A 126,881-nucleotide genomic window follows, 5' to 3' on the forward strand; every position below is an offset into this window, starting at 1 on the left:
AACTCCGTGCTGCGTGCTGGGGCGCTGCTCTGGGGAGGGCAGAGGTTTATTGCTGCTTTCAGTGGCTTAACAGCGACAGCAGGACGTGCAAATGTGACCCGCAGCTCCTGGCTGCCCTTGGTTGTTGCCATCGCTTTAAGCCGTTTGGGGGACAGCAGAAGAAGTATACATAGCATTTAAGATTCAGAAATTAGTTTCAAGCTGTCCTGAAAGTAGGAAGAAGCAACTACTCGTGCAGAGTGACGCAGAGCTGTTGCTTACAGCGCCTGCACCCGCGGGGCGCGGAGCATCCCAGTCCCCGCGGCGCACGGCGGGGTCAGTGTCACCACACTCCCATGTCACCAGCGCACGCTGCAGCTCCGGGGAAGCAGGAAGGATGTTCCGAAGGGCGCTGCAGAGATGGAGCAGCCCACGGACATGCTCAGAACTGAACATACATCCTCTAGTGTGTGTTTTGGTTTGGGGGTGTTTTTTTCCCTTTTTAAAAAAATAAAATAGCCTTCCAGCAGCATAACTTTTTAAGCAAGTTCCAATCCCGATGCCATTTCATATATCCCAGCACCGTAGAGCCCAAATATCAGAAAGGTTTTCTGGGGAATAGTTATTACTTACAGCTTAGCATTTTCTAAGCTCTCAGCTCTCCTTGGTTTGAAATGCAAACTCTGCATATGTGCATTAGCTAATGATGCATTCCAGTGCCTGGGAGTGAACCACTCTGGAGGTGACATTGGGCAGGGGTTACATGTGTATGGAGCAGCCGGCTGATGTGTGAATCCATTACTGTTATCAGCAATGCATTCAAATGACCTACTTTTTAACACTGTCACAAGTGCCCGACAGAAGAACTGGGTGAACTGCTGGTGTGCAGTTCTGTATCTGCAGTGATACAATAACCCATGCACATACATGGCAGGCTGATCCTCCTCAGGAATACCTACATTTTCCTATGCAAAGCTATCAAAGAAAGGTAGAGGAAGCCAAGAAAAACATTTTTAATCGTCTGAGTGCTCTTTTCCAAAGGGAGTCCCCAGGTCAACATATAAGACGGTGCTGTAAATGGCAAGTGCAAAAGATCCCAAGTTCCCATTACCAGCTGAGGATGCAGAAGCTCATTCAGTAGCACCAAAGTGGCATAGAGAGTTTATCACTGTTCCCCTCCTTTGCTATTCATTGTGCCTTTACGTTTCTACGAATGAACTTCCTGCACAGACAGCAACTGCCTTGGGTCTCAAGTCAACACAGTCTGATGGAAAACACACTACAGAGCTCTGTTCTTACAAGGGGATGTTATTGTTTATTTCTTACATGTTCCTGTTTAGGACTGAAAGAATGAAGTTGCATTTCACCTGCAGAAATGTATAAATGCAGCCACGTCACACCTGGACATAATGCCTATAATGCAACTCTCCCTTTTTAACTGAATCCATTTAAAAACATTAAATCATAGCATTTTGTTATCTTAAAAGTATCACAACTGCACTGGCCATAGAAGCACAATAATAGAACAAAAGTCCTATTAGAAGTGTGTTGCAAGTGCATTAAAAATATGCTGAGAAGACTACTATAAACCTTCAGCATTTGCCAGAGATGAGTTTAATTAAGCAATGAACCCAAGTAAAGCAATTCCACTGACTTCAACAAAGCCAAGTTTTTTGTCCAGATCTTTTCGAGATTGGGTCCTGTACACATCACACACAGCTGAGCCAGAGCTACAGACAATCCTGATTATCTTCCAGCCACACCTGAAGAAACACAGTTCCCGCCTTCTGTTCTGAAGGTACAAGACACAACAGGCACTTGGGGAATTCTCACTGAGAGGGGCTTATCCAAGCCACTTCGGCTTACCAAGGAACCAAGTGTCTAGAGCTGATACAGCATCTCCAGATTTGAAGTCAAAATGGCTATGAAAATATAAGAGGAGGAGTTTACTCAAAAATCTCCTTTTATTAAGTCATACCATGCTAGTAATCTTCCCCTCTCTTCCACCTCCAGCATTTGAGGAATAGGAGGCTTTTGGAAATCAAAATGTCTGTCCACTGTTTATTTGGGAGCCAGGGCAGGGACACAGACTGCAGCACTCTGGCTGCAACGATGGTAAGACAACGATTCCTCTGTGTCTCCACTCTTGGGAACATGTCAGATTACAGCCACAGGGGGCTGAGGCACCTTTGGCCAACAAGCACTAATCAGACAGGGATAAAAAAAGACAACTGCAGAAAGCATTTCATATGAAGGGTAATACTTATGGAGTCGTGTGTCCTCATTCATCCCTTGAAGGCTGTAGGCACATAAACATATGTGTGTACTATCTACATGAACAAGCATGTTTGCTGTCATGAGCATGCACAAAAAGTAGAGCTAATACAGCAACAGGAGAAAACAAATGTTTGGCTCCAGCATAATAAACAAAGATTTTCAACAGAAGCAATGAAGATCTTCAAGCATGTTAGTGCACACGTGCATCTTCCCTGCCACACACAGGCATACCAGCCCTCCCAGCAACAGAAACCCCTCTCTGCCCCATTTGTCCTTTTCCTGCTCTTGTTCTTGGGATTGCACACACAGGTTACCAAATGGCCATTCCAGACCAGACCACCACCCCCATGGTGTGAGGTTTTACTCCTCAAAGGTGCTAAAATGTGACACATGCAAGAGGGGGTTCAGCTCACATGTGAACAGGGCACTGACACTTGCAAATGCCAGGGAAGAGAAAAAGGGACCTTCCAGTCCTGCGTCCCCCTACAGTCACACACAGAAGAGGCTTTGTCACTCTGTAGTTATGCAGAGTGTGTCAGGTACTTGCAGCACAACAGCATCAGCTTTCTCTGAGCTGGTTACCTGAGTGCAAGACCCCATAGCTACAACTGCAGTAGAAAAGCAAAGTGCCTGCAGTGAGAGTACAGCTTACTCCAAGTTTAGGAACAGCTGTCCCGATCCTTCTTTATCTCTCAGACATAAGAGCAGCTTTCTCCTGCAACCAGAGCAAAGCCCCAACCCCTGCAAACCACCTGTACCACTGAAACCTCTGTCCGCAGCCTGCTTAAACAACCTTCCCAACACAACCAACTCCTCGGACTGCAGTGTCCATGAAGGGGTTTCTTCATCTGCACCAGGAGCAGGGAGTGAATTTCTTTGGCTGTGGGTGCTCAGGGAGGGCCACCCCATCCCCTGCAGCCAGAGCCCAGACACTGGACTCCCTGTGTGTGTGTTCATGCCAGGCCAGAAGCTACTTGACCTGCTGCAGGGAGAGGTGGCAGAGTTGCAGATGCTGCGTTACTGACGCTCTTGAAGCACATTGTATTCCATCCCCTGCACACAAAGGGCCTGGTTTGGAGGGCCTTTGTTATCTGCTCCTCCAGACAGCTGTTGATGAACCAAAATTTGAGAGTCTGTCTTGGCCATGTTGATCAGATCTGAATTATCAACCTAAGGTTGCAAGGCCAATTACAAAGGGATTTTTCCACAGGGATTCTTAAAATTAGATCACAAGCAAAAAATGCAGCTTAGTCCTTCAAAAGCTGCAATTTGCTAAGGCCCTGAGGGGTCTTCTGGCAACTTCACTCAGATATCATCTACCTCTCTGTGCTGCCAGATTTCAAAATAAACTTCTCTTCCACAGGCTCCTTGACGTCAGTATGAGCTTGGCAGCGAGACTGCAGTGTGCACATCTAGGTGTGCCAACCTGGTCAGTCCTTCCTACCATGCCTAGGTGTGCAAACCAGTGAGACAACACTCCTTTCTGCCAAGGCCACTGGAACTACTCAGGTCAGGGGTGGGAAGGAGACAGAGGCTCCTGGCGAGTGGGTGGAGGCTGTGGAGCTGGGGTAAGTAGTGCCCAGAGTTGAACATTCCAGTGACATAAACTTGCTTGCCTCTCAGAGCTCTGCCATTACACCAGGCAGTTCTTGTCCTCAGCACTCACTAATTTAGTGTCAAATTAAAGAGCACTTTGTTGTGCTCTGCACAATAAGAACTTCCCTTTATCAGGAGTGAGATATGCCCTTCTGCTTTTACTCACGTTTTCCGTACAACTCTGTTACTCTTGTGATTTTAGGGTTTGTTTTATGGCAGGAACTTTGGTGTTTTCTACATGCCTGTCATCCTTCTGGGACTCTGGAAATGCCCAGGCCTCAAGAAAACTCCAGAAACATAATTCTTTAGTGTATGATTCTCATCTTTCACAAAATACATTTTCCCTAAACTTTCTCTTCCCAGGAGCACAGCACACACTTTCCAGTTTCATGCTGCTTCCCCTTAAGTTCTGTTGTGAACCTCTAGTTTTTGTAGGTAATCAGGATTAGCATGAAATTAATTAACACTTTCACTGTTATAAATATGTAATCCAGAATGGTTTTATTTTCCTTTCCAAATCTAACTGTCATTTCAAAATGAGTCATTCAAATTCAATTTCTGTAAGTTGCATTCCAAGTTCCTCACACCTCTAGTGTTGCTGTCTAATGCAACTGCATTGCTTTGGCACCAGACCCAGATAGGAATATATTCACACACAAGCATTTCAGTTCTTAAATTCCCCTTTGTGTTCCCTTTTGCTTTCATAGTGACTATAATCACTCTACATGAAAAGGAGATTGAAATGGCCAGTTCACATGATGGGACTTGCTCTGGCATGAGCAGTTTTGGAGCTGACAGGAGCACAGACCAAGAGACAGCTTTGAAGATGACATAAAAAAGCAAAGCTATATTGGTAAATCCCATTTCTTTTTGCTTGATAAACGAAGGCTGCTTCCTTCTATCAAATTGTCACTGCACAACAAAACAGTGGCAAACAGCTGTGTAGCTTCCTCTGGTTATGCCTCTAACTTGTCTAAATGTCTTTTTGAAAGCAAAGGGGGAGGAGATAAACATATCCAGATCTTTGCAGGTTCCCTAAACACGTGTGTAATGTGCAACCCCAAGACAAGCACATACACTCACCTAACCAGCAACATTCAGAGAATGTGTGTTTATTCTCTCCACAACCTATTTTCCAAATGATGGAAGATTTAAAGTTTCTAATTTTTTCCTTTTTCTTGATGAAGGATTTTCAGTTTCTTATGCCCCTGGGGAAGCAGAGTCACAGAAACAGCAGCAGGGCACTGTAAATCTTTGAAACTAATAATTATTAAACACATAAATCTATTTAATACATAGATCCCACAAATATGCTGACTGGATAATATTAGAGAGAGAGAGAGAGAGAGAGAGAGAGAGATTCAGACACAGAAAAAGGGCCTTGCCATCTTTGCAGACAGAAGGCTGGAACTCTATTTCAGTGACAAGGCTTCATTAGCCAGAACAGTTACTGGGCAGGAGCCTTGGGAAACCTTGGGCTTCCAGCTTTTCCTTCCACACTACCAGCAGCTCAGCTGGAGCCCCTGGCAGGGAGCTGCAAGCAGAAGCTGGGAACCAGACCTCCTCAGTGGTTTCAATGACCACAACTCCCCATCCATGCCAAGCCTTTAGCAACTCTGAGTCCCTGAATGGGACACAAGGGAACTGCCATGCCCAAGACATAACAGACACTTGACTCAGTGTCACTCACCAGCTCCCTGCTCGAGGCTTGGATCAGATAGTGCCACTGCCAGACTCGTGCACCAGTGCCCAGAGGGCTCTGGCTGAAGGAAATCTCCTCCCTCAGCTTCACAGTTCCTGGTTCCCTCTCTGTTCCTCAGTCCCTGAGACAAAGCTGTGCTAATCTGGTTGGTTTTCTACCAGACCAAGGCAGTACTTTCCTCTCAACAAAAACAACACAAATTAAAAAAGAAATGGCCTGATGCCAAGCATGAGACTGAGGACAGGTGGGTTTGAGATACAGAGCTTGGCTCCACCAGTGCTCTGGGCAAACCAGGAACTAGTGCTGCATCCTCTATCAGGAGGCAGCCTCTGTGCCAGGTACAGCAATGTGCCAACATGGCTGAGGAACAGGCACTCTGCAGCACCTCCTGCACTGCCCACCTGGGGCTGGAGGGAAGGGCAGTGGGCCTTTACAGGTTACATCTTCCCATTATGGTTCCCCTTTTCAGTCCCCAAGCCCACTGCTTTCTGCACATTTAACTACAGTGGCCTTTTTCCAGGGAATGCAGCTGTCCTATTTCTATTTTATCTGTCTTTACTAGCATTCATCTGATCTCCAAGCAGGAGCAGCAGATTTCAACAAGCACCTTTCCCTTGCAGCAGTCAAAATCGTATCTGGTGTGATGCAGCAACTGTTTTCTATGCCAGAAAGCCTGGAAATAGCATCTCTGCAGATCTCCTGTTCCCCCACAGCCCAAAACAAGGCAAAAAGCAAAAGCCTGCTTTCAGGAAAAACTTCCCTTCCTATTGATTTTGACAAGAGAAAGCTTGGTAACTCCTTAGAATAAAACTGTGAATTCCAATTTTACAGTAGGAATTACCGGTCAATCCACAAATATATTTTGCTATTTGGCTCACAGAGAAAAAATCAGATTGAGGTGCTTTAATAAATTATCAGCATGTTTAGAAGGATCCTAGTAAAAAAAATCTAATCTGCACAATCTAATGTGTCTTAATACCTGCTTAATTTTGACCACAAGCACTATGACATCTCTATGATTGTAACAAATCTATATCTCTGCAAGGTAGAGTTTTGTAATTCTTCAGTGGTTTTTTGTTCCTTCCTTTATTTGGATTCCTTTAAAGTTTTGTCTCAGTTTTGAATTCCCTGGTTATGTGAATCCACACTTCTGGGATGATACATATTGCAGTGTTTTAAATTACTGACATGTAGCCTGAACTTCAGCTCCATTTTATCACAGCCCTGTCCTGTGATTATGATTCTGAATGTAGGTTCAAATTCTGCATCTAAGGCTGTCTCTTGCTATTTGCAATAAAGAGAAATGTCAAGCATGTGAGATGCTCTAAGCAGAACTGCACTTAGAAAAGAAAAGAAGAAAGATACCCATGGGACTTTGGTAAATCTTTAGGAAAAAACAAACAGTGTAGGAATGTGACAATGAGGTCTAGGATATCAAAATTCAGATGTGTTTGATGAGGAATTTGAGCAGAAGACTGGACAAGATCACCATCAGTGGTTTCCTCTTACTCGAAGTGTTCTGTGGTTTATGAGAATATCTTCTGGTTTGGCCACCAGAGCGTTTGGTTTTGCCTATTTATGTATTTCTCTGCCTATAACTCTCAGCAGATGGAAACCAATAAGATGGTTGCTCTGAGAGCCACCACTGGAGAAGTTGTGGATGGTGTGGACTGGGCGCTCCTCCCACCCGTAATGGAAACATGCTGAGTGCAAGTGCTGCACTTTGAACAGGCAGATCAAACACTGTGAGTGACAGGTTGAGAAAATGAAACAATCATCTCCATATTTTGTTGTAGGATTTTTTCCTAAGAAAATATGAAAGTGAAATGTGGTGGACAGGTCCAAGGAGACTGAATTTAATCTGCTTTTGAAGTTGTTCGCGGATAACAAGAAAAAATGTGAAAAGGATTTCTGGACGATCTCCTTCTATTCTGCAAGCCAATGGAATTTGCTGAAACAAGACCACCAGCTGCTTTGCTTGTAAGAGTTTGCACTGGATTTCAATGTATTCATTTCCTTCTAATGGGTGCCGACACTAATCCATACTGAAGATGGGCCTCGCCCAGTGCTCCAGATGCAAATGTCCCTTTACCCCAATGGTATTCAAAACTGGAAGTTACATTTTTCAATCTGGAAAGTTTGATGAATCAAACAATGCCTCAAATGCCTTCTGAGTGGGTGTAGTGAAATCTTGATTAGAATTGTGTGACCTGGAAACCTGAAAAATAACTCATAAATTTCCTGTGTAGGAAGAGCAAGATAAGAAAAAGATGTTTGGGGTTTGTGGTAGTTTTTTTTTTTTTTAAAGCATTTCTAATGTCTATTTTAAAGCAAACATTTCTTGGAAGTTTGAAAATGTTCAGATCCCTCTTTCCAAACCATCCATCTTTTATCAGCTAGTTTCCTGAGAAAAACAGATCTTGCACAATCTTGCTGTGTGTGTAACTACGTGTTTGTGCATGTCTCTCCATTAAAAACTGTGTGATTTTAAAATATTTATCACGATACCATGCACTTAATTTTGTTTATTACCTATTGATCAATGTCAACTAAATTTGACAGATATGGAGATCTTGAAGATACTCAAATCTGGTTTTAGCAAAAACTGGTTTTGCCAAATCTGCATAGTTTTGCACATAATTACTTTGTAATTTTCATCCATCTTTCTTTTCAGACTGTCCACGAAAACACCTAGACCTGATGGGTCTGTCTCCTGCTCTGCTGAGCCAGGGAGGCCAGCCAAGCTCTTACGCAAATGCAGTTTAACTAACCAAAATTTCGTTGTCCATCCTCCATTACTAATGAGCTCAGAAGAAAGAATGATGAGAGAATGATGAGAGCTTAAGCCATTCTGGTTTACAAGCAGAAATGACAGGAATTGAGGTTGTTCAGTTTCTACTCTTGAGGAATAAGAAAATCCTATGGAGAAATATGACAAAGTACTCAAGCACAGGAAAGGATGTGGCAACAGGAGGAAGCAATCTATTCTCCCAGTCTGTGGTGGGTGGAAGTAATAAAAAGTGATGCAGGATTAACCAAGGACAGACCAGGCAGGACACCAAGAAGCCACGTATTACAGCAAGGAATAATGAAGGAATAGGACTGGACTGTCTGGGAGGGTGCAGAAGCTCTGTCCCTGGAGAGGTGTAAGAACAGACTGGACATCTCCCAGTGGTGGCCCTGGGAAAGCTGAGTCTGCCCTGGGTCAGAAGAAAAACTTTGATTCTCTTTTGGGATCCCTTTCTGCTCAATTTGCCTGTACTTCTGAAAGCAATAGAGTGGGCTGAGAAAAGGAAAGAAGTGAAGAAAGGGAAGAAAAAAAGAAATAGAATAGTATAGACATTTAGAGATGGAGAAGCAGGCAGAAGACTAAAAAATGAGATACATTAAGTAAATATCTAAAAATTCACCTTCTGACTGCTGGAGAGACACTTGCACAGGAGTACCCCTGATGCCAGATGCAGCCACAGCTGCAGGCCAGCAAGCCTGTTCCAGTGTGGGATATGGAGCACCAAGCAGGTGCAAGGACTGTTCAGAAAACTGTCCAGCATTCTCTGTCATCCTTCACCTGACACGTGTCATTGTGTCCCAACATCACCCTTCCCAGGCCCTGAGCTGGTCTCCCAGAGACCTGTGAGCACACCCCCCAGAGTGTGTGACTGGAGCCTCCAGCTGTACCACACATGAAAATAAACAATGTGGGACCCACAGAAACTGAGTTTAGGTTCCAATTCTGCCAGACTTCACCTGCAGCATGGTAGATACACAGAATCATTTAGGTTGGGAAAGGTCTTTAAGATCATTGAGTCCAACAGTTCCCCAAGCACTGCCAAGTGCACCAGTAAACCATGTCCCCAAGTGCCACATCTACACATCTGAAATACCTCCAGAGACGGTGACTCCACCACTGCCCTGGGCAGCCTGTTCCGATATTTGACAACTCTTTCAGTGAAGAAATTTTTCCTAAAATCCAATGGAAACCTCCCCTGGCATAACTTGAGGCCATAACAGTGTCGTAACCAGGAACCTGGGCGCGGTGTTTCTCGGTATGAGGAGTCCATGAGACCGAACTCCCAGCGCTCCGAGGGAGCCTCTGGGATGCTCGGGATGAGGGCGCTGGAGATGCTGGTTTTGCACATCAAGCTGCTGCCACCCAATGGCCAGAGAGGACGAGCGGCGCCCGTCTGGATCGCCCACTGCCATTTGCAAGCGGGCAGAGGCTCTCCTGGGGTTTCTTCACACACGCAGAGAGACGCCTTGAATTCACCCCAACCCAGCTGGAAATCCCATCCACTATCCCTCCACTGCTGCACCTTCTAGAGGGCACAAGGATCTTGGAATACCATCCTCCATACTCTGTTATTTACGAGTCACACAGTAAGTCACTGTTATTGCCTCCAGCTCTGTCCCTTCCACACATCCTGGCCAGTAAAACTTCCACTGCCATGTCACAGACACATTAAATACCTATCCCTGTGATCCACGCATGATTGATTTCCCCATCCCACATTACGGTCATGATTAACCTTCTCCCACTACGTCACATATTCAATACACCTCCTTTACCTTCTTCGCTCAGACAAAATGAATCTCCTTAGTATTGTCAATAATAATTTTCTTTATATCCTGCATAACAATATGAGACAACCTGACAGAGCACTCGGGCAATAATTCAATCTTAGCTTCCCACCAACGTTCATTAAACTGAATATAACTTCACCAGATCTGCCACTGAATTATACACTCATATCCTTGTGGGAGTTGTATATTATTCCCTGGGGAATAGCAGCAATGCAGTTGAAGATGAAATAATTCGTTTTAGAAACCCCAGGATTGTATCTGATAGCACATTATTTCTTCATCTTGTTACTCACTTTGCATATTGGTAATTAGCAGAGGTTATTTCCTCCATTCCCCCCCCCCCCTTTTTGTTTCATTTCATGTCTGATAATATTAATCCATGTGAGATAATATGCTGGAAGATTTTAATACAGCTGAAGTGTCTGAGATCTTCACTAGAGGAAGGAAAATCCTAAGAAATTATAATTCACTTTGGCAAATAACAAAAATCACTCCTCACCACTCCCTGCCTGTATTTTGGCATCTATCCCTTCCCCTAGAGAACAAGTCTCCCCTGGCCCTACCATGCAGCTGGATGGGGTCTCTGTGCAAACACTGTGTTTGCTTCTCCTACAGCATCATCTCCAGCCTTAATTTCTCTTCCATGCTTTTGAAGAGATCCTTATGATTCACCCAATTTGAATGATAAGCTCAAGACTTTTCACAGTCCATGGTGGTTTCTTGTGAGGGCTTTGGAAGCTATTCTGTGATGCTACTCTGCTGGGCATGGGGCGGGTTTGCAAAGGGCCACAGAGATTGTATCTGTACACAATGAAAAGAAATCCAAGATATGCAACTGCTCCTGCCCTGTACTGTTTCTTCTGATCTCTCAGGCCTTTGAGGAGTTTCCTTTAGCCAGCACACATGGCCCCGTTTCCTACAATTGTTCCGTGTTGCCTTCATCAATTTGGTCACTGGTCACAAAGCAACTGAGAACCTCTGTGGACACTCCAGCATGAGCCCTGAGCACAGAACTGGTTCCCAGTCTCCACCAGACAGGGCTAAAGAGTTGTCAGTGGCTCTGCTGGGCCATGGCAGCAACCGCCAGGCTCTGCCTCCTGCTTCTTTTTCACGGGCTGTCTGTTCCTGTCATGTCTGGGGACAGAGCCCAAACATTCCCCTCCACGTCACTCTCCTGCTCCTGCACAAGTTGCCTGCTGTTAAACCTTATCCTGCTGAATACCATGTGTTTGATATTAATTACATGTCCGAGCCCCATGAAAGTCATTGAAATTTAATGAGATGCAGGGATGGAACCACTGAGCCAATGGCATTCATTAAGGGTTGCCATGGAGATCAGTTTGCCAGGCTTGACCCACATTAAGTGCCACTGGTCACCTCCCAAACAGACAAAAACATGAAATTAAAAAAAAAATTGAAGCCAATTCCTGAGGGGTCTGAGCACTGTGGGCTCTGACGGCCTTTCGTCAGTGCAGCTGGGGCTCAGCCACGTTCAGTGTGTGGCTCTGTCAGGGAACAGGCTCTAACAGAAGTCAGGAGGTGCTCCTGCATGGCATCTGCAGAGAGGAGAAACAACCCCACCAAGTCACTGACACAAAGAAGCCAGAGAGCTCTTTACACTTCCCTTCCAGCCCTTACAAAGGTGCAGCTGAACAGAGCTGTCCACTTGAAACACATTTTGTGCTCTGTTTCCAAAACAATGCTGTTTCTAGCAAATATCAGCATCATGGCTCTCAGTCTGAGGAGATGGCGTGAGAGAGTGAGAGGTAGGGGTGTTGTTGGAGAAAAGAGGTTGTAACTCAGCATGGAATTACTAAGATGGAGAAATTTTAAAAGAGAAAGCTTCAGTGAATGCCCTGCACAGGGGCTGGGGAAGCTGATATTACTTCTTAGCTCAGCCACAATCTCTGCACAGCCTTGGCCAAACTCCTTACTTCCCATCTCCCCCATTCCCTCTCCAAAATCAGGGTCACAACACGTCCTTCTTCCCTATGCTGACCTACTGAGACAGAAACCAAAATAAAGTCCTGCTCGTATGCTTTTCTAGTGCTCAGTGAAAGGGGCAGTGTGACCTCTGACAGCTCTTTGTAGTCTCTCAAAATAAATAATGATTTTAAACCAGAATTAATTAACCAGCTCACCAATCTGCCTACTTTTCAGCCCACCAGTAATCTGTAAGATTCAGACTGGGATGCAGCTGCAGGAGTGGCTGGGTGGGGTGGGCCCAGGGGAGGCAGAAGGCTGGTTGTGCAGTAACACACACACAGCTCTGACTCCCAGGCAGTGTCTTTATCTCTCAGGTAAATCTGGTCCCATTGCAGAGCAGCCCCTCACACAGAGCTTGCTGCAGGTGACATGGAACAGCAGCAGCAGAGCTGCCTCTGGTTTCCAAAATATTTTAATATTTTATTTTTCAGCCTTAGTCCAAACACATACCAGCAAACACACGCAACTGTCCCATCCCAAGTTCTAGAAAGGAAACTACAAGAATGTGATAGTTGAGGCCAGGTTTCAATGAAATGAAAAATACCGTCATCACAAAGGCAAAAATACAAGTTACAATTTATAAGGCAACTAACCCCTAAGCACAGAGGCCATCCTTTGAAGCACAACCCAAAAACCAGAAAGAAATTGCAACAAACTTATCTGAGTACATCTGGTTCACCTAACCCATCTGCAGCCCTGGGAAAGAACCCCACTGCCAAAAATGGCTGAAACCTTATCCTTACAGCCTACGGGGGTTCAGATAATTATATCTGACATGAAAACTTGTAGCACATACAGAAAACTGGAGGGGGAAGAAAAGGTCAACTGTATAAAGATGCAATCACTATGGAAGGGGCCAAGTTACAGCATGGTGAGCTGTTCAAACAGCCAAGATAAATAAGACACAATTAGGGTTACATTGGCTCACCCTTTTGAGATCCCATATGTGGGTGTATGAACCTTGGAAAAAAAGGGCCAAGTTATCAGGACTTGCTGCTTATTTAACTTGGCCCATTTCAAGGCTCAGCCTGTTCTAACTTCATCCCATTTTTTGCAGCACACATCCCATTTCCAATATTTTTGTTCTTGTCAAGTGCTTTCTGATCACATCGCTCTTCTTTTTATTGTTTTCATTAAAAAGAGAAAAGTGCTGAGAAAGGGAAGCCAATCTGAACTCAGGGCCTCCTACACCAAAGTCAGCAAACCTTATCCCTTTGTGCCAGCCAGCCTGGGGTCTTTGGTCAAAAATGAAAGTACAAGAATTTCCAGTGTGTTTAATTACCAACCACAGGGAGCCTGGTACAGCCCCACAAATGGAATAACAACATATTGAAACTGGCAAAGAAACAACTTATTGAAAATGGCAAAGAAAAATCAACTGAAAATATTTTGTAGAAGGGCCACAGAACTGAAGCTCACTTCTGGAAGGATGCAGAACTTTGTGAGAACAAAACATTGGCAATCAAAGCCTGACTCCTGCAGAGCTCCTCACACTCACATCTTGAGATAAGCATTCCCCAGTCTCTGCAGAGATTCAGAGTTTAATCTAGTGTTTTACATGGCTACCACACCAAAAGGGGCTTGTGTCCAGCAGGAAGGTTAATTCAGAACACTTGTTACAGTTCTGCCCTCCTCAACACATGTTATAAACAGTCAGAAACTCTAGTTATAAATGTCTGTAGTTGCTACTAGTCCCAGTATTTGAGATGTTTCCTGCTACCTTAATATTGCCAATCCCACCAAGCAGGCAGGAGGCTGACCCACCACCTCCTTTAGTCCCTACAAGCCACTCCTCTGAGCCATTAGGAACCCTTTCTGTGAATCTTGGGAGTGTCTTCACTCCCATGTGAAAGAGTACCTGGTTACATTTGGGGCACGGATACAGAGGAGGAGGGAGGCCACAGGGACACATGCAAATGTGCACAGCTGCAGGGAGCAGAGGAAGACTCAGCGGTGCAAACCTTTTGCTCGGCATCCCAGATTTAACAAGTCTGTTAATGTTGCACATATCAATGGAATGAGATTTCCTCACTACATGCACACAGTAAGTCTGCCATGAGCAGCCCCACAACGACTTTAGCAACATGCTACTGTGGTGCCCAGGCAGGTTTGTAACACCACAGGGGTACTCATTTCGGTCATTTAAATCCACTGAACTGCACAAGTTCCAATAGCTCTCGAACCCTTTAATGTAGGACAGAACAACTACAATGAAAAATATATTCAAGAGTGGTTCATCTTACCCCAGCTCAGAGAGCTACAGGAGGTGAGCCCAGACAACTCCACAGTGCGGATGGTGGCGACTCACCTGCAGTTCTGCAGTTGGCTGTCTAGAGCAGGCCAAGGAGGATGCTGATACCAGAAAAAAGCCATTAATACTGCAATAAAGGAGAACTCGTGTGTATGGAGCACTGTATGCAGATCATGCCATAAATGTGCTGGCCCTGTCACTGTCTCAGCAGTCTCTGCAGCACAGCCCTGCTGCTGGCTGTCAGCTGGGTAAGTGTCTGCAAACAGTTCTGCCAAAATCAGAGCCCCAGAACAACAATAACACTGCTTGATTTTCTGTGCAGGATTCCAAATCAATAAAACTGAGTGAAGGTACTACTAAATACACATTTTGTTCATTGCACACTGTCTTTCAGCAGGGTTCATTAATTTATACGCAGCTCTGCCTTTCTCCAGCATTCACTGTCATCTGCTCTGTGGAAATTTGCTCCTTTTTCAGGTTTGTGTCTCTGCACCTGGTTTCAAGAGGCTGTCTGGTAACTGAGGAAGTGCTTTGCCCTCCCTATAAAAATGTGTTGGTTTAACACACAGTGGCTTTTCTTCTGGGTGAAGGGCAAAATTCTCATCCCTTATGCCCCAGTGCAACCCCATGGAAGACAAACAGGAGTCTGTGCTCAGTAAAGCACAGATAATTAAGACAGGAAAATTAGGAAAGGCTCCTGGAGCTCTTCAGAGGGCACTGGCTGTTGTGCTGTCTGTGCCAAGTTCCAAGAGGCCTCAGCCTGGGACCACAGCCAGATACACACAACTTCTGGACTCCATGCACTGTGTGTCTTCTGGGCTCACCCAGTTCATCCCACAGCCCAGCAGGATGGAAGTGCCTATGAGTTTTTAATGGCAGTGCCAGGTTCAGTTGCTCCTGATACACCAGACAATGCCCATTTTGCTGGGAGGAGAAAAGCAAAGATAAAGGAGCTGAAAAGGTCTGAGCCAGAGAGTAGAGTGAGGCCTTCAGGGCCATCTGGACCCAACAACACAGCCAACCTTCCCCTCCCTCCCCCTTCTCTGGCAAGAGGGCTGGCTCCTTCCAATTGTCGGGAGGGGGAAATGCCATATGGGCTTGTGGGTGGAAGACTGAAGGGACATCCAATACAGCAGAGAGATGAAGGTGGAGATAAACACAAGTATGCTGAGGAAAAACATACCCTCCATACCTCCTTGCCTCCTCTGCCAGAGATTTTGGGACCAACATCTCCCCGCTGTTTTATTAAACAAAAGTACCTACCCTATTGCCCCATGCCAGACAGGCATTTTTCTTCTGTTGTGCTCCCCCCTCCCGCCCTGCACTCCCCAGAGCCACTGGCACAGAGACAAGGATGCAGCTCAGATCAACCAGAAGTACCCAAAGAAGGAACCCAGCCATACAGCCCCTCTTCCCCTCTCCATTCATCACTGTCAAGCTGCAATAATTGAACATTTGCATCCCTGATTTCACACAGCCATCCCCACAACTCCCTGCAAGTCAGCAGTCCACCTATATTTACAGACACACGTGTGTGCTGGGTATCTGCTGGTGGTGAGGGCTGTAGGGACAGGGGGAGCAGAGAAATGTGTTCTCTGTCCTGCTGGTACATGACAAAGAGTTCTGGCCCCGAGGCTGGCCATCAATACTGGGCTTTACTCCTTATGGTCTTCCATCCTATCTCACAGTATAACACATTCACACGATGCTACTGCTCTTTGGAGTTTCTTCTGTTTGTTTGCACCGTTTACACTTTTATCTCCTTCCCCTGTGAGCCCTCATGGGGGTGTCTTCACTTAGTATGCAAGCCTGGTTGGCCAGTTGCCATAGCAATCCATTGCAGTCTTCATAATATTGCAGGAAGCAAGATCAAAAATGCAGGATTGGGATTGTAATAAAGTGAAACCAAAAAAAAAAAAAAGAGGGAAAAAATGAGGAGAGTGAGGAGAGGTATCTTTCCCACTCATTTTCTACCCCACCACACAAAGAGGCACTTTGCAAGAGCACATCATTTACGACTGTACTGAAAGATGAACTCAGTTTCAACACTGCCAAAAAATCCAGATACCACAGCAAAGAAAGCAGGCATCAGTCATCTAGGAGCACAGCAGCATGCCCAGCATGCTTAGAGCCTCATTCCCTACAACACTTTATAGACCACTTGTTCTCCCTCTGCTTCATTCTGTACTATTCACTTGGAGAGCAAGGCTTTACCTGACACCCCCTTACCCACACAGACAACTCCTGTGCTCCAAGGACAACTAATGCCTGAGCCTACGGTTTGCAAAGGCTGACACTGGCCCTCAGTGACTAGAGACCAAGCAAAACCACCTTTTCCTTTTATTTGACTACAGCCATGTCATTTGCTGGTTTTCCTGGATGTGTTTGGGCTGCCCATTTGAATCCAGCCTATAATGTACAAGTAAGTGCTAAGACCTTTACATTGTGGCCTCCGAAGTGGTCCACAGATACATCAGCCAAATCACCACCATGGACAGCTGTGTCCCAGACAAACAAGCCTTTGCTATGAAGGAGTTCAGCACAAGAATGAAACAATAGACACCAAAACATCCAATTTGGCGAGTTCCAAAATAAAGATTCATGTGCCTGGCCTTGGGGATGCTGCAGCTGATGCTTCAGTCACACTAAAGCTGTGTCAGTGCCATTTAGTGCCTGCTCCAATGTGTGCTGCTGACCACATGCCTGCCATGAATTTGTGAGGGTAAGAGGAACCTGAATGAAAGGAGAATACAGCCAGTGCTACCTGAAAAAACAGTCCTGGCCTTGTCACCGAGACCAGGCTCTTGGCCCTGCCTCCCCTGAGTCCAAAGCTATCACCCACATCTTCCTTCACCTATCCTTCTCCTGCATTTTGAACATTTTGATTTACCTGCAAAAATATTAAAAGGAGGGTTTTTTTTAATTTCACATTTTATGAGTAGCTTTAGGAAGCAAGAAGATGAGGAATCCATCCCCAGTGGAGAACACGTGGCTAACGGGCAGATTTAATTTATATGAAGCACACCGCTCTCTCGTAAGCCCTGCTTGGCATATTAAACTGGTGTCTTACATCTCCTTCCAGTGCCAGAAATATTCATTTCCCACATCATAAAGACCCATCCATGAATAATAATATTAATAATTAAGCACCTGACTCTAGGGCTATACTTTGAGCATCATAACACTCTAATCATTTGCTTATCCCATGATAATTGCACTCCTCCATCCTGTTTCTATGCTCTGCCTTATTGGTTAACCATTTATTTGCTAGGGTGTTTCTTGAGACCCCACCCAAGTTTTCAGGCCACAGGTCTCACCCTCCTAGCAAACTGCTGAGGTGTGTGCCCAGTGTTGGCAGCAGGATTCCCAAAGAGCAGTCCCAGGGCTCTGCTGACACCCATCATTCCCACCAGGCTCACAAGGAGGGGTGGTCCAGCAATGCAGGGCAGAGCAGATGTCCCAGCAACCTGTGCTGGCACAAAGCCACACTCATTTCATCTCCTTCCCGAAAGGAGAAGTAACCAAAGCAGTGGGAAGGGAGGAGGATGAATCTCTGCCACACAGAGCCAAGCAGATAATTCCAGCTGAGCTTGCTCAGCACTAGTGAGGAACTAGAAGCAATACAGCTGCATTAATATGGCATTCTGCCTGGACTAATGAGGTTTTCTGAGCAGCACAGTCTGTCCTGCACAGGCTCACCTGCAATGGACATTTGTAAAAGCTTGTTTAGCTCAGTGCTGTTTGTTTCAAGCCCACTGCTGTAAGAATTATAGTCCCAATTCTGCCATCTTTCCCATGCCATATATAAGTACAATTGCTGCTGCACTGATTTCAACTAGAAATACTGTAACATGCAACTCAAGACAAGAAAAGGTTTACTGACTCCTTTCACACACTTTCTCTTGCTATGGTACTTACCTTTCATGTTTTTCCCCACCAAAGCCTGCAACTGCAGCACAGCAATCCAAGATTCTTGACCATCTCCTTATCCATGGCATTCCTGCAGAGTCCAGCCACAAATCTATCCCATGGAGATAGAAATCTCTGGACAGGCAAAAATTCCTCATTACATGTAATCTCACAGCATATAATGCACTGGTTCGGAAAGAGCTTCAGAAGGAAAGAAGGTTCATTAAAAGCCAGTGGATAGGAGTCTGCAAGGCCATCAATAAGAAAACAACAGCAGAGAAGCCAGAGCAAAATGGGCAATAACAACTAGTACTTCAAAAGCTGAATATATCAAAAAGTTTAGGGTCAGCAAAGAGGGCTTACAAAAATAACATGAAAGCAGCAAGACCACAAAAAATAATCTGTTAAGACAAAAAGGCTGGTGTGGCAGGAAAGATCTCTAATGTTGGAAAAAAAATACTTTTGTGGTTGTTTCCAACTCCACACAACAAACACAAAAAACCACAAACACTGGCTTTTATGGCTGAATTAAACCAGAGATTGGTGATATGGCTTGTTTCTTTTGTCTGCTGAATAAAGTACAAAAAGAAACTTGTTTCTTGCTGGTATCTCAAAACCAGGGAGAGCATGAGCACATACTCCAGAGATGATGGGACTCTACATGCTTACTTGGGGAAAACTTTAATTTATCAAAGAGTTACTAGTTACATATGGATGAAGACAAGTCAGATCCTGCAAACTTCACTGATATAAATAACATCTTCTGCAAAGTCTGTTGAAATCAAGAACAGCCAAAAAAACAGAATGGCAGTGCAGGTTGATGCATTTGAGGAGACTGTGCTTTGGCCAGCAATGAAACAAAGCAAGAAAGGGAAGAAAAACTAATTTTTCAAGAAGATGTGAAAATAAGAAAAGGCAGTTTTACAAAACTTTGGTGTACCAGACTCCAGCACTGACACCAACAGACAAGTATCAGCACAACTTCTCATCAGATTTTAGTGCCTTGAGGTACTGACATACACAGAAATAATTAACCCTGTTCATTGGTGTCACAAAGAGCACATTAGGTTTTATGAAGGAAGCAAATGCCCGTACAGCTTGTGGTTCCCCACATCTCTAAAAGCAAGGCACACAATGTCAAACAGGAGCTCCTGTCTGGAACTTTGCCTGGGGCTCAGTCTGTGCTGGAAAGATTCACCTCTTTGTTATACCAAGATACCTACAAACCTCCCCAGCCAGACAGACCTTTTCTTAAAGGCATTCTACGCAGATTTTACCATTCCTTTAGGGAAAATAGGACTGTGCAGCACTGCCTAAAGCACAGTGATATGCAGAGGCATGTTCCCCTTCTTTTTTCCTCCTTTGCAACTACACTATATCATCCCTCCCCTCTTTTTAATCACACAGCTGCGTATGAAATGCCTGGAAGGACCTGGCAGGGGCTGCTGTTTCACACAGGAGGAAAACAGCCCCTCATCAGCTGCAGGAAGTCAGAGCCCAGAGGCAGGAGCAGAGCAGCTGCTCTCTGGAACCAGCTGATGGCAGAATCTTGCTTCCCCTCAAGGCAATCTTTCCTGGCTCTTCCAGCTCAGGCAGTGTCCACCTCCTCCTGCCTGGCTCAGAATACAGCCTACTGAAAACCGGTACCACTATACCTGCCTTTGCACGATGACTTTTTATCACTGCAACTGTACTAACAAAAAGTCATACTGCCTAACCACAGTTAGTTCAATTATTACAATTTCAAGCCAAGTCAAAACTATTAGGGGAAAAAAAAAGAAGAAAAGAAAAAACAAACCTACCAGAAACAGATACTTTCAATCATCATTTCTAAAGTGCAACAAAGCCTTATCTGATAGTTATGCAAACATACTACACACCAGAATACTTGCAATACTTCCTGGAATACCTTACTTATCTGGAATATTTGCCAACTACTTGCCACAACTGTTGACTTTGAGTGTTTTTTGTTGAGTTTATTATCTGCCCAGTGTGACTAATTGTGTAGATCACATTCCTGGATTTGCTGCTTGACTAGACACTTCCTAGAATCAAAATCAGCCTTCACGGGAGCTATTGCAAACATCCATAGTTAGTGGAAGCATCTACAAGAATCTTTTCCCAACATCTCTATTAACTAAACGGAGTTGATCAGAATAACCAGTGGAAGCCAGCAAAGGAAGACAGGGATATCATGGGGATGATGTTGTGATAACTCATATCAGATTATGTAATGAAACTGGGTTGTGGAAATGAAAAGCATCAACTACCCATCAGTGCCTTTTGTCAGCAGCCACTCAGGTTCTGGTTGGCACAGGATATTGCCCCCAGTTATCTTGGGCTTCTTGTCCCGTTCAAGCTGTGCACCAAGACTGTGTTTTACATCATTTAAACACAAAACAAAAGTATATACATTTGCATAAATGATACACAAGCAGGTCTGCCCCACTGCACTCAGGAGAAGACAAACCTGAACACAGCCACAAGACTGGCACCTGACAGCCGTGAGGACCTGAGGCTAAAACCCAACTGTTGTTTTACACTGTTAATTGTCTGGAATATCCATTCATTGCACCAGTCTGCTGTCTTGTTGTGTATGCAGAACTGCAAGAGCTTCAGGGCAGAGGCCATCATTTTTTGTATGTTTATACAGTGCCTACAACAACAAGACAGTAGCAACTGGAAATCAAATAATTAAGTCATTCTAGTAACAATGACAGGGCTGAAAAGCAGTGATTCTGGCTGTGTCAGAGCTGCATAAATCCATTTAATGCTCACACAGATATTCTAACCTCCCTGGCCTATTACAGAGCTCAGCTCTTGAGAGCAGAAAATTGGGAGATAAACTAATGCACTGAAGGTTAGCAGTCCTAGTGCACAGATGCCAGTCAGGATAATACAATGGGTCAGTCAAGGAAGCAAATGAATCTGCTTCAAAATGCCTGCTCTGAATGCCGTGGGTTAAATCCCTGTAGCCTACAGAGGGTAGAATTGAGTACAAGAAAGATGAATGGGATTTTCTTTTCATGAATGGAATAACTGGTAACAGAAACTCCTCAGACCTGCAAGCTAAGTCAGCCTTGGGACACTCATTGCTACCATTGCACAACACAACAGCTTTCCTCTCTAGGAAGTTTAAACTTCAACACTTCCATGGGAGGCTCCTTCCACTCAGACAATTAAAGTCAACAGTACAAGACTCCAAAGAACTGTCTTCCAGAACTAGGGTGTAAATACAATTAGTTTTCAGACCAAAGATGTACAGTCAGTAAGAATCTCAGCCACATGTTCATCTCTGACTGGCCGGTGCATCAACTCCATTAAATAAAAGATCGTTCAGTCTAAGTCACCACAAGACTGTGACCCCACCACTTTCCCAGGGACTCAGAGAGGTTTGTGACTGTTGTTTCCATAGCTGGTCACCTACGGGGGGAACAAGTTCCCAGGAAGAATCAGCAGTTGGTGCAATCCCAAAATCCAAAGATCAAAAGATCACATGGCTCAAAGAAAGACTCTGTCCTGAAGTGGTTGGATACAGGGCCCAACAGCCATCCATTAAGCTTTGGCACATTCAATATTTACAGAATTATCAGTAAGGCAGTGGCTGCTGGCCAGTCTGGCCTAGCACACTGCAAACAGCCCCACAGCAGGATGCAGCCAGACACACACAACCCTCATGCACAAGTGGATCTGGGCAGGTGACAGGACCCTGGACCCAGGTCTAGCAGGGGGCTTTGCTTGTTCCTCTGTGAGCCCCAGCTTTCTGCAGAGCCACCCACACTGCCAGTGGGTGCCAAGAGATGCACTCATTCCTGGCTCCTTCCTGTCAGGGAGGCAAAGCATACAGCAGAGCTGCAGGGCAACATGGGGCAAAGGTTGCCTCCCTTTCCAAGGATAAATCTGTCCCACACCCCGAGCTTAAGCCTCTCTGCTTTGCAAGAGAACTGCAAGGTCAGGTGGAAGGTGTGAGAAGAAAATTGCTGTTCTTTGGAGGGACAAGCACCAAAATCCTGCAGCCATCCAGGGTGGCTTGCAGCTGAAGCTGGCTTACCCCTGCCACTGAGAGCTGCTTTAGCAGCTGTGAATTTAACAAGAGTACTACAAAAATAACCTTGCTTGTTTATAAAAGCAAGCAGGCTGAGTGACATTTCTATTACAGAGCACACACCACCGGGAGATTCCCTGACGCTGCAGCAAACCAATGTAATCTGCATTACGATGCACTGCTCTCTCTGCAGCACACACAGCTGGCTGTGCTTTCCTGGTGTAACAGCAGGTCTGATTCTCCTCCCCCTGGGGCTGGGGGAAGTTTGTTATAGGCTTTGGTGGTAATAAGATCAAGTACTAAATCCATGAGTAACCACTAATGTTACTTGCATTCACACAGCCTCATCTCATAGGATCAGTGTTATGTATGTGGCTTGTGCATCCTGCTGTCTCTGCACATCCTGCAGCTTGCTCCCAGCTCAGCCAGAAAGGGGGGCATTCTCTTGCAGTTGTTGGATAAAACTGCATTATAACATAATTTCCAGTTTACACTGCATGGCTGAGATGTTCAGACACTTAAATATGAAATCATTTAAGTGAATAAAAGGCTCATGTCTTTATTTAGACTCCTAAAACCTTAGCAATGTATTGGAATCTCTTCTATAGGTTCCTCTCAAACCCACTACAAAGAGTGTTGTGTACAGCACTGTGTGTATTAACAAACATAACAAAACAACAAGGTCAGATGCTCTTAATCACACCAGTTTAAATCCAGAGTTACTTTGATAAAATCAATTGGATTATTGATATTTACAATGGTATACTGGGGAGCAGGATTTGACCCTTAATCTCTCTGACATGGATTGCTGCCCTGCAGCAAATGCAGCTCCTACTAATCTGTTCAGATGCCATCAATGTAATCTGCAGCAACTGCTCTGCATCTACCAAATGAGTATAGTGATCTCACAATGAGCAGTAACAACTGTTAATGCTTATACCCAAGGCAGGCACTGTCCTCTATAGCAATGACATGTGCACAGAACCCCTGCAGTGCATTGCACAAACCAGCTGTGCACATCAACAGAAGCATCAAACTCAGGATCTCATCCTTGCAATATCACCAGCTTTATTTTAATCTCAGCATTCACTGGGCCTGACTCTGCCTGTCTCATCTAAGGTATGGGCAGGATGGTCTGCTCGCTTCTCCCCAGCTGGACTATCAGGGTTGTTCTGGAATACACCGATATCTGTGGCTGTATCTATCTTTTGTGCCTCTTTCTAGTAATGTCATTTACCAAACTTTCTGAAATGTTCCTTGAATGGACTCAGGTTTCAGGTTTCATCTGTACCAAAACATTCTACAGTTACTAGAGATTTTGAGAGATAACATTTTCTTGCCTTTTTTCACAAAAAAAAATCAGAAATCCAGTCTTTTTTTTTTCCACTGTGACTCAAGAGAGAAAAAATGTAAATCAAAGTCATCGAAAAAAGAGTACATTCTAATAAAAACACTAAGCTCTATTCCAGATGCCTGTGGCTTCTGACTGTGCCCATACAAAGATGGCAGCAGCACGTGTTCAGTCAGAACATTCTTTAAAGCTTTGCTATGCTTGTGGTCAAAAGGCATACATGGTGTAAATCATAATCCCAAAGACTGACACTGAAATTGCCTCAGATGTCACACAACTGGATATAGCTTAGCTTTTACATATTCATTTGGCTGAAAAAGCCCTGCTTTGCTGGTATTCAAACTGCAAGCAAGATGTAGGGGGATGACTTCTATGTAGGTAGGTGGGCTCTTTTTTCATCCTGGACCTCTGCTGAGTTAAAGGTTTATAAACCACAGCAAGCTTGCCACTATCACTGTTTGAAAATGATGCCATCTTAAAATAGCACAAAGGCAGATCTCAAAGCAAATAGCACTGTTTCCTTCCCTACAGTCACCTGTGTATGTGCCATTCTCATGTTTCACAGATGGACGGAACAACACTCTTATAGTCTTGCCATTTATCTACAGATACAAATGCTGGACCTAAATGATTATACTACTTGGCTACGGTGCCTGTATTGTAACTGTCTCATTTTCAGCCTTTACTGATCATAAATTAACTACTTCCTAAATGGGAATATATTCATTTAGCTTGCATGTATGCTTTGAAAGAAATCTTTCTCTAAGAGATTTAGGTGCTGGAGAAGGCTGCTCTGGGTCAGTGCAGATTTGCTGCACTAACTATTGGAGAAGAATACTCAAGTATTTATCACAAAACATGATAAATTAACATCAACATTCCATCAAGTTCAGAAAAATAATTTCCCCTCCAAGCATGTTCAGCTTTCCTTTGCATTCCAAACCCCACACAGGCCAGTGCCAGGTGGGAGGGCTGTAGGCAATGCAGCTCCACCTGTGTGGACAGCAGTGCCTTCCTCTGCTTCCCAGCCACTGAAATTCTGTTCAGCAGCTCAGGGTTTCAGGCACTCTGGGATTTCAGTGCTTCATAAACTGCATTTTGTTCCTGCTTGTTTTCCTTTTTGTTAAACAATCCCTTGCAAAGAAGGCAGTACAGGGAGCTTCACAGTGGGCAAATTACAGACCAGTCTGCTCAGAGAGAAAGCTCCTTCCTGGAGGGCACAAGTCAGAGGTTTATGCCTTGACATACAGGGTTCTTGTAGTTTTATCATTTTAATTCACTTTATCTTTTTTAATTCAGCTGCTGATGTTCTCAGCATTTAGATACAATGAGTGGGTCTCAAGATCAGGAACACAGCTTCAACATTCAGTTAATTTTCACAGGGATTTTGATACCTACCTTGTTTCTCTTGCCTTGGAAAATTCTCATATTTACTTCTTTGGATGCTGTTGAACTCCTGGCCAAGTGCTACCTTTTGTCAAGATGTTCTGCATGTGACTCTAGAAGATTTTCTTTAGCTGTTTTAAAAATGTTGCCTATCAAAGGCAACATTTGTTATCCAGTATCTCCTTCCTCTTCCACTGTAAAATCTATCATCATATTAGTCTTCATTTCACATGCTTCTGGAATTTTTCTGTTATTTTCTGGAATTGAATTAACTCTCCATTTATTACCCCCCTCTCCAACTTAAATAATCTCTCTCTTGCTGCGTATGCTGCCTCATTTCATGTTTACAATGCCTGTGTGAACACAGAATGCCTGAGAATGGATCCAGGACCCCATGTGAAGGCTGGAGAGGAAATGTCCAGATCTTAACCAGGAGCAGCTCTGGCTGCTGTGACTGCTGACAGTCTAAACCAACAGTTATCAACCTTTTCTGGGTTGCAGATCCTACAAATTTCCCAGTGGCTGTCCCAGGCTTTGTATAGCAAATGTCAGCACGCTGACCACAGGCTCCCTTTCCTTTGGCACTCCCAGAACAACTCTGGGAGCCTCCAGGCTGCAGATTATGAATCACTAAATCAATTGCCTTAAAAAGAGGTGCAAGTTTCTCATTCACCTCAAGGAAGTGTTAACACTACAGTGCAGCAACAGCCACACCGGTGTCAGCACTCCCAACCAGCATGGCAGAATGGTGACCCACAGAGAATTTTGCCATTGCACAAGGATTTGGGGAATAGAGCTGGTGTCAACATTGGTATTTTTCAGCCCAACCTCTGACACCAGAGTCCTAATTCAGAGCAGTTTAGTGAAATTCTGTTTCTCTTCCTATGTCCTTTATTAGCATTAATATATGTAAATTTTTATGCAAATACATGACATTTAAAGGTAAAATTTCTGCTCTATATAATAATTACATACACTTTTTAAAAAGGTTTTTAAAGACCTATAATTATGAGATAAAAGAGAGTGCATGTAACTATAACAGTTAATGTCCTACATAAGTTAAAGTGAGCATTGCAGCTAAGGAAGGGTTTGTCTTTTAAAGTTCTGATTCAGCAAGATGCTTAAGCATGGAAGTAATTTTAAACATATAAATAAAGCTGTTTGAGAAATATTAGTTCCTTTTCTAAAGAAAGTTCAGAGGAAGTTTTTATTTTTCATTAAAATACTCTATTTTGCTAATTATAAATCAGATGTTTTAACAAAGCATGTTCAAAACTAAAAAAAAAATCCTTCCCCAAATATAAATTTCTTTTTTAATTTTTCCCTTCAAAAGGAAAGACAGAGCAGAAGGTTTCAGTGAATAAAAATTATAAAAATTCAACAGAAAATTCTCCTTTTTTTCCATTTTCCGCCTGCAAGCTCTGCTGTAAGGGTGAAGTTTAACTATGCTTAAACGCTCAGCTGAAACACAGCTAGATGGGTGCCCTGAGATGGGCAGGGCAGGGCTGGTCCCTGCGCTGCCCCCGCGGGCTGTCCGTGCAGCGCAGCATCCCCAGGGCACTCGGGGGTGGCCGGAGCTGCCGCGCGGCCCCGCGCTGGGTCCCCGCTGCTTCCTCCAGCTCGTCTGTGCCTGACCCAACCCACGCTGCGGCGGGGCCGGGTCCCTTCCCGGGCGTGTGCGGGAGCCAATCCCCCCTGGCCCGTGTCACACAGAGGAAAAGGAGCCACACAAGGTGAGGCACACCACAGCCCAGCCCAGCTGCAGGTAACTTATATTTGCCCAGAAAATTGGGTACATGCATGGGCAAATCATCAGTAATACCTTAACAAGAAGAGAAGGATGATAGATGTGCTAAAGGAAACTGCTGAAGTGTGACCAGCCTCGCTCCCATCGGCCCCCATGAGCCCCTCTCTTTATGGGGGCACCACAGCTGGGGCAGGAGCCACTCAGACCATCGGGCTGGAAAGGCTCCAACCAGGTTGCCCGTCTTTCCTTCCTGGATTAACATCCACCAGGCTGCTTGCAATTGCTTTAAACTTGAACAGAGAATTAGGGAATGTCCTCCTTAAGATGCAGCTAGGGAAGGAATACGAAAACCATACACAAAATTAATCCAGGCCAGTGACAACCTGAGGATGGGGGGGGAGGGAGAAGGATTTATTCATTTTCATGACAATAGCCATAGAGAAAAGAAATGCTCTCTTGCCTCTCCCCAGGGACTTGAATTGAATTCCCAGGGCTGCCAATCAGATCAAGAATTTAACACCATTTATTCTGTGGGGAGTCTGTCTGGAGCCAGCCCGTCAGCATCTGGATGATGCCCTGAGCCTGCACAAGCAGAGCAGCCGGAATCATGGATCAGCCTGGCCTGCTGGGAGAGGTTCTGGACACATGCACAGAGAAACTGTTTCTCTTTCATTTGTGGTAACAGACAGCTGGAGAGTCAGGGAAGCCTGTATTGTTTCCCTGGAACTCAAATGGTAGGACACAAATTTCAGACCAGAAATCACTGGCATTTGGACATTTGGTGTTGCTGTAGATGCCACTCCCACAAACCAGGACCTTGACTCAGACTCAGTGACTGGCAACAGGCTGGTTTCAGTGGTGCCCATTGGGAACAGCGGTTTTGCACCAGTGAGGACAGGGGAAAAGACAGAGCTGGTTATGAAGCTGGCTTTTCTTCTGGGATGGTTTGCAAAGAGTTAAACTGCAGCTTATGTGACTTTTAGCCACTGCTTGCAAAATTAATTCATGTTTCAGGCTGTAGAGAACCATGAACCATTCAGAGTGCCAGGGGGATGATAAGCTCTTAGGGTCAATTACTGCACAGATGTGCCCCAGTTTGGTTGCCACTGATTTTAGTACTAATGCTACAAATATATTTCTATATATTTAGCCTATACACGTTAGTTGCAGGGAAATCTGTAATCTACAACCCAAATATCCCCAAGTTTGTATATCTACTACTACAAAGTTTGCATGGCTGTTTCTACAGAAACAAATAGGACAATATGGGCATTTCTGTCACTAGCACTTCAGTCTCTCCCTCACTGCAGTTCTATTTCTTCCACTGTGGTTAAATGCTCAATAAGAAAAAATAACACTGCAAAGAATGCCAACTCCCCTTTTGTTCTTTCCTGGAGAATTTTTAGCTGTGGCATTTTCAGATGTTGCTTAAAGCATGGCACAGCAAATGCAAGACAGCATATTCTACTGAAAATCCTGGGCAGGTTTCCTGCCAGTAAGAGACTGTTCTTAATTTCCTCAGAAACTGGAGACCTGAAGGAAAGGATCTTCCACTGCAAACACGAGACCCAGTCTCGGACTGAAAAATACTTCAGCAGAATTCCAGGAGACAACTAGAGAACTGGCAACTACAGCACACAGTGAATGACACAGAGGGATCATGTGCAAAGGTACCGTTGGCATTGCCTCACATTTCCAGATCATCATCACTGAGCCAGAATATAAGATGATCTCAGATTCCATCAGGCACAGGAAAATTTTCAGTGACTACCAAGGACTCCAATGAGCAGTACAAGTGATGAGAATGGATGCCATAACGTTTTGTGTTGCTTATTTGCCTACATGAAGCTCAAATTATTTTGATAACATCTCTAAGTGGGTGCATGCCCATCCATTGGGAAATCCTCATCTTTCTTTTTTAAGGAAAGAATGTTTCTGTATAGAAATAAGAAGGACAATGTTTCATGGAGAGCACCATGGAAAAGGTTATGCAAATAACTGCCAGAAAGGCAGGCTGTATTTTGCTGCAACTTAAGAGACTGATCCAAACTGAGAACTCTGTATTATTGTTATTCCCCCATCTAAGGTCCTATTTTCACTTCAGTTTCCATAGAAACCTGTTGTCCTAAATCTGCAGCACTTACAGCCTTTTAGTGTCATGGGTTCTTTCTTTACAGCTCTAATTACACCATCATCCACAAGGGGAAATGGCTGGGATGCTTTTCTCACCACAGAAACATTCAGGAAGTGCTGCTCTGTAGACAGAGGGAATATAAAACCTAATCATAAACCTTCAGACATCGTCCTTTTTGGACAATTCCCCTATGTCACAGCTGTACGTTTTATTGTTTGGGGTTTGAACATGGGCCATGGCAGAAAAAAGAATGGAATTTGCAGAGGGAAAAAAAGATTGGAATTAGATTTTGCCTTTCCTCTGTCTTTCCTGGTCTATGGTAAAGAATGATTATATTCAACTGAAGAAAATGGAAAAATACTTGTAAATTAACTACTCTGGTGTAACATGGATATAAAATACATAAGTTTGAACAAAGCTGTCATGGCATATGGTCCAGAAAGACCTCCCACTGCCAAAGGAATGAAGCTCGTGCCCTTTTACTCATTTACTTCAGCTCTCAGGTCTGTATGCAATTTTCTTCTCAGCATATGAGGGGTTAAGGTTCCCACCTATGCATTCCAGATAGACTCAATATGACTTTTAGTGTGCTAATACAAAACACACAGAGACCTTTGTCTTCCTACATGCTGGTGCAGTGCCCGTTGTGCTATGCAGATTATTATTGTTATTATTATTTCTGGCGCTGTCACTTCCAGCTATGGTGCTTCAAAGCAATGATATTAAAAACATAAAGGCAGGCAGTCCTTTGGAAATGAGGAATTGGAACAGAGATGTCAAGAACTTTTTATAGCACCCCTTATTGAAACATCTGGAGGAAGTATCATCTAATGGTTAGCAAAGACAGCTAAAAACCCTGGACCTCTATGTTCTGTTCCTAGGTCTGTCACTGACTTCCCATAAAGTTGGGCAGGTACCTTAAAAGTGACATAAAAGTTGTACCTACCCAACTTTGCTTCTCTAAGAGAGGTAAAGAAGCCATCTAAAATTTGCATATAGACACAAAAGATGTGTCTGCATGCAAATAGTTTTCTGCTATCACTGCAGCGGTACAAAGGTGTTTAAGGACTCGGCGGTCACAACCAGCACTTACCTCCCCAGCTGCTCGGTTACTCCTCCCATCCCTTCTGCCCTTAGAGAGGCTGCGTTTCTACGGATTTGCAAAAGGAACACCTCTTGTGAGCACTCCCTAATTTTCTTCAGAGCCAACACATTTGCTGTGGCCAACAACTGAAACTGCTTAAACACAGTCAGCTTTGCCTGGGGCTCTTCCAATGACCAGTGTGGAGAGTAACATCAGCTGGTGAGGCAACATCTTTCACTAGCACGGCTAAATCTGGAAGACAATGTTTGCCTCTGATCTGTGTTGCACGTGCTTCCTTTAGAGGAAGAGAATAATGTCAATCCATTAACACCTACATTTATTCACATGCCCTCATATCTGCCTCACTTTCTATAGCCTACAGACTATCCCAGTGCTAGTGACAAAGAACTCTACTCCTTACCAATATCATTTTTGCAGATCCAAAGTGGTGTAGACCAAGTTTTGATTCCTGGTGATCCCCTGTTTGGCTGGGAGACACGTGGCTCTTTGCTCAACTCCCAAAACTGCTTAAGTTGAGGTCAATTGATACAGCAAGAAACAAAGCAGCTACTTAAAGTATTACCAAGTACTCAGAGTAAATTTTAAAAGGGACATGATAAGGAAAATAAAGAGTATTTGCTTTAGTCTTACACAGTCTTATATCTGGAACAGGAAGAGTATATTTAAACTGAATTAAGTAAGCTTTGAAAACCCAGGTCCTCTCCCATCTCTGCAAATCCTGAGGAGTCCTGATTCAGTAACAGTGTTTCCAGCACAGAATGTAGAACTGTGCAGATGTAGACCTTCTGCCACAGTCTTTCCAACAAGGTCTGTTGATATTATTTACTCTGCATAAAGTGTATTTGAGAAAATTAAAAGAGGCCCATAAAGCCAAAGCCTTTTCTAGTGGACATCTTACCTAGTGGCAGTTTGGAGTGCTCTGATAAACAGCACCACACAGGCCAGAGGACACCGTGAGCAACCGCTGGAGCACCAAAGCTCTGATGTCTTTGTTTTTGTATATGGGAGGTGCTCCATGTTCTGAGTGTGCCTGCTTCAAGTGAGAAGCAGGAGAGAAAAGTGAGAAGACAAGAAAAAAGGTTATCTGTGGCATTCCTGAGATCAAATATAGCAGTATCACATATAGGCAGCTACAGCAGTTTCATGGCTCCATAATGATCAGAAAAACACCCACATTTCCAAATCTACTTCATCTGGCACTTAAAATAAAATTATTTAAAAGTAAAAGTTGTTGAGACAATGGTAACCCTGAGGTGGTCAGTGGAGAGCCACAGAATACAACCCTGTCTTTTTGCTGTGTTCACAAAACAGTGTGATCCTCACTCCTTAGAGCCCATCACCACACAGATCTCAAGCCAAAATCACAGACATGTAAAAATCATGACATCCTGACCATGCACACACTGCTCAGAGCAAACATAGCAAAAGAAGCCTCACGAATATTTATTTAGCTGTGGGAATCACTCTTTTTGTCATTGCTGTGCTCTTGCCATAATTTCTGTGAAAAATGAAGCTTCAGGCTTTCCATGATTGTCTGCATCAGCAGAAAGCACTTGCCTAAGTCTTTACAGAAACAGAACAACAAAACTAATCCCAGCAAAATCTGCACCAGAAATATTTTCAGTATTAGGGAATGTAAAACATTAGTCATTTAACCACAAACAGTGGTCACAGTTATGAAGTGGAGGCAGCTGTTTAAAAGGCAACCTCTGACAAAACAAAAAATTTATTCCCCACCCTTCAAAATGGCACAGAAATCCAACAACTTATGAATAATGAGCAAATTCAAGACAAAAATTCCATGAAGAGTAGGGCTATATTTGTCAGGTAAAATATCTTTTTGTTTGGTATCCTACATCCTGACACTCTCCAGAAGCAAGGAGCTGCCATGATTTACCAATATTTCCTAAACACAAAGGGCTTCCAAGCCAAACCAGAGGTCATGCTGACCCCACTAGCTAAGGCTTTTAATCCTCATGAGCCTTGTGCAGTCTGATACAACTTTGCCCCCATCAAACTGTTACCTGTTCCAAGTGTTTGCAGATGTTTCCCAGCTGTGTCAGAGGCTACCATTATGACTTTGTTGTTAATAACACTTGAATGGTTTCCTTTAAAAATAGTTCAGGCACACTTAAACTGCAAGCATTGGGGTGAGGTAGAAGGCAGGCTCAGCACTCACCGCCCGCTCTGCCAGTTGTTGCCACACAAAACAAAAGCAGCTCTGCTCATACAGAATGGGCAGCACGTGGCAACTAAATCTTGGCTTGGGCACTGGCAGCCCTTGCAAAGCCATTTCCAAACTATGCCTGGGCAGGAAAAGAGACCACCAAGAATTGCTTGTTTCCAACTAGCTTATGCTTCAACAGCTTATGGAAGCAGCCTGTGCAGTGGGGTACATGAGGGTGTGTTCCACAGGGACATGGCAACAGCTGGAAGTTACTCAGGAACAAAAGAAGAATATATGCATGTCCACAGTCAGGAAAAGAAGAATGCAGTATAACTTTTCATACAGGACTGGTGATACACAAACCAGGCTCTACAGGTACAGGCATTAGCTCATCCTACAGGTAAAGAAAGACTGCGGGGGAAAACCCTTGTTTCTTGTTCCTGGGGTGACCATTAATAACACTGTTCTCCTCAGGGTCAATGAGCCCCTCTTTTAATCCATGCTGGGTGAGGAGAGTAATTCCAGGATTCACATAAGCATAGGAAAGTCCTCTGTGCTCCCTTGGCCAACACCTCAGACTGAGCCTGAGCCCTGCACCGTCCTGCAGATCTTTGTACTGCATTAATTGCCTGTGTTCACAAAGGCTCAGTCCTCCTTTCATTTGCTCCCATTTCCCGATATGACACACTGTGGAGAATGCAACCATGGACAAGTGTTAGGGCATACAGGAGGGGCTGTGGTGTGTGTTAGGAGTGTGTGTGAAAACATTTGAGCTCACGAGAGAAACTCAGCAGCTCCAAGATAGTTTTTTCTTCAATGTTCTAGTTAATTATGGCTTACCTCACTTCTCCCCTCAGAAATCCCCTTTGTCCTTTCCACTACTGTGTTATTAAGTGTATCGCGCTCAGCACTGACAGGTGACAAATGAAGCGTAAGTTGGTTCACCACACTGACCCTTCTTGGCAGGGTTTACCCGGCTGGGCCTGACCTTTTCTTGCAGGCTAAGCAAATTTCCCTTCTCTGAATTTCTGCTCACAGAGTGCTGCTTTGTGGCAAAGAAGCGGAGGAGAAGCTTCTCACTTCCCACTATGGCATTCAGAGGAGTCCTCTACCAGCACCTTAGTAAAAATCATCAGGAAAGAGAAGATGCAGCAGAATGTGAAGAATATTCTTTTAATAAGTGAATTATAATGATAAGATCTTTTTCAGAGGCAGGAGAAAGAGTCTAAGGGGAAGATGGACAATTGCTGCAATGCTACCTATCCCCTCCAAGCAAAGGTATGATCTCTCTCATTAAAATATTGAATTTTCTGTAGGAAAAACAAGATTTCCAAAAGAACTGGTCAGCAATAGCCTCCTTTCATGATAACTTGCAAAGAAGGGAGCAGGAGCAGTGATTTGTGCCCAGTACAAAAACAAACCACAGAGACATCCCATGCAACAGACGCACAAGGCTGAGTTCTGCACATCAGAACGCTCCCCAGAGAAGGAGTCAAAGAATCAAAGAAAAGGAGCAGTGATACAAATAGCCTGACTTTTCAAACACATCAAAGGCCAGAAAACAAGTCCCTCTGATCCTCAGGGACCACGACATAAAAGATCTAATAAAGAATTGAAATGCCATAATCACATAATCCAATAAGCTACAGTTAAATCAAAACACCTCTTTAGCAAACATCCCGTAAATGGGACAGGAAAGGCTCCAAAGTGCATGACATGGATGGTTCCCTTCACTTCTCCCTTTTAACATATCACCTCCTGTCAGTGGGACAGATCCAAAAGGTTTGCTTTTGGTATCTAATTCCCTCATAGGAAAATGCAAGAGGGAGAGGAGCATCTCAACAAAAACAGCCAGCAGAGATTGACCAGTCTCTGAGAGCTGAGCAGTGCAGAATGCATGCTGGACTTGCCATGGAGAAAGGTGGTTGAGAAAACTATGTGGGAAAGAGAAGAAAGGGTAGAGGTTAAGAAAGACAAAGGGAAGAAGAACATCCTCTCCAGACTGCTGCCAAGGTAAGTTCCTTTCTGTATCCTCTGACTATATTCCACCCTTTGTTTTCATTTTATTCTGGATATGTTCCTTCTTCTCTTCCAGTCCCATATGATATTTTCTTCCTTGTCATCTCTATATTTCTCTGTATTATCTGAGACTCCATCAGTCATTCTGTTCAAGTACCTGCTCCCCCAGGTACATCTCTTTCATCATCTCCCTGCCAAGTTTGCCAAACAAGGAAATTATTTACTTTGCCATTGTCCAGCAGTGGCAGCTGCACCAAGTATTGTGAGTCTGAGGCTGACAGTGATGCTCCCATACAGCAATCTGCTCGGTTACACATGCCAGAGAAAGCAGCTCTCCATTCCACATTGCTGTTGGTATCAGTCAGTAACATTGTCCTTCTTTGGCATGCGGGGTAGGATTATCCCTTTCTCCTTCCATGCTCAGATATGTGAACAGGAGCAGACTTAGGGGGGATTCTGATCTCAGCTGAGGAAGCGGATCCAGACTTACAAACCTTCCTTTGACAGAAAGGCCATCTATGGCCTAACTTGAGTAAGCAGGAAGAACAAGTTTTGCTGACACATGTATCCCATAGGTATTTGCTTTTACACCAGCTCCTGAGTACAGTCAGTGAGCAGAGAGCAGTAAATCTCTGGGAAACACAGCAGGGGATGGCAGCACCAGAAAGGGTCATTTCCTCTTGCAGAGACTGGAGCAGGCAAGTACTGTTCAATGGGTATAAAGGCAAAGGGGCCCTCGACTCCTCTGATATGCCTGTATGTACAAAGGCTTCTGCAGAATCCTAAGATTGTGCAGTGAACCTGTACTTAAGTAGTAGAATTAACATTCATAAATACATCAACCTTGTACTGGAAGTGTTCTACTCTTTGACTTTCCTTCCTGTGCAGCCTCTCATCATTAGCCTCTCCTCTACAAGCCATGTGCTAATCCCTGTTTTCTGAGTACAATATTCTCATGAGACACCTTATGAAGTGCTTTGCTGAAATCTGGTTAAAAAGATGTCTGTGCATGATTCAAGACAGTTAAGCTTTCTTATTAAAGAAATACATTAAGTGAGTTGGAGACACGAGGACAGGGTAGAACTGGTGGACTCGAATGCTGCTGCACAGCATTAGAATGTGATTGATGTGTTGTCTCATGGCAGCAGCAGTTTCAGACGTGATCCCTCAGTTTTCATAGCAAGTGCAAAGTGTAGGCCCTACACAAAATGCTGGCAAGGCATAAGGAGGAACGCTGGAGTTCAGTGAAAAGGCACCTTTTCCTTTCTGTACGTAGTCATTATGGAGGGGAGCACAACTCAATGCAGCCACCACAATTCTAAGAGTGGGAATTAACTTACTGGAAAAGGTTGGGCAGTAACCAAGACACATGACCCCCATTTGGAATAAAGCCAAAAAGGGTCATCAACTCTTTTAAACTCCTTGCTTTATGCAATATGAAATCACTTGTTGATGCACAACATGACAATACTTGCACAGGGCATTCAAGAAAAATCCATTTCCTTGATGTGCCACATACATCTCTCTGCAACAGAGTAGTGTGTGTGAGCATGTTCACACCCATTGGTGAATTTCAGAAAGAGGGATATAGCAGCAATAGGAGAGAATAGTGAATTGTTGTATATGATCTTTTACATGGTAAGTTATCAGTTGATTTATGTAGCAAGAGTCCCACAGAGTTAGTTCATGATAAATTCATGAGATATGTGCTTTTGATCATGCAGTGCTCTTCTCATGTCTTGCCATTTCCAGCTCCCTCTTTGTCCACCTTCCAGAGACAGTATTCTACCTCGTATGGTAAACTGGTGCTAGAGACAATAAGGACTGGTTGCCTCCTAACATGCCACATTCTGGAAGGAAGAGATGCTTTAAGAAGTCAGAAGTCTGGGCACTAGTAGTGCAAGCAGGCTGTAGTGCAAGCAGGCTGCTTGGAGGGGTTAATCCTCTTCTAATATACTCAAGCATGTATATCCATATGAGGAAGAAAGAGCTGGCAGGGACCAGTTTTCAATCAGCTGGCTTAAGAGAAAGATGCTCTGTACCGTTCATGCCAAAAGCACTCCCAGCTTCACAAGCCTTAGCGGACAGACAACGTTCCCTGGTAAACTGGGTGAGATGAAAACTCTTCCAAGAAAAAGATGAGAGAAGCAGTCTCATCTTTTTAAAAGTGTAATTTTAAAAGTGTATCCATTCCTTGTGCAAGCCTCAGATATCACAAATTCTTCAGCCTGCACTCATTCCCAGTTTACAGCTATTCTGCACAAGCAAGGCTATGCCTAAGGAATAACGAGACACTGCAGCCAGCATGGAGCCCTGCACAGGTTAACCACCAGACAACTAACCAGCTTTTTGGAAAGGTTGTGCCACCCAAAATACTGGTGCATCCTGGTGGAGCATTCATATTGCTCTGAATAGGCACCTTCTGGATCAACACCAGGAAAACTCGGCGCAAGCACATTGGGGCATTTCCTCACTCTCAGCCTCAGCTCTGCTCTCACTGAAGCCAGCAGGAATCTTGGTGAACATCCCGTGGGAGGCCCTGGAGTTAAGGAAGATAACCCCTCTCAAATCCCATGTTGCTTTATAGTTTGCAATTGCTCAGGATCCAGAAACAATGTTCCAAAGCTGGAAAGGCATTCTTGGGCTATTTTTACTGGGACACCTACATAGCAGGAAGAGACAAGATGGCATTACTATAGTGGCATGACAGTAACAGTCTCCTGACAGAGTGATGCAACCCAGAGAACAGCCCAAGCTGGCATTCTGCAAATTGGAATCTGCACTGTGGCAAATAGTGACTTGTTGGAAGACTGCTGCTTTTCAGCACAGAGCTTGGTGGGAAGAACAGAATCTTGGGAAGATTTCTGAAATTTGAACCAACTGCTATGGTCTAAAGAACTGTGATGAGGTTCCAGAGTCAAAAGACTGTGTCCACCAAGGGGTAAGGAGCACTGGCTTGGAGCAAGCAAACACACTGGAGCATGCAAGCTTCAGAGGGAGAGTAACCAGACCTGATACCTCACAGAAAGATCTATATCTCATTTTCCCCATCTTGTAAGACTGCATAGCTGAGAGACACAGACAATGAGAAACTGCATGAACTAAGGACTCTGGGCTAAGCTTGAACATTCTTTCTGGAAGGGATATGCCAACCAGGAGCCATTTGCTTACATCAAATACCCAGTACACCACCATTTGGTAAAGTGAGGTCCCTTGGAGTCCAGATACTCAGGTTTGATTTAGCGTGTGTGGCACAAGAACCTCTGTCCTTTTAAACAGCCTCAGTAACTGTGGCACTTTGGGAGACACAACAATTAGCATAATTGTCAATTCAGACTCTAATAATCTACAATGCACTCATTAACCCAATTAACCCCACACAGCACAACAACCATCACAAACAACCCAACTGATGCAGTGAAGGGGAATGGACGCTTGACAGCCCTGCCACATCCCAGCATGATGACATGACACTTGCAAGGGCTGAAGGCAACTCCCAGAGGCAGGACCTCCACCCAGCTTGGAGACAGGCCATGCTGCCACCTGAGCTGGTGTGTTAGCCACGTGCTCTGCTTTCTTCAACTCTGTCTCAGGGCAATAGAGGAGTTTCTTCTCCCACAAGGTTTTCCCTGGTACTTTTAATTAAGCACTATGTATCAACACCCACATACACACACCCCACTCCTCCACCCCCACTCTCCTTGGAAGAGTCTCAGGTGGGATTCACTTGCCTGCTTTTAATTCAGTCAGGCTGGTAAATAATTCAGCAGGCACTCAGCCAACAAACAAACAGGCAGGCAGCACAAATGGCCAGACAGGGGGATGGAAGAATGAGAAACAGAAAGAAAAACCAAATGGGAGAGTGACAGCTTCTGCCAGGGCTCTTTTTCTACAGGCAGGACTTCAAGCTGTGCCTACGTCTTCATTCCTTGTGGTTACACTCACACCCTGTAAGAAGAAGGGAGTCTGTCCATCTGACACTGCCATGACCTACTGACAACTCACTGGTTGGGTCCCGACTGGATGAGCACCCAGTCTTTTGATTCACATTTAGGGGAAGCTCCAGTGCCTTGCTATGATCTTCAGCACTGAAATCTCTCTGTGATGGGCACCAGCAGCTCTCAGGCTAGAGCTGGGCATGTGGGAGTCTGCATTGTTGACTCAAGTCTGTTTAGGCCTCTGTTTTCCCAGCTGTAAAAGAGATGAAAATCCTTCCCCACTGGAGTCCCAGCAGGACCAACAAACAGGAGCAATGCCAGGAGTCTGACAGTTCTTCAGATGAAATGCCAAGGCTTGGCACTTCCAGTCCAGGGCTCACAAAACAATTTCAACATGAGGCTCTTCATATCACCCTCCGTTACTGACAGGCAAACAGACACAGGATGTTTTGCTGACATTCCCAACACAATGCAACTCATCAAATGACATGACTGAAAAAAGGTTCTCATTTTGGCAGCTCTGTGTACCAATTTCACCATTTAGGTTGTCTGTATGAGCAACCTGTGGGACTCTTGCATCCATGCAGGAAGGTAACTTTGCAGAAGCTGGTTGGAGAGTGGATGAATTATGGTGTTAGAACAAGTGAAATTTGGCAAGCAAAGATACTAAATCTTGTTTTAGCTGGAAGACGCAGTTAAGGCCAAGCTGTTACCCACTTTGCTACACTGTATATAATATATGGGAACAAACCATCAGAGCCAGGCAGCTCAATAGAGGAAAGACCATGCTGGGTCTCATAAGTATTTCCCTTCTTATCCAAATCACAACAGTTCTCTGACTCTCCATCAGTTTCTTGGGTTGCTACTCTATCTCATCAGCATGCAGAGTGAGGAGGCAGCAAGCACTAACTTGTATCAGTTCTCAGGTACGAGATTTCCTACTCCCAGTCAAAGAGAAAGCTACAAGCAGCATAGGAATCTGCACCAGAGAGACTTGTTGCAGGGATATTTCATTCTGTTAAACAGTCCCATTCACCTCTCAGACATTCTGCAGGAGAATTGTCTTTTCAGAAGGTCCAGGCCCATAAGTAAAAGTCAGTCAGAGTCAATCAGAAATCCACATCTACCAGCACTGATGATGCTTTGGTGAAACTGCTGTTTCTTGCAAGGCTCTTCATAGTTCAAGGTATACAGTGCTCCCAGCCCAAAGGTTTTGGAGTTTCCTCCCTCCAGTGTCTATGCTGGAGGCTGTCAGTCCTTCACTGCTGGGGAAACCCACCTTGAACGCTGCAATCCTGGTGGATCAGGCACAGGTGGGGTCCAAAATATACAGGAATTATTTTTTTCACCTATCCATACTCAGCACATGGCAGTGGAGGAAGAAAAATTAGGCATTAGAAGGAACACTACAGAATGGTTTCTACATCTACCAAGACCACGTCCCATTAATTCTGGAGCAGTCAGAGCTGCACTGAGTCCTGGAGGGTGCAGATTGTGGCTGCTCCGCTCAGCTCCCTCATGCATGTGCTCCAGAGGTTCTTCACAAACAAAGGAAAGAAGTTGTGCCTGTAGTATAGTGGCTCTTTGGAACAACAGGAGCTCACACAGGACTTCAGGAAAGCATTAAGAACAGTATAAATTTAGACAACATAGTGCTGGATATAGTTGTGTGTTGCATGTTTAGACACAGCAAGAAATCCCTGCAGTACAACAGACTGCTTGGAAGGCAGTAATTTGCTTTAAGCAGTAAAAGATTCCAGTGCAAAAGAAAAAATCTGCAATGAATTTTGGAAAGCTTATCAGGGATGAAAGTTACCTGGCATTGTGCCAGGAAAAAGCACCACATGAGACTGACTTTCTTCCCCTTGTGACAATTCAGTGAACACACCTGAACACCAGTCCTACTGTTTCAAAACTGGACAGGAAGAAGATGATGCAAACAACACATCCATACTACAACTGGCATTCTAGGCCATGAGTATCCATTTGTTTTACCTGCCCATATCTGTTGTCTCCCCTGACCTGTCCTGGTGTCAGTTTCACTCAACATTTGTGGCAGAGATTGTGTGTGTGAACAACCACTGTGTAAAAAGGAAAGTTTGCCACTTATTTCTCCTGCCTGGAGTCCTGGCACTCCCACCAAACAATGCCTCATCACATGGAGGGTCATAAGAATGAAGAGTCTAAATAAAAAAGTATAAAGGAATAAAAAATTGCAATATCATTGAATTCAGCTACAGTGTTGCAGCCCTGCAAGGTAACAGGTGTACCTGCTTTTCATAAAGGCAGGGTTTTCTGGGGAGCCAGAGACTCCAAGGCTGTAAAATGGCAAATTAATTTAGATGTTAATTAAATATAGCAATAGTGATACTGCTGTTCGATGGTGGGCTATGAATAAAGTTTCTGTAAAATTAAGCCTTTAGAGTTTTCTGACTCTGTCAGTGAATATAGCAAAAGATGGTACCATCAAGCACCAAAAATAATAATTACAGCCTTACTTACTGACATCTACGAGAAATATATCCCAATCAAAGCAAAGCTTTGGGATGTTCAAGGTAAACACTCCACTATTCTATCTACAAAAACAGTCAGCCTAAACCTTTGTGGTGGAGTTTCCTGTGATGCTTAACCTTACAATTATAATGAAGCTTTAACAAATTTTATTTTGAAACGGTTTTCTACACACATAAAAACAAATTAGCATAAGACAACTTTATTAATACAGTGAGTTTGTTTTAACTAGCTATCTGAGCACCCTATGAGAAAATCATTGTAGAAAGTTAGTAAATCAGGAAACTCCTATGCACTACAACTTTACTACAATGAAATGCAAATCTGAAAGCACTATTGGGAGCAGGTTGCACAAGATGTGCTCCTTAGGTAAATGCCCTGGCTCTTTGCTGACTCCTTGCTACAAGCTATCTCCCAGTGTTTGCATGTGATGATTGTCGCTGAGCTGAGGTGGTAGTGGAAAGAAATTAATTTCAAAGGAGGTGACAAAGCATTGTGCAAACACCTCTTAGATTATCAATTTCCTGAATCTATCCTTGGAGCAACACAATTACATGACAGTTGCCAAATTTCAGTATGCAGAAATATCCCTTGCAAGAGTAGGAGACAAACACATTAATTTATTAACATGCTTCATGTGAACATCCTCCAAGTCTCATTGAAAGGAATGAAAAGAGCAATGAAGGGATGACTTGAGTAGGTGGACATAGACACTAATTACAGCAGAAAGAAGTGTTTTCAGGCTGGGGAATAACTGTTTCCTCTGCCAAAATAGAAGATAAAGTAGCAAGCAAGAGCCACAGCTTGGGGAGGAGTTGCAGAAATGTACCTGCCAGATGGTCCAGGAGAAACAGGTACCATTTGCTGGTGGGTTACGAGTCAGTCAGTTGAGAAAGCAACAAGCTCTTGGAGACAAGGCTGTGCCATAGTGGCTGAGCCCCCATTACATTGTGGTGACTGTTGGGCCAGGTGTGTGGCAGAGTGGCCAAGGCTGGCCAGGGCAGCCAAGGCTGGCTGACTCTGTCAGCTGTTTAGTTACCTACCAGCCACAGAGAAACTGGGTTAAAAGGGGAGCAGGGCTACTGCTGACCAGGTCTGGACACAGCTCTTGAGTTCATGCCTGGAGCCACTGTGGTTGAGCAGCGAAGTCACGTGAAACCTTCTTACAGCAGGTCTCAGCAGGGTCCTGCAAACCCCTTCTGGTCTGGCCCAAGGAGGTTCATATGTTGAGATTTTGTTTCAAATGCATGCAGGTCCTCCAAGCATAACCACAGCCAAGATCAGCCTGGTTGCAAGTCAGTGTTCAAGTGGTTGCCACCCCAAATCGTAAATCCCACCCTGTCACCTGGAAATGAGCCCATTCTGCTCAAACCTCAGCCTGCATTTGAGGGAAACTTGACACTGGTTCAGTGAAAGGTTTGCAAATCCAGACCGTGTTCTGCGTTTGTAACACACGCTCCAAAATATGCAAAATGCCCTTGGTTTTAGGGTGCACCTGGACTTTGTTGTCAGAGTCATGGTGTCATCTAGTGGTGACAGCTTGTACGGGCATACACGCAGTACTCGCCTCTGCATCCCGAACATCCCCTCAGAGCACAACGAAACTGCAGATCTGGGAAATACCTTTCTTCTGAAGTACATCGACTTTGTGGGAGAGAGAACAGCTCCACCATTTCAGCAAAAGCCATTTGCACCTCAAGGAGAGCTTTTGCAAAGGATACCAAAAAAGTGAAGGCAAGCTTTGCTTCTCCTAATCACTCCTACACAGTTAGTAGACAAAGTCTCCTGGGGAAAGGGCAAAGCACAGTAACTCTGAGGGACACCAATCAGCAACAGGCTCACCTGTAAACAAGTTTTAATTGCAAGAGTCATTCTCAGCATAAAAGTTGCATCTGTTGAAATGTCCCTTTTACCTATAATGTAATAATGCTTCAAAAATCACAGTAATAGATATTAGAGGAAAAAGGACTCCAATTTCAATTTGTACTTTGAGAGCTTCTTTGTATAGGTACATGTGCCTAGTACTCAAGAAATGACAGTTGATTTTTGGATTCCCAAGTTACATCCTATAGGGTCCAAGTTCAAGCAGCCAAAGCAGCTCCCCAAGTCAGCACACCTCTTGCAAGAAATCAAGTGCCTTATGTCTCACTTCAAGCATTTCTAAAGGGATTTGGCCTACCATATATACCACATGAGAGTTCTGGCAACATGAATTCCATCTCCTTGGTGGAGCTGGGAACTGACACACCTGCTCTTAAGCCTACTCTAGTTTTAGAGGAATATTCAAACAAATTTAAGCCAAGAAGTTTTACCTTTCACTGAGACGAAGCAGAAACACAAACATGATTGGTTTTCCAGGCTCAGCTGATGGGTAGGAACTGAGTAACCACCAGCCCTGTTCCTGTAACCTCAGGCACTGCACTGAGTCACTTGTCCCAGGAGCTGGTAAGAGCTGCATCTCAAAGGACAGAAAACTCTCTTCAAATTGGAAGAAGGATCACTGTGTCAGCAGAGAGGCAGGGAAAAAAATGCTAATTTCAGCACTGTCCTGGAAACCAAGTGGGTTTTCAGGTTCTTGAGGTCTGTCTGAGGTTTCACCCCAAATCCAGCTCAGGTGTTTCCTTGGCAGGTTTGTCTTCTGGCCTGGAGCTTATCCTTCCCTCTGATCTAGGCATCCTGTCTGCAAGATAACGAGCTCGAAATTACTGTGTATTTGTGTGTCCCTCTGAGCTCTGATGTGTGACACAACCACAGCTAGAGCTGGACTTGCTTCTTTCTTTATTGTCTGGGGCTGCAGCCTAAAGGCCAGGCTTGATGCTAAAAACAGTGAAATTCAAATCCCAGTTTTATATGTAGGGTAGGAAGGAGAAATGACTTTTCAGAACCCAGGCTTCTGTTGGGATGCATCCCAAGACACGATTTTTAAGCCTGATAACAGCACAGACTAGGGCTATCTTCATGGCAGAGGATTCCAAGCACCTCATTCCACCTTGGTGACAGACAGGAAGGGAAGGCTTTTAACTACCAGTTGCTTAGATTCCAAATGACCACAGGAATTAGTCAAAATCAATGAGCTCTTGAAAGCTGCATGAAAGTGTTTTCTTCTCTTGAATCTGTTTTCTTCTCCCATCCTCCCACCTTGTGCTCTGCTTATTCTACAAAGCTTAAAGACTTCATGGTGCCACTTACCCACCAAGTCTACTGTGAAGGTGAAAGCCCAAGGCAAATTGCTTAAAGGTAGGAGAGAATTTAAACTATGGTTATGTGGAGAAGTTTTTAACTTTTAGTGAGTACACAAACCTTAAAATAATGGACAGCTTATACCAGAGCCTACATATAAAGTACCTTTCACCCCAAAGCAGCTTTCCTAAAATGTGCATGCACAGAACCACACAAAGGTGCTGAATGCAGCTGCTGATCATCCAACACAGCGTGGTAATAAAAATAAAAAGGAGAGTTCCTGCACTATCCCCAATAAACCTCTGGGTTTTTGGTAAATGCACTATGGATTGCTGCACATTTGCTATACGAGAGGACACCCATATATTTAAGGGCTTCACCTGAGACAACAATGCAGAGTCAGCAAAATGCATTCTCTTTATGTCCTTTGGAAGGTCAAAAACCTTCCCAGCAGAATATGCTGGAATACAAACAGCCAGGCTCTTGAGCAATTTCATATCTGATATTCAGGTACTCGCTAGCTCTACCACTCAGTGCCTGCCGTGACAGATATGTCACAACTAAAGGTCACAGCAAGGTTTTCCCTGGCAGACTTGCTCGCCTTACAGGAAAGGCAGATTTGTCCCTGCTCAGTTGCTCTGTCCGGTGTTCCAAGCACCACGGCTTGTTTCGGAGTGCCCTCTGCCGCCCAGCCTACAAACCTGCGAGCCTGCAGGGAAAGACACTGGGAATACGAGCGGGATCTCTGCTACGGACAGGCAGCGTCAGCACCATTGAGCCCCACATGCAGGTCAGAGACCCTGCGCTAGAGCCGAGACCTGAGCTCAGCATCTGGGTCTGGCTACCTGAGCTCTGATGGTTTGGAAAGCACTGCCTCCGACCAGGGCTGCAAACACAATGGATTTTTAGGTCTATTTTCTAGGGCAGCTCACCACTCACACCTCAAAAAGCTCTTGCCCAGTTCTTCTCATCTGGGATCTGAGGTAGAAAAGGCAGCAGATGCCCCTTGCACTGGCACTGCTGGGATTCTTCCTTTGCAGCCATGGGAGGCAGTTTAACTCTTCACCTCCCCCCAGTCCACACCATCTGACTGATGAGTAACTCCTGTCTCCAAAGGAAAATAGGAAAGCTGACTTTCCACAATTTGCCCCTTCTTACATCTGCATGGAAGTTACCTCTCCACATGGTCACTCCTAATCAATACATACAGCTGGGACTGCCTCCTTGATTTGATACATTTCAGGCATTTTTCCCCCTCCAACAGCAAAGCACAATTTGTTTTGTCAGGCTTGTCACTGCAAAGCTGAGACTACTTGCTTAAGAACAGACCAGGACACGTGCCTAGCCCTGTGTCTGTTGCCAGTGAGGAGTTTTTAATTCCAAAAGGTGAGTGAGGGGCTGTCAGGGTACATAGCAGTCTTTGTGTGGACACTTACACTCATACTCCCAATAATAACTCCCAGTTCTCTTCCCTTTTTGCCTGCCATGCTTTCCTTGGGAAGAAATACCTGAATGCAGTCAGGTAGGTAACTTTTCCCTTCAGTGAATTGCCAGCCATCACTGTCTGCCTGCAGATGGCTGTGATTGCTTATCTGTGTCACTGTGTCATCCTCCTGTTCTGTTCTCCCTGGCAGGCAGCAGAGCCACGTGTAACATTCACAAACTGTAACACAAGGCTGGTCACAGTTTCTTGCTGCCACACTAAAGCACTGAGGCTCATCATGGCTCTGCTGACCCTGGAGAGGGATGTGTTAGAATAATACGACTCACAGCAACACCATCACTGCTATTTGGCAACTGATACGGTACCAGAAACAAACACAACGACATTGCCTACAATTACAAAGCTCATTCACAGGGCTGCTGCAGTGGCGAGAGCCCAGAAAAAACCCACCCCTTTTGGGGAGGCTGTGCTAGTTACTAAGCCTGCCAGTGCCAGGACTGCATGTTATCAGAGCTCATCTGCTTTTGCCAGCTAAGTAGCTTATCTAATAAATACACTATGTCACCTTACAAATCTTGCTTCTTCAGGATTATAACTCCTGTGACCTCCCAAATAAATCCTTACAGAAGCAGATGAGGCACCAGAAAACTCAAAACAACCCACATACCATAGGTAACTGTGTGGGGAAGGCATCCCTCACACTGGCCCTGGAAACTGCAGCAGCACCTCCAAGCATTATTTCAAGGTGCTCTCAGTAACAAGGTTCTGTCAGAGAGCCTTTATCTAGAAATGATTCCTGTGCATGCTGCCTTTGAGTGTGCCACGTTCTGCCCAGCAGATCTGAGTCCTTGTGACACGGGACAAGCAAAAACACTACATTGTAACACCAAACAACACAGACACAATATTTTTCACAAAGTCAAATATGCTTTTAAGCTGTATCTACATTCAGGAAGAATTAATTTGTTTATTACTCTTTTTTTTTTAATAGTGTTCATGTGGAAGCAAGGGGAAAGGATGATGAAAAAGAAAAAAAATCTAATCCAAACCATTCCATTGGCCACAATCCGTTCCACCCTCTCCAACATTTTCCCAAAGAAAACTGTAGCTCCTTTTCCCATGTTTGCTCATTTCACTCGCCCTTCCACCGAGCTCCCATTCCCTGGCCACATCAATCCTGATGCATGTGCTGGGTGTCTGCAGGGGGTACCACGACCCTGGTACCAGCCAGAACATCACACAGGCACGTTGTGCTAATGGAGGTGGATTGCTGCGCTTCAGTCCCTAACACACATAATGAGATTAGCATTTGAATAGTGCCGATCAAGTTACCAGTAGCTCTGAACCCTGGGTCCATCAGATGCAAATGATTCACTATAAATTTTGCTCTTTTCTTAAGGGCTCTTTATATGCATGGCCAACGCAGAAAGAACTGCAGTGGGTATTAGGCTGGAAAGTCTGTCTCTCACCATGACCAGGAATCTCTGAGTGGAGAAACCATAGGAGCACTTTCCCTTAGGGGAGTCTTTTTAACGGCAGTTTTTTCCTCTCTTTTTGATGCCTCTTTTCTCCCAGGGCTGTGCAGGCATCAGGATTCTGGCATAATATTTGGAGACAAAAACCATCACAATACCTTCATGTAGGTCTTAATTCTATCTGTTCTTAATTACCTGAGTAACTTCTGAAAGTCCAGCCAGCCTCCTTGTGCCAAGGACGTATCCTGCCCTGATGGGAGGATGAAGGTGGAGTAAGTTCATGCTGTCTCCAACTGCACTGGTTCAGTATCTCTGAAGCACTTGCAACGTTGTAGAGTGTCTTAGTGTTATCAGTCTCCCTGGAGGAAGATACAGTACACATCTCATTTAGAAGAATCATCTTTAGGGTACTGCCTTGCTTGATTAAATGTAAACAACCTAACCCCCTCCATAGATGTTCAGTTACCGGGAATCTTCTCCCACCTGTCCTGCAGAAAGGAACCCTGAGGAAAGGGGAAGAGGGCACAGTCAACTTGTAGAAATAGAATCTGCAGATGTCAGGGGAGCTCTGGCACACACCAAAGCTCCCCTGACACTGCAGCCAGAAAAGAAGTCACAGGAGCTTATCATTCCTAGTAACATGGAGTTTTAACGCATTCAAAACATTTCCGCAAGTTTCAGAGCAGAATAAATGAAAGAACCAAATTTTCTCAAATGCAATCAAGCTTAAGAGTTTTTAAGACAGTACTGCAAACAAGCTTGTTCTTACAGTAGCTCCAGTTGACCCCTACATGGAATTGATTCCAGCTGCTTTCATTTCTCTGAGTCTCAAACTTCATTGGGGTTTTCATTTTACACAGTACACCTATTTTGAGGTGCAGGAAAGAAAAAGATATGCACATATGCATTAACTTGAATTAACAACATGGAACTCCACTTGCCCTGAGAAGAGGAGAAGCCTTCACATTTCATCACTTCACCTGCCCCTCATTAAAGGAAACACATGAGGAAGGTTTTACCACATTTATAGTGTCAATCAGCTCTTTTTCTATGGAGCCTAAATAGGTACAATTACCTGCAGGCACAGAGCACCAAAATTACTCTGTGTCCCAGTTGCTTACATAATAAATCTGAATTAAATCAATAATTAAAGCAGTTCTTACACACTGCTTCACCCTGGTGGACTTCCAAACCTTTTTAGAAAGCCAGTAGCACCACTCCATTTTGGTTACGAAAAAACAGGTTCAGAGCTCCACTCACTGCACAGGCCACAGACAAGACCCATTTTAACACCCATGGCAAAAGCACGAGTGATTTTTGAATGAATCAGACAGGCTGCAGCCCTTCCACAGTGGGAAAGGGCCGGGCACTCTGCTGCACAAGACCCACCACAAAGGCGGAGCCAAAGCACGCTGTCCTCTCCGCTGCTCCCGGAGCTGCGAGCACAGCAGAACTGTTTGCAGGGACCTCCTCAGCCAGCCTGGCTGAAGGTTCCCTTGAGCAGCTCCAGCTTCCCTGGGACATGCTGGGAATTCCCGAAACTCACCCTGGAGAGACTTAAGACCTGACTCAGAGGCGCTCAAACAGGCACAGTACCAATGGGCAGGCGTGGGTGCAGCCGTACCAGTGGCCCACCATCCCCTCACACACACACAGATCACCCCGCACGGCTCGGCTCGGCTCGGCTCGGCGCCACCGCTCAGCTCCCGAGAGGCCCCAGGAGCCCGGCCTGGGCAACAGAGCTCCTGCGCTTCCCCGCGGGGGCACAGAGGCCTCTCGGAGACTGACACTCTCGTATGAAGGACAACACTGAGCTCCTTCAGCTGGGCGCTCCTCACGACAAACCCCGCCGCAGGGCCGGACCCACCTCAAGGCTGGGTGTCCCTCACACCTCCGCCCCCGGCACCCCTCGAGGGCTCTTCGGGGCTACCTCTTCCTCACGCCTCAACACTGAGTACTCCTCGGAGCGGTGTCCCGCGTTCTGCTCAGCCGTCAGGGCTGGGTCGTCCTCGTGACACCTCCGCTCTTCAGCGCTCGAGGTTGCGTTCCCTTCACCCCTCAGCGCCGAGCTCTGCTCAGGGCTGTACCGCGTTCTGTGTCCCCATGGCCCCTCGGGGCTGAGTGTCCCTCACGGCCTAGCCCGCCCAGGGCTGTGTCCTGTCCCCATGGCCCCTCGGGGCCGGGTGTCCCTCATGGCCAAGCCCTGGCCACGGCTGTGCCGTGTACTGTGTCCCCACCGCGGCTCGGGGCCGGGTGTCCCTTATGGCCGCGCCCTGGTCAAGGCTGTGCTGTGTCCCCATGGCCCCTCGGGGCCGGGTGTCCCTCACGGCCGACCCCTGCTCAGGGCTGTGTCCCCATCGCGGCTCGGGGCCGGGTGTCCCTCACGGCCGAGCCCTGCTCAGGGCTGTGTCCCCATGGCCCCTCGGGGCCGGGTGTCCCTCACGGCCCAGCCCGCGCAGGGCGCGCGCCCGCCCCGGTCCCTCAGCCCGCTCCGCCAGGGGGCGCCCCAGGGCGCGGCCGCCCCGTCCTGAGGGCGCGGAGCGGCGCTGAGGGGAACAGCCCTAAAGAAAGGGAAAAAAAACCTAAAAGAGGGGGGGAAACCCTAAAAAGGGGACAGCCCGTGTTCTGAGGAGCCCATTCTACAGTTCCAAGCGTGTAGAAAGGGAAAACAGACCCCCAAGGACCCGTATCCCAGCCCAGGGTAGGGTTCCTTTGTCAGCAACGGGGCAAAGCTTCCCCTCAGTCCTACGGTCCAGCTCCTGCACAAAACATTTATTTTATGAACAAAAAATGTCATCTAAGATGGACAAGCAGCTGAAGAAGAAATCAGACTTCTCCATTAGAAAGAAAAGTCATAATATAATGAACAATAGACAAATGTGTAGAGTCATGTATATAAACCAAAAACAGCACAGGGCAAAAGATTTGCAACAGACACAAAGTCTAAGGTCTTTTATTACATTTTATAGATTAAATATATCTTCAGTAGAGTCTCTCTTTTAAAACACACAAAAGGAAAAAATACATTCTTCATGTACATATGAAATACTGACCACGTAGCTGGGACCACGTACAGTGCAAAGTATGAACACAGATACACAGACATCACCACCTTGGATGATTATCAGGCTTTTTCTACAGTAAAATTGGAACAAGTTAGCATTTCTGTTTCCAAAGAGAAATCCATACCCTTCCCTTCCACGGCATTTGTGGGATTGTGCAGGAAAGGGTTTTATTTACGTTTTCAAGGCCTTATAAAATCCTTGCATTGCATTAAAAATTACCAAACTCCTCAAGCTTTGCCTCTTTCACACATTCATCATCATAGTACAATTTTCACTGTGATTGCAACCCAACTGCAAGAATCCAGGGAAAACCAGAAATACACATAACCTGGTACAGAGGAAGGAATGAATCAGACTGATTGTTGCATTGCCCAGAAAAGATGTACCCACATGTGCACACAAACACACAGAGGATGAAGAGAGCGAGGTGTGACAGCATCTCCTGTTTATTACAAGTCTGGAGCGAGGGCACAGGGTGGCACGTTCCACTTCGGCAGTGACTCTGTAGTGTCTCTCAGTATGGGATGTCATTCTGGTAGTACTGGATCATGTCATATGTCCTGCTCCTAGAGAAGAAAAGCAAAGACAGAAGTTAAGTTTAAAAAAACACTCCACCCATCATCACAGGAACATTAATCAGGATCCCTCAGAAACAAAACATGGGTGAAGGAAATCAGCTGCTAATCAAAATTAGCCCTCCAGCTTTGAAGGCATTATGAAGGCCCAGTTACCTGAACAAAACAAAACATCTGCTCTTGTTTAAAGTAGAAAATGTATAATGAATGAAGCGAGATCATCAGGGCTGCATGGAGACAGGATTATGTGGTAATAAAAGTTATCTTAATTAAGGAGAATGCTAATATTGAAAATGCAAGGGAAATAACAGCACTAAAAGCAACATCTCTGATGAGTGACTGAGCTAACAAATCTCAGCTTGTTAGAGATAACTCAATTCTTTACAGGAAATTCTTTACAGAGAGAGTAATCAGGCATTGGAATGGCCTGCCCAGAGAGGTGGTGGATTCACCATCCCTGGAGGTTTTTAAACTGAGATTGGATGTGGCCATGATCTGGTAAAGGGACTGGAGCTGGACTTGATGATCTTGGAGGTCTTCCAACCCAACTGATTCTATGATTCAATTATCCATGGGCAGAGCTTATTCAGGTCACAGACTAACCACGCCACAAGTTGAGAAGCTCAAGCTTGTGAGAACTAAGCTGGCCCTGGGCATTCACAGAGCAGTGTCACTGCCTTCAAACCTCTCAATATTAACCCAAGATTTTGAGCAGGTGCACCAGCAAGCACTGAAACATCCAGTTCAGTTCTAGCAGGGCTATATCTGAGCCGGAGTGTCATACTGGTCTCGAGCTGACCCCATATGGAACTATATAATAGAGTTTATATTAAACTCTCCAATATATCCCACAAAGTCTTGTTATCTGGGATAACAAAACATGCACTTAACTATTACATTTACTCTTTAGACTAACCAGTCTTGCTATTTGACCAGCCTTGGCTTAAGCCTTCCTTCCCAGTGTAAAAGGGAGGAGATGCAGCACATTCAGAAGCAAAGCTGCTATCCTGTACTATCTAACTATAAACTATTCATAAATGTTTGGTATCTGACTGATAAAACTCTATTTTTCAGCTCTGCTCAAAGCCTGATGACCTTCCTTTAGGGAGAAGACATGGATAGATGTCAAACCTGTTGCTGAGGAAACAATTCTGGATGATCTTGATGATGAAAGCTGCAGCCTCCCGTTCAGTCATGTTGGGGCTGAACCTGTGTCTGTATGCAGAAAATTGGAAAAAACAAGAGAAAATTTGTGAGGTTTCCTTTGAGCACAGTACAAATGTGCCTGTGCACATGCTCAGCCAGGTGTGATTTCACTTGCTGCAAGTACCTGCTTCTTCTGAGACCACCTGGTACAAATTACATAGCATTTTAATTAGAACTTACTGTTCATCTTACAGTGGAGACAGAGGCTGTGAACTTTCATCAGCCTAATGGTAACTCCAGAACAGCCAATCCCTCTTTCTAGGCAGCTGCTGCTTTTAAAATATGTTTGTTCCTAGTACTGCCCTTGTGTTCCAGCCCATCATGGATTTGTGCTGATCTTTAGGAAACTGCAGGAAGTTAAAAAGCAAGAAATGTTGAGCTAGTTCTGCTCACTCTGGAGTTTACTGTGGAGGCATAAACCTGAAGGGCTATTTAAAGTGTCACATTAGAATTTGTATTTGCCTAAGCTGTTGCACATTGTGACCTCACAGTCCCATTCAGCACTGCATTACCTACAGAACAAATTTTAAGATGCTGTTACTCAGACTCTGACACCATCTCAGAGGACATCAGACTCTGCAACACATCAGCTCTCAATTAAAGTAGATCTTTCCTTTACAGTTTTATTTTGCTAGTCCTACAAACTTAAAGATAACCTATGCACTTGCACAGTCACTGAGCAGCTTGAACTTAATTCTACAAAAAGGCCTCTGGAATTCCTACTTTCCAAGATCCTCTATAAACAAAAGTTCCTATTTTCACAACTATAGGATATTTAAGGTATTTGAGTACTATGACACCTACACTCACTGCACAAGCTGTGGCAGCATAAATTCTGTGAGGAACATAAGGAGACACTTTCCAGTTCATACATATGCTGACTTACTTCAGCAGCTTGATTGTCTGCCCTCGGAAGCAGGGCAGCCCTGTATCCAACATCAGGGTAACCAGGGAGACCACGGCATCCATGTAGGGCCTGGAGAAAGAGGGGACAAAAAGGTTACAGCACTCAAACTTCTGCAGCCTTAGCAGGTAAAGCAGGCAAGCTGAGGAGTTCAACAAGCTGGATTACACCTTTTTCTGTAATTAAATCAACACATATAATCCTCTTAACATTTACTGATGAAGCCACACGATTGCTTGCAATCTGTCACCTTAATTAAATTTCACTCCTTTATGTTGGACTACCAGATACTCAGAATGCTGCAACATGAAATCTCAAGGATTATACAAAGCAACACTTTAGGAAACAACATTTCTTTGGTACCAGAAAGGTGAATCAGTGCACCAAAACAGTACAAAAGGCTGAAAACAGCAACACCACAGGAACATATTATCTTTTTATTCCTAATTACTTAATGTAATTCTTTGCTACATCAGCCCAGCTTCCCTTCTCCTTCCTGTCATCCCACTCAGAACATTTATTATCTACCAAGCTATTATTCTACTACTTGGGTGAAACATTTGTGTTGACACAAAACTTTGTCCAGACTGTTCCCCCTCAAGGAACCAAATTGATCTTGACCCCAAGCCAGCCCCTTCTGGGGCTACTAGCTGGAGAAACTTCAATTCTCTAAGACAGTATGAATAATACTTTAAACTCATGATAGAAAGAGCTTTTATTTAGACTGTATTGTACTGTCCTTCTCCCATCCACATGCAACAGTACAATAAAAGCGTGTAACACCATATCTATAAACTGAACACATAAAATTTTCAAATATAACACAAGGACATTAAAAATAGTACAATTATTATGCTGTTTCAAAGTTTGCAAGAGGTACCAGGACAGCCCAACAGGCTCAGACCCCCTACAGACAAAGATTTCTTATTTATCTTCTCATCTGGTTTAGGGCATGCAAGCACTTCCACTTTAGAGCAGTTAAGAACACTTTACCTGACTGCCAGATAGCCTCTGACACACATCTCCATAAACCATTTGAATGGAGTTGCCTCCATTTTTCCTCCCATTATCATCACCATCTCATCACTCAGCTTAATGTCAGGCTCCCAGCGCAGGTTTCCCCCAGGTGAGCTTTCAAACATGAATCCAAAATCTGTGCACAAAAGACAAACTGCCTCATAAACTTGGTTGGTTAACAGCATGCTGTTAAAGCTGACAGAAGAAAGGAGAGGTGGATTTTATGTACTAATACAAATATTTTAACCCCAACTGGAAAAAACCTTTGATGAGTTTAGGAACACCAACAAAGGCATCATCACCATGACGCTGGACTAGATGTAAGAATGGTGATACTGAATAACTCCTTGCTGAAACACCTGTGCAGTTCCAGAAAAGCAAAGATAAAGCAGAGGTTACAGCCTCACACAATTACATAAGTTTACTTGTCAAGTTTAATTTATCCAATACAGTGATGTAAGGACCCCCAAGACACATTTCTGTAACTACACACACATATATACACACACACAGGTATGCATGAGCATGAAAACATGTGTAACCCATACAACCTGTGTACAGACTTCCCTGCAGCTGATTAAACTTTGCAAAGCTAAATTTAAACAGAACCAGCCAACACAAATATACAACACTGAACAGGCATGAAAATGTCTCAAATATGTTTCCCAGCAGTGAAATCAGTATACAGATGGATCTCTAAAGGGAAATGGCTTATTGTCTTTTATCAGCAATACTTAACAGCAGAAGGGAAAGGTAAAGAGTGAAATTCAGATGTGTGCATGACTGACCAATATGAATGATGTGTCCCTTTTTGTCCAGCATGATGTTGCCATTATGCCTGTCTTTAATCTGGAGCAGAAACAGGAGCAGACTATAGGCAGCCATACTGCGGATGAAATTATAGCGAGCCTGTGCAAACAAATCACAACAACAGAGGGAATTTAATAACTCTCCATCAGGGGATGATACAGATGAATGAAGTTTTTAGTTTGAAGAAATGTTCAATTATATGCTCCATATATCTACAGCTGCAATAACTTCTTTAGCTAACTGACTCATAGCTAAAAACGGATTATCAGCATCAGGAACCAAATACAGCATTATGGTAGTCATTATCCAATTATTTGTCATTACTTCCTATACCTAGAACGTTTCTCAGTTGAGATTTTGCTGTGCTTGCCAACTGGTGTTTTACCTTCTGGAATGCAAGGGTAGACTCATCTCCATATTGCCTTGTAAAGTAATCATACATCCCAAAGTCTGTCTGCCTGCCCAGCTGGTCACGGGATGTGCAGTCAGGAATGCACTCAATAACGCCACACTGGAGGGGAAGAGCACAAACAGGTCTGCAGAGCACACTCCCAAAATATATTTTGTTCACAGCTCTTGGCAGCCATACAGGTCCTCTGGGAACTGTGGGGAAGTCTATGGATCCTGGAATACAGAACTTCTAGTTTATTTATAAAAATAAGTATATCCATTATTTTAGGATTTCCATGCAACATAAGATGAGCTCTGTGACTTTCCACTGACTTGCACAATGCAGTCCCAAAAAATCAAACAACAAACATGAATAACCACAAGCGGCAAAATTTCAGAGCCAAAAGCTTTAGAAAAGCAGGAAGCAGGAAAGGCTCTTTTTACTGCTGGTACTTCAAATATTTGGCACAAACAACGTGGGCAGTACTTCCATGCAGTATAGAATTTTCATGCGTGCTGGAAGAAAAAGTCTGTTTAAATCAGGAACTATTTTCTACAGCACTACAGTTAATTGCCCACTTACCCCAGGAGCTGTGGCCACCACTCTGTATGGAAACACAAAAAGATCCAGGCCTACCAGCTGAAAGATGTTCTTGAAGAGATCAATGATTTGCAAAGCTAACATGTCCTGTTATACAAGAGAAAAATCGCACAAGCATTACAGGGGTTATGGATCATAAACTGGATTACAGGAGTGCTCTGAAGGACTCTGAAGTGCACATTAAGCTGCCCCAGCAGGTCTGCAGATGTGTGGGTGTGCATGCACTGTGGCTCTGGGGGAAATCAAAAAGGGAACTGACAAATGTTGCTTTGGTGGGCAGCAAACAACACTGATGATTTAACTGCTGACTTAAGAAGAGCAAACTTCCCATCACCTTTGATAAGAGGGCTACTAATAACCTCAGAGATAATAATCAACACTCCCTCAATCAAAACAATGAAGTTTCAATGTAGAAGATCCCATCCTGGGAACTACTGCTATGTTACCAAGAGTGAATATTGAAGAATTGAAAAACTAACTCTGAAAAAAAAATTGTAAAACATGGTAAACTGTCTTGAAATAATGGCCTGTATTTCCAAACCAGAATTTCTCTAGGGGTATGACACACTTCTCTCCCCCAGTCCACACCTAGTGGAGACTCTGAAAGTGCCAAAGTAAAATATTTCTATACTAAAATAATGTTCTTCTTGCACATTGTCACCTATAAATCTGTCTTCTGCAGTACAAACAGCTTTGTACCTGTCTGCAGTCATCGCCCACTTTAAAGATAGCTGCCTGCCAACAGATTTTCTTGCTGTCCACCTTTTCTTCTGCACTTTCATCGATGGAATCAGAATGACAACGCAGACCTGCAACCAGAGTACAAAGGAAACCAACCACGGACTTTCATGAGTAACTTTTTTATCATGACAAGCTCTCTGCATTCAAACCACAACATTTCTCTGCAGGTGCACTGCAGATATTTCTGCCTTGCAAGGTGAGCTGTCTACTGGAACATCTCAAACTAGAGTTCATGATTTCCTGATAAATGCCTGCACTGCATTAAGCCAGCCAGCTGGAGCAGCCCACAAAATGTATTATGAGAAAAACACTGTCAAACCCTGGCATTTGTTACGGTCTGAAAACCAGGAAAAGGCCATCAATTCCTATTTTAGTCTGAACTAACTGTTAAAATTCAAGATCCCCATATGGCTTGCTTCCTGGCACTTAAAAATGGTTTAAATTTTCAAAATTATCCTCTCTCTTCCTTCCATACACTTTAATTTCTAATCTGAACCATTGCAGATAAAGATCAACACAGAAGTAATTTTACTGGAGCAGTACAGGTCAATAAAAGCAGGCAATGGTAAAGGAATTGCTGACTCTTAATTAGAGTGTCAATGATTAAGATGCAGTTACTAACCTTCTTTTTCAAGCTCACTAACTCCACATCGTTTCACTTTAAATTTGGCCAGATAGGGTGCTTTTGCTGCACTAAATTGTAATAAAAACAAAGAGGATGATGAGTGCAAGTCAGCCAAACAAGAATTTATATAGAAAAATACCTGAATATCATTAATTAACCTTATAAATTAATATGTATATAACAAGAGCATGGTACCTCTGCATGGGAGTTCCTGATTTGTAATCAATGTCCAGAACAATAGCTTCAGGATTGCTGGGCAAGTAACAGCCTGCAAAACAGAGCAGAGACCTGAGAACAAACCCACCAGCTGGTGAGACAGTGCAAGCTGGAGAATAACTGATAGCAGTATCTGTAAGTTCAGTGCATAGTTTTGAACTAAATGTAATGTCAGAGAGGAATTGGAGATTGCAGTCTGTGAGCCATGAAGCGTCAGGACCCTTTGCATTAACGAGCAATTACAGGAAACAAATGAAACCCAGATTTGAGCCAATACTGCAGAGTCTGTGCCACAGCACTGTGCAGAGAGGACTGCTCTGACCACAGCCCTCAGAGGATGTGGCAGCACAGCCCAGGGCACTGGGAAGTCCCTCAGCCACCAACACAAGTGAGACTTGGGAGACAGAGAACAGGAAAACCTTTCACCAAACTCCCTTCTAAAGAGAACACTCAGACTGGGAAAACAAGTTCAATATTTGAAAGCACCTTCAGATAACGACATTTTATGGCAATGGGAGAAGGGGGAGAATGAAAGAAACTGAACATGTTTTATTCTTGAGGTAGCAAAACTTCTCAAAAATGTCTCGTCTTCTAAAAAAAGAAGGTGGTATAAAAAAAACGTTTATTTACCCTTTCTTTTCAGACCTCTATTTCTACTTTTATCCATGATGTGCATTACCTAACTTGCTTTGGGGCAAGTTTTCATGCACCATATTGAAATTCTTGGATGAGTAAAAATATTCCATTTTTTTCTACACAGAAACAACCAAACTACAACAGAAGAACAGCCCCCAGCACCAAAACTGAGAGCTGCCATTTGCTGAGGTGTCAAGATTTGCTTGCAGAAATACAGTACTCATGTTGAATGCAAACCCCCACAATTTTACACGAGTAAATTGCTTCTTACCAGGTTGCACTTTCACCTCAGACAGAGCACTCAAACAAGCTTTTTTCCTTTCATCTCCTTTGGGGAATGGCCTAGAAAGATGAATGATCTTTTATTTATCTGCATATTATATAGTACTCTATGTAATCCCCTCAGATTTGTTACAAACTTCCACAAACTTCACTAAAAACGGTCCTTCCTGTAATGCCAAAGATCTCTTACTGCCCCACTTTAGAGAACTCAGAGGCTCAATCCCTGACCAGAACATTTTCTATCTTAATGAAGGTTACAGTCTTTGCTTTGTAGATTTAACACTGACCTGACACACAGGTTCTTGACAAACCCAAACAGCATAACAGATGGGAATGAAATACATGGAGGTTCTTCCTTGTACAGATATTTGAGCACAATTGTACCTTTGTAAGCACTGCTACAGTTATGCCAACAAAACTTTCCCTTGTGGAACTTACTCCAGAATAAGAAGGCTGGTAAGTATTAGTTATGCTCTAGTTTTAAGCAGTACAGGAGATTACTGAGGCAGCAACATACCATTTAATTAAATCATCACAGATTTTTTTTCCTGAAAACACTATCTCAGTACCCTTCAAAGCCTCTTAATTAGGACAGTGGTAATGAACCCCAAAAGAGCACAACTTCTGAAGTAAACACTTACTTGATAATGGCTGAAACATTGGTGATTTTATTGAAGAAATCAAATTCCCGCTGGTAGAACTCCTTGGCTGGGCCAGACAATGAGCCTGTTATCTCCTCCACCAGCTGCTCCAGAAGTTCCCCAATGTCAGCTGCATGTGAGAAAAGGAAGAATCTGCATCAGAAGCTTATTTCAGAAAGCAAAATGTTATGTGTGGTGGAAATAAACACCTTTGGACAGTGTTCCCAAAAAGGTACTGATGTAAACAGCCCTGGGTCTCCTTTGAGACTCTGTCAGGCACTGGTGTAGAACAGGCCCTACCTCTATCCATGAGAGAGAACTTCCAGCTAAAAGGGCTTTGCCAGCCAAGAAAGAAGCAGGAAGGAGATCGAGTCTGAACTATGACAAGGAAAGCAGTCAAGTCAGATAATATTTTCAAGCACTCACGATCTTTTTGATGTCCTTCTTCATCCAGGTAGATGTTAGTTTTCATGTTCCAGATGAACTGGTGAGCCAGGAGCTGGGATTTGGCAGCTGCCCACAGGATGTATTCTCTAACGTAGCCCATCTGCAACCACATCCAGCCCAGTGAGGACCAAAGGTCATCACAACTCAAGCAGACTCGACATTACTACTTCTAACAGCTATTCTTCAAACCCAGAAGTAAGAAATGGACAGAAAAATGACCTTTGCACTCTTATTCAAGACCTCTGAATAATGACAGTGTATTTTATAAGGTAAGTGAACTGACCTAAACTGTTTTCAGCTTTATTATTGACCTATTCTGTTACTGTAACCAACCTCCTTCCCACCTCTATGCCATTTTCTATCTGTTCTATTTGGATTTCCAACCTCTGAGCTTAGGCCAAAGCACAGCACAAAGCAGAGTGTAACAGAGACACTGCTCTTGTCTGGCATCACTACAAGCTCCTGGAACACCAGAAACCTACACAGTGTCACAGGGACTGCACAGTTTGGTGGAGGAAACTGTATGTGCTGTGAAAGTTCAATATAAGAACAAACTTAAAAGAAGTTGAAGGGTACAAGTGAATCCTATTCCTTCCAGCAGCTGCATTGCCTTTCCTCTACTTTCAGCTACTTTTGAGGTCTGTAAAGGTTTCCATGTTCTGCTGGTATTAACAGACAGATGTCTGATGTTCATGCTCTGCAGTGCAGAGGACACTCAGCTATGCCAAGTTCTCAAAGAATAACCATGAACAGTCAAGTACACCCTGAGCTGGGGGTGCCCTCACCTGAAATAATGCACTGACCAGAGTCCACATGCCTTGCTGGCAGACAATGAACTCACATTAATGACCTCTGAACGTGGTCATCAAGCTTTACTTCTGTGCTCTGTAAGATGAAGCTAAGGTCTGATTTCAGACATGTGATGGAGCACAAGGCACCCCTAGATGTCTTCTCTGGTTAACTCCACAGCAAAATTTTTAAGGATAAAGATTTAATTTCATTACTGGTTGTCTCATGCAGACCTTCAAAAGCTGTTTTTAGACAGAGTCCTCACCTGGGGCTTCCCATAACAAAATCTCTTTCCTGAAAGATAAGCTACATAACCTCTAGTTTCTCAGGTTTACTTGTCCATAAAAGAGCTGTATCCAAAGCAAGCCAGCCTGTAGACACAATAAATTTCCTTCTATATATTAGATACAGAATAATAATAAGCAGCATTAGTGTAAGCTTAATTTTTGTCTTATTTGCTGCTTTAAGTCTAAAAGCTGCCTTAACAATCTGTTTTGTTCATATGCAGCTGTCTCATTTCCTCACCTTGTCATACCGAAGTGCCTGCACAATCTGTGGAATGTAGAATAAAATGGCATCCTGAAAGAAAAGAGATGGCAGGGTTTTATTGTTTTGTTTTAGTAGGTGGAAGGGAAGATGGGTCACACTGCACAAAGAAAAGCTCCCTTCAGTCAGGTGATTAGCAAAATACCACGGCCTCTTTATTTTAAACTATATATAGGCCATCTCCTCAAATCAAGGTATTATTCTATCCAGTTACTCCCTTCAAAAGTATCATTAATAATCATATGCTTCACAGTCCTAATACAAGTCTTTCAGCTGCTTTATAAAAAACACCTTTACAACGAGAGGAGATTCAAAAGGAACAATCTGAGGAGGGCAGTCTGAAGAATTCAGCTTAGTGTGATTTACAACAAAAAAATTGGAAGCGCACAAGTCAGTATCACGTGGGACAGTCAACCCCAATTCCTCATCCCACTCTGTGCACACTCTGCAGCTGCTGTGCCCACTGAGCACACGCCCCCCCATGGCACTGAGTGAGGCCTGTGGCCACAGTGACAGGGCACAGCCTCTCCATGGCACTGAGTGAGGCCTGTGGCCACAGTGACAGGGCACAGCCCCCCCTGGGGCGTTCAGCTCCTTGGGACTGGTCTTACCGGAGGGAAGGATCGCAGCACTTTAACCCCGTACTGAGCTGTCAGAGGGTGAGGTGGGTACATGCTCGAAAAGTAGGAGAGGGCAGTTGGTGGATCTGTTGGTGCCCAGCACAGAACATGGCTGAGCTCAGGTGCATCAGCATCAATCGTATGCCAGGTAACCAGGTACTGCAAAAGCAGGTCAGGCATGTTAGTTCACAGCACTCACTGATGTCTGAGTCCTGCACATCAGACAGTAACCTACCACACACCTTCCACTAGCAGGGAAGTGACATGGTGCATTTCCTTTTACAGAATCAACAGCTACTTTATCTAAAGTACTTTCTCCACAGAACCCTCACTGCTGGAACCTCCTCAACTCTCAGAACACCAGATGAGGTCAGTGAAGTCAAGTTACTAAAAGCACAGTCTAGATCTTGTGCTAGATCATTGTAGTATGGGGAGAAAGAAGAAAGAATCAGCCTTTCTGAAAAAGTCAAGGAAAGTTCAGTTTTCCTGTCCTTATTTTACAGGTGAGGTACAGAAGGCAGCTCTGACTGTCCTTCACATGACTTGAGTGCTTCATTGCAGGTCAGCCAGATGAGTCTCCTCCATTGCACCAGGTTTGCCCTCTCGACACACAGAACAAGTTAAGCTTGAAATGTCAGCAGCAGCACTCACTTGTTATGCAAAAGGACAGAAATGGTGGCTGTACTGAAGTGACGAGTTTTGAGACCTTTTGTGTTGGTGAGAAGGTACCATTAGCTCACCAGCTACCTACTCCTGCTGCTGAAGTTCTGGCCTCAGCACCCTATTTCCACAGCTGATCTGTCATTCTCTCCTACAGAGCTGTGGTTACCACTAGAACACACACAGTGTTAAGTCAAGGCTGTATCTTCCAACATATCTGAATGCAAAGGGCCTACTTGGGGCCCTGTAACAGGGTAAATATTCACAAGTACCTTTATGGCTTCAGGAACGTCACTGACAGCTCCCGGGTCCAACCGAACCAGCCGGGTCACTTCTGTTCCAATAGCCTCAGTGTTCTTAAATCTAAGTATAGCCAGGAATGCAACAACATTATTAGAAAATTTTGATGGCCTCTTCCATTTATGTGAAGATGAGGACAGCAAAAGGCAGAAAATTATATGCTTAATAAACAAATAGTCCAACTATGAAATAATGCACACTGAGGGACCGACGTGCTGTCAAAACAGGATTCTGAAACAACTGGTCCTCATCCAAAGCTTTTGCACAAACCAGCAGTATTTCAACCCACTTCACTACTGGATTCCTGGCTCAAATATTCTGTCTTGGATACTAAAAAAAACAGTGGGCAGAACCCTACTTGGCAAAACTATCACTGTTGTAAGGGGGAAGGAATTTCCTTTCCCTTCCAGAGCCAACTATGCTAGTTCTCCTATGATACTACAGTGAAAGCCAATATATAGCTACAACACTGCATTCCAAGATACTTCTAGCACTGTTTAAATGCTATGCTTGCTAATGGGCAGAGTGCTATTAAAAACCAAACCTGATTTCTTCTGAACCAAACACCATCTAAGTGTTGGCAAAGAGTGGGTGGTAGGAAAGGAAGTTGGACTTCATTAGTGACTGAGCTAAATGAGTCTATTAAGTAATCTATTTCTTTTCAGAGGTCTCAACCAGCTGTGACAGTATGCAAGGGGCTGTAAACAGAAGTGCCATCAGTACTAACTGCAAGTACTCACTCAACTTCTAAGGTAGCAGTAATTGCATTAGTTGTTTCTTTTGAGATATCTCACCTGGTAGGCAGCTGTACAGCAAGATGAGGAGAAATGCTCCAAGCCAGATTCACATTATCCTTCCACTGCTTCTCACTAAGACTGATATATTTAGATCTCCAGTTTGCTACACTGCTCTCTCCAGTTTGATCCAACTCCAGCTCGGGTGAAGACAGTGGATTGTACCATGTGATTAAGCGTTCAATCTCAGTAGCCTGAGGGAAACAGGAAAAACCCTAAAAATGTGTCTTCTGGAAGAAGAAAAACACTCAATTTCGTACTTTAGTTTATGTATCCTGTAACAACAACATGGCCATGCAGTTCCCCACCCTTCTCACACTCACCAGCAAGGAGAGCAGTAACGTTCTTCTCTTCATGTAGTACTTGTGCAGCTGTGTACCCCTGTTAGTCTTCTTAGACATTCCTTGAGAAAAGGATAAAAAAGTTTCGGTGGCTTTGTTCAGTGTGTTAAATGTTGCTTCCAAACTGTTCTCACCTGGCAACACTAGCACAGAACTGAATAACCAGCCTGTAATTTAGACGACAGTGCCTACAGAAAAGTCAGCACTGTAGCTACTGTAGAGCTACTGTACAGCTCTTCTCTCAATATATGGAGTACAGGAGGCTAACAATTTAGCCAGTAGTCCTTTCACTTTAGAAACACAACAGTCTACTAAAAGGAAAGATCATGTAGTTTTACAACTGAGTAGAAACACAGCCCACAATCTAATGTCACTGTGCTGTACCCAAAACCACCGGGGGAATGTTTCCACACAGCAAGAAATTTCCTTACAGGATTTCAGTACATCTTGATCTCCTGTCTTATTTGACCTGCACTACAGAACTGAACATTCTAACCAAAAACTCAGGTGGTTTCAGAACTCTGCTGCTTGCTACCAGTGAGACTTTTCCTACCTCCTTTACCAGCCTGGCACTGGTAATCAAACACACTGCCAGAGAAACATGATGCCATGTTACACACTGACTTTAAACAACACCTGACACAAATTGTGCTGTAAAATTGGCTGCAATGAACTGGTTATACCAAAAAAAAAAAGAGATACCTGATTTTTTAGATATAGTTGACATGCCACTGGACAAAGGGTAAGTATTTATCCATCCCTGTGTAGCCTGTTGCCGAGACCCAACATTGATATCCAGGTTGCTCCTGGTGTCTTGATTATCTAAGAACAGAGCACAGATCAGATGCAGAACCCAATCAAGGAGACAAGAGGCTTTTGAAACAGCACATAAAGGAACTCACCAGGTGGCACAAGCTGGCTGGCAGTCAGATACTTCTTGTCTGAGAACATCGCTGTCCAAAACTTGATCAGGATGCTGATGTCCTCACGAAGCCTCTTCTCCCCTTGTGTAGGGAACTTTGAAGGACAACTTGAAGAAATTTCACAAATAATGGGATGTTCAGTACATGGAAAAAAATAGCCAAAAATTCTCACAAATCTAATGAAGCTGTATTTTTTATTCTGACCAAAATCTACAAGGATGACCCCACACATCACTATGTTTAATCCTCATGGCTTTATTATGTCTGACTGAAGAGTACAAACTTCCAGTTATGACTGAAAATTAAGGCAGCAGTCTGACAGCATCCTGGATTCATTTGAGAGCTAATACTAGGACTGACTGACCTCCTCACATTCAGACAATTCCTACCAATTAAATTATCTTCTGTTGTGCTGGTGTCAAAGGTTGAAATGATCAGATTCATTGTGGGTGTATTTTCAAAACAGTGAAACTGCATTTCAGCCACACACACTCTAACAGTAATTCTTTAAATCTTACAAATCTAGATATGGTTTTGAGCATCAAATAAACTCCAAAATAAAGGGCAAAAAAAGAACAGAAACATTCCTGAAGCTACTGCTTTTAAAACCTCATGTAAAACCTAAAGCTAATATCTAAGCTTCTTTGAGATAGTTTATGAACTATGAAAAAGCACGAGAAAAGTTTCTGTTAAAATGGGCAAAAAAGGAAAGGAAGAAGTTGAGTCACTAGAAGAGAACGAAAGCTGAAATGAAGGTTCTGGAAAAACACAAGCACATTTTCAGTGAGCAGTTGCAAATAAAAACGTACCTGAAATAATCAAAGGCAGTTGAATAAATCTTTTCTCTCAAAACATTTCGAATGGTTGCATTTGGAACCACATCAGCATGGAGCAAAGACAAACCCAGAGTCAGCAACCTAACGAGCACAACAGAACGAAAATTTTGGCATTCCCAAAATGGTGACCAGTGTAACACTGTGCAAACCATGGTCACAGCTGTAACTGCAGCCTGAAAAGTGTCTGTTCCAGAGCTCTTGGCAAACTGTTGACATTATCATCAGTGTGTTCCTAAAGCTGTGACTGCTGAACCATAGAAAGTGAAAGCCATCAAGTCACAGAAAGTGGAAACAACTGATGGAGGAAAATCATCTACAGCTGATAGACTCACTAGCTCCATGATGTGGGCAATTCACCACACAAAATTATCCCATGAAGTTTCCTGAACCACCAAATAATTACTTTCAAGCTAAAGTTAGCTAATTCTGCTTTGGAAACAGAGCTTAGACACCACATCACTGCAGACTTTTAGAGCAATTTTCATCACTTGAAGCCAAGGATATATTGTACACTTAGTGTTTAGTTCTTTTCTCCCACCTCCCTGTAACCTTATTTCTAACTTTATTTCCTCTCCCTATAATCTTAGTTGTTATTTCTGTGGTTCCACCAAGGAAAAACCCCAAACTACTCACTTAAACCGGGGTCCAATGGCTGCCACGTGCCGATTCAAGCTGCCCTTGGCGCCTCCGATGTTGAGCGACAGCGAGCGCTGGAGGAGGCTGGAGAAGATCTCGATTTGGTCAGAACTGCAGTATTTGGCTATTTCAAACCTCTGCACCAAAAACTGAGAAAGAGAGACAGACATACCATGCCTCCTTCGACCTTTTTTCACCTCAAACCCCACCCCCAGTCTCTCCTGTTTCAAACTCCTTTCTACCCCTCAGTTATCCAGCTCATCTCAACGTGTCTCCTGGCTCAGAGGCAGGGTTTTCACCACGACTCAGTCCTTTCCTGAATCATGAGAGCATGTCGTGGCAGAGCAGCTGAAACTGTCCCTGCATCACTGCCACAGGTGGGATGTTGCAGAAGAAACACACACCTCTATCCAGATGTAATGTGGGGTCACCTCTGGCGGGCAGGGCCTTGGCTGGCTCTCCTCTGAGGCTGCCAATGGATCTGCTTCTTTCTGCTCTGCAGAGAACAGGCCAACCTTCTGCTCCACTGTCATTTGCCAGGCTCCTGCCATTTCCCGCATGAACTGCAAAAATGAAGATAACAATCTTCCTTGTTCAAAGAGCATCTTCTTACATGGAAAGCACCATCTTTCTCCAGAGCACACACACAAATCTATTGCATCAATTAAAATTCACTGCAATGTTAATGCAGATGCAGAGATGGGTTTGTACATTCCACCTGAAATAAATGATTCTTTCATATCCTAAACTACTGAAGGAAGAGACTCCCCCGGAGTTTCAGCCAGTAACAGGAAGCCTGAGGGCACTTATTCAGTTGAGGAGACTGAACTGTCAGAACAGCTGGTGCTGTCCAGCCTGGGGCTCCACTAAAGGCTGTTGCCCCCAACACCAGGCCAGCAGAGACAAGCTCATGCCAGGCTCCCACATACTGCAGGACACGGTTTGGCCCATCAGCACACACAGCTGGTGAAGTGCCCAACACAAGGATGGCACATAATTCAGCTATACTGATCCTGCTCTCAGGAGCATCCTCTGGCAGTAAGGAGTCCCAGCAACAAAGGGTGCTTATCTGTTCTCCTAAACAAGACACAAGGACATTTCTCACAAGCCTAAGAGAAAAAATGAAACTGATGCTTAAGAAATTAACCACTGAAACGTGTATGAACTCACCTAAGTAAATTCAGAGGGACGATTATCTCCAGCAAGTGAAACACCTGGTAACCACCAGGCAAAGCAACTACCAGAGGCAGCTTTCTCAGCTGTGTGGGGACTGTCACTGCACCATGCTGAGCTGCTTTATTACTACTACATTAATCCTGGTCTCACAGAATACAACTGGTCTGGCCTGTTACAGGACTAGGGCATGTGCAAGCCTATTTTTTTATGCAAGGGTGCAACACCAGATACTGGAGGTTCTGGTTAATGAGCAGGGACACTGGTTTCTCTTTGATTTAAAACACCCTTCTACAGACTGTGATAGTCTAGACCTGACTCATTAACAGCTCTGGCATCATCTCATCAGCAAAGTAAAGCCTACATCTGAGATCCTAACAGCTTTCTGCTGCTCTACCATTCATGCTGCTGAGAAAGATCTGTTTCCCACAGTCCACTTTGTGAGGGTGCTCAGACTCCCAACAATACATGAACAGAGATTTTCTGGCAGGCTGAAGAGATTAAAAATGCATTTATCATCCCTGCTTGACACAGATACTGTGAATCTCTCAAAATTTTCCCTCTTAGCCCCTTGCAGAGGCAGAGAAAGAGTTGTTAAATTGCTTCCTACCGGCACTTCTATTCCATTCTTGGCAGCAAGCAGCCACTCCCAGCAAGCAATTGCTGTTTCCATGCCATGCTCATTGAACATTCGCAGGGGTCCCCAACACAGATGATGAAGGAGCTGGGGATCACAGTCTGAAAACAAACATTCACTCACATTTATCCAACAGAATCACTGCTTTTCACATCAGCATGGAATTGGCATGCACAGCATGTAATGATCAGTTCCTAATAAACAGCTTCTAGTTTAAGAAGGCTTTTTTTCCCCAATACAAGCCTAATTGAAAAAACCCAAAACACAGTTTTGCTTCAAGTTGCTGTGTACTGGGTTGGGGTATGGATAGTTTCTGTAATTTATTACTCTTGGCATTCACTGCCAGAAAGCAAAACTCCACTTGGTTTTCATTACCTTTGCTGCTTATTAGCAGTGCAGTCAACTTAAACATGGCCTGGGTGTAGAATTCAGTGTTGCCTGACTCAAGAGCAACATTCAGCTCTTTAACCATCAGTTTATTCAGGTCAGATGTTCGTCCTGTAGCATTTGAGAACTGAATCATTCCAGAAACCTGTAAAATATAATGAGATTTTCAACAAGGAGCAGTAATTTTAGGAATCTCATTTGGTATTGGTCATGTGCTGATTTGGGAGCTCCACAAACAGAGGAATCTTTTGTTACGATGTTACTAAATCTTTGGCTTTATCTGCAACCTAATCTTGAGCTTTATCTAATCTTTAGCTTTATCTGCAAGACCAAGAGTAAAACGATCTATTTAATAATGTAGGAAAATTATACTTCTTATCTTGAAGGGATTTAGAGACTGTGCTTCATGTAACATAGATCCATACCCTAGTACAGTTTGGAGGGGAACCATGCCCTGAAAAGCCACACCAGAGCTTGTGGACACTCCACATTTCCAAGAAATCCTCACTCACCTCTCCTGCGTAGCGGTTGCGCAAGTTCAGAGAAGCCATGAAGTTGGAGTAGTCCTTCTTCACACAGGTTGGTCTTTCAGTGAGCTGGGTTGCCTGTGACCAGACCACAAAAGGGTGTTTATACTGTTCACATCAACCATTTGTCTCTTTTTATCCCTTCACGTATATTTTAAGTTTACTTTTCTTTATAATAGGAGTAGGATCAGGACTATTAGGTACAACAGGACCAGGACTGATAAAAATCAAATAAGGAACATGTGCATTTATTCCACGGATACAGAATCATAGAATATCCTGAGTTATCCATCTTTCTTAGTCATCTCCCTTAGTATCATGAAGTTATCACCCAGATGTTTTAGGGATCTTCAGGTCCTGTCTGTGCAAGTGTGTGGCCTTCCCAGTTAATATCCAGTAAGTTGAAGTTGGAAATACACAGATATTTGGATATACCTTTGAAAGACCAAAACCAAACATATAAAGGGTAGAAGCTCTGGGACTGCTGGTCCCTTTTCATGAACAGGTAAGGAAAAAGACAGAGGAGGTGGGATCTTGGTTCTGCCTCTCCATGCAACAACTTGCTGAACTGCCAGTAACAGAGGAGAGAACATTTTGTTCCTGTCTCTAAACATGCCCCAGTAATCCACATCTACCAATGCAGAAGCACTCACAGAATCAGTGACAGAAAACCTAGTTCTTTTACAGAACATGACTGGCAGATTCCTTGATTTGAGATGGAAAGGAATTAGATACCTCTCTGAGTAACATCCAACTGCTGTGACAAATGTGCTGTAGAAAATCTGTGTTCTGTGGCCGTACTGAGTGTCACAAAACCAGCACAGCAGCTGCCCAGGGGCACACGATACTCACGCCCAGAGTGGTGTTCTGCCTGTTGTAGCCTGCAAAGTGCAGCACACTTTCTGTAGCCATGGCCAGTCCTGTGTGCTGGGACAACCCCGACACCCAGTTCTGGTGTTTGTTTAGGTACTCCTGAAAAAAACCAAAACAAACCAAATTCAAATACTTAACTACTTCCAAAACAAGGCAACTCATAAACAAGTGTTGCATCACCCCAAACTATGGGAAACTTAATTCCACACATACATGACTTAAATTCCACACATACATGCCCTTTCAGGCAATAAGAAACTCTGAATGTCCTCCTAAACCCAGCAAGGGTAAGACTCCTTCTGTATTCTAACAGAATAAAGATATCAAGGGTGATGGGGATGCTTGAAGTCTGAGATCTGCTCTTAGAAGAATCACTTCTGACAAAGAGAACCTTAAAAAGAAAGTGTTTTGGACTACACAGAAGAAGGAAATATAATTAGTTGTCCTTTCAGATAAGATAGAACTACTTTTTTTAGGGAAGATAATGTAAGCTTCAGTAGATTTACAGTGTCCAAGATCTTGAGACCCCAGAAATTCTGTTACCAGCACTAAGTTCAGCATCTCTAGACAGAATACCAGTCTAACCTGGACAATGTAGTTCCTTAACTGCTCACAACCTTATTTTCTGAGACACATTTGGACTACATCCAAAGTCACATCAAATCAAAAATTCTGATTATCCTCTGCCAGTGATATAAAGGAAATCTCAGACAAAAGAATATTTTAAACTATGTCTAAAAAATAAATATAGCCTAAAAAATAAAGAACACCATGTCATTCTAATTTTGAAGATCTGCAAAAATCAATTTTTCCCAGAAGCAGGGCCATTACCTGCAGGTGAGACTTTGTAACAGAGGGAGCCCATTTCATTGCTTCCTGCAGGATCATCCCACAGCGTGCAGCAAAGTCCTTGACTATACTCTGGAATTAAAAAGCATCAGTGCAATCAGTAAAATGCAGGACATTCAGGGACAGGCCCTGGGTTTAAGGGTGCAGCAAGTGACATAAGCAGCAGGACAGGCTGCAGCAACACGACACAGCTAAAATTTTCTGTAACTGTTAAATGTACCCTTGATAAGCAAAGAACTGTCACACTCTAAGTCAAGTAAAATAAGAAGATACAGAAAAACATACATACCTAGTGTCATATTCTGTTAGGAAAATTTCATCTAGGGAAGTATTTTTTAAAAATGACCATTCGGAGTAACTCACTAATTTATCTTCAAGACATGAAAAAACACCTAAGGCATTGTTTTGTCCTTTGATAACCAAGGAGGGTTCTTGTATAACCTACCTCTCTGGCTTCATGTGTGTCAGGGACTGTTATTCTGTATGGAGCATCAGGAATGTCATAGTATGGTTGGTCCTTGTGAATGTCCTAAAGACAAACGATTATCAGCTCTCAGTAAGTTAAAATTCATCACCATGTGACTTGAATACTACTACAATAAACCTGATTACCAAACCTTTCTGTGCTAATATTTGCCCTCAAAGTAATTTTGAACTGCTCTAAAATAAACTGTTTGGTTTTCAGTATAAATAATTTTAACAATTCAAAGCCCTCTTCTCAACATTTATTACAAAAATAAAACTCTATAAAGCATTTCTATCCTCAAAAATATTACCATGTAGCAGACTGAAGGAATATGGATACACATACATGGACTGGGGAGAAGACAATCTGAAAGCAACAATTAGTTAAAAAAAGCCCCAACCAAACCACAAAGCAGAAAAACACCACTAAATTTTTATTTCAAATGAGACATTTCAACAATTATAAACCATATTTGACAACAACTTTATAGCACTAGTTTTATTACTTGTGAAACAGAGTTGCAAAGGCACTTCCTGCTTTACAGAATTTAAAATTGATTTTATCAATCTCAGTGATGAAAGGACAAATTAAGAACTTAAGTATCAAATAAATGCAACACAAAGCAAAAAAAATCAATTCTATGAAAGAAAAAGGACTCACTGCACTAAGAGACAGTGACAATGTCTGCAGAATATCCAGCATAGTCTTCAGCACAGTTCCACTCCACAGCAAGTGAGGAAATCTAGAGCAAGGCAGAATTCAGAAACACAGTAAGCATGGAGAGCTGAGGAGGGAAATTATTGTACCAAGAAAAGGAGCTGCTCAAAGAGCTCTACCCATGACTGTGTAAACTCAGACTCAACAGGAGCCACAAGCCTGCCATGGCTCAGAGCAGCCTGGCTTAACCCAGAGCCAAAAGCTGAGCAGAGCCACTTCATAGAGTTGAGTTTGTATCACAGACACTTTGCTCCACCCACGGGAATACCAAGCACACACAGGTTTTAAGCAGGGGTTTCAGGGTTCAGGCTGAAAATACTGTAGCATATTATTTTTCAAGGAAATGTTTCAGCAGAAGTACCAGACAAGAAAACTCATTTGACCACCATCACCAACTGCCCAAGTAATCACTAAGCGGCCATTGTGAAAAGAGAACAGGAAAATTAAATCCACACTCACTTGTCTACCAGTCCAGATAAGTATTTGTCTGCAACTCTCCTGATCCTCTTGTGAATGTGGTTAAAATTCACCAGCAGGAACTGAGCATGTCTCTCCAGCTCTTCTTCATTTTCCTTAGTTTTAGGCTAAAATACATGCCAAAGAGAAGTATGAAGCTCGAGGGAAATCCCAAACACACTTCCATAAACTGAAATGAGAACATTTACACAAATACAAAATTTAGGTTTCCATGTAACTTACTTTATCAGCCATCATTGTCAGGAAGGCTTCAAACACCTTATCAGCAACAGCTATCACACACTGCATCATGCCTGAGGAATTGAGAGAAGTGACAGGTTGGATTATCAAAATTACATTTGTTTTACAAACCATACCTAACAGTTAAAAAGTGCCTGTGTTTACTCAGCCAACACTGAACCTGTTTCAACACAAACCCAGTGTTCCTGGCAAGGATAAAGCAACAGCAGTCTACTGAACATGACTCATTTCGTTATACAGCTGCTTGATTTTGTTATACAGCTGTTCCTGTCTTACAGCCCTGGACATAAATTCCTTGTATCTTAAGGTGCAAGAAAACCTAGACAGGTAAACCTTACCAGATTTGTCTTTTTGAATTGCTTTATCTTCAAAGTAGCAAAACATGACTTGGAAGCGATCCTGGTCAGTGGAACGCAACACCCTGGGAAGGAAGAGTTTGGTGAGTTGAGGTGTTTGGGGGTTTGTTTGTGTTATGTTTTGTTTGCTTTAGAGATTTTTGGTTTAGGGATTTTTTGCTTTTCCATTTTCTCTTCAACATTTTCAACACAAATCTATGCACTTCAGTCACACTGGACACCTCACATACATGACCATTGTCCATTTCATGATAATTTTCAGTGTGATAATCCCATTTGTTTCTACATTCAACAGGGCTCAGACCAAAAAACCACTGCTTTCCTTGCTGCTGGAACTCCAGCTCAGCTTTCAGCTATGCAGTCCTTTGAGCAACAGTGATAAATAGACTTTTAAAGGAAAAAACCCAAAGTTTGTGAATTCAGTATGTTTGACCAGCACACCTGACACGCACTAATGAGGGGGAAAAGGACACCACTAATAAGATTTCTCATCTCCTGCATTACGTTCATCTCTCAGAACAGACACTGATTGTGCAGAGGATACATCACACCTACAGAACCCTTTTGTCCATCTCCAATTAGTTTCCATATAGAGGAGATCCCGTTTCTCAGGCTTTACAGTGTTATTCCATTTAGCAGTTTTGCACAGATGAATTCCCAGTCTCAGAACCTTCAATGTGACTCAAAACACTGAGTGTCTGGCAATTCCAACTAGAATATACACAACTTTTAACTTTTTTTTTAATCCATCAGTGAAGATAAGTATATATATATTTACCTCATGTACTCCAGGCGGTAAACAGAGAGGAGATAGGTGGACATGGCGAAGTCCAACTTATTGATCAGCGCTGACACCTCTGGGGGAGGATCCAGGAGGTTTATGATGGTGCTGCGCAGTTCGTTCAACTCAGCCTGGGGACGAGCACAGCAGTTACCTGAGGTGGGGGCACTGCAGCACTCTCAGACACACACCCAGCTATTGCCCTGTTCACTTTTTAACCTTTGCAAACAGTATCTCGGAAGATTCTGTCTGCAGATCCAGAACAAGCTGCCCTGACTCAGCAAGTCAGAATTCTTCAAACACGCAACAGAATTAAACACTGAAGTCAAGCTCCTTGCAGAAATAATTGCTGATTTCCAGGCAGTTTATACTAATGAAGAAATACAATTCCTACACTAAATGCATGTAAGTTCGACCTGCATCAACACTGTCCAGCTTCTGAAACTTCAGGGACCTGCTGGGCCATTCTCTGATGCCACAGAATTAAGTGACCAGGCACAAGGTATATTTCTGTATGATTTGGGAGCCAAGGACATTTCATAAACTGCAACTCTTCAATCCACTTTGCACTGCTACCAGAACCAGTCTTTGGGCAAAATCTATCCTGCAAGCAGCAGGGAGAGAGAACAATACCAGTATCAAGCCAGAGCTCACTTAACATTTCTTTGGAACACTGAATGTGTTGCTTCCTTTCAAACTTTGTTGATTTTCCTTAAACAGTGCAAGTTTTGTGTGATACAAAAAGGATGAAACAGCACTAAGAGGCTTCCATCTCTACAAAGTCCTGGTTTCTACACCTAATCAAGCTACCACCCTAAACACTTGTATTAACACACCTTGAAAATAACCCCATCCACTTCTGTATTCTGCTGTCAGAGAGCAGCATAACAAAGCTGCTTTTCACTACTAGGAGGCAGGTTGAAGGGGTGTTGTGCTACTTCAATATATCACAGATATCATGTCATTTAACACTGTCAGACATTAAGAAGGAGGCAATAGAAGGAATCAGTGCCTACAGAAGTCACAGTGTCGTTCTTCATGGCAGAATTGTACTGAAGGACAGATCGAAGTGGCTCTTTGCTGGGAAATGTGAGCAATGGAGACTTGGTGGCAATTTCACATACACCTTCATACCATTCTTCTGGCCAAAGACCTGGAACAGAAGCATAAAGAGGAAGGTGGGGTGAGGGAGAAAAAACAAAGTCAGGCTTCACAAGGTTATCCTCATTACCAAGTTTTGTACTACTTCCTAGGGCCAATTATTCGTGCACTTGAGCCTGAACATGCAACACGAGTGATCCAGACTTAATAAGCATGTTTAGGTAATTCCAAGTGAACTTTCTCAGTGGATAAAAAGTTTCTACTTGAGTACCATTGTACTCCATGTGTTTGCTCTTTCATTTCAGGAACTTCGCTATCAAAACTCAGACTTAACCAAAGCTACTAACTTAGAAATAAAACTAAGTACAAGTCCTACTGTGCTGAATCTCATGGCAAAAGAGCAAATAAGTAAAGAAATCCTCCCAGAGAACTGTCACATAAGCTGTTTGCCTTGCCTGTGATTTTTCTTCCATCTACTATGACTGGTTTGCATGTGGTTTGTGTCTGACTGGGAGCAGCAGTGCTGCTCTCTCAGCAACCCCAGTACCTGATCCTTCCACAGCAAATCCCATCAGCACTGAGTACAACCAGAAGTCCCGGAACAGCTTCTGCAGCCTGGGCTTGGCCTCCTTGATGGGTGGCAAGCGCCTTGTGAGCTGCCAGAGAAACAAAAGCAACATCAGGAAATGAGGGGAGTTACAATAACTTAATTCCACGCTAAGGAATCAATTCATGTACCTTCTTTACTATGATTTACAAAGGTAATATTCTTTGTCACCTATGAAAACCAGTATTATACAGCTGTTGGTATACTGAAGAAAATAAGTTCTGGTTAAGGGATGTGAAAGGCAAACTTCTGAGATGCCTGAAGTAAGAATTTCCTTTGTTCTACACAGGAATAACACCACACTGACACAGTAACCTCTGAAGAGAATACATAATATTAGTATACTATCAACTGCAGGGAGCAAGAGACCACAGGGTCCTTTAAACTGTGCTGAAAACAATGCCATGCAGCTTTGCTTCAGTGTAAAGGAACTCCAAACCAAATAAATATCAGTCAAACACACTTCTGGTTGCTATTGTCTATGAGCTCTCTGGAAATACATTGAGGCACCAATTGGGGATCTTTCATTGTTTGCACCCACGCACAGAATGACATCAGTTCTGAAGAATTTACTATCTAAACAAGCAAGGAAAAGAGCATTATTTTCAACACATTCAGTAAAAATCTCCAATACTTTTTGCACAAACAGCTGCTACCATCAGAGGAGCAGTTTATCCTCCCAGTCAACATGATATGCAAGTTTAGAGAAATTTATATTACAAAGATCATAGTGTGTTACCCTAAAAAGAGAGGTATGGGCAAGCATATAAAAAATGAAAGAAATCGTCCATTAAATTGCAAACTTCATTCAATATGACTGCGTATTGTTACCCTAAACTTTCTTATGAAAATGTTACACTCTAATCTGGCTTGAAGAAATTTTCTCTAACTACAGTAATTCCCTTGAGGGATCAAATCCAGCACTATTTCACCGAACCTCATAGAAAGTATTTCACTGAAATCTCACATAAAGCCAACTTTGGATGTATTTATAAATCATGAGGGAGATTGTTCATTTAAAAAACATGAAAAAATCCCTCTATTACAGTAAAATTAAGCTGAGTTTAAGCTGGTGAGTGCCACTATGGTAAAAAATTGCTTGTGCAATGGCAGTGTTTGCACCAATATAATACTGGCTGAAGAAGCCCCACCATCCCAACCACAGAGGCCTCAAACACGTTTGCTGTAAGATGCTCCCCCCACTCCCATTTCAGCAAAACCAGCAGCTGTGGGGCTTTTACTGTCATTAATAGTCAAGTTTATGTGTGTGCTTGACTTTGAAACTTCACAGAGCCCAGTTTTTGCTCAAAGATCTTCCTCAAAAGTGAACAAGGTACCTGCAAAGCCATAAAAGCAGTTCAACAAACAGCAGAGAATTCAGCAGAGATCACCAGGCAAGGGAGGGATTTTGGCTGACGAAGGAAGTTTAGCAGTGTTTGGTTTAGGGAATGTTTGCTTTGGGAGATACACAAAAAAGCAGCGTCAAAGTTCAGATTTAAACCCTGCTGTTCCCCTTACTTGGGCTTTTCAACACATCCTTCCCGTGCAGTGGCTTAAAGGTAAGCTCCATTTACCTCTTCTGTTATTGGGGTAGACCTGAGCAAAGGCACAGACACTGCAGAGGGGGGGAATGTTTTGCCTGTAAGTGCAGCTGAGCAGTAACTGAACTTTGGGGAAGAGGAGAATGTAAAGCTGGGAATACAGACAGCAAATTCTGCTGTGCCAAAAGCAGAAAATGTTTATCAATGGTTACTGGACACAGGATCTCAGCCCTAAGGGCATGACTCTGGGGGCGGGGAAAAAGTAATGAATTTATGAAGGAACAGTAAGAAAAAGAGTGGCTTGAGACGTTCAGTCACAGCCTAAAACAATTTTAAAAGCATGTTCTATGGACCCTTTGTTTCTGCAAAACAATGTATTCTTTTTATATGGGAGAATCACCTTCAATGGTTTTAAGATTTCAAGTAAATTAGTTTGGGGGGGAAGAGTTAAAAAAAAATCAAACTGTCAGCTCAATTGCTTCAGTCCTGTTACAACATGTTTGAAAATCTTTTCCTTCAAGCACTGGTTTTATTCACTATGTACAGGTCAGTGAACAGATACTTATGTATTTTACTTCTACAGAACAGCTCTCTGGACTATTTGTTAATTTAAAAGGCATTTTAATCAACACCTTATTTTAACTGTATTCAGTGTTTGGTCCTATATTATATTGAAAATAATTTTCTTTTTACTCAAAAAAGTACTACCAATAGAATTTGACTTTATAAAGTCATCAAATAACTTTCTCAGTAAGTCTGAGCAGGACCCCAGGCCCTGGCATTCAGTCACCCATCACAGCTCCAGCTGACAGAGTTATTGAACACTGACAGTTTGGTCTTTGACTGTCACAGGAGGGAATTGCACGTTTTTGTATCTTTTTAAGATCACTGTAATTACTGCACCCACTATTATGGTGAAAAGCATCTCAGACCCACTTCTTGAGACTGTTTTTCAGCTGAGTAAGACTGATAGGTATATATTGCTTGAAGATAATCTAAGAAAATTCTTGATTTCAAAAGCAATTTAAAAATGCAATAGTCCAATATTCAGTAGGTGAAGGATTGGTTCAGCTTCCCTCAGGAAAAATGCCAGTTCTACTTAAAAGTATTCTCAAACAAAACAGGTGGGGTTAGAAATCTAGAACAGGGATAACACTAAGCCCAGAGAAACAAAACTCTGAACAGGAACTCACAGAAACTTCACATTATGAAGAAAACAGAGAGCAGTGCAAGTTCTGCAGAGCTACACAAAAGTGAAACAAAACACAACAAACCAAACAGCAGAATGAAGCCAACCCATGAGGAAAGCACAGAGGAGCACACAGAGCTGCAGGGAGGTGCACATGAGAGCAACACACCCCAGCATGACCATGAGCAGGCCGGGACATACAGTTATGCCCAACCCTTCCCCCAGTGCAGTCTCACTAGTGCCATTTAGTGCAAAAACTTCTTTCTACATGCCTGGATTGCCTTCAGTCCATCAGATTTCAGCCTCACTCTTCCAAAATACTCTCGTTTTTGTTGTAGCTACAGGACATTTGTTTTTCACATTTTTCAGCACATCTCAGCCCTCTGGTATGCTCCTGTGGGGGACTGGGACGGGAGTCCCTCCTCCTGCCAGGCTCCAATCTTCAAACTCACCTTCACATCCTATTTTCAGCACACGCTCATAACACAGTTGGTGCTCATTTTAAGTGTAACAGGTTTATAAAGGAGCAGTACCACAGATTTTAAGTAATGAGTTTGTTCCTGCTGAAATATGCCAGGAATGGCCACTTGTATGGGAGGAGGTCAACCAATTCCTTGGCAGGCTGGAGACATTATATAAGCAAGACCAATTACCAGCAACACAGATTTATCCATCTAATTAAGATCTGTTCCACTAAGAAAAAATGCTGCTGAATAAGGTAACCATAGCTCTTCTGCTGTGACAGAATTCAGCATGGACCTGAAATTAGGGAACAGATAACTTAAATTACTAAAATTCAATTACCTTCTGGTCTCTCAACTGTGTTATATTGTCTTCCAGGTTTTCACCTGTCAGAATGAAGTTCCTACTTCAGTTGCTTGCCCTTGCTCTCATCATAACCTCCACATTTTGTGGCATCAAGGACTTTGTTGAGCATTTTGAAAGCCTTAAAGGTGCACAGCCACATGAAAACGGGACTTATGACATGCCAAACCTACCCTTGGAGTTCCACAGAGAAAACACCATCACCAACGACTTGATTCCTGAGGAGGAGGAGGAGGAGGACTATATAGACCTCGACAAGATACTGAGTGAAGATGACTACAGTGATGTTATTGATGCTGGCCCATACATGGTTTCTGAAGTTCAGCAAGGAAATATTCTGGAACTATTCCAAGGCAAAACCCGAATCCAGCGCCTCAATATCCTCAACGCAAACTTTGGCTTCAACCTTTACCGCAGCGTGGCAGACAAGGCCAACTCCTCAGATAACATCATCATGGCCCCTGTTGGTATCTCCACTGCCATGGCTATGATTTCCCTGGGCCTGAAGGCTCAGACTCAGCAGGAAGTGTTGTCTGTCCTTGGCTTTCAGGAGTTCATTAATGCCAGCACCAAATACGAGCTCATGACTGTTCACAATCTGTTCCGCAAACTCACCCACCGGCTCTTCAGGCGCAATTTCGGTTACACGCTGAGGTCTGTCAATGACATTTACATTCAGAAGGACTTCTCTGTTCTGAATGATTTCAGAAACAATATGAAAACTTACTACTTTGCTGATGCCCAACCAGCTGATTTCTCAGACCCCAACTTCATAACCAAAACCAACGAGCGCATCCTGAAGCTGACCAAGGGATTAATAAAGGAAGCTCTTGTGAGTGTAAGCCCTGCAACGCTGATGATGATTCTTAACTGTATCTACTTCAAAGGTAAGAATCTGCTATTTCAGTCTTAGTGATGGATTTTCTCAGTATTCACTGCCTATGTCATTAGAAATCCCAGACTGAAGTCCAGCCTACACCACCAAAAAACCTCCTGACTCCCTCATTAAAAATCTCCATTATGATCCCATTTATGCAGGTTTCTGTAGCACACTGGTGTTCCTGTCATGCTCTGATGTTAGTGGGTATTGTAGGCACAGAACAAATGCTTATTATGTCCGAAACCTTAGAAACTCACAGAAAGACTAAAAAAAAGCTTGTATGGATTTAAAATAGCCCCAGAAAGCATCAGCCTCAGGCAGGAGGTACTAATGCATGTACAAGTTACTGGTGGCATTCAGTCCTGGCTTCACTGAAATGATGCACACTGATTCCAGGTCATGAACCTAACACTGGTGAGGTTTTCAGGATTCACAGGAATGGCTATAAAGAATTTCAGCCTGAGTGTGTATTTTTAAATTTTTTTTTAATATGATCAGAGCATGATCCTTGTCAACAAGGGACTGAAGAGAGTAACTAAAAAAAGAGTTCTACAAGTGAAAACAAACACATTCACTACCTGGAATATTTCAAATAATTCAGCAAGAAGTGCCTGCTGATATGGGACCTACATGTATCATTATAGGCTGAATGGTTAAAGACGTTTGAGTAAAGACTGTATAATATATTCTTATTATGAATCCTTATTTTCAATTTATTTACATTTAAACTAAGAGCCTGTTTTGAGATTTACAACAGTAGTTTTCTGCCTCAGGTTGAAAGTCTGTCCATTTTTCAACAAACTTTTAGAATTACATTAAATGAGCCAGACCTGGGAGGTGCCAGTGAAAGAGGAACTGAGGGTAAAAAGGAAATCTGTTACTGACTGTTTAGGATGAAAAGCAGTTGACTTATAACACAAGTAAAGAAAGACAGATTAGCCCAAAAGGACAAAGACATTGGTAAGCACAACACTCTCTTCTATAACCCTCAAGGGCTCTCTTACACCTGCCATCTCAGCATTGCTGTAAGTTTATAAAATGTACCTTTTGCCACTCCCCTGAGTAACGCCACCAATATCCACTAGAGATCTGAAGCAATCATTAGCATAAGGTCCAAATAATCTCCTGTTCTCAGGTACCACCCAACTGGCACTTAACTTGTATGCTGAACTACATCTCTGATAATCATACCATACTAAAGATGGGGCTTTACTGTCCATTCAACCATCCTAAGACAAGAATTAGGGAAAGTGAAACTGATACTTCCTTCCCCCTTCCCTCCCCCCCCTAATTTGGTCAAATTTGAAAATGCTTTTTGTTTCACTTTGAAATTGTTAATTCTCACACTGCCTAAAAGAAACAAAAACACCACCAAAAAATAAACAGCTGCAGTACTGGAAGTCCTGAGTCAGCAAGATCAAAAACACTTTTGGCTTTTCCTTCTGCCCATGGACTCCTGTTAACCCAAACTGCCTTGGTGCCACCTGCTGAAGGCAGTGATGATTTCTACCCATGAAAACAAAAAGATCAATTCTGTATTGCTGTCTCCCGTTCTTCTGCCTTACAGTCTCCTGGGAATTCTATTTTGAGTGGAACTAAAGCAAATTCTGCTCCTGAGTCTTCCTGGTTTCCCCACTACTTCTTCTAGACACGTCAATTTTGTCCACATCTTTCCACTCACAATAGTAACAGTTTGTACAATTGCAGACAAGTGTCTGTTAAGCCCTCAGAGCCTGGAAACCTGTGGGAGTTATCAGAGAGAGATGCTCAGTATGAGAGATACTGAGTAAGCTCCTTTTATATTAAACACCATCAAGAAACTCTTGGGAACTATTCACAATGGTAAGAAGCACATTTTATCTTGTACAGGTGTTCAGTCTGCCTCCAACCGAGATCCACCTTCCATTGCTGAGAGCTCTGAACAATCATTTATGAGCTCCCTATCAAGTAGGAGCTGGTTATTTCTATGAATTCAAGAGGGGAAACAACCAGGGCAGAAAAAATCTGCCACCACTTTTGGATTGATCCAAAAGACATCTTGGTGGGAGACCCAAAACAGGAAGCCCCAAAATCACCCCGTGCCAGCTGCTTTCATCTGACCAAACCCCTCCTGCTGGGGATCAGGATTTTACCCCAAGACAAACATTTGCAAAACTGAATCCAAGAAAAACATTCCCCAGCTCCTCTCTTTTCCTAGGAAGAGCTGATTCTGTCTCCCAGCCCTCACATGCTGACAGTGCTGCTGGAGCTTCCCTGGCCCACAGCAGCTCCCTGTCATCACCCAGCTGGGGTCCTGTGCCTGTGAATTCTGCTCCCTGAGCAACAGCCACATCTTAGGGTTACCTGAGAAGTGACAAAATTTGTTTGGGAATGGCATAATACATTTTATACCCCATTCCTTTCAGAGCATTAACTACAGGCTCATCTCTTCTCAAACTGGTCCCCATCAGCCTGACATATGAAGAAACTATTAGAATGAAATTGGACTTAAGGTTGTTTTTTTTTAACTTCACAGTCAATTTGGTAAAGTCAGATTAAGGGGCTCAGAATGACTTGCACTAATTAAAGTTAAATTTGCAGGCTCTCCACACAGTCACAGCCACATTCTCCTCATACCTGCTTGCCTACGGTGACCTAAAATCAGAGTTTTAACAGGAAACAACAGTAATCCTATTTCCACTAAAATCTTCTATCTTTGTCTGCCCATTGAGAAAGAAATAATGCTTATTCCAGAGACACAGTTCTAAAAAAGAGAATAATTGAGCACTGCTTTACAAAAAAAGGACCTTCTTTCAAACAGTCAGTAAATATTTCGGGTATTCAAAGTACCTTCACAGAAAGAGATTCAAACCATGATGGCAAAGCTTTCTGGGCTGCAAAATGTGTTGAATTGCATCATTGGAACATAAACCTGCCAGATTTCAGCACTTCTACAGGAGCCTTTTATCACATCCAGCTGGGCCACAGAATTAAGCACTCAACAACCCAACTCTTCAGGTTCTGTTAAGACAGAAAAGTAACTGGCTTGAATGGACTAAGTTAAGGTAATGCCTTCAGCATAACATCTTTTAAAACCATATGGAAAACTAAACCAGCCATTGCTTAGTTTGATGCACCAATAAATAACATGCTTGAAACAGGTGCCTTTGGTACTGGACTCAAGCACCAGGTCTCAGAAAATACAGCTGGGCCAGCCCTTCTGCAAGGGGCAAACTCTGGCAAGTATTTTTCATCTGGTTAAATGTTGTAATTTCTGGGTTCCTCATACAGAAAAGTAACATACAACAACCTCCCTCAGTTCTCCAGTTTGTGTTTACCTGCTTTTGTAATTCAGGACACTCAAAATGTTAGTTTAGAAAACCACGAATTCTACAGTCACTTTACAACTTGTCTTCTAATCAGGCTTAACTGAAGTCAACAATCTCCTGCAGTAATTCCCAATTCACGTGACTCAAAGCCCAATGTAAACTATTATTCTGGGAATACTTTCTTAAACAAGGTCTTGGGGTTTTATTTGCCTTCTGCACTGTGTTAACAGGAACTTGGGAGAATAAGTTCCCCGTGGAAATGACAATGAAGAGGAGCTTCCGCCTGAACGAGAAGCAGACGGTGAAGGTGCCCATGATGCAGACCAAGGGCAACTTCCTGGCAGCTGCAGACCCCGAGCTGGACTGTGGTGTGATCCAGCTCCCCTTCGTGGGCAACATCAGCATGCTCGTTGTGCTGCCACACAAACTGTCTGGCATGAAAGCCCTGGAAAAGCAGATAACACCCCAAGTGGTGGAAAAGTGGCAGAAGAGCATGACAAACAGGTACCTGCTGAAAAGCACATCTTGTTAAAGTCTTAATGTATTTTCTTGATGAGACTGACAAGGGTAAGTAAAGCACACAGAAGAGAATATATTGTATTTTGATTAGAAATATTAACCTAAACAAAGCACCCCAAAATGGATTTACTGAACTAAAAATCAGGACCAGTCAGCTCTCAAAATTTAAATGCCATCAGGAAATCAAGGATGGCTGAAGCGGAAAATTCTAACAAAGTTTCAAAACTCTTTCTATAGAGTATTTAATGATTTAGGTTTAAAGAAGTTCTTCCTGATAACGTTTACAATGAGGAGCAAAAACAGGAATCTGAAAATAACAGGTTATTGGTGCAGAATAATCTCTGTCACAGGGGGAGCAGCCCACGTTCAGTTCAGCACTGAGCATTCCAGCAGAGCTGTGTTAAAGGCACACATTCCATAACCAACCACGGACACAGCACTTGTGGGAGAGGAAAAATAATACAGCCTGTCTTGTGCAAGATGACAGACTTGGTGTATCTGCCTTCAGACTTGATAAAAAGAGATGATTTGACGTCTCATTCAGGAATTCAACCTGTTTATGTTGTATACAATAAGTGACAAATCTCCAGTTTAGTGCTCCAGAAAATGTGACAGCTCGACATTCATGACAGACATACCCACCCATGCACTGAACTGCTCAAAGCCACTCATCTTACATACATAAATAATGCAAATCATCATAAGTGAAATATCAAGTTGATAACCTGACAGTTTGGGGAGGGGAATTAATTTTTTTAAACAGTTTAAGTGACAATGCTCAAGTTTTGAAAGCAAAAGTACAGTAAACAGTCCTGTATATTTGTGTGCTGCTTGCTGAAGACGGCAAAAAACCCAAACCACAACAGACCTGTACAGCAAAGGAGTCACACAAATATGTACCTGCTCAATGATTTGTCCTTTTTGTGTTGATTTTCACTAGAACAAGAGAGGTGGTTCTGCCTAAATTTAAGCTGGAGAGGAGCTATGGCTTGATTGGTTATCTGAGATCCATGGGAATAGAAGAACTGTTCAATGGAAAAGGCGACTACTCTGGTATATCAGAAGAGAAGATCACCATTGACAGGGTATTTACTGCTCCTTTCATTTCCTTTCTGACTAAACTGTATCACCTGATAACATGGCAGCATCATAGTAATATGGCACAAGAAGCTTGAATAATATTTTTTATCCTCTTCCCTGGAGGGACGTGGGTATGTCTGTATGTCTATTCCCACAAGGAGGAGCAGGTTTACTCAGATGTCAAAGGCAGTGAGAGTGTTGTGGTCAGTCAGGAACAGGCCCTTCCACAAACAAATCCCCAGGGATTGTGCTGTGTGGGTGTCACCAGTGGGAGTGGGAGCGTGTGGGATGTGGAGGGGGGAAAGGAAGGCTGTGAGCACAGAGTCTGAGTGTACTCAGGAGAGTCTCAATTTCTCCTCTGTTGGTTTTCCCTTTCTGTTTGCTTGTTTGTGGGAGCAGTTCAGCCACCAAGGCACGATCACAGTGAACGAGGAGGGCACGGAGGCCGCGGCCGTCACCACCGTGGGGTTCATGCCCCTCTCCACCCAGACGCGCTTCATCGTCGACCGCCCCTTCCTCTTCCTCATCTACGAGCACAGGACCAGCTGCCTGCTGTTCATGGGCAGAGTGGCCAACCCTGCCCAGTCCTAGGGCACAGAGGGGCTCCAGGACACCCTTATCCACAGGCTGGGTAACTACTAATATCCCGGCATCATAAAGGAGAGTTTATTGTGTTAGTAGCCAGTACAAAGGCCACTGGAATCAAAAGAAAATGTATTACCTACAGGTAGTTTCACAGGATGGACTTGCAGCAGTAGATAATTTGACTGCAATTTGAAATGGTTAGTGCCATGTATTGATACAAGTGTATTACTAGGGAAAAAAAATCACAAAGTAACTTACACTTTGTGTTCTACATCAGTGTATAAAATGTAATCAATAAAATATTTAGACTATCTGGATTCTTGAAATTTAGCTCTAAATTTGTGCCAGGATGTCTGTTTATAGTAAATAGAATTAAAGAAATCCTGAACACCTGACCAATAGCAGAAAAGTAAATCTGGGCATTTTACACAATCTAACTTGAAAAAAACCACATCTTCATTCTTTCTTCTGCTCACATCATTTAGCACTGAGTGAACACAGACTATGTATATGGAATGTTCAGAGTGACACACAATGAACCTCATGGACCAGTGTACCAACTGAGGAGACAGAAATGTCCTGGAGCAATGAAATACTAATGAATCCAGTACTTTTCAATCATTTCAATAGATTCTCTGATCTTCCCTGGCACAAGTGGTACTGGCCAGCCAGGTAAATGAGATATACCCTCAACAGGAAAAGCAGTCAGCAAAATGCTCTTCTCAGTGGCTCAGTCACCTAATCCTCTCTGCAAGAAGAGCCATTTCGAGCCCCCACATTTGTAAAGAATTCAGGTGCACTCTCCATTCAATGGACAAAGCCTTTCCAGTCACTGCAAACTCTCTAAATCATTCTGCTGGCACCACAAATGCTGCACAAACTCTGCTTCACATCTGACAGTGAGATTTCCCTGCACTCTGTAGAGTATCACCCCTCTTGTACAGGAGTTGGTAGAGCCACTGGGCACACTCACCTCTGCACACCTTCCTTTACATCACAAATATTGTGCCTCAGAATCCAGTGAGAGTGTTCTTACTACTATTTTCAGGAACAATATTTGATATACTGTATCAGTCTATTATGAATTTGTCTTGTGTTGGCAAAAATGTGCAAATTAATGTATAAACCAAGAGTCATTTTGCTTTTATATACTGCCATTTGTAGTTTTGCATCTACTACAGTGATTTGCTCCTCACAGGAAGCTTTTAAACATGTCAGCCAGTAAAATACTGGTATTAGATAACAAAGAGCTGATACTGAATAGGAAGTTCAAATGTTTCTCTTCCTTCCTGCCTTTCAAGTCCACCACGTGGGGGATAATTTTAAGTATGGAAGTTGCACAACAGAAATCATTTATATGCACATTTTATTGTTTTATCTATATTCAAAAAGAAAAGCATATACAAAAAGAGAAAAGCATATTCAAAATATTAAATATTCATGCCCTAGATTTAATGAGTTTATCAATGATTGAATGAGCTGCAGCATCTGAAATATGGGTATTTTTGGGACCCAAGTAACAGGAATTATTCAAGGCAAAGAGGTCAAGCAGAAAAGCAAATCAGCTACTGCTCAGAACTCACGATCTTCATACATTGTGCAAGAAAGTCAAATATTTGCTTCAACATCCATAATGTAACCATTAACTCTTGCTTCAGATTCTGGCACTACCTGACTCCATTTAAAGGTCACAGTGGTTAAGAAAAATGCAGTTATCACCAGCTATTCAGAACAAATATATCATCAATAAAAATTTGAAACACAAAAGTTCCTCCATAACTCTTACATGAAGACTCTAACAAGCACTGATCTTTTCTCAGTATGTGAGGTTTGGTCCTGCTTTCACCCAGAGCAGCATCACTGACAGCTGAACATGCTCTGCCCACGGGGACAGATCTCTCAGCACAGACCCAGCTCACACAAACCTGAGCAGCTGCTCAACAACAGCGACCCAAGGCATTCATAAACACATCCCTGTCAGTCAGACCTGGCCCGTGTGGTCACTGCGGAACTTGGGAGGAGCTCATGGAAAACTGGTGAGATAGAGGCAGAGGAAGGAAAGGAACAGTCCTTTGATCTTTAACCAGAGCTAATTTTAGGTCCTTCCCTTTGACAAGATTCAGTAAAGGGGTTTGTGAGGGCAGAGTATGAAATGAATTATTTCTCCTCTGCTTGTTAATGGATGTGCAGTATGAGCAAGTTACAAGCAGGAATTCCTGCTGCTAATATGGAATGCATTTTCCCCTTTTTTGTCCCACCAGCTGTGCAGGAAAAGCTCCAAAGAATAATTCAGCTTCAGGGTGGGGAAAAGGAGCCTTTTGTCCTTCAGTAAGTCTGTCTGTAGATCTTTCAGACATGATTTTTTGGTAAAAGCTACAGCAGTTGGGCAAATAGTCTTACTGACCTGGAAACACAAACTGGATGTATCAAATTTTCTGTTGCAGATCTAGAAAGGTCACACACCAATTCTTTCCCTTAATTAGTAGTTATATTTGTTTAAAAAGTGTGGTTTTACACCAGAAAAAGTTGACAACCAAGACCAAACACAGACACACTTCTGAATAAATGAGTCTGGAAGGGACAGAGTTCTTGCACATTTCCTAAGATGCTTTCACAGTGTGACAGTCAATTCTCAAAAGAGACAGGACACTTCCTCCCTCCTTTATCAATGACTTTTTTTTTCCTTTCAACAAGCAGAAGTCACTGTGCTGCCAAACTAAGATTTATTTTTAGCTCTGTTTCTATTACCTTTTGTTTTTCACTTCTGCTCAGGCCACAGATACATGCTGGTTATTACTCTGCATGTCAAATAGCATTCAAAGTAATATTCCCTGTGGTATTATTTAGCTCATGAATCTCTTGAATTCACAGCTTGAAACCCTCTAACCCTGAATCATAAAAGATTCATTATTTTTTAAGAGATTTGTCATTATTAAACAAATTATTTCCCCCCTTAGAGCAAGAAGGTCTATTTTCCAGTTGTACAGCTTTTCTCTTGGATGCTGCACTAGCTGCCAATGAAACCATCAGACCATAAAACAGGACCAATTTTGGATAAATGTCAGAAAAATTACTCTGTTTGCAACAACCCAGCCATTGGCTACTCACCACAGCAATGACAGGAATAAGCACACCCAGATTCCCTGCACTACTGGAGGCCTGGAAAAGAAAAGGTGAGTTACCAAAACATCTCCAACAGCATTTCTAAAATACCTGCTATTAATGTATTTCAAGCATCAAACATTCCTTCTCCCTGTTGCCAATCCCAACTCTGATCTCACAAATAGTTGTGGCCCAGAGAGTATGCACAGAGACCACAGCACTGAGCACACCCTGGAGCCTTTTACCAAAGCCTTTCAGGTGGTTCCTCATGGCCTATTGAAGGGATTTTTACTCTGTCACCACAGGGCTGTCAATGTTTGGAAGTCAGGATATTAAGCTTTGAGCTAAAGACAGGAGAAGCATCCACTGATACCATGTCTGCTCTAACATCCAGCAACTGCTGGAACGTTAACATTAAATGGGTGTCCGCAAATAAGTGCCAAATGTTTACTAATAGTTTCATTTCACTACCAAAATGTAGCCAAAAATAACAAGTCTGGAAAAAGACACCATTTTCAAGAATTTATTTAAACAGGAGGAGCAGCTTTTTCCATTGAAATATAAGAAGCATAAGGAAAATTCGTATTTCCTTTAAGGACTCTTTAAATTGCACTCTACACAAGAGTGTTTGCTCTGGGCCAAAAGGAGTGTTTGAGAACTGAAAACACTCAGTGCACACAGCACATCATCTCTCACCTTCTCTGATCAGGCAAAAACTGATGAGCACACACACCACGCTCAGGGATCTCCTCTCTAAAGTCTTTCCTAACCCCCCTATCCCTCCCCATGGGGTTTGGAAAGGAGGGAACCCCCAGCCTCCTCCTTACAGGGACAGACCAGGTGCAGAGACTGCTGGTCCCACAGGGAGGAGGCAAGGGAGACATGCTAACAAGGTACAGCTTTGCATGAAGCAGAATAAACCAAAACAATTAAGAAAAAAAAGAAAAAGAAAGAAGGAGAAACAAAGCCAAATACTCTTCAGATGACACAATAATGACACAACCCAACCAAAACACACTCTATGTACCTTTCATGGAGAGTAAAGATAAAGCACAACAAGAGATGGGTCCTAAAGTATTTTTGAAGGCAATAAAATAACAGCACTCAAGACACTCTAAGAGGTAGGAATAACTGGAAAAAGTCACTGTTTTTTTCTTCAGGACAACCCACTGCTTGTGACTCACTGCTGCAGAGTCAGAGCACAGATGCAAACACACTGTGATAGACAGAACCCAGCACATGACACCAACACACAGATCTGGAGAAAACACGCTTTTATATGAGCACTTTTGTTACAAAAAATGAAGTATCAGCCTCTTTATGATAACAGAAGGCACTGAGAATGAAGAAGATGCAATGACTTTCATCCCTGGGCATACTCAGGGCATTCCTGTCAACTATCAGCAACAGCAAAAGAAAAATATCCTTTTTTTTCCCTCACAGAAGCCACTTTTGCATGGTTGGAAACAGAACAATTAAGTCACTGAAGCATTTTAAAGGTTATTGAGCCAAATTAAGTATGTTGAGAAGCAGAGACAGGCAAAGTTATCACAGCAAAAACTGCTTTTGTTGGGGAGCACAGCACAGGCACTGTTTTACCCACTTCATCTCTTCCTGAAAATGAAGTGACTCAGGCTTCAGAATGCCTTTCAGAACTTTTGCTCTGCACTGAGCAGGGTGTTCTCCAGTGAGAGCTGCTCTCAGGATCCCCACACTAAACAAACACTGCCTCCTACCTCAGCCCATCTGACATCTATCACACATTCTCCATGTGCAGGCAGCTTTAACTCAGTGCACCAGTTTGTCTCCCATAGTGATTCCAAAACTGAAAACAGCGGGAAAATATCCCTGAGAGGAGGAGGGTGAACCAACTGAGACGTGTCATTTTAGAGCAATGTTCACAGTGTATTTTTCACCATTTCAGCTCACTCATCTGTGGTTAAAAGAATCCATGAAACCTGTAGAGAGCAATTTTCTATCACAGGCTTCAAGAAAAACAGATTCTAGACAGTCCCAGTTCCCTTTAAAGAGAAGGTTTGGCATCCCTGATTAATGCAGTCTGTCCTCAAGGCAAAGAGATTCATCTGACCTTCAGTGCTGGTCCTTTCTCACTTGCTCTCTCACTGGCTCTCTTTCCTTCCAGCCCAAGCTGAACAAACAGCTCCAACAAGTTCATGAGCAGTTCATCCACAAGGTGCTCCCCCTGGATGTTGGCAGCAATGTTGGCCAGGGCATTAATGACAGCCAAGGAGCAGTGCCTGGGCAGAAACAACAGTTAGGAACAAGCAATCCCTCAAAGTTTTATATTCTCAGTGCTTTCTCCATGATACTGACAGTCACTCTTGTAATAAGGCTGCTGATGTTTTTTCACTCAGGTTTTTGAGGTGTTGCTTTATGTTTTATGGACAGCACTTTACTGATAACTGAAATGCCGTATTTAAGTGCAAAGCTATTTGTAAGTTGTGCCTCCAGAGGACATTTAGTTTATGATGCCACCATGGCCAAAAGGAAAGTGCTTTCTTGTGGCAGACAAAAAGCAGACAAGGGCTGTGTTTCTGGTTTGGGAAAGCTCTTGAGCCGAAGAACCAGAACTTGGGTCAGGTGTTAAAGCTGAGCTCACATTGGCTCAGGCAGCCTGTTAACATTTACTGACAGAACAGCCCTCTCAGTACTCACACTGCATTAAACGATACCCAGCCCACCCCAACCACCAATAGAGCCAGTGACAACTGTCACCTGTAGCAGGGACTACAATGCAGAACTTGCACACAAAGAATTAAATGGTTAATGGTGTGCATTTAATCCCTAACAAGTACTGAGACCACATTACAAACAAAACAGAACACTCAGCTTCTCTAGGCTAAGAGATTAATTACTGTAGTTACAGATAAGTCATCAATGTCAGTTATCAGTTACAAGCACTGACACCTCACAGAGGAAAAATCAATACTAACAGTAGTGAAAAACATCTTCAGGAACCTCTACATTATGAACTGCTACTATTTTTAAACTAATATGCTTAACACCAAAGAAGACAGAACAATACTATTTACAACCTTGTTGCAGAATTTGAAAGAAGTTCCAATCCTTGATGCAGCACAAAGGATACTTGATGCAGTATTTATTCATTCAGGGACACAGCTGAGTGTTACCTGTATCCATGATCCTTAGAGTCTTTTGTGGCAGAGTAAACAACAGAGCTTGCTTTAACACTGATTTGCTGGAAGAGATTCCACACCTCCTGGTAAATGTATTGCTGCAAAAAAACCAAAGTCAAATCACTAAGTAGAGCTTATTGAACATAAATCTCTAAAGAACAACCCCATAAATACACCGTTACAAAGTTCTGCAGACAGGGATGTGGCCACAGCCTGGGCAGGTTTCAGCTTCCAGAAAGCAAACAGTGCAAGTGATTTTGTGAATGTTTTTAACTGCTCAGATTTTAAAAAATCATTAAGTTCTTTAAGTCTGCCTTCCTGATGGAAAACTTTATTTCAGGCTTCTGAGTTCTGGCAATTAATTGTTGGTTCAGAGGCACAAATAACATTTGGAACATGTCAGTTAACCTTTATCTGACTGAAGAAGACAATCTCCTATACTTTTAAATGTATGGACCTACAAGACTGTGAAAAGTAATTACTTTTATGAAAAAGACACAGTGCACCTATTTGTGACATAGGCCAAGTATAAAAACTTCACAATAACTCTTGAAAACATTGAGATTGGTGGGTTTTATAGTTTGCTTTTTTTAAAAAAGCTTGTATTATTTTCTGTGGAGACTCATCTTCATTATAGGAACAGCACTTTACACATTATAGATTTTGTTTTCTGATGTCACAAGGACTGTACAGGTGCCTGCCTGTGGTGAAAAGAAATAAAAAAACTTTTGCAAATGCAGTTTCTAAACTATGTTTCCTTTTAATTAAGGGAAAGGGATCACGAATTGGCACTGTCTTGGCCAATTCTTTCCTTACATTTCCAGTGATGACCAAGCAGCCAAGCTGATCAATAATGAGAACATCAAGATGAGAAGGTGGCTGGCAAAACTTCTGCTGTAAGATCTGCAGGATGGGTTCCATCATTTTTGGGGTGTCCCTCAGTGCCACTGCAATGTGCCCCAGAGCACGAATGGTGTGGTCAGGAATCAAATGAGCCTCTCTGTGATAAAAATCAAACAAAAAAACCCAATGTGATCCATGTTCAACAGTTAAGGACCTCTAAGCATGGTTACGTTTCATGTAAGAAACAGTTTGTATACTAAATTTAGATATCACTAACAGCTTTAATATTGCCACTCTGTATACCAGTACATTAATGTTGCTGCACAAGTTGGTTTTCAACATAAAAACTCTTTTAAACTCACTATTGAAGAAATCTACACTAATCTATGAACAAACTGATCTAGAAACAACAGTTGAAAAGAGGTAAAAATGCTGGGCTAGATATTATGACTTGACAGTGAGACCAACTACTATGGAGTATCCCCTTGGAAGTTTCTTGGTTGATTGGTCTCTTAAAAGTGAAACAGTCAAATGCCACAAGTGATAAGATGTGTCTAGCCAAACAAGACATCTGAAGCTTGAACTATACAGCAGAGAGAGTATCACTCAGCTGAGGGCTCAGAATTGGTTAATATTCACCAAAGGTCTGCTTGATTAAATCAGCTAAAAATGAACTCATGCCTCTGACTATGAAAGCAGGAGCTCAGCTTGGCATGGGAAGATCCTGGCTGCACATACAAGCTCATTAATCTCAGAGACATATTCCAAAATACTGCTGCTGGTACTTATATCTCAGAATAAGCCTCAGGTTCACTGAATGCAAATGGGTTTGATGACTAAGAACTCACTTATCACTCTCCTGAGAGATGTACAGACGGTTGGACAGACTGGCCAGAAAGGCCTCCACGATGACAGGATCGATGGTCAAACCAGCTTTCAAGCACCTGGAGTATCAACAAACAGAAAAGAAACCAAAGCATCAATTGAACAGATGGCTTTTTACTACTGTAAATGCATGCCAGGTATAAGGGAAGAAAGTTTATCCTGAAGAATTGATTGTCTAGTAATACTGTAGGTTTATTTTTAAAAATGAGCAGAGTTTCTCCCTGTGCTTTCTCCAGCAACAATAAAGGTGGGAATACGAAATAAGGTACACTCAGAGTCCTCTGCTTTGAAACTTTAATTACTTGTCTGTAGTCACCAACTATTTGCCTTCCCTCCAGTTCTCTGTAGGTGTCTGAAAGGGAAGAATAGTGCCTACACTGCCCACATGAGTGTGTAACAATCCTTCTGTTATAGGAGGCTCACCATGATAATCTAAGCAAAAAATCAAATCGCTGAATATAAAAATGGTGACTGTCCTGAATTACAGATGTGGGAAGCAAAACAGTCAGACTGAATTATTATTTTACAATTAGGACCCAAACAGAAGTAAGAGACATCTGAAGGAAAATGAAGTCACAATCAAACAAGGCACCAAGACTTTAGAGCAGCACAGAGCACTGACTCCTGAACAGGCCCAATACTTTTCTGCCAGGAAACAGCACCGTGCCCAGCACAGTGCCAGGCCCTCACCTGCAGATGTTCTCTATGGCGATGTCTCGCAGCTGCTCGTACATGGATGGCTGACTCTTCTTGCCAGGCAGGACATTCAGGGTGGACTCTGAGTGCTCGTTGGTGACACTGATCTTGATGTCATTACCACCTACTAAGAACAGGGAGTATGGAAATTAACACTGTTTGATGAACTATACAAGACATGACTGCATCTAACCAGCCCTAAATAATTGTTCCCAAATTTAGTCACTTACTACTTCACCTGCTCTACTTTAGCATTACAATACTGTTTTTGCTCTAGCAAGGGATTCAAATTGAACATTTTTCTTTTGGAAATCATAACTTGGTATTAAAATTTAAAAACGGCAGCAAAAACCTGCCAAGTGCCAAGATGGTCACTTGGTGGAGCACAGAACATGTGTGGGGAGTGTGAGGAACGTGACCTTGCTCAGCCTGGAGAAGAAGCAGCTCTGGACACAGCCAGTGGCTCCCTCCCAAAGCACAAAGTAGGTTACTGAGCAGACACAGGAAGGCTTTGTAGGAGAACAGGACACAACGGCCACAACTTGAAACAAGGCATGTTCCAACTGGATATGTGATTTTTTTTCCCTCACTATGAGGATAATTATGCACTGGCTCCAGCTGCAGCATCTCACTCAGGGCAGAAATACTCAGTATGAGCACTGGAGACACAGCAATATTGCTGCTGGGATAAATGTAGTTCTACCTACACTGCTTGTCCCTAGACACACTGCTACCAGATTTTTATTTGCATTTCTCCCCTCTGCCTCCAAGAAAACAAAGACAAGCTCGGGCACAAATCCATCTCCATTTCCATCTTCAGTTGCATCACCACAAAATATCTAAAAGTATCAAGGAGCTGGAAAACCACCCCTTTGCAGCACAGCCTTTTCCCCCTCACCTGTGTGATACTGGCTGTGATATTTGTAGAGTTTCACAAGCACTGGGGAAGGTATCACAAGAAAGTCTCTCAAAGATGGATTGACAGAATGAACCACAACTGGGAACCTCTCACACAAACGACCTAGACCCTAAAAAGAAAACAGAAAACCAAGAAAACATAACCTTAGAATAAAACAGCACAATTTTTATTTCAACTATAAGGTTCCAGTTTCAGCTCAACACAAAGAAACCCCCCAAAACAAAGCAAATTCTATATAATTCTGAGGAATTCAAATCTTTAAAGGAAGATTTAGACATTTTAAGCCTCTAACTCTTTCAGGTTATTCTAGAGTGTCACATGCCAGTCAAGCCTTGCTGCTCTTCCCGTGTGTTTTCACAGGAGTTACATGAAATGAACTGCACTCTCCAAAAATAAAGTTACTGGACAAGTTTCAACATTTAGAAAATTGTGATAACCTATTATGTGGTGGAAAACACCATATTTGTGATACTATGAATAAGTATTAAATAAGACAGAAAAATAAAACCAAGTCTTTCTTAGTCTAAAACCTCAGACCTGCCAGTCTCAGTATTTTAAGTGTTCATGGAATGGGCTAAGAAACTAACTATTTCAGAAATACTGATTAAAAAATCTCACTCATATTATTCTTCAAGAAGTAGTTGAGCTTAGAAATTTCTAAAAGCAGTTCCCAGTTTCCACAGCAGAACTCTATAATCCGAAAGCAGAGCACACTGATGGGAAGTAATACAAAGAGCAGATAAAAAGTGTTCTGGCAGACTGTAAAACTCCCCAAACCCTCCCTCACTGTGCAGCAATGCCAAACACTGTAAAGACAGACCTGCAAACAGCAAATTAGCAGTGGCAAGTGGGCAATGATGACTTTGCTTGAGGTCTTTGACTGCAGCTTCTCTGATAACTTGATGCACAGGTTTTCTGCACCTTAAATGAAAAATACAACAGAAAAATTCATCTTATCAGATTTGTTCTTAGCCACACACAACCCAATGCTTACTGGAATTTTGAAAATAATTCACAGAATTTATAAGCTTCACTCTATAGTACAATTCCTCAAAAAGATTGAGTGCTGCTTCTGCAAAACCAGTTCTGGAAACAGTTATCTGTACCAAAAAGCTTTGTCAAACACTGTGACTGAAGAATAACAGCACTTAGAGCTGATTTTGAGCACACCTCACACTGGACAGAAATCAAGTATGACAAGGAAAAAAATCCTTCACTTTCAGAGGATGGGTGAGATTTATACAAGAAAGAAAACTGAGGAAAAATAAAAAAGAGCTTCCCAGTCCTGCCAGCAATGAAGAAAAAACATTTTCTCTAAAAGACTCACTGAGAAATATTTAAGACATTCAGATCAATAAATAAAACAGAAACTTGAAAATAAGCAGCTAAATATAATTCAGCAATTACAGCATCTCCTCCAGATTAGCCAAAGGGAAGTTTCTGTTTCCACTTCTATGAGATGTCTATCCAACCAACTCATCTCACAGCCTTTTGATGGAAGTTTTACTCTGGTATTCTGACAGCAAAAAGTATTCCATAAAATCTATTTCATTTTTCCCTGAGCATCATCTACTCTGTAAGTATTTCTATGACTCAGAACACAAGAGACAAGCCATGGCAGAGCATGTTTTACTTTGCTCATCTTTCACAGCCCACACCATGAGATCCACACAGGCAGCGTTGGCCTGGCAGCGCAGCTTCAGCGGGCTCAGCTCGTGGTGCAGCCGATCCACGTCGTGCAGGAGCTTCTGCAGCTCTGACTGGCTGCTGTTGAACTGCTCCAGCACAAAGTCATGCACCTCCTTCACAAATGAGTTGGGCAGGTCTAAGGAGAGAAAAGGGAACAACATTATACTGGAGGGATGGAAGAGAGTGTATCAGAACAACAGCAAATGTGAAATTCATTGCTACATTATAAATTCAGTGATTTAATCAAGTTTGTGTCCTGCCCAAAAGGCAAATTTCACAGCAAAGTCCACCAGTGAGCAGACAAGTCAAATGCCATCTACTTATCTTTTTAATGGTGCTCAAAGTACTTTGTCTATTTCCATAGCACCTTTTCTATATGGAAACATTTCAAATACAAATTTAATACCACATGTAGGAATTGCAAACCCCCAATATTCAAGCAGTCAATACAATGCTTTGGATTCTAAACATAATGAAGGGTAAATATAAAAATAAATATAAATACTATACCTTTCATATAGTATAACGTGTCTCTCAGCATTTTAAATTGTGCAAGATAAAGAGGGTCACTGAATGCTTTGTAATAGAGATCTGTACTAGCACCCGTCTGAAACAGAAAAGAAACAACCTGCTACATTCAAAAGGAAGTGTTTTCTGTTATATGGATAAATAAACCTCATTTCACTCATGTTATTTTCCTGCCCAAGGTAAGCCAGCATGTAAAACAGGTGCATGAAGTAACCTCATGACTTTTCCCCCCTCTCCTTTTAACAAAAGTACAGCCATTCAGTGCATTAAATAAGACTCAGTCACTCTTTTGATTTGAAGAGTACTTGTCTGTTCCAACAGTGTGGCTTAAAAAAAGGAGGGGGGAAAAAAGGGAGATTCCAACCTCTCATTTCACTGAGATAGCAAGGAGAGAAACTGAAGCTGTCTCCACTCAGGCCTGCATTTCACAGCCAGCAGTGCCCAAGGCAGGCAGGAGAGCACAGCAAAGCCATTGCTGCACAGAGCGAGCACAGCCCCTTCCCAACACAGCCTGAGGGGAACTCCAGAAAATGTGGTGGAGCTCAGGGAAGGGGAGAACAAGGACTCACACCCCTAGAGAACCAAGCAGGACACCTCTGAAAGCAAAGGTCTGCAAACTGTAACACTAATAAACTTGTTAGAGATGACAACTAAAAGAGAAGCAGCGATTTTGAAACTAGAAAACAACGAACACATCCCATCTATGTGAAAAAAAAGATGGTGTGACTACAATATGCAATGAAGACCTCAGTCTACAGTAAACCAGCTTTGGGCAACCAATTTTTCAATTTATCAGGACAAGGGAGGAATAACAAGAGGAATAACTATGTTAGTGAAAAACATCACTCCTTCACCCCTCTCCCCACCTTTACACTATCCAAGACTAGATTTAAACCATTGAAGAAACTGTTCAGAATAGAAATAATTAACATTGTGCAAAAAGAAAGACATATCTTACCTAGGTAAAAGACTACTTTTCCAAGAATTATGGCCAAAAAAATGAAGCATTAAAGTAATTCAAGAAAGAATTCAAAAACATACCTCTGCAACTTCAGCCACAACAGCATCCAAGGTCTTCAGAAGAGAATCCCCAACAATCTGTTTTACCTACGGAGGAAAAAACATCAGAAAGATGTTTCCTGTTGGTGACTTTAGGGAACAATACAATTTTGTCCATGCACAGAGAACACCGCAAAGTGTCAAATGAAATTAAGGCTTCAACAAGAATATTTGAGCCTCTCTGTGCTGTTCCAAAAGAGCTGGTGCAGGAACAGGCCTGCAGTTCCTGTCACTTGCATGAATTCCCAGCAACCAAACCCTTCCAGAAAGGGGTCTCATTCTCACAGCAAAAAACAGCTCTGTGAGTGAGCTCAGAACAAGTGGCCAGCAAGACTCAAGCAGAAAGAAGCTGACATGAACTTACCTGATTTGCAAATTTTTCAGTTTATTTGAGAGCTTTTCAGGAATGCTATTGAAGCATGACATTAAATGCCATAAAAACATTACAAGAAGCTGAAGAGACAAAGATTGCCATTTTGTTTGCAATTCTAAAAGCTTAAACTTAAACTGCATCTCTTTCTAGCACAGATATCTGGAATGCAACCTCACTGTAGCCTTCTAAGGAGCCATCACATACCATGTTCAACAGCTGCCTCAGCATTTCCAGGGGGATGTTAAACTCTTTATTGTTGATGCCATTGAAGAGAGGAGAAACTGAAAAGCTGGAGCTGATTGTAGAGAAGTAATAATCAGGATCCAGTGCACTCCCATCAGGAAGATACGAGCCTGAGCAGAAATAAACATCAGAAATATTTGTTTGAGGAGGGAAGGGATATTAACTTCATTTTATAGTAACATTTAGTCACTACTAAAAAGTTGTTTCCAAAACAGGGACAGTCTTTACCTTGTAAGTTATTCAGAGCTACATTTCAGCATAGACAGAAAACTATGATGAAAAAATACATTTGTTCATTAGAAGTTTATTTTCTCAATGGGAGAATTAATTTCAAAATGACTTGTCATAGACAGTTCTAACAAGAACTGTTCTCATACTACTGATGTGCATTTACCTGAAAACACTTGTAGATGCTCTTTACTTCAAAAGCACAGAAGTGCAAAGAGCAGGTTAAGTTAAAACTGTCTTCTAAGGCTTTCCCCTATATTAGATTAAATGGACACATAGCACAGCTTTCATCTTAGAATAGATACCAATCCACTACTGCAATTTGAAAGCAAAGAGAATCAAATTATTTTTTGGATTCAAGTACTCCATCAAGCAAACAACTTGCTCAGCAAACTGCTCTCAGCTCTGTCTCCACTTGAGAAATTATCTCTCTGCCTTCTGAAGAGCTCAGCTGGCTGTGCTGGCTGTTCCTGTGATTAACAGCCTTTCTGGCCAGACTATTTATTGACAACAACAAAAAAGTCATTTCTTTTCTAAACCATAGCCTTGAACAGAATAAAACCAAGGTCACTACTCATCTTCTTCAGAAAGCAGGATCAGCACAAACTGTATCATTGGAAATAATAAAAGGGCTGCCTGTAACTGAAATATCTGGTAGAAGTTACAAATAAAATCATAATCAGAATAATCATAACACTGCTAGAGAGACAATTAAAAGGATTCCAAAATTTCTACAAAGTTGTCCACTATTCACCTATAGGTTTAATTAAGATTATTTTTGTTCTCCTACTATATCCTCTCTCTAACCTGCAGCCTTTTTTGTTTGTTTGTTTTAATTGAAACCAGGAAGACCATAAGATTGGAGGAGGATAGGTTGGTTCAGCAGGGTAGGCAGAAGACAAACAGGTCTACCTGGCAATTTAAGAATGACATTTTAATTAGCCTTGCAACTCCAGTATATGACTGAGGAGAGCTGATGCCTCCAGAAATAGCAACATGAAGGAAAAAGTAAAGTAATGTGGAAGAAATAAATTTAAACCAGGGCTTGAGAGCAGAATGGCACAGAAATAGATAAAGTCCAAACTGCTAAAAACCTCAATGGGCCAGAGAAAACCAGAGACATCAAAACACCTCAGAGTTAGTCCACTGCTTGATTCAGGAAAGAGTTTATTTCTAAGACCTGCTTTGATTTAGAACTCACATCTACAACTCTACTGAATCTCAGTGGTTGAGAGTTTGTATATTAATTCATGAAACTTGTTCCTGTTTCTGCCTTTTGAGACACAGTAATTATTTCACATGAGTGAACACTCTGCTTCAGTGTCTCCTTTATTACTGGGTCTTACACAATGACCCACATCACACTTAACTTCAAACAGAGCAGTTGTTCTGGGTTTATACAATGTGCCACAAAGGCTTCAAACACCACACCCTAACCCAACAAATCAACTGCCTAGTGAGGCACAATATTAACACTTATTCCTCAAAGTTACTCAGCCTAATCTCCCAAAATATTTTTGGCTTAGTTGAATTAAGCTCTTCAGCACCAGGCACTGCCTGGCACTAAGGGAGTTGTGTCTCTCAAAACCTGCCAGAAACAGCTGAGCCTGGAAATTGCTGTAACTGGTGTTAATAAGTACTTTCTACTGTCTTTAAAGCACAGGTTTTTTCAAAATCCTAGCAGGATGTGCCACTGAATTACTCTAAGAATTCTAGAAGGTAGAGAAAGGGGTTAAAAGGTTTTTGGGTTTTAATTTTCTATAAATAGAAACAAATCCCTTGATCTTTTGCAAAATAATTTACCTTCAAAGTATTGAATTGCAGTTCCCCCAGGAGAGCTGGGAGGGGGAATTCCACGTTCAGGACTAACCTGAAAAATCACACAAGAGCCATATTTAAAAAAATACTTATAAAACACTGAAAAGATCTTTCAGGGGGTGGTTTGTGCACTGTATAATGAAACACATCTTTAAGCAAAATTAACAAGAACTACATATTGCTGAGCCTAACAGCTCAATTCCAGCCAAAAACAGGAAGTTAAAAATTGCTATTTCAGTCCTTTTGACTGAAGGGAAGAGATGAGAATGATGACTCCAGTACTGTATGAAACTATGCCAGTAAGTTTGTGGTTTCCAAAACAGCATCTGAATGCATTTTTCCCCCAAGACAATGAGCACTCAGCTTCTGGTGAAACCAGTGAGAGCTCCTGTACCCTCAGCACTTCTGAAAACTTTAGCCATTAAGTGCCAGCTTCCCAAATATACAGATATACATTACAGTGGTTTTTTAATTAGAATAACACAAGGAATAGGATTTGTCAATTGCTCCATGTGAAGACTTACTAGTACAGTTGTTAGTTTAACTGTTACTGATAGTTCTGTAACTCAGAAACCACAAAGTTATTTTGAAATTCAGTTGTGGAACCAAAATAAAGATCTTTGATCAAACAATGTGTTAAGAGACTCTCTGCATGTCCTGGCTTAATGCTGTTTTAACTTCACTGAGATCAAAAAATAATCTGAGCAGTGACTCCAGCAGAAAGTCATACAAACCTGTGAGATGCTGGAGACACTGCTGGCCTTTCTCTTTAGAGTTCCTTCCTGGCAAACACTGAGCAGAGAACTGGGAAGAATCGATCTGAAGTCATTGAAGGATCGTCGGCGAATGCCTTCGAGCTCTTCTGGAACTCTCAGGGAATGTGGAGGAATTTTAGGAAAAAGCTTTGAAAGGAGAGCCTCCTCTGAATTGCTGTAGCGACCAAAGGCCCGAGAAATTCCGATCAGGCAGGGCACTGCATACTTGCACAAATATTCTGGAAAAGAAAAACATGTAACGGGACATCAGCAGTAACTTAGAACTTCCTCTTCACAGTTTTTGCTACCACTGCACTAAACTGTTTCAGCCTAATGTGCTTCACAAAGACTGACTTGTGCAAGTACAGGAAAAACCATGACAGAATCACAAATTAATTCACTTCTAGTTCTGTATTTGCCAGTCAGCAACAAACAGAATAGATACGTGCTCAGGGAAGTCAAAAGAAAATGTTGCTCACTTTTCAGGAGTGATCCTGATAACCAGCAAGAGAAGTTCAGAGGACAAGAGTTACAAAGATAGTAACAATTTTATTAGTACCTTTATCATGCATTTGTGGTGTCTGGCACATTCCCAACAGGAACTGCATTACTTGCAGGATTGCATCCAAGATCTAAAGTTATCAAGACAGACATACAATAATATCTTTTGGTAAAGAGATTTCATTATCTTATAGCAGAACACTACAACAACTGAAACTGGCATACATTAATGTAAAAGTGTGACTACAAGAGGACATTGCCCTCACTCAGCTCACAGAGCTGCTTTTGTGAAGGCTGCAGTGAGCTGTGTGTACCAGCACAATGAAACTGCAGCAGTCCCAACCCAGCATCAAAGCTGGAATTCTAAAACTCTGGGCTCAGTGACTGACACCCAAACTAACTGCAGACTTATGAGTATCTTCCAGACACCTGACAATTCACACAAGCAAATGAATGCACCAGGACAGGAGCTAAAGGAACCAGCCCCTCTGCAGGGGGAGGCAGCTCTGCACTGCTCTCCAGCCGTGTCAGGACTGCAGGGTTGCAGAACTGGGGCACAGCACAGACGGGAACTGCACCTGTTCTCTGAGAGACGCGTCCCTGTAGGCAACGTCAGACAACAACGTCACCAAGCAGAAGCTGAAGTTTTCTGCCACTGGAAGCAAACCTGCAAAGTGACAGAAAACCATTTTTTAGAGAGAACCAACACAGAAAGAGCAAATTATAACAAAGCAAGAAGACATAAGTGACTCCCATGTTGTAGAGCTCTGAGATACTGTGGAAAAATACAGTATTGCATACAAAATTTAGAAGCACTCTGACCATCATAATTCCCACTGAAATGTTAGAGTGAAAATTTTAATAATGAAAAACTTTCCAGGCTTTTGATAATTGAAACTATTTAATAAATTATATACTACTATATAAAATTATTGTTATATTAATTTTAAGAGACATTAAGGGAGCAAGAAATGAAGTGGTGAAGTAGCAACTAAGCATCAAAGCTCAAAGCAGAGTGTACAAATCTCAGGTTCCACTCTTCTTAACTACTACACGATCTACTCCAATTTAATAATAAAATCTATTGAACACAGAACTATCTGGAAGTTCAATTTATCAAAAAGCTGTCAGCATGGACAACATGGAGCTATTCAACTTCCTCTTTGCTTCTAAAGAAAATCTGTATTAAAGGCTGTCAAGCCAAGAGCCAAGAACTCAGCAGGACCCCTCACCTCCCCTTGTACCATGTCCTGAATAACCTTTGCTATTTCTATTTCCTGGCTGGAATTCCGTAAGAAAATCCCAACATCACCTCTGCCTTTCCGTGCATTGCTTTCTTCTATCCACTGGACTTTGGGAAGACCCTTCAGAAGCCGGAGCAGGTAAGGAACCACATTATCCCTGTGCTAAGGAAGAAAATAGTCCATTTAAAACAGAGAAGAAAAGCTGAATCATATAATTTCAGGATATTTGAGAGATATGGAAAGGCTCCACTAACACACAGAAATCCCTCCTACTGATTACTCCACAGGCTTCTTGAATATTGCAAAACTGATTTCAACACAAAGCAACCCAATTCAGGGCCTTAAATCCAAGCCTTTCATTCCAGGCAACAGTTCATTCTCTGTAAAAGTTGCCCAAAAAAGTTCCAGAACAGCACCTAATGACAACCCATTGACAGCAAGGTCCCAAAATAATTTTAAGGCAGCTGGAAATACTGAGTGCCAATCCCACCTCACGTGATCCATCCCATGGCCTCATGCAAGTCACTTAACACACCTGTGTAACACTTCAGCTCCCTCAGCTGCAAATCAAAGGAGGGCACTTCCCCTCCTCGAGGGGTTGGATTACCTAACACTGACTGCTGGCTTTGGAAACAGCATAAAAAAGCTACAAAATACAAACACAGCTGACTTACAACACCAATAATTTCCAGACAAGCTGTATCACAGCATTTGGATCCTAAACAGAAACAATTCAGGCCTGAAGCAAATCCCAGCAACCTGGAAGATGTGAAAGTGAGGTCTAATGCCTCTGGACCCAGGACTCTGTACGTTCTTCCTTTCCCCTGCACAGAACAATACCATGCCCAGCACTCAAGGGAAGAGAACCAGCTTGTCCTGGCCAGGCTGGCAGACACAGAAGGGATGCTCATGTACAATGCAGCCTGTGTGCACTGTCTGTTCATCCTGGCCAGGCAGGAAAGGGTCTGCTGCAAACCTGACCTTGAGGGTTGCACTGAACATCCCTGTCACTCAGGGGTGTGTGGGGAAGAACATGCAATGACACATATGGTCTCACTAAATCCTCCTGAACAGTCTTTCCTCTCTCTCCTAAGCTGTGATGAGCCCAAAACATGAAGCAGTTTGGTGGGGCAGTGCCATGACTACTTTCTATCACACCCCTCAGTGCTGTCCTTGCTCCCATGTGCTCTCCTGACTGCATCCATCTCTCATCTCTGATATCTTCATTTATTTTTATGAAGAGTAAATACCACCTTTTCATTCACTGAACAACTAAACTTGAATCAATCTTTCAAGATAAACAGTTAGCCCAAGTGGGGAAAATACCTGAAGGTCAGATTCAATTAGGAAGATCCCTAAAGCAATAACAGCATCCCTGCGACGTTCATCCAACTGGAAAATCCCGTGGAAATCCACTGGACACATACAGAGCAGCTTCTGGACCTGAAAAACAGCGGAGGGAGAAAACAGTGTAACAAGACAAAGTGTCAAAACAAACTGAAGTGGGCAGTGGTCTCTCCACCTTCTGGAAGCCAGATGGGCACACTGTCCTCCTTTAGTCACCAATCTTAACGAGAGCATCCAAGGGCCTGGGAGGAGTGAGGAGTGACACGAACCAGAGGAAGGCAGAAGAAGCTCAAGTGGATGTCAAACATTTCTACCACAACATGGGTCGATTTAAAGGTTTGCTTCAACACTTGGTCAGAGTGTTGCAGTATGACCAAGCCTTCCTTCCTCTCCTTCACTGGGCATTTTAGATGTGCAACAAATATGCAGCAGGAGCATTTATCACATTTACTTAATTCCTCTAAACAAAAAATCAGGTGGATGGAGCTTTGGTTACAGCTGCACTGATGCCTTCTGCACATACAGCACTGAACAAATAACTGTTACAAACGAGCATTATCTTCCCTCAAATCCTTCAGATTACAGTTAAATTTTCAGAAGAATCATTTTCTTACTTCTTACCTAATACTTAACCCCATACTCAGCACACACACATCTAAATAATATATCAAATCTCCCAAATATTTTGTTTTTCCATAGAACTGTTAAGAAATGCAAAATACAGCAAGCACATTGCCTTTTCATAAATTTCCTTAATGTCAATAAATACCATCTAAAAAGGACTGTCACAATAAATAACTGTTTGACTCACTTCTGTTTGAATGTCAAGTCGCTTCCTATTTAGATAACTCTTTAAACACCCCACCCTGAAATTTCTAAACCAAGAAAAAATTTCCCTAGAGGATTAAGAGAATCTACAAGATGCTCAGTGGAATTTAGGATTCTGGTCCTTCAACAAGACTTGTAACACAACAACACAAACAATCCTCTTGCTCAACATAAAACGTAGCAGGCTATGTGAACTTTGGAAAATGACTGCTGGGTGTGTTTCACGTCAGGTTATATTTGCAATGATATGAGTAATTTTAGCTAGATAAGGACTACTAATATCATTTATCTCCTACTGTAATCTGTCAAACTAATAAATAAATAAATACCTGGGCATTAGTGAACCAACAGCAAGGCTTAAGGAAATTATTCACTGTTGGCTGTCACACCAATGGCACCTTTCCAGAGCAACAAGTAAGAGCAGAAGGCGGCAACAGCTGGCCAGGAATCACAGAATTATAGAATCGATTGGGTTGGAAAAGACCTCCGAGATCATCAAGTCCAACCCTTGGGCCAACTCCAGTCCCTTTACCAGATCATGGCACTCAGTGCCATGGCCAATCTCAGTTGAAAACCCTCCAGGGATGGGGAATCCACCCCCTCTCTGGGCAGCCCATTCCAATGCCTGAGCACTCTCTTTGGAAAGAATATTTTTCTGATCTCCAACTTCAATTTCCCCTGGCAGAGCTTGAGCCCATCGTGCCCCCTTGTCCTATTGCTGAGTGCCTGGGAGAAGAGACCAACCCCCACCTGGTCAGAACTTCCCTTCAAGTAGTTACAGACAGTGATGAGAGGAAGACGCAGCAGAGCCTTCAGCAGCAGAGCTGTGCTTTTCAGCTGTTTAGTCACGGTTTTGCATGAGGCAATGCTGACGTTCTGTCACTCCGTGGGGACACCAAATCCCCGGACAGCAGCACACGAGCCCTGCCCGGGGCAGGAGCGGCCCCCGCGGGCACTGCCCACACTGAGACCCCCGGCCGGGCACACCTACGGCAGAGCTTCACCTCCCCCACGGAGGGATTTAACACGGCACACGGAGCTGAGCAACCGCCACAATTAGGCCGAGACTAATCACGCCTGGAAGCCGCTGTTGCACAGCCCGGGGGAGGCGCAGCCGCTGAGGGCCCACGACCCACGCGAGGCGCGTCTGGGTGGGGACGGCGCACAGGGACACCCGTGAGGGCCCCCGGACACACGGACACGGCCGGCGGGACAGAGCCCGCCACAGAACCACAGGCCATGCATCGCCCGCTGCTCCGACCCGCTCCCCGCGGGCCCCATGCGTGGCAACGCCGAGGGGCGGCCCGGACACCCGACGGGCATCTGCACTGAGGGGCCTGCCGAGCCTTCCAGGCGGCTCCTGGCGTGACGAGTGAACACGAACACACAGACACGACATCCCTCTCGCAAGACGATCCTCCGCCCTGCACAGGCACACACACAGACACAGCTTCCACACGTGACAACCTCGCAGCCCCCACGCGTGACACTCTCGTCACAGCCGCAGCCCACTCGTCCACAACCCCCCCACGCCCCTCACCTTCTCCAGCGGCGCCGGGTTCTGCACCGCGAGCGACCGCGCCAGCGACAGCACCGTGTTGAAGTAGAAGCCGCGCGCGGTGGCCACGCTGCCCCCGCGACCCGCGGAGGGCGCCGCGGCGGCCCCGGCCGTGGCGGTCACGGTGGCGGTGGCAGTGGCGGTCCCGGTCGCCGCCGCCGTGGCCGCCGTGGCCGCAGCCGCCGCAGCCGCAGCCACCGCCGCGGCCGCCATGTTGTGCGGGAGCGCCGCCGGCAGAGCGCCCCGCCCGCTCTCGCGAGACGCGCGCCTCCCGCGGGATCGCGAAACACCAATCGCACCGCAAAGATGGCGGTGCCCTCAGCGGCTTCACTTCCGCCCGGTGCTGCTCCTTCCCCGCCCGCCCCGCGCTGCAAACGGGCGAGCCCAGCGCGGCCGTCCCCCCGCGCTCCCCCCACTGCCGCAGTGGTCCCGCCCAGCGCTGCCGTCCCCCCGCGCTCCCCCCACTGCCGCAGTGGTCCCGCCCAGCGCTGCCGTCCCCCTGCGCTCCCCCCACTGCCGCAGTGGTCTCGCCCAACACCGCCTGTGTCCCAGCGGCGCTGGGCGCGCTCACCCCGCCCCGGGGGGGGAGTCCGCGGTGGTTCCGCCCAGCGCGCGGAGGCGGAAGCGGCGAAGCGGCCGCGGCCCGAGTCGAGCGGTCAGTGACGGCTCCTTGAGGGCTCTGTGAGGGTCACGGGCCTTCGCCATGTCGGCCGTGCCGCGGAGCTACAACCCCTTCGCGGAGGACGACGAGGAGGATGCGGCGGGTGCCGGCGGGGCGGGCGAGGCGGACCGGCAGCGGTTCCTGCAGCAGGAGGTGCTGCGCCGCTCCGCCGCCTCCGCCGACAGCACCGCCCGCTCCCTCTCGCTGCTCTACGAGTCCGAGCGCATCGGCGTGGCCGCCTCGGAGGTGGGTCGGGGCCGGGGCTCCCCTGCCCTCAGCCCCCGCGGTGGGGCGGGGGATGTTGTCCCTTTCCCCCCGGGCGGTCCCTCTGTAGGGCTGGCCGGTGTTCCCTACCCCTGTTACTGCCGTTGGTTCTCAGCGGGGTGGGTTGGGTTTTGAGAGGAAAATCCCAGTTACACCGTGTCTGTCTGTGTAGTACTGGAGCTGGACTCGGGCGTGTTTTCAGCTGCTTTTAACAGTTCTTACCGAGTCTCACAAACGGCGTTTAAACCTGTTTTTATCCGACTGAAAGGGTTTCGGCGACGCTTTCGGCTGGGTGAGGGCTGCCCTGTCAGCTGTTTGCGATGTGCTTGGCTGCCCCCATTAATCATTTCCTCCCATCCTCGGGCCCGTCTCACAGCACGGGACGTCGCTCATCGAGGTCTTATCCCCTGTGTCACCAGCTAATGGGATGTTCCTCGGGTGTTGCTGCCTGAATTAGCCCCAGAGCATCCCCAGGCTGCACGAGGTGCTCAGAGGGCTCTTGGTGGGACTTCTGTGAACTTTCAGACTCGTGATTTGTTTGTCCAGAAAAGCACAAGTGAGGAATCAAGAATTTAGGCTTGACACAGGGCTGTGGTAAAACTTGAGTTGTGTTTGTTTGCTGCTTTATTAAGGAGGGAGAAGAAAAAGAACATTCAAGTAGAATTTCCCACAGTTTAGGGAGAATATGAACACAAGTTCTTTGTTTTGCACTGGTGGTAGCTGCAGGCAACTTTCCTGCCAGAATTAATCTTTGGATTACTGTGGAATAGTGTTTGTGCTGCTGAATTAAAAAATAATGTACTTCTATATGTAAAAATTCCTAAATCCTGCACTGTTAATATTAACTAAAATATTCCTGCAGTCTGAAGAAATTCTGTTTATTTCCTTTGGTTATTCTGTTTCTAAACTATCAGGAGCATCTCAGTAAGGTGAAAACAGGATCCCTTCCCAGTGAAGGTGCCATTCACAGCTAGAAATTGTTCAGCTTGCTCTCACCTCCCTGCCATAAACCTTTGGCTTCCCACCACATCCCCCCTCTGATGCTGTGCTTGTTCCTCCAGCAAGGGATGCAAATGTCACCAACAGGAGGCCAGCACAGAAAACTCCTGAATGCTGTTTGTGGCATCAGGAATCTGGCCTGGCACAGGCTGAGGATTTTATAGCTGGTTAATGCCGTGGCTGAGCAGCAGCTCTTGATTGAAATGCCCTGCAGGGAGAGGAGCGACTGGAAAAGCCCTTTGCCTTTAGGAATAATCTGCACAGATGAAGGAACGCTGTTATTTTGAGTGTCTGTTAAATGTTTGATGTTTCAGTTTATCTTGGCTTTACGAGCTGCTCTTTCCCTGTCAATGCCTGTCAGGAGCTCGTCCGGCAGGGAGAGGCCCTGAAGCGCACGGAGCAGATGGTGGATAAAATGGACCAGGACTTGAAGACGAGTCAAAAGCACATAAATAGCATTAAGAGTGTTTGGGGGGGCTTGGTAAACTACTTCAAAGCCAAACCTCCAGAGAGCAAGCCAGAGCAGAATGGAGCCCCTGAATATTATGCCAACAGCAGGTAAGTAAAAGAGGTTTGACTTGGGACTTGTCTGCCACAGCATCTCTGGAATGTCACCAGGAAATCAGAACTTAAAGGATCTGTTGATTCTGCCAAGTACACTCCTGAGATGGCTTCTAGCTTGCTGTTTCCTTTAACTCCTAGAAAAAGTATTTTTACTTCTATTTGTATTTGTAGTGGTAAGAATAACTTTGTGGGAAATCAATCCAATTTTGCAGAATTGCACAAGTAATTCTTCAGAGTCTTCTGAATTGTCCTGCTTACTTCAGTCTTACCAGGAAATCTCAATCTACTGTATTTCTCTAACTTCTATTAAAGCTGTAAATAAAAAGTAGTTCTTGTGAAATTACTGTGTCTTACAGTACTTGTTTTTCTCTTACCTGAGTAACTTATGTAAAGCCTTATGATGCTGCATGGATTGATCTCCTCCCTCCATCCTCCTCTAGAGGAAGGGAATATGTTGCCTCCAAGGCAAGATGCAGTTTTGCTTTTGATAGCAATGTTCCCATTCACTATTCTGAGCACCAAAGCAGCCAGTTCTCCTTTCACTCAACATAAATGCTGATAGTTAATAGTTCATTTTAAAGGAAATTTTGGATCAGGTCTAACAGTATTGCTCTTCTTGTGTAAATTTGATATCTTTTCTTGTTTCACAGATTCAGATAAGGCCTGTGGTCCATGGCAATGTTTTATTTTTATTCTCTTTTTTCACTAGGTTAAAAGAAGCAATGATGTCTAGTAAAGAGCAAGAGTCAAAATACCAGGAAAGCCATCCAAATTTAAGGAAGCTAGATAATTCAGGTTTGTTAACTTTATTTTACACTGAATGCCTGTCATCCACGTGGGGCAGACTTGCAGTGGTGAATGCAGGGACCCTTCAACCTGCCCAGCTGCTGACTTACATTGCTGTCCAACATCTGGAGAGTTGTATCCCAGCCTTCGTGGCTTTGAATCCTGGGGAATTATTTCCCCTAAAACTCTTTACACTCGTATTGAAGATGTAATTTGTTTTAACCTGGATGTAGATTTTGTTTAGCCCTTCCTGCCTGGAATTTATTCAGTAGCCAGTAAAGCCTTCAGCAGCATCCAGTGCTTATGTTCCCTTGGAGGAGACTGGAGCCAAAAATGCACACGATGTGCAGACAGCCTTGCCCCAGGCTGGCCAGAATGTCGACTTACACGTTCAGAGGGTCTCCTCTTAAACATCATTTGCCACAGCTTTCAGATATGTTTTCCTTGTTACCTCAAACATGGACTCCAGCCCCTCCTACTCCAGTCATCTCATCCCTGTATTCTCCCCTGGCAGTCTACGGGGTTTGGCCTCACTACCCCTTCCCGCAGCGCCTTCACTTCTGTGATGGCCCTTACGTGCCACATAACTGTTCCTTTTTCTAGTGCGGTTCGGTTATTTGGCACAGTGAGAGAGCAGCAGGACACCCTCAGTTATTGATGCGAGTGAACACAGAAATAAACGGGGTGGGAACGCGATCTCCGCTCCGTGCAATGCCGGGTCTGTCCGGGAGAGGGCGGAGCAGCCCCGGGTACCGCACCCGGGCGCGCCCTGCGGGGACAGTGATGGCCCACCGGGGTGTGGGTCAGCAGGCCGGGCTTCCTTTTGGCTCTCAACTGCCTACTAGAATTAAAAAATGCAGCAAAAAAGAAGCATTGTAGCTCGACTGTTCATCTTGAGATGTGCCCTACAGACAGTGGTGTTGGAGTACTGATAGCCCAGTTATGAGGTTACATATCAGCTGTGTTCAGGCTAATTTTTAATAGCTTTTCTAAAACTTTGAAGCATCTTCTCTAGCCTTTTTTATTATGTAACATTCTGTGTTCTGTACCCTAACAGACAATGATTTCAGCAAAGCAGATTTAGTTTCTTCAGTGGAAAGGGATTCCTACCCAAAGAACCAACAGCTGCGAGCTTATCATCAGAAAATTGATACCAACTTAGGTGAGTGAGAAAACTGAAGCTGTTTGATGCAATATGACTGTCAAATTTTGTTTCCCAAGCCAGATAGAGTTATTAAGTAATATATTGCCAACAAACACTTTTTTGTTTAGTTAGTATGTAGAATTTGGTCATAAATAAAACAATAATTTGCTCGTATTCTGCATTTCAAAACTGTGTATGTGGCAGAATCCAAAGTTTGATTGAAACATAAATCATTTGAATGATAGAATGCTAAGGGATGTCTGTGGGTCAGCTACTTGCAAATATTCGTAACAACTCTGAGTTAGAAATGCATTTGAAGTGCAGCCAGCTAGAAACAAACCAGCTAGGATGTCTGGAATAATATAAACCACCTGTGGAGAGTGATACAGCATTGGCATCAATACTTCAACTCTTCTGCCATTTGCTTGTGCTTTAGAGCCAGTTACGTTTTGAGTGGTCCTTGAGCAACCTGGGGGAGAAAAAACTAAACCAAAAGCTTGAGTCCTCTTCGATCACATATTCACAGTGAAAACCACTGTTACCAACTGATCACACCAGTCCCTGTCATTTGAACGTAGAAGTGGTACTGCACCATCCCATAACACTTGGCACTCAGGGTATGAAAATGTGCCTTTGAATCATCCTGTCAGTTGGCTGGAATATCACTGGGGCAAGCAGGTTTATCCAACCATTCTGAGGAATCTTATAAAGCAGGTGCTGGTAATACCAACATCAAAACACTGCTCCACATTGACATCCCCATTACACCAGTGTGGATCCTTCCTGCCTCTTTCTTACCTCTTACACTGAAAGGTGCATTCACCTCACTGAACTGACAGTTAGAGATTAACTTGTACATCAGTTTGGACCCAAGTAATTTAATATTCTGCACAGCTTTTGAAATAAACATGTTTTTCCAAAAATAGAAGAATTGAAAGGCACTAAATATTTAATTTGTGAATTTGCTGCATTCCTTTCATTGCTTCCCAAAGCCATTGAGCTGACTTTGCCTTCCTTTGTTCTGTAACATATAGACAAAGTGCCTCTTTGCTTACATGTGTCACTGTGTAGCTGACCTAGAAAGAAGAGATTGGGAAGAAATCAGAAAGGAATAGATGAAAGAAATAATCAGGCACAAAATTAGTGGAAGCACATTTGTTCTACTCACAAGCTGCAGAAAACTTGCTTAAAGAGCATTTATACCAATCAACCATGCCATAAAATGGTCACCTTGTAGCCAAATTAGAAAATCTGGAAGCGGGAGTTTTTCATCTCTGATAAATAACTGCTTGAATCTTCAGTGCATTGATGATACCTCTGCATGAAGTTTAAGGAGAAACAGTTGAAGCTGTGAGCAGGTTGTGTGTGCTGAGCTGAGAAAAAGTGTACCTGATTTTCTATAAAATGTATTTTTTTAAGAAAAGTAAAACTTACATTACTGGCCATGTAATTTGATAAAGATTTAGTTTGGTGTTAAGCATTTGAAGTTAACTTGTAATGCAAATAAAAAGGAAGTGATCATTTTAGGTAGTAATGCAGTAGAACTATGGACATATCAGTGCTGAGCGGGGGAGCCCTCAGACCTGGGAAGCTGTGACTGACATTCCTAACCCAGGAGAAGGGGGAATCCTGACAGCGTCCATTTAAACAGTGTGTGCTGTCCCACTCTGGTCCCTCATGGTCCCTCTCTGCCATGACAGATGAGATGTCCTCTGGGCTGAGCCGGCTGAAGAACCTCGCCCTTGGCCTCCAGACTGAAATCGAGGAGCAGGATGACATGTTGGACCGGCTCACAAGGAAAGTAGAGACTCTGGACATCAATATTAAAAACACTGATAAAAGAGTCCGACAACTTTAAAAGATTTTTAGGATTTTTTTTGTCCAGCGTCAGTTCATCCTGGATGTCTCATTTCAACCCATCTGGTAAAAGCTCTTTGATGGTATCTGTTTCTCTTTGTTATGTTACTGGTTTTGTTGTCCACAAAATTACACAGTCTTAAGTCAGCACAATACAGTAAATTTCTTGTCAGTGTCCATGGGAATGGTGCACGTGGAGTGGAGTCTCCAGCAGTGGTGAGGGTGCCCTGCTCAGCTGTGGGACTGTGCCCTGTGCAGAGAGGAATTCGTGCTCCACAAAGCTCCAGTGTCCTTGGCCTGGGAGCTGTGGTGGGAAAAGGAGCTGCATTTCTGCCTCTGTTTTGGGGAGGGGGCAGGGGGAACAGAATGTGCTGCTTTGTTCAGAACACATGTTGCTAATTCTGTTTACCTACAGCTATGTTAAATTCTGAAAAAATGCTGATTTCCAGCTGTAAAAATAATTTAAAGTGCCTGTTGTGGCATTTCTGGGGCTTAAGGAATGAACTGTTCTGTGGAAGTTGTAAAATACTGAGGGTGCAGTAATGAGAATGTCCTGTGTGTGTTCCCCTTCCTAAGATGACTTTTGCCAAATGGTGAATCCATGAACTGTGTTTTTTGTGTGGGTCACTAAATACTATTGCCTTTACAGTCTTTTCAGTAAAGATCTCAAGGGTATCGTGATCTGCAAGAAAAGTTGATTGACAGTGACCCAAAAAATTTGGGTAACAAAATCAAGACTTAAATGTAGGTGTATTTAAAGATTATTTTGCAGAAATTTTCACCATCTGCTTTTTTATTTTCTGCTCTTTCTCATCTTATTCCTTTAGGTGGTTATTTGAAAAAATATCTTCCACTTTTGGAATGGAGGGTTAGTCTGACGCTGCACAGACAGATCACATCAGATTGTTTAACATTTATTTCAAATGTTAGTAGGCACAGAGCAGATGTTTTGCTGGGTCATGTGACTGTTAAGAAACTCCAATATGGTTCACATACATCTGTCTTGCCTTAGCAGGTATGAAAAACTCCTGCAAACAAATAAAAAGCTCAAAAACGTTTTTGAGTCTTCCAGATAGAAGCTGAGCCTTTCACTTTGTTTTGTTCTTTTGCAAGTTATCACTGTAGAGCAAAATAATCTCCATTTTGCTGCAGTCTGGAGATGTAACAATGAGAACTTGATGCCTGTTTTGAAAATTAGTTAGTTATTCTGGTCTGGAGAGGCCCAGGGACCTGTGTCAGTGTTGGAACAGTGGCTGTCATGAATGACAGTGAGAGTGACTTTTTCAGAGCCTGTTATGAATTAAAGGAAGACCTTGGTGTTTGGGGCTGTCAAGCTCATGTTCTTCACAGACAGGACATTCACACCCTGCTCTTTCCCTTCTCAGGGAGTTCATTACCTTGAGCTCACTTGCTGCAAAGTGCCCCCAATTGTTAAGGAGATGAAAGAGAACTTAAGCCTTTCCTTGTTTCACTGTGTCACCTGAAAGTTCACTTGTAGAAAAATAAATCACTAAAAAAGCTACACTTACTCGACATTGTATTATGGAAAAAGTGCCACTCCTGGCAGTAGTAGCAGGGTTGGGTTGTGACTTAGATTTAAGGTGAGCCCCTCTCTCATTTGTTACTCATGTCATTGATTTCAGTCCCTGAATAAAAATCTGTTTTGCAGGGATATAAAATTTCAAGAGCTATTTAGTACTTTTAATTGCTTTTTAATTTTCAGTTTGTATAATCTATGCTCACTTAGAATCATTAAATAACTTATTAATATCTTACTTTTTGGGCATATACCATGATTAATTCTCTTACTCTATTAGAATATTTATGAATTATATTATTTGATGTCTCAAGACAGTTGATACATTTATTTAGTAAATTATACAATTGCTGGTATTCAAAATGTTAAGTACCTCAGTGAAGGAAGATTGAAATTCTGATTATATCTGGTTTAGTTTGACTTTCTCCTTTTAACAAAAAGGGTGAAAAGACATTTTTTCTGATTCCAATGCTGGTTACAGAAACTCTTGTGTCTTAGAAAGGATACATAAGTTGTCTGCAGAACAGAGAATGCAAAAAATTGCACAGTAATTAATGAGACTCCTTTTAGTGTGAAATCTGCCTTTACCTGTAAGAAACTCTGTCACAACTCGGTGTCTGCCCAAGGAAGACTCTGGTAACAAGGATGGACACTGGGAAGTTCTGGACTAAGTTATGGCAAATGGAGGGAAAATGTTGCTGGAGGATCCAATTGTTTGTGGGTGGTAAACACTGGAGCTTGAGTCCAAGAGAAAATCTTTGATTGAGGAGTGAAGTGTGCTGCCTTCCTGATGTAAGCTACTCCATTCTCAGTCTGAATTATTGCACAAAATGAACTCCATTTTTGTTCAGATGTCCAGTTGTATTTGCCTTATGGAATGTTCACTGCAGCCTGGATATCTTTGATGCCTTCAAAAACACAGGCAGGGAAAGGGAATGAAAAATAAATCCCTGTTTCTGCTTTGAGAACATCGTGATCCCAGCAGGCTGCAAACCCAGGATCTCAGCCATGTGGAAGTCACAGAGGTCTGACTCCTTTTCCTTCCTCACAACCCCATCACTGCCTCAGGAGTGCATGCCTGCCTTTGCTTAGGCTTCCCTGCTCTATTTTTGTTTTAATTACCTTGTTTTGAAGGATTATTTCCCACATTGGGGAAATAATTGGAGGGACAAAAAGCTTGTGCATGGCTATAGATGAATTTCTGCTACAAACTGCCTTCCCTTCCTCTGCTTCCATAGAGACGCTTTCTACTTTAGGTGGAACTGACATGAGGAGACAACACTATTTTGTAATAGTGCTGAATTTTGTTTTTCTTCTTGCAATAACTTTCCATCCTGCAGGAAAAGGAAACTTAAAGGAAAATATCCACATGATTTTTGCCTCTCCAGGAAATGCCACTTTGCATGTGTAATGAAGGATTTACTTCAGCAGCTTTTCTTACTGTTTCCTGAAGTGGAGTTTTATTTCTGCTTAGTTAGTGCTGAAAAACTTAAACTGTGTGGGGTCTAGGAATTTCAGGAGAGATTTAATTTGCACTCACATGCTAACTTGATAAAATAAATTATTTCTGCCTACATATTCATGTTGGCATCCAAACTGGTGTTCTTGCAGCAAAATAGTTCTGGTTATTTTTATTGGCTTGAGTAGCAGTAGAAGGTCAGAAGAGGATGGCGAAAAAGTATTTTAAGTATTCTTTATAAAAGGCAATTTTCTTGCTTCTCAAAAAGTTTGCTGATCAATTTTGAAGAGATTTTAAACACCAGGAACTAGCATAACTTGATAACACAGACATGAGAGTCTAAAAGCAGCAAGAAAACTAATGGGATTTACCACTATCTGAGGACTAAATTTCTAGGTGTATTTGCTTTTTAAATTTCCTGAGCACTGAATTAAATATTGTAAAAAATGATGCATAGCTGAATTTTAGTCTGTACTCCGAGGATTTGTTGCTGTGCTGAGCTGGATTGGCCCATGGAAATCCTTGGGACACGATGGTGTTGGGGGTGCTCTTCGTCTGTGAAGTTCATCTGAAGTATTTTGCTGCCCAGTGGTTTTTGTGATATCATTTGTTAAATGGTGAAATAAATACTTTCCACCCACTCTGCCTTCTGAACAAACTGATTTTTGTAGGCATTTTTACAAGCATAACATCATATGGAGGATATCTGTTAATTTTTACTTTGAAATATGTAGGGCTTAGTTTTCAAATCACAAGTTGTGACTATTTGTGTGGCTTTCTTTAAATGGAACTTTAATTCTGTGTCACGCAGGTGTAACACCTTTTGTACAAGTCAAATTGCAGTATCTTTTATTTAAATTCTAAACTGGACTGTAGTTCACCAATTTAGGAGACTGAACAAAATGAGTGTTGAATGATAAGATGGTCAATAAAAGGTGCTTATTGTTAACAAAGACTCTTTGCATTTATTTCCAAAAAATTTTTGATTACAACTTCATTAATGCTTTTTCCTCATAATATCTGTTAAAATGCTGGACCTGCTCTGTTAAGTTTCTGCCAATATGGAAATAAGTTTCAGCTGGTGGTTTTGGGGTTTTTTTTCCTGAGAATGAAAGGAAGATATTATATTTCTATGTTATTTTTCAGTAGATTCTCTTAGATCCTGAAAGGAATGCAAGCAAGCATTCATATTTGCAAGAATTTGTTTGTCTGATAAAATAATGTCAGCCTGTATTTTTCCTCCTGGAATAACGCATGCAGGATGACCAGGACTTGTTACTTGTAATTTGACTTTTGTGGAAAGCCAAGAACTCCTAAAAGGCAGAATTTTGCTGGAGACTGAGACAATTCCAGATTCAAAGTTCTGCAGCCTTTTTCTGCAGCCTTCTGCCCTGGAAATATTTAGGCTGCAAACAGCACTGCAGAGGAGACCTGTGAGTCATTTTATCTGCTTCATCGTGCATTGTTGGCTGTTGACATTTCTGGCATTTATTTTTGCTCCCAAAGCTGCAGTAATACAGCATGGAGAGGAACCAGCAGCGTTTGTGGGTGCCTTTGGGATCCTCCCCCTGCGTGCTCAGAATGCAGGGCAGGCACAGTCAGTGGCCATGCAGAGCCTGTTCTGCTGTGGCCAGTCTGGCACTGCCACCTCCCACCTCCCCTCCACTTGCTCCCTGTGCAGGTGTGGCCGAGACAGGTAGAAAATACTAATCAGCACATCCTGTGTTGCGATATGGGAGGAGGATGTTCTTTGCTAAATGACAGAGCTGCAATAATTCAGTGATGGGTTAATTTTTGTTGGTACATATTTAGCAAGACTATAACAACCTAAAACTGAACTGCAACATTAAGCAAAGTGTGCAGGTGAGAACACAAATTTGTGAGGGGCCTCTTACCAAGGCACCAACTTCATTAAGCCACAGAACAAGGCTAGTGTGCCACAAACTGGCATCTGTGGCACAGCAAAAGGAGCCTTGTTCTTGAGACATAAAAATGGCCTTGTGGATACAGAAGTGCTTTAGCAGGTCTGATTTGTCCCTCTCCTAATTCAGTGGAAGAGTCTTCCAAATTGAGTGAAAATGTCACAAGGGGCCTTTGTGCTGAATTACAGCAGAAAATACTAAACAAAGATCCCTCTGCATTTTATGCACACACCTCCTCTTAATGCTCACTTGAATCAATCAGAGGAATATCCTCCCATACCAGTGCTGTTTCCAGAAGTTCATATAATAGTTTAGTCCTGCTCATCTGTCTGACTTTTCATCACTGACTTTTCAAAGTTTTTAATTTCCTTAGCCGTATCCCTCAGCAATTTCCCATGCTATCCAAGCAATACATTCATTATTGAAACTTGGGTGATTTAATGATTTCCTGGCACAATAATTCCCAAACATGTGGGAGGAAAAATGGAGAGGGATTTTTCCCTCTCCAGGTGTTTATTTTGTGTGGCTTTTTGTTGAACTGCATTTCAACTGCTTGTCTAAGACTTTCATCGTTGCAGCTGAAGGTGGAGGCATGGAAGCTCTTTCTTAGGAATCTGATGTATTGAATTTCTGGGGCTGTTTTCTTTTCCACAATCTCCATAAGCTAAACAAACACTTTTTTCAGGTGCCTGCTTTGCTAATCAGTGTTTGAAATGCCCTATTGAGGCCTTGCTCCCCACTCAAGCCAACATGCAGGTGCTGGGCTGACAGTGACAGCCTGCCAGGAGCCCCAGGGTTTCACCTGTGTCCAGGTGAGGTAAGATCAGCACAACCAAAGCAGCTCTCCTGTGGGATGCAGCAGCACGTGGCTGCTTCCCAGGCATCACTGGACACCAGCAGCTACTGGCAGGGCCAGAGTAGTGGGGTCTGGGTGCATTAGAAGGCAAGAAGCTGGAACCTTAATTGCAGAATGTACTTACTTATGAAATAGGTGCATATTTATGTTGAGCACCACGTTAAAACCATTAAGCTTTGCACTTGGGCACATGTGGATGCATTGCTGAGTCAGCCTGGCTTTTAATGCCCTCCCTGGGTCTCCAGGGAATGTCTCTGCTTCCCCAGGAGTCTCAAGTGTCAGTGTTATGAAGCCAATTCCCGTAAGAACAATTTTCATTTGGTACTTGAGAGAATCATTAACTCTGGTTTACTCTTCCTTGCAGTGATAAATAATGGCATTTGATAACATTTGAAGAGACATTTGTTAAGACTCTACAACCTTGTTATGTACCTGCCCAAAAGTACGTAAAGTGAACAGTCGAGAAAAGGAAGAGAACTTCTGATAGTGTCGGATGCTCTGTTGTTCTACTGCTCAGTCATCTGTGAGCAACATAGTACAACATAATGCAGATTTATTTTAACTCCCATCAACTGCTCTGCTGTTTTAGTACCTCTGTCTGTAGTAAGGAGTGACTGGAAGATTGCCAAGTGAAGGGAAGTCTGTGTGTGAACAGCCGGGAGGGATAATATGTAAATCTGGTGGAGAGAGGCAATTAAAGGCAGTGTGGAGATATAATGAGAAATAGACAGTATTGAGCCTCCTCAGAAATAGCAACATAAACAGCCACTTACTGTACAGTGAAGTGATCTTTGCTGTAAATAACTGCATTTTACAGAAAACAGATGGATTAAGTCTGTGAGCAGACTTATGGAAAGCAGTTCAGTTTGGTCTTAGGAACATGTCCATGTTGGTGTCTGGCAGGTCCTCCTGGCACAAGGGGACAAAAGGTGGCTTCTCCCTGCTGTTGTATTTACAGAATCCAGAGGGGAGCTGCAAAGTTGGATTACACACAAGCCAAACAGAGCTTAAAATAATTCTGCATGTCACATGAATGGAGATGACAGAGGAAGTGGTATCAGAGATCAGCACTCTAATAAATGCCACCTTGTTCCTTGTAGCCCAGCAGCGGAGGAGGAGACACACCCCTGGGCACATCTGACTAACCAGAGGGACTGTGCCTGTAGCTTACCAGGATCTTGGTGTCACCAGCAAATCCAACTGCATCATTTTTTACAGGATTGGGTGGACTGTGAAGGGACAGACCATTCCAAAATGTTTCTATTACAACTGAGGATGGATTCCACATGTGTTTTAATCCCGTATTTGACTATTTTTGTTCTGTAATAATTGATCAGAAAGCTTAACAAGTTTCCTGTATTCTACCATTTATTCAGCTATTTTGCTGGCTTTGTGAATGAGTATGATCAGACACAGCCCAGACACAGCAAATCAAGCTGCTGTTTGCAGACACAAACTTGGCAATATTCATTAACTGAACATAGTTCTTGCATCAGGCAACACATCATGTGCTGTCTCAGGCACATTCTGAGCTAGGAGAGAAATATGCAGATATTTAAGGATCTTTGGGAGGGCCCATGAAAGTGCTTATTTCTTAACACTAAACTTTCTTCTTTCTTTAGTTCTCCTCTTCCAGGATAACCAAAGAAACAAAAGAAGAGCTGCTTGTTATTAAAGTGTTTCATTCTTCATGAAGTGGATAGAAACACACAAAGATGACTCACTTCTGATGTGCTGTAGCTAGAGCCTTACTCAATCCAGAATTTTAAGCACTAGACTGGTTGAGTTGGAGCAAATCACTTGTAGAGAGTTAAGATGGAAAATTCTGACACTGGGGCTAGAACTCATCCCTTTGGATGCACTATGGCTTGGTGCAGAAAGAAGGAGATGACTAAAAGCTACTGCATAATAAACTCCACATATTCTTTTTGAAATTAGTACTTTATTAGGTCACATTTTTCCACGATGGGGACCAAAAATCTGCAAAGCAACGTGACCACAAAATGCTAAATAAATGGCTTAACTAGCACTTTGTATGCTTCCCCTTTTATTTTTGTGTTTGCTAAAGATACTCTACATATCTGGAACAGCAGAGTTGGCAGAAAAATTTATGTAATTTTTTTATGTTTCAGGGCACCCCTCAGGCCTTCAGAAAAGTAGAAAGTACCAAACACGCTTTAAATTTGGGAAGATCTTTCTAAAAAGATTAACTATACTCTAAAAAGGTAGGATTGTAAATTCCCTCTGGTGCTCGTTAAGGCCTCTGCATGGGAGATTTTCTCTCTTTATTCAACACCCCTCACCCAAGTGGCATCAGTTACACTGAAAGCTCTGGCAGAAAGGGGCACAGATGTCTTCATCTTGTGTCACCTAAACTCATTGTAGTGACAGGGCAGCAAAGTGTTTATTTATTGCTGCTGCCAGCACCAGTAGGAATGTTTTTAAAGTAATTTAGTCATTTCATTTGGAGGACTTTAAGCATGTAAGCCTATGCTTGCCTACATTTTGTTCTAGCTCAGCCATCTTGCTTGTTGTCAAAAATCTACATGGTAGCAAATGTTGATTGTTGAACCTCTCTGGGAAACATTTTTGTGTTGTGTTGTGTTTGTGTCTTGTAAATTCTAGTTCAGACTGAAGTTCCAGAGAAGCCAGTCTGTTACATTCAGGTTGTGTGTGTCATTAAGAACCAAGAAATGCAGAGAACATCCATTAAAACCTGTTCCACAAACAATTCAAGACAGAGGAAGCCAAGAGTTAATAAGAAAATTAGGGTGACTTTTATCTTCAACTTCCCGAAACCCTACAAGCTGATAGAAAAAAAAATCAGGGCCTTTGTGTTACATAAAATAGCATTACATGGTCCAACAAAAACCTGGTTTTGAAGGAGAGAACATAGTTCAGGGAATAATGGTGTTTTCAGGACAGGATTTCTGAACCTATCTTCAAAGTTAATGCAGACAAAGGTACAGAGTCATAAAAAGCAGGAATTTGGGCATAAAGAAAGGTAACAAAAATATTTCATGAACAGTAAAACTAATTCAAGGTTTGACTTGGTCAAAGATTTTTATTTCCCATGATTTGCACTGACTGCTTCATAGATTTGCCAGTAAGGGCTGAACTCCCACTTCAGCCATTTCTTATAAATCCAAGTCTCTCTGCTCTCTGCCTGCCTATTTTCATAAAACTTTCTGGAATCCAATATCTTTGAGCCTAACCCTTTCCCTCACATATGGCTGAATTTGGCCAATGGTCTCAAAACCTACTGTGGTAAGGAAAAGGAAAGAAGACAAACAAGCACAGTCATAAAGACTTGTTTCCTTCTGGAGAGGGAGGAATTCATAGCTTAGGAATTTAGAGAGTGCTTCTTTCCAGGATTAAGAGAAGGGGAAATATACTGTAAAGGCCCCATAGAAAATAAAAAGTCTGTTTATCATCTGTATGTTTTACCACTATACTAAAAAATGTAAGGGGGTTTCTGCTTTTCTTGGCTTCATTTTCTTTCCTGGATAATTTAATAACATTAGGAAAATGAACACTGAGGTTTTCCCCATCAAGGGTCTATTTCAAAGGAAAGAGCTAAAAGGCCTTAACAGTCAATATATTCAGCATTTCCCAAATCACCCTATTAATCTGCAATTGGCCAACACTGCCTCATTCAGCCTTCCTGTAGGACAGAGGTGACAACCAGCAGACCCCTCCGGGTCCTTCCCAGCCCTTTATCATGCCCTATTTATGCACACTGACTGGTTAACACCTCTAAATGGTATTTAACCACTGAAACCACATAGGCTGAGATTTTACCTGGTCTATTTAGAAGCGTAGCTTGGTTTGTGTCATTCTTGACCTGGTGAAATTAGTGAGAGATGCACCCTGGATTTCTGTCATCTCTTGCCATTGCTCATATTTTCAAATAACATCTTCACCCTCTACCCACTTGATGAATGAGCTGCCAGAGGAGACACCCTGGGGGAATTCAGCTTCTCGAAGGGTTGATGTAGCACACAGCCCTGACCCATCTGTCAGGGGTTTGAGGACAGACGTTGACTCCCATGCCCTTTATCTGGCTTTGCGTCACTCACCAGCAGACATTTGTTTTCACAAGGCTGGGCTGGAGGAGTTGCAGTTTCAGCTGAGAAACTGCCATGCCAGGAATTCTGCACCTGTGCTGCAAAGCCTGGAGAATGCCAGTGTTCAGGAAAGGAGCAAACAGCTCTAGGAATGCACAAAGAGCATTGATGTCGGTGCATTGCTCCTGAGCAGAAATGGCTCCTTCAAATGGAAATGCTGCTGGGAGGCAAGACAGGCACATTGTTTGCACATTACAAGTAAATTATGGGTCATCATGGCATTCTCTGTGGGGAAACCCAAAGACCTCCAGCCTGCACTGCCACTGCCTCTAAACACTGCTGTTCATTTTGACATTAAAAGCCATCAGAATCTGCTGATGGAGATGATAATCTCCAGCCGAGCTTTCATGTACAGGGAACTACAGGATGGGGCTTCACATACTGAACAACACTCATAAAGTGACCTTTATCAGAAACATGTCAGGAGTTAAACGCACCACAACAGGGGTCTTCCTTTAAATGCTAAGCATGTACAATGCCATTCTCCTTTCAAAGAATGAACTAGAGGGAATTTAAACAATTACATATTAACAACTCTGCATCATAATCTTTACATTTCAAATAATTTCTTCAAAAACATTACAATCTTTACCAGTCTGCTCTCAGGATCTTGCGCAATGACTTACAAAAAACCACAGAAGAAACTCATCCAGAGCCTCTGAGTGCTTTGTATGACCCAGAGGTTTGCATTCAGTAAGAACAGATGGAAAAGGATAATTGAATTCTAGGCCAAAATAGCATTATTTGAATGGAACTTTGCACTAAAATGGAAAACGACTGCAGGACATGTACAAGGAGTCAGCTCTGGATGGGAGACAGTGAGAGGAGACAGTTCTTGACTCAGTAGTGAGGAGCTTGTTGAGAAGAGACAGAGGGGAGGAAAGGGGAGGGCTCCACCGTCTCCAGGAGACAAGCTGGAAAGAAGTCCAAGGAGCAAGGGTGTGGTTTGAAAAGCAAGGAGTACAATTTCAGACTGGATTCTGAGGCAAACAGGGCAGTCAATGAGGGCCTTGAGATCCATGAAATACCAGTTTTCTCCATGAGACACCAAACCAGAACCTCAGGAGTTGTTGTGACACTCTGTCATTGCCGCACCACACCATCTTAGTGTGCGTGCTGGTACAGCTCTCCCAACGTTTGCATTTACCTGTCAGGCAAAACACTGACACTCTGCTGGTGCCAGGCAGCACTCACCTGGGAAGAGGGTGGGTCAGCATCCTGCCTTCAGTGCTGTGCCACACACAGCAGCTCTCAGCAGTCAGCAGGGATCAGGCACAAGGACAAGCCAGTCCAACCCACACGCTCCCTGTCCCTTGGAGCTGCACATGTTCCCACTTGGGCCGTTCTCCTGCAGTGGATGCTCTTCCTACAGGCCACAAGATGTGCCAGTGCCATTTGACTTTTTTTGTATCAAAACAGTGAAGTGCCCAAAAATTTGCAAAATGAACACTTGTGTAGTTAAGCAGCAATTTCAACGGATGTTGTTGGGCAAGAAGTTCCTTGGCTGGTTCTGTGGGAAGAAGACTGGGAACATGCACAATACACACAACGTTTTTCCATGTAAATAACAGCCCCCTCCCTCCCAAAAATGCAGCTCTTCTCAGGGCTGTTTTCAAACGCTGGAAAAAGAACTTCAGGCTGCCATCTATAAGATGAGCCAGAAAACCAAATATTTGGATGAGAGCAACCTCTGAAAAAAATAGAGAAACATTTACCAGGAGCTTTTCCATTTGCTTTGTTAAGGGGTTTCTAGGGATTACACTCTTCTCAGCTGCTGAGTGCTGTGGCTTTGCCTTGTACAGAGGAGCAGGAGAGTAGCAGTCAGCTAATCAGAGGGGCACAAACACAGCAAACCATTGGAGACCCTTTACATTTCCTTTTACTATACTATAGCCTGTAGGAGAAATACCTTAAATAAGGCCAGTAGTGCCTTTCCATTGAGAGATCCCAAACCAAATATAGAAAACAAGGTTAAAACACTCAGTTAAAACATCCATGCACAGAGCTGACTGTATAGAGGGCAGTTCCTGTAGCTGCAGAAGCTCAGCAGGCTGCAAAGTGGACAAAAGATGGCAAAATACTTTTCACATTTTTTTGATTTGAGCTGTGGTGTCCAACACTTTCAGCTCGCACTTCAGAGCCCATCAGGCTTGCAAAGAATGTAACCCTTGGGATCAGCAAAGCCAGGTCTTACTAAGAATGGATATTTAAACACAGAGAAGTGTAAAGGAGATACAAATGAGGAAGAGATCAGGAGAGAGAAGTGTGGCAAAGCACTCTTACATAAAGTGAGATGCTTTTTTTACTATGGATATTATGGGATGTTGTAATTAGGATCTGGCCAGCTGGGATTTGGCATGAAGGATTATATTATTAAAACCGGAGTGAAGAAATATAACAGACCTTTAATTTTAATTACACTTTAAAAGAGCCTTGATTTCCTTAGCCAGTGTTCTCTTTAGTTCGTGTCAGCAGTTTAGTGCCAGACTACTAAGAGGGGGTGCACACAGTACACAGTGACTCCTGTGCATTTCTAATTCTTAATGATAAAAATGCGTCTCAGAGGCAAATCTGTTGCCATTTTCTCTTGTCACTATCCTTTATCATTTCTTTAAAACATAAATGGTATAAAAATATGTATCATATAACTATGTATATTACTTAAAAGGTCCTACTTTATTTGTGAAATAAATGATGAAAGTCTGTGTCTTTTCTTTAAGACATAGCTGTAAATTAGAGAAAAAGTAGGAGCTCTGGATATAAATAATTAGCATCCATAAAGTGATTATGAGGGAGGGCAGTTGACAGAAGAAAACACAGGACATGCTCATTATAGCAACATGGGCTGGTGACAGATGACATCCTATTGATGGTCTGTCCCTGCAGCACTGCTGACTTGCCCTCATTTAGAAACTCATAATGCACCTTAATTAAACTGCTACTAACAAACCTTCAGGGCAGATGCTACTCAAACCCCTCTTGACCATGTAAAGAAAAGTTGTCTCCACTTCAGCTCCAGTTTTTGCTTTGTTCTTTCGAAGGACCAGACCTTGGTGCCTCACCCCAACCATGAGTCTTCTGGGGACAGCTACAGACCCCAGATTTCCTCAGGGATGGGGCTTCAGCAGTATCTCAGTCCCAGTCACCTGTTCAATGGGGGGTTCAGGGTTTCCTGAATCCAGATGCAGATCTCCAGGTTTCCCAAACATGGCAAAGGTGTCCCTGTGGCTGCAGCCGGCAATTGTGTGTGCCACTAGAACTCCAGGTGTCTCAGCAGAGCCATGCCTATGATTCCTTTGGAAACCTAACCCAGTTTTGGCAATTCCCACCTCCATGTATTAAAAATGAATGAGGTTAAGTGAAAATATCGAAGGTTTAAATTGTAATATATTTTAAATTGTTTTAATCTGCCTTCTGGATTTGAGTCTTCAGGGGTTCCTTATTCAGCTTTGCTTCACAATGCACGGCATGAGAAACTAATCTCTAAAAAATTAAATCAGAGATTCTCCTGTAATCTTGTATTTCCCAGAGCTGAGCTCTCTGGGAAAATGTGAACAACACAATACTCTGGATACAGCAGTGGAGCTAGGATGTTTCCACCTCAAAGGATTACTGTAATTTAGGAGAAATATAATAGTTTTAAGGTTACCTTCACCTCACTCACCTGGTGCTAATGGGCTGACTAGGAGTGAGGGTGAAAGAAGAAAGTGTTGATACCTCTTGTATATTGGACCCTTCACTTCTTGGCCATTCAATAACTTCCAATTCACAATGCCAACTCATGGGGAAAGGAGCCCTACTTCTGTTTAGAAGTCGCACAGGGCCAAACAGTAGATGGTTCTCCAAACATGGGGTCAGCTGCTTCGGGCAGGGCTGCAGTGCCCGCACGGCACTGGGCCAGTCGGTGCGTGGTGGGCCATGGTGGGCCAAGGGCTGCTCTGCCCCCTGAGCCCTGCGCTGGTCGAGCCCCTCAGGGTGCCGGGGGCTCCCGGAGAGCAGCAGGAGGAGAGCAGCGCTTTGGCACAGCCGAGCACGATGGCAGGGGTTGGGCAGGGGGGCAGCGCCTGGGGGTCCCATGCCTCCTTCTCACCCCAGTGGGAGCCCCGCGGGCATCGCCCCGGCAGGCAGGGAGGAGCCCGGGGGCGGTGTGAGGGGAGCCGGGGGGCAGCCCCAGGGTCGGTGTGAGGAGGGGTCGGTGTGAGGGTTGGATTGGGTTGGATTGGGGCAGTGCCGGGGGCGGTGTGAGGGTTGGGTGGGTTGGTTTGGGACAGCCCCGGGATCGGTGTGAGGGTTGGTTTGGGGCAGCCCCGGGATCGGTATGAAGGTTGAGGCAGTACCCGGGTCGCTGTGAGGAGGGGTCGGTGCGAGGGTTGGGTTGGGACAGTACCGGGGTCGGTGTGAGGGTTGGTTTCGGGCAGCCCCGGGGGCG

The 126,881-nt window shown here is 43.3% G+C and overlaps 3 protein-coding genes across 4 annotated transcripts; 2 read left to right on the forward strand and 1 right to left on the reverse strand.

The window, feature by feature from the left end:
- Window positions 1-49,707: 49,707 nt before the first annotated feature.
- PI4KA (phosphatidylinositol 4-kinase alpha) lies at window positions 49,708-106,514 on the reverse strand. 2 transcript variants are annotated; one of them, XM_071572335.1, is made up of 55 exons: window positions 106,259-106,514; window positions 103,870-103,986; window positions 102,612-102,705; window positions 101,878-101,966; window positions 101,358-101,430; window positions 100,778-101,037; window positions 100,029-100,095; window positions 97,959-98,107; window positions 97,364-97,429; window positions 96,305-96,401; window positions 95,739-95,930; window positions 94,926-95,026; window positions 94,085-94,214; window positions 93,181-93,310; window positions 92,454-92,549; window positions 91,579-91,762; window positions 90,757-90,860; window positions 89,694-89,862; window positions 87,611-87,661; window positions 74,516-74,624; window positions 73,884-74,020; window positions 72,865-72,998; window positions 72,069-72,151; window positions 71,713-71,783; window positions 71,473-71,597; window positions 70,957-71,038; window positions 70,276-70,359; window positions 69,813-69,902; window positions 68,961-69,080; window positions 68,094-68,186; window positions 67,570-67,726; window positions 67,168-67,295; window positions 65,789-65,947; window positions 65,382-65,533; window positions 64,722-64,829; window positions 63,892-64,019; window positions 63,692-63,811; window positions 62,972-63,051; window positions 62,649-62,842; window positions 61,827-61,917; window positions 60,886-61,053; window positions 60,254-60,307; window positions 58,919-59,039; window positions 58,493-58,622; window positions 57,841-57,911; window positions 56,913-56,985; window positions 56,715-56,785; window positions 56,051-56,160; window positions 55,334-55,438; window positions 54,746-54,871; window positions 54,339-54,459; window positions 53,527-53,686; window positions 52,516-52,605; window positions 51,555-51,638; window positions 49,708-50,414 (listed from the first exon to the last, which is right to left on the reverse strand). In XM_071572335.1, exons 1-55 carry the CDS (start codon window positions 106,487-106,489, stop codon window positions 50,363-50,365), a joined length of 6,381 nt encoding a protein of 2,126 aa, XP_071428436.1. In that variant the 5' UTR covers window positions 106,490-106,514; the 3' UTR covers window positions 49,708-50,362. The 2 variants fall into 2 exon arrangements, with proteins under 2 accessions (XP_071428436.1, XP_071428435.1); XM_071572334.1 differs by having other exon boundaries at window positions 93,181-93,313.
- Window positions 76,034-84,819, forward strand: SERPIND1 (serpin family D member 1). The gene is made up of 5 exons (XM_071572336.1): window positions 76,034-76,134; window positions 78,146-79,017; window positions 82,549-82,822; window positions 83,778-83,922; window positions 84,317-84,819. Exons 2-5 carry the CDS (start codon window positions 78,162-78,164, stop codon window positions 84,506-84,508), a joined length of 1,467 nt encoding a protein of 488 aa, XP_071428437.1. The 5' UTR covers window positions 76,034-76,134; window positions 78,146-78,161; the 3' UTR covers window positions 84,509-84,819.
- Window positions 106,515-106,835: 321 nt separating the features above from the next.
- On the forward strand, window positions 106,836-116,494 carry SNAP29 (synaptosome associated protein 29). Its single transcript, XM_071572169.1, has 5 exons — window positions 106,836-107,183; window positions 108,562-108,758; window positions 109,474-109,559; window positions 110,608-110,712; window positions 112,395-116,494. Exons 1-5 carry the CDS (start codon window positions 106,980-106,982, stop codon window positions 112,550-112,552), a joined length of 750 nt encoding a protein of 249 aa, XP_071428270.1. The 5' UTR covers window positions 106,836-106,979; the 3' UTR covers window positions 112,553-116,494.
- Window positions 116,495-126,881: the final 10,387 nt, after the last annotated feature.

This window comes from Pithys albifrons, chromosome 17 (genome assembly GCF_047495875.1).
Source record: "Pithys albifrons albifrons isolate INPA30051 chromosome 17, PitAlb_v1, whole genome shotgun sequence".
Taxonomy (NCBI): Eukaryota; Metazoa; Chordata; class Aves; order Passeriformes; family Thamnophilidae; genus Pithys; species Pithys albifrons.

Coding starts and splice junctions, on each gene's coding strand:
- SERPIND1 (XM_071572336.1), top strand. CDS start 78,162: ATGAAGTTCCTACTTCAGTTGCTTGCCCTTGCTCTCATCATAACCTCC. Junction 79,018..82,548: donor TAACTGTATCTACTTCAAAG/GTAAGAATCTGC, acceptor CTGTGTTAACAG/GAACTTGGGAGAATAAGTTC. Junction 83,923..84,316: donor AGAAGATCACCATTGACAGG/GTATTTACTGCT, acceptor TTGTGGGAGCAG/TTCAGCCACCAAGGCACGAT.
- PI4KA (XM_071572334.1), bottom strand. CDS start 106,489: ATGGCGGCCGCGGCGGTGGCTGCGGCTGCGGCGGCTGCGGCCACGGCG. Junction 91,763..92,453: donor ATCTCTCAGGAGAGTGATAA/GTGAGTTCTTAG, acceptor TTTTTATCACAG/AGAGGCTCATTTGATTCCTG. Junction 54,460..54,745: donor CTACCCTTGCATTCCAGAAG/GTAAAACACCAG, acceptor TTGTTTGCACAG/GCTCGCTATAATTTCATCCG.
- SNAP29 (XM_071572169.1), top strand. CDS start 106,980: ATGTCGGCCGTGCCGCGGAGCTACAACCCCTTCGCGGAGGACGACGAG. Junction 107,184..108,561: donor TCGGCGTGGCCGCCTCGGAG/GTGGGTCGGGGC, acceptor AATGCCTGTCAG/GAGCTCGTCCGGCAGGGAGA. Junction 108,759..109,473: donor GAATATTATGCCAACAGCAG/GTAAGTAAAAGA, acceptor TTTTTTCACTAG/GTTAAAAGAAGCAATGATGT.